At 36.3% G+C, this 124865-nt stretch overlaps 10 protein-coding genes and 1 non-coding gene across 29 annotated transcripts; 5 read left to right on the top strand and 6 right to left on the bottom strand.

Moving 5' to 3' along the window:
• The first annotated feature begins 3885 nt into the window (after positions 1–3885).
• Positions 3886–10606, top strand: LOC113716833 (protein HIGH CHLOROPHYLL FLUORESCENCE PHENOTYPE 173, chloroplastic). Of its 2 annotated transcripts, none has more exons than XM_027241322.2 (14): positions 3886–4025; positions 4756–5431; positions 5667–5879; positions 6139–6343; positions 6641–6716; positions 6851–6986; positions 7103–7207; positions 7428–7508; positions 8076–8165; positions 8246–8311; positions 8820–8876; positions 9816–9893; positions 9980–10027; positions 10153–10606. In XM_027241322.2, the coding sequence occupies exons 2-14, from the start codon at positions 4805–4807 to the stop codon at positions 10222–10224; spliced, it is 1854 nt and encodes a 617-aa protein (XP_027097123.1). In that variant the 5' UTR covers positions 3886–4025; positions 4756–4804; the 3' UTR covers positions 10225–10606. The 2 variants fall into 2 exon arrangements, with proteins under 2 accessions (XP_027097123.1, XP_027097122.1); XM_027241321.2 differs by having other exon boundaries at positions 7425–7508.
• Positions 10607–10845: 239 nt separating this feature from the next.
• Positions 10846–13989, bottom strand: LOC113717041 (gibberellin 2-beta-dioxygenase 8-like). The gene is made up of 3 exons (XM_027241689.2): positions 13496–13989; positions 12196–12517; positions 10846–11142 (listed from the first exon to the last, which is right to left on the bottom strand). Exons 1-3 carry the CDS (start codon positions 13987–13989, stop codon positions 10903–10905), a joined length of 1056 nt encoding a protein of 351 aa, XP_027097490.1. The 3' UTR covers positions 10846–10902.
• Positions 13990–18886: 4897 nt separating this feature from the next.
• Positions 18887–28317, bottom strand: LOC113716746 (uncharacterized). Of its 4 annotated transcripts, none has more exons than XM_027241165.2 (8): positions 27468–28314; positions 23852–23951; positions 23616–23672; positions 22928–23036; positions 21938–22026; positions 20615–20676; positions 20402–20498; positions 18887–19396 (listed from the first exon to the last, which is right to left on the bottom strand). In XM_027241165.2, the coding sequence occupies exons 1-8, from the start codon at positions 27962–27964 to the stop codon at positions 19337–19339; spliced, it is 1071 nt and encodes a 356-aa protein (XP_027096966.1). In that variant the 5' UTR covers positions 27965–28314; the 3' UTR covers positions 18887–19336. The 4 variants fall into 4 exon arrangements, 3 of the variants coding, with proteins under 3 accessions (XP_027096966.1, XP_071926391.1, XP_027096968.1); XR_011822899.1 differs by lacking the exon at positions 18887–19396 and adding an exon at positions 21416–21461 and having other exon boundaries at positions 20444–20498; positions 27468–28317; XM_072070290.1 differs by lacking the exon at positions 20615–20676 and having other exon boundaries at positions 27468–28317.
• Positions 28318–28485: 168 nt separating this feature from the next.
• LOC140016703 (uncharacterized) lies at positions 28486–41151 on the top strand. 8 transcript variants are annotated; one of them, XM_072070291.1, is made up of 5 exons: positions 28491–28622; positions 29718–29821; positions 39115–39227; positions 39997–40043; positions 40719–41151. In XM_072070291.1, exons 1-5 carry the CDS (start codon positions 28528–28530, stop codon positions 40720–40722), a joined length of 363 nt encoding a protein of 120 aa, XP_071926392.1. In that variant the 5' UTR covers positions 28491–28527; the 3' UTR covers positions 40723–41151. The 8 variants fall into 8 exon arrangements, 1 of the variants encoding a protein (XP_071926392.1); XR_011822904.1 differs by lacking the exon at positions 29718–29821 and having other exon boundaries at positions 28486–28622; positions 39115–40043; XR_011822900.1 differs by lacking the exon at positions 29718–29821 and having other exon boundaries at positions 28486–28622; positions 39115–40573.
• A 379-nt stretch (positions 41152–41530) lies between these two features.
• Positions 41531–48440, top strand: LOC113715328 (uncharacterized). The gene is made up of 15 exons (XR_011823077.1): positions 41531–42049; positions 42147–42231; positions 42376–42478; positions 42617–42701; positions 43172–43258; positions 43436–43510; positions 43694–44154; positions 44516–44597; positions 44697–44873; positions 44941–44994; positions 45180–45272; positions 45352–45417; positions 46144–46190; positions 46424–47124; positions 47662–48440. It is a non-coding gene; the product is annotated as an uncharacterized protein (transcript).
• Positions 48441–51232: 2792 nt separating this feature from the next.
• Positions 51233–60394, bottom strand: LOC113716755 (uncharacterized). Of its 6 annotated transcripts, none has more exons than XM_027241178.2 (11): positions 60248–60394; positions 60071–60110; positions 59579–59628; positions 53624–53768; positions 53252–53522; positions 53072–53168; positions 52845–52969; positions 52359–52488; positions 51894–52014; positions 51617–51809; positions 51233–51507 (listed from the first exon to the last, which is right to left on the bottom strand). In XM_027241178.2, exons 1-11 carry the CDS (start codon positions 60283–60285, stop codon positions 51380–51382), a joined length of 1338 nt encoding a protein of 445 aa, XP_027096979.1. In that variant the 5' UTR covers positions 60286–60394; the 3' UTR covers positions 51233–51379. The 6 variants fall into 6 exon arrangements, 5 of the variants coding, with proteins under 5 accessions (XP_027096979.1, XP_027096980.1, XP_071926500.1 ...); XM_027241179.2 differs by having other exon boundaries at positions 51233–51504; XM_072070399.1 differs by having other exon boundaries at positions 53252–53426.
• A 277-nt stretch (positions 60395–60671) lies between these two features.
• Positions 60672–68353, bottom strand: LOC113716754 (probable galactinol--sucrose galactosyltransferase 2). Its single transcript, XM_027241175.2, has 14 exons — positions 67631–68353; positions 66978–67219; positions 66683–66773; positions 66369–66417; positions 66184–66275; positions 65668–65775; positions 65462–65587; positions 64830–65240; positions 64442–64583; positions 64284–64351; positions 63109–63243; positions 62812–63023; positions 62544–62632; positions 60672–62454 (listed from the first exon to the last, which is right to left on the bottom strand). The coding sequence occupies exons 1-14, from the start codon at positions 68101–68103 to the stop codon at positions 62173–62175; spliced, it is 2520 nt and encodes an 839-aa protein (XP_027096976.1). The 5' UTR covers positions 68104–68353; the 3' UTR covers positions 60672–62172.
• A 4045-nt stretch (positions 68354–72398) lies between these two features.
• On the top strand, positions 72399–75871 carry LOC113716827 (BTB/POZ domain-containing protein At1g50280-like). The gene is made up of 3 exons (XM_027241312.2): positions 72399–72692; positions 72795–73910; positions 75193–75871. The coding sequence occupies exons 1-3, from the start codon at positions 72630–72632 to the stop codon at positions 75646–75648; spliced, it is 1635 nt and encodes a 544-aa protein (XP_027097113.1). The 5' UTR covers positions 72399–72629; the 3' UTR covers positions 75649–75871.
• A 164-nt stretch (positions 75872–76035) lies between these two features.
• LOC113716828 (uncharacterized mitochondrial protein AtMg00810-like) lies at positions 76036–87867 on the bottom strand. 2 transcript variants are annotated; one of them, XM_027241313.2, is made up of 6 exons: positions 87644–87867; positions 85830–86127; positions 84658–84792; positions 78203–78259; positions 77608–77748; positions 76036–76447 (listed from the first exon to the last, which is right to left on the bottom strand). In XM_027241313.2, the coding sequence occupies exons 2-6, from the start codon at positions 86109–86111 to the stop codon at positions 76382–76384; spliced, it is 681 nt and encodes a 226-aa protein (XP_027097114.1). In that variant the 5' UTR covers positions 86112–86127; positions 87644–87867; the 3' UTR covers positions 76036–76381. The 2 variants fall into 2 exon arrangements, with proteins under 2 accessions (XP_027097114.1, XP_071927547.1); XM_072071446.1 differs by lacking the exons at positions 76036–76447; positions 77608–77748; positions 78203–78259; positions 85830–86127; positions 87644–87867 and adding an exon at positions 79575–80958 and having other exon boundaries at positions 84658–84793.
• Positions 87868–102037: 14170 nt separating this feature from the next.
• LOC113716850 (protein S-acyltransferase 11-like) lies at positions 102038–115322 on the top strand. 2 transcript variants are annotated; one of them, XR_003454235.2, is made up of 5 exons: positions 102038–102469; positions 106137–106359; positions 108534–108832; positions 110220–115023; positions 115118–115322. XR_003454235.2 is itself a non-coding variant. In XM_027241357.2 (5 exons), the coding sequence occupies exons 1-4, from the start codon at positions 102401–102403 to the stop codon at positions 110700–110702; spliced, it is 1074 nt and encodes a 357-aa protein (XP_027097158.1). In that variant the 5' UTR covers positions 102038–102400; the 3' UTR covers positions 110703–110712; positions 115118–115322. The 2 variants fall into 2 exon arrangements, 1 of the variants encoding a protein (XP_027097158.1); XM_027241357.2 differs by having other exon boundaries at positions 110220–110712.
• A 503-nt stretch (positions 115323–115825) lies between these two features.
• LOC113716851 (small GTPase LIP1-like) lies at positions 115826–123955 on the bottom strand. Its single transcript, XM_027241358.2, has 7 exons — positions 123172–123955; positions 121595–121686; positions 121367–121508; positions 119754–120058; positions 118313–118366; positions 118103–118230; positions 115826–116391 (listed from the first exon to the last, which is right to left on the bottom strand). The coding sequence occupies exons 1-7, from the start codon at positions 123311–123313 to the stop codon at positions 116199–116201; spliced, it is 1056 nt and encodes a 351-aa protein (XP_027097159.1). The 5' UTR covers positions 123314–123955; the 3' UTR covers positions 115826–116198.
• Between the last annotated feature and the right edge of the window lie 910 nt (positions 123956–124865).

Raw genomic sequence — 124865 nt, 5'->3', positions numbered from 1 at the left:
ACCATTCCAAAACCTTGATATGAGACATCTTGGGCGAATTTCTAAGAATATTGTCAAAATTGAAAAATTTTAGAAAATTGGGGATATTCGGGAGGGGGTTCTGATTTAAGGGTCACCGCATTTTAGGTAAGCGGCTATCAATAAAATTAGAATTAATTTGTATTTAATTTTGGTTGCTATAGTTTTGTATAATTTCTCTGAATTTTTTTTCCCCCAAGCTTTCGCCCTCATCAGATGAGCGGCGAAAGGCTTGCCCACACTTAAGGCTGCAAACGAATCGAGCCGCTCGAGTCGAGCTCGATCAATATCGAGCTCAAGCTGGCTCGAGTTGAAATCGAGCTCGAACTCGAGTTCAAAATATTAAACTCGTTAGCTCGCGAGCCGAGTGTATATATATATATATATATATATAATATATTTTTATTTTTTTTATTTTAAGTATATATATTTATTTTCTTATTTTAATAGTAAAATTACATATATATCCTTAATATTTTATTATTTATTAAGAAAAAAATAGTATTTTATTTATTTTTTAAAAAATAAAATAATTATTTTTTATTTTTTTCGAGCTCGAGCTCGAGCTTTAAATTTGCTGGCTCGTCGAGTTCGAACTCGAGTTCGAGTTTGGTAAAATTTAGTCAAGATTCGGCTCGATTAGCCCAAAACTCGACTCGACTCGGCTCGTTTGCAGCCTTATCCACACCAACAAGGCTGACAACGATTTGACAGGATGGCAGGATTACAGCTAATACAATTCAATTTTTTTTTTTAATAGTTTAAAAAGCTGAGGCAAATGGCTACTATGGACAAATTAGGACAGGAGGCATTCATTTTTTTTATAGTTTAAAAAGCTGACGGCATAGCGTCAGTTTTTTGACTTTTCCTACTTGAGGCCGCAAATTATTTGCCTCATACGGACAAATTAGGATAGGAGGCATTCATTTTTTTATATAGTTTAAAAAGCTGACGCTATGCCGTTAGCTTTTTGACTTTTCCTATTTGCGGCGTCAAAAATTTTTTTTTTAAATTGACGCTGCAATCAAAATTTTTTATTTTTTTTCACAATGTGATCAACGGACGCAGATTGTCGGCCAAAATATTTTCTTTTAAAGTGAGAAGGCAATTATTGATTGATTTGTGCAAAAATTAAATTTTTTAAACTGCAAAAGAATATTTTTAAAATAAAACTGCAAATCTCGATTGCGGCAATAGTTTTCCCACCGTCAATACCGCCTACCCAACATATTCAATGGTTGTCATTGACGCTCTTATTATTTCTTTATAAAAAATGCTAACGGCCATGCACTAATTTTTTTTAAAAAACTAAATTAATCAAAGTTCAGTATTTAGTCAAAAAAACAATTTGTAATCAAAGCAGTACTACAATTATTTGTTTGCCGACAATAACTATTCTGCCTCATCTTCACGGACAAGCTCAACTTTTCTCTCTTCTTTGTATATTCACTTGAGAAAACTCAATTCCTTCACGAGCTTTCTCTTTCTTTCTCTTTCTGGTGTGGTTCTCATCTTCTTCTTCATCGTTTTCACAAATTTTTCTTAGATTTTTCTCTTTCTGGTGGACCTCATCTTCTTCTTTCATCTTATATTTCTCCTAAATTTTTGAGGATAGCTGATTGATTAAGACGACGATTCAGGAAAGCAATATTACAATTTGAGGGATGGATTGGAAAGAAATTTATTTGGATAGGGTATTATTTGAAATATTATTTGGAATAATTACTGTAGCACTTTTTGTGATGTAATGTATGTGAGATAAAAAGGCGGTTGGGAATATAAAAAGGTAGATTGAGAAATGTGTTTATGATGCAAGCGAAATATTATTGGAGATAATAGTAGTGCTATCCAAACACTTTGTAAAGAAACGATATATCATTGATAAGGTTAGTTTATTTAATAATTTTGTTAGAAGAAAAAGAAAAGCATTTAATATTATCTTTGGAAACAAAAAAGAAAAAGAAATGTCTCTCCTTATTCACCACCATAACTATCAAGTTGTTAAATCTTATCAAGAAAAATTCCTTTTTATACAGTTGGACAAACCTATTCCCCTTTTACGTGTATTTGCATGTCACAGCATGCATGGCTTCAGCACTCGTGCACAATTAATGCCCTATAGTTCTAGTACATGACAACGTACCAATAATGGACATGGGCAAATATGGTCGCGCTGCCTTTTAGTACATGTATTAGGAAGAGTGCTTCGGAAAAAGGACCAAAAAAAAAAAAAACAAGATGAGCGGCGGCAAATAAAGACAAAACCTTTGATTGAAAATTCATTGGCGATGAGCGGTGAAGCGTTTTTTTTTTTTTTTAAATAAATGAAACTAAAATAAATAAAAATTAAAAATCTTTTTATTAATAGCCTCACATCTCAATTGCGACGACCCCTTATCCAGCAACACTCCCCACACAATACCAATTTTCTGAATATTTTTAATTTTGACAATATTCCTAGAAATTCACCGACATCATGGGATTAAGTAAATTATTTCATAAAAAAAAGGGTTATTATCACTTTATCCCCTTAAATTATATCACTACTATCAGTTTACCCCTTAACGTATCTTTTAGTCACTTCACCCTTATAAGTAACTCAACTCAACATGTTAAGAAATTTTGGACAAAAATACCCCTTTATTCTATAGCATTATCATATTATTATTATCACTTTATCCCTTGAAATTATAGTGATACAATCGCTTTAATTTTTAACATTATTTTTAAGCATTTTATCTCATCTTTAATCTAACTAGTATGGTCAAAATTTTTTAAATTTTTTACCCTTTTTATATATAATTTAAAATAAAAAGTTGGGACGGTTATTTTTCTTTTTTTTCACTTTAAGGGATCCAAAAACATAAAAATAAAAGGATTTTTTCAAATTTCTTTTTTTACACTTATTAATACTAGAAAAAAAGGAGATAGGAAAGAAGAAGACAGAAAATTAGATTTTGCAAAGAAAGAAAATAAAGAAAAATGTAACATTATTATATTACTTTAAAATTGTCGAGATTAAGATTGAAATTTAATGGTAAACAAAAAAGTGAAATAATTTTAAAATAATAAAAGTATTTAATTCTTTCTTATTTGTATTTAAAAAAAAAAAAAGAATTGAGCTCTTTCTCTCTCCCTCTCCCCCCTCCCCCTCTCCATGTTTCTATTTTTTTTTCAATGCTAATAAGATTACCAAGAAAAAAAGATTAACACTTTGACTTTTTTCTTGACAGGAGTGCTAAAATGGAGAAGAGTCACTCTAAATTTTTTATTATTTTTATTATATAAAAATGAGGGTACTTTTTTTTCAAAATTCTTTAAGTTGCTTCTTTGGTTTAATGGTAGGATAAATTGTCTAAAAAATAACTATAAGTGGTAAATTGATAATGATGTTATAGTTTATGGGGGTAAATTAATAATAATTTTAAGGGCTAAACATGTCTTTTCATTTTAATTAAAAAATTTCGTTAAGTTTGACCTTTAGTTTTGAAGATAAAGTGACTAAAAAGTAACATTAAGATGATAAAGTGATAATAACCCAAAATAAAAATACCAAGAAAGTATATGTGTACTAGCCATGATCCCTACAAAAGAACTCCAGAATAAAAATTGTCACAAAGTAATTGAAAAACTCTCAATATTCACAAATGTTGGTGGCCATTAATTTCAATTATCCAACCCAATTTGTCAAAAAAAAAAAAAAATACAAATACTACCACAATATGGCCCCCACCCCTCACCCTCCCTCGCTTAAAAAAAAAAAAAAAAACCGCTGCCCACTTGAACAAAAGAGTCTGGGCCCCAACTTTTTTTTTATTTTTATTTTTTTTTATCGTCATCCTGTGCTGAGTGACCGTCTTTCGTTCTCCTCCACCGTCATTCACTTCACTCACCAGACAGACCTCCCAGCTCCTCCGTCCTGGCTGAGCAGCTGCCACGTCATCCCCCTCCCACCGCCGGAGATACCAACGCAACGCTGATACACTCTGTTGGAGAAGCTGAATCAGGTAGGTTGGTTCGCCGGAATAGTAGTAGTAGAGCATTTGCTGCTTGCAAAGTTATATGATGATCATGGCTGTCGAAGGCCTCACCAATTCATCCTATCCTTAGTTCTTTAAGTATAGAGAGTTACTAGAATACTTCTTGTTCTTTAAGGAGTATAATTGTTGTGAAAATTCTTATGCTGATTCATTCTGTGTGCATGAATTTGCAATTGTCCCTTAAGTTGCTGCTGCCGGTTGCTTGCTCCTCCAATTTTGATCCAATCAATGTGCAATTTTCGCCTTGAATCAGATACTCTTCTGCTGACTCAGTTCTTGTAGTTTCTTGCCAATTTGTGCACTCAATTACATTTGCATTTGATCATGAGAAAAGACACTAGTGTAAAGAAAGCATGTCTAGTGTCCATAGATATGATCACCCATCCAACAATATGCAAATGCTTGTTCTTCACCTAGTTACAAGCATTTTATTCATTTCCCTCGTCTGCAAAACAGGCAATCTATCTTTACGTTATTCTTTCCATGCTGGCATTAGTATTCTAGCTGCTTTTCGTGTATTGAATGATATGTAACCATTGAGGCATCTTCGGACGTATATTATATGCAGAGAGATTACATCCTATTCCTAACAAAGATGACTGGATCCTGTCCTAGGGATGCAGTTTTTCTTGAATTAAGTTTCTTTTACTCTGTAGTTATTACTGTCCGATTGAGTTCTTCGTGTTAAATTGATTAGGCTCTTTTGCTGGTGCCACAAAGTTAGAAGTTTTACGTGTTATGACAAAATGTGTGCTGCTGCTGTTGCTACTTCCTCATTCGCACCTGCTCGCACTCTTTGGTTTGGCATCGACGTCGGTGCAAGACAGGAAATCAGAACTTCATCTCAATTCAAACTAGGCCTCCTTTCTCTTTACTACTCAACTGCAACAACGTGTGGTAGTTGGAATGTTGCAGCTCACAGACGCTCTGGCCTGTTGGTTATTTGTGGGGATGGATCTAACAGTGGAAAGATAACGAATGAGAGGAAGAAGAAGAAGAAGAGAAAGAAGTTGATTAATACAGATACGAAGGAAGTTGATAAAGTGGATGTCCCTGAGTTACAAGTATCCCAGCAAGAGCCATCTTCCTCAGTGTCAGTAATGAAGACGCTGGATGATGTTAACCCAATTGGGTTGGGCAGGCGTTCACGGCAGATCTTTGATGAGGTGTGGCGTAAATTCTCTGGATTGGGACAGATCTCTAGGACCACCCGCACCAATGATGAGATGAGTCTTCTTATTGGCGAGAGTGGTCCAATGTGTGAGTTTGCCATTCCTGGTGCTCAGAATACCACTGTCCTTGTCGTTGGTGCCACCAGTCGAGTTGGTCGCATAGTTGTCCGCAAGCTCATGTTGAGGGGATACACTGTCAAGGTCTCATTGCTATTTTGTATTTAAACCTTCTGCTGATAAGTAGTAGTAGAATGTTAAGGTGGTATTCTTTTCAATTAGTTCATGTAATGCATAGAGGAAAATGGACGGGCATCTTGCTGGGTGGTTTCAAGCATTAATCTTATTAATCTGTTTGTTTGCATTTTTTATCATTTAAGTTCTCAATTTTAGATATGCTCTTTATCTCATTCACGAACTTTCCAATCTTCTTCACCAGGCTCTAGTCCGGAAAGCTGATAAGGATGTGCTGAATATGCTGCCAACTTCTGTTGAAATAGTCACAGGGGATGTTGGTGATCCTTCTAGCCTCAAGACTGCTGTAGAAGGTTGTAACAAAATTATCTTTTGCGCTACAGCTCGTTCCTCAATCACTGGGGATCTGAACAGGGTCGATAATGAAGGAGTTTACAATATTGCCAAGGCATTTCAGGTATCCTCCCCCTCAACAGACTCTTTATCAAACATGAAAAATTTCTCAGAATTTCCATGCATGTGTGCTTGCTTTAATAAAATGCTCATGTAAAAAGTTGGAGCATGATCAAGCAGTTGCTTAAATACTTGTAAGGTTATGCTTGTAAGCATTACAGTAAGCGGCTGGTACTTCAAGTCATCATGTTCATATTCTGTGATTGTTTTATTCTACTAAAAACTAAAATTAATATATTTCGTTGTTGTGTGGCACAAAACAGGACTACAATAATGAACTAGCTCAACTACGAGCAGGAAAAAGCAGCAAAAGCAAGCTTCTAATTGCAAAGTTCAAGTCTGCTGATTCACTGGAAGGGTGGGAAGTTCGTCAAGGGACATACTTCCAAGATGTTATTGCTTCTAAATATGATGGAGGGATGGATGCAAAATTTGAGTACACAGAGAATGGAGCTGCAATTTTTTCAGGTACTCTTGGTGGCGATCAGGTTAAATTAACAGATTTTGACCTGAAAGGGTATTTGAATGCTGCTATTAGGACAGCCTATTTTTACTTTTCCTACTTATTGAACTTCTTTGGTAAAAGAAAATTGGAAATGAGAACTACGTATTGATGGAGACTCACTTAAGGATCAAGGTGACACATTTGAATTAACCTGACAATGTGCTCAACAATATGAACAACAAAAGTCTTTCTTCCAAGTGAATGAAATATTTGATGTTGTCTCATCTTATTCTGGTTCTGTTTGTTTGTTTCCAAAAAAGGGTATGTCTTCACCCGAGGTGGCTATGTGGAGTTGGTAAAGAAGCTTTCACTTCCTCTGGGTTCCACACTTGACAGGTAACCAGAGGTTGTATAATCCTTTCATACGTAATAACCTCAAGTACTTCATGCTAATAATTTATTCCTTGTACATTTGATATACTGTAGAGATTCAGTGATCGTTCTATCTTATGTATGTATATTGTGTTCAGGTATGAGGGTCTAGTACTATCTGTCGGTGGAAATGGGCGGTCTTATGTATTGATCCTTGAAGCTGGTCCATCTGCAGACACAACTCAAAGCAAAATATATTTTGCAAGAATCAGCACAAAAGCTGGATTTTGCAGGGTGAGATGAATCTCCATTTTCCCATCAAGGGAAATGTGAAATTTGATTGATAATCATGTATTCAATTGACTCTCACTCGTGGTCACATCATAATAGTATTTTTTTCATACTAACAGGTGAGAGTGCCATTTTCATCCTTTCGACCAGCAAAACCAGATGATCCACCATTGGATCCATTTCTTGTACATACTTTAATCATACGTTTTGAACCAAGAAGACAGGTTCGTGTGGAAAGCAAATTAGTTCCAATCTTCTCTTTGTCAATAAACAGATTTGTACGTCACCAAAAAGAGGGAAAAAATATAAAGGAGAAAGTCAAGACTAGATGAAAATAAACGAGATTTTCATGAAGAAGAAGAAAAGAACACTAAACAAGTATTGAGTTTGATCCAAGTAAGCCTTGTGTGCCTTTTGATGTTTTCATTTGAACTGTCGCAGCAGAAACCTGTTGAGAGCCCTAATGGAGTGAAGCAAGACTTAAGAAGTTTTGAACTAATTTTGGAGTACATCAAAGCTTTGCCTGTAAGTGATACAATATGTTTTCTTTTCAGTTTGTAACTGTACAAAATCGTTACTCTTTATTTGGATACTGGCTTGTTATGTTACTATTCCAACAATTTCGCCATTCTGTTCATTTTTTTTATTAATTAGAGGGCACAAACTACTAAAACGGTGAAAGCTGGAGTTAAAAATGGTTTGGTTTCTCAAACTGCAAAGGCTCCTATTTATACCGAACATGGAGACATATAAATTTGCTTGCCTGACAGATTATGTTTATAATTTGCTTTTAGTACAAATACAAGAAGATAATAACTTCTAAGTGTTCATGCTCTGTAGGATGTTTGAAATGATTGGTTTCACCGGTTTTTGCAATTGAATAGCTTGGCTTTTCGGTTTTTCATGCAGAAAGAAATTTTTGGTTGAGTTACATCTTTGCTGAGTTTTATTTATCTAAAGCTTTATCATGTCATTAAATTGTCTGCATGGTTCTGCAATTCACCAATGAGTACTTTGGCAACAGTGAAACATCTTCAATGAAATTGAACTTCAATAACTCATTTCTAAGTAGAAGAATATCCATACTTGCAGACCGGACAAGAGACGGATTTTGTCTTGGTTTCATGTACTGGATCAGGAATAGAACCCAACAGAAGGGAGCAGGTCTTGAGAGCTAAGAAGGTTTGTTCTATCTTATAAAAGCTTTTGGAACTTGTTATGCTTTTAGAAGAGCTGACTGTCTGCTTTTCATATTCCCAAAGGCAGGAGAAGATTCACTGAGAAGATCAGGCCTTGGGTACACTATTATTCGTCCGGGTCCTCTGATGGTAAGCTTTCGAAAAATTATTTTTACTTGTGGATCTCCTCAGAATTAAGATGATTCGACCATTTAGTCATACTAGTATCAAGCAGCCTAAGTTAAGAATGTTCAAAGGCAACCATTCGTCAAAATCATCTACTGCCAGTTCAGACGACATACCTAATCAGTTTGTACCATGTACAACTGGTGGAGTTGAAGTTAATTTTCATTCAATTAAAAAAATAGAGAAAGGGGAGGAATATGTTGGTTGTGCTAAGTTTTCATTGATAAGATTATTTTAGAAATTGCTTTGCTTAGCACTAAAAAGTATTTATGCCTGAAAGCATTTATATACAAGCTTGGGAAGGCAACAAAATTTCAGACTGTCAAGACTTTGAATCTGATCCTTTATCATGATAGTTCATTTTTTCCTCTTTTTGATTTCTTGATAGTTTATTAAATTCATTTGACTCTGAAAAGTTCAAGAATGTTTTGTTCTATCAGTCAAGTCATATGTGCAGATTGATTCTTTGTAGGAAGAACCAGGTGGGCAGCGGGCTCTCATTTTTGACCAGGGAAACAGGATATCTCAGGTAAGATAAACCAATTTCTCACACTAGCGTATTGCTATTGGTTCTACAAATGAATCACGCCTCTCATGAGTAGTTTCGGCTTTCATTCTCTTAGAAACTTGCTGAGCTTGCAGATGAATTGTAATAGAATCTCGGTGATTCAATTTAGTTGTGTGCTTATTTTGAATCAAATGAATATTTCAGCCCAAAACTTGTGAGCTAGCACCAATAGAGTATGTTTATTCTTTTTAATTTTATAAATGCATGATCTTTAAACTTATACTATATATCTATATATGTGCTTGTGCATAAGATGTACACTTGTGATAGTCATTGCTATTGGTAAATTGTGGTTTTATATATTGAAGCATAGGGATTTGGATAGAGTTCAATGAAGAATATATTGTAACATATATCTGGCAGAGGGATATTGACTTAAGGTTGCTAATCAAGGCGTATCAAGCCAAAGCTAATTGAGCTTGAATATATGCCCAATCAACCATTATATGAGTTTGATTTTCACCATACTTTGGGTCTGATTTGGCTTTACTGGTATAAACTTGACAAATCGAACATTATATGAATTTGAGTTTCACAATACTTTGGGTGTACTGTGTCTTTGCTGGTATAAACTTGCCTGAAAGAGCCAAACATTTGAAGCTTTGATTTGCGTTCTTTAAGACATTGAATATTGAGACTCAACTGAAGCTTAGCTGAGCTCAAGTAGCTTGACACTTCTACGTATCAATTTAAAGTTGTATATTAGCTGAACTGAGGTTGAATAGCAATCAAAGTATCTAGTTTTGTGTTTGACACTAACCAATCTTAAATGGCTCTTGTCGATCAGAGCTCGACTCAAGTATTTATGACCAGAGCTGTGTTTGTGTCTTGGCCTTGCTTTGCTAAAGCTGTATTGCAGCAGCCGTTTTTGTGAGCTTAACATGCATGATAATCATGTAGGGAATAAGCTGTGCTGATGTGGCTGATATTTGTGTCAAGGCATTGCATGATTCAACTGCAAGGAACAAGAGCTTTGATGTGAGTAGACAGTATTAATTTATTTTGTTTGCCTTGATTCTATTAATCATCATATTATCTAACTAAATTCTCTGGTGGAATCCAAGGTCTGTTATGAGTATGTGGCTGAGCCTGGGAAACAACTATACGAATTGGTAAGGGTGAATAGAAGCCAGCCACTGTTTAGCTGTTGTTTGATCTTGTATCCAATTTTCAGAAACTATCTCGGCTTGTGCCTTGCTAAATGTTGTGTCTCAGATTTTATTTTTTCTCCTGGCAGGTTGCACATTTACCTGACAAAGCAAATAACTATTTGACACCAGCACTTTCGGTTCTAGAGAAGAACACATAAAAAGCTCGATTCATTAAAGAAGAACACATAACACCTTGATTTCAGTATACAAACCACACACTCTTTAGGCAAAGAACTGCAGTTTGTTTGTAAAGAGAAATTGTACGTCTCTTATGTTGGGAAATTTTTGTGTACATGTAGTCCGTTCCTTTTTTCTTTTTGGGTTGACAAAGGAACTCGCAGCTGCTATTCGAGAGTGCGCACTCGGTAAATCCCGCCCAATGCAATGGACCGCCAACACATGCATTTCGTTCCTGTTGGCAACTTCTACATGTGATTGAAGAGAGCATCAAGGTATTTATTTGAACTGCAAAATCATTCGCCTCCTTAACATTTAACATTCAATCCAATTGACTGTGTATAGAAAATTTGGTTGGAGCCAGCCACGCGAAGCAGTTTTCGATGGTTTAGCCCTCTTAACCAAAACAGTTGTTTAGATTTTGTGGACCGGCATCAGATAATAGACGGCTTAATTGAAAACGATTTCCTTTGTTAGACTTTGAGGGGGAAAATCAAAATGATATGCAAACACATGTAATATAGATCAGTAAACTATATGTAATTGCATCTTCATTCTTTGACATGGATCTCGTAATAAGAACAAATGACAAGTAAAGAAAGAATAAATCAATACAAATACGAAAGAAATTAAGCACATAAAATACCAAAGTTAAATTATTATACTCGAAATCTGGAAAGGCCTACTTTGTGGCCGATGAATTTGACATCTTCTCGGACTTGGTGTCTGTATTGGCCGAACGTGAAGGCCTTGTAGACAGAGGCAGAAGGCTCCCGTTTGCAGCTGCCGATCTCAGATTCGTAGGAAGGGCACAGAAAATACGCAATTGAGAATCTCTCCACCTTCCGCTTCACCATCACTTTGTGCTCTACACTCTTGTACGCATCATTGCTCCAAGCCTGCACCATGCGCCCCCATGCATGCATTCCTAGAAATTAGTACTGGCTACCCCACAAAACAATAAAGTATAGGTAATATGTGTGTCACTCAGAATCTGCAGCTTAGGCCAAATTAAGGACACAATAATTTTCAAAAAGGGCATTATCAATGATCCTTTCCACCTTAACATTCAACGCAACTCTCCCCACTGATCATATTAGTCATTTGCTTGGGAAAGTGACCGTTCTTGCCCGCTCGCTTGCCGTGCATGTCTGCGTGCTTTCGTTATCTTGTTAATTTTTATGCGTAACTATTTACTTATGATCCTTTCCACCTTAACATCCAACGCAACCCTCTCCATTGATCATATTAGTCATTTGCTTGGGAAAGTGACTGTTCCCGCCTGCTCGCTTGCCATGCATGCATGCCTGCATGCTTTCGTTATCTTGTTAATTTTCATGCAATTTTTTTTTTTGGAAAAACCCAGAAAGAGAACAAAAAACAAAGGCAAAAGGTAGTTATAGGATGACTCGGACAGAGCAATAATTATTAAAAAAAAAAAAAAACATTGGACCTCTGCAGCTTGCAGACCAAAAGTAGGGTTTTGGCAGCGCTTGAAGAAAAAATCGAAAAATGGCCAGACACAAGATTCCAAAAATAAATGTTTTTTTTTATTGATGACTCCAAGATGAACTAGCACTCACTATGAAAAAGCCCATCAAATCAATCATCTCTCGTGTGCTTGTTTTTCATGGAAATATTATTATAAGTACGTACTAATCTCGAAAGTGACTGACTGACCGCATCTCTGAGTTGTGACCATGATCGAGGCAGGGGAAAGCAGCCCTTTGTTAATTAACAGCTATAATTTTGTTTTAGGCATCCCTTGCTAGCTATTTCATTCAACCTTGAAAATGACAAAGTTCTTTAGTCTACAGAAAAAGATTTGGCTGAACTAACAAATTCAGGTGACTTGTACACGACCACAGGCTTGTGATAGCTATGTAAACACTTTTTTTTTTTTTTTTTTTTTTATGGTTTTCAAAGTTTCTAGAAATTAACCTAAATGGTACCTGGAAGAGATCTCCAATGTTGACAATGAGTGCGTCTGCGTTGGGTTTGACAGCAACCCACTTGGAATCCTTCATGAGTTGAAGTCCGCCAACTTCATCCTGATGAAGGATGGTAAGAAAATCACTATCCGTGTGGGGTACTAAGCCAAAAATCTCCGGTGAAATTGGACAGGCAGGATATCGATTCAAGCGAAGGAAGCATGTGTTTTCGTCGCATATTTCTTCCAGAACTTGCTTTGGACTGCCCATCTTCATTGCCAGCACTCCAGCCAATAGCTTGGCTACTCCTTGCATTGCTTCTGCATATTCCACCATCACTTCCCTACGGTGCACCCAAGTAGACTCAATTACTGCCTAATATATATCCATCACCAACGATACACGACGATTTTTTTTCATTTTCCAATATGCCATTATGTTTAGCAATCAATCATGGACAAAGCAGATATTAATTAGATTGAATATAAGAGCTAGCTAGTGAAGAAATATGTAATGTAAAAATTTATGCACGTGTAAGTGTACCCTTTTTATACTTAGCTTTATGTAGTGATATGTATATAATTTTACATAGGAAATTAATGGGGTTTAGTTAGCAGGATCTTTGATGGGCCACCTGGCTTGGCATGCTACTATTGACATTATTACAAGAGTCCGCAGTGTAGGTATATAGTAGATGAAAAACTATTTTGTTATTATACTAGAATCATAATCATATGTGCTCCATTATGTTTTATGATTAATTTTCCAGCCTAAATAAGGTCAACTACTGTTTATATATATATATATATATATTTTCCAGATACGATAACTGTTGTATAATCTAATTTATCCTACACTAAAGGGAGGAGACGGACATAAGGAGGCTCAAGAGTAACTCGAAAGGGACTGAACCGCCACCGGACCAAAGGAATACTCAACGCACTCGCTTGAATTTTTTTTAAGCAAAGCCACTTTTAATGTATGACAATTGGTGAGAGGCAAGGGTTCACCACCACCACCAAACTTTAATGCTTTGGTAGTGGTCAGCAGTCCAAAGGCTGGTGGTTAACTACTGTTTATATATACTGCATTGCAGAATTCTCTCTCTCTCTCTATCTCTATATATATATATATATATATATATATATATATATGTACCAAGAGCAAGAATTGATGCCAGTGGAATAAAGAATTTGTGTTTTGAGGTACGGATGCATGCACGCCTAGAATATTAATCATACTAGCTAGCAGTTAGTACCTACTATATATATATATATGTATGTATGTATGTATGTATTAATGACTAATTATTAAGTAGTACCTTAAAGAGGTGAAGTCTCCATAAGAGGCTTGGTCTGAAATCTTGGCGAGGGGAATATGGAAGGCCTCAGACCAGGAGAACTGCTTGGGACAAGTAGCTGTCGGAGTTCCCCACCTGTATGAACTGTTAAGCAGCGCATACGAGGCTTTCTTCTCGAAGGGCGCCCGAAACAGCTTAATCTGTTCTTCCCTCATCTTTCGCAGCAGCTCAGAGCTCACTCCGTGGTTGACAACTTGGAAAAACCCCCATTCTGACGATGCCATGGCGATTTTCGCCATGCACTCACGCTTGCTTGCTTCATCTGATGATGATTCACTAGTGATGAGCACGCCGAGGTCTATCAGGGGTAGTTCACATTCCTCCTGCACCATCATCATCATCTTATTCCCTTCTTCTTCACATTGATCAACTGCTACATGGCTTTGCAGTTTATGAACGAGTTGTGCATAGTCCTGAAGAAGAGGGGGGTTGCAGTTGGAGTTGGAGTCGATCATTTTTTTTTTTCGAGTATTTATTTGGACAAACTTCAACTTATGCAGTATATTTGTGTAAAAATATAGTAGCTAATTAATGTTAGGAGTTGGCTATATATATTACTCATGAACTACAAAGTTGGCTAAAACAAATCTAAGGCATGCTGGAAATGAAGATAGAAGAGGTGGTATTTATATATATCATATATGGCAATGGCATGGGAGCACAAGGGGAACAAAACAAAGGAGGAAACTCCAAATTGTGACAATTGTCGATCAAGGAAGGCTGATGTCTTTCTGTTATTATCTATATATATATATGCTAATCATCCAATTATTAGACCAAGTCTGTTTTTTTTTTTTTTTTTTTAATATCATCATAAAACCAAATCCCAGAAGAAAAAAAAAAAAAAACTGTGTCAATTATTCAGGCCTGATTAATTAATGAGGTCCATCTTTGACTTTGATTATTATCAGAAGAAGCTCCAAATATTTATGAAATGGTCGAATCGAATATACTTGTACAGGAACCGCGTTTTCTTATGATTCCATTGGTATATATCAAGAAGAAGTCGGTCGGTGTTAATTTATGAGATTTCACGTTGTTTAAGCTTTGAAGTTTCTTCTGTCAAACTAATTACAATACTGTCACTCTCACTCAAAGTCTTATAGTGATTGAAGGGCGGAAGGGAACCGTTTATATATATATATATATATACTAGTTTTGGGGTGCCACGCATTGGCGTGGCACTGCCCAGGTTTGTGTTTAACATGTATATATAATTTTGGTGTTATTTATGAGAAGAGTGTTGTATGGTAATACTGATGCAATGGCGTGACAGGGTTTAGTTATTATGGGGCAACACATACAAAAGAAAAAATAAAAAACTAATAAATAGAAGAGAACCAGAAAGAAAGAAGAGAAGAAAGCTCCCTATAGCCTAACCGAACGCGAAAAACAACAGAGTTAAAACTGACATCACAGTCACCCAGCGACCTCGGATCAATCCAGCATTTGCTCAACAATGACCAAACGTACCATGCAGCAGCCAGCTGGACAATGACTCAACGCACCATATACACAATATAGCGCCATGCAATCACCGACAACAGCACCCACTCACATGCACCCGATTCAATAAGCCCCACTAAAAGGCAATGGCTAGGTTTAAGCTTAGCATGTATAATTTTAGGGTTCTGTTTATAATGCAATGCATGTAATGGTATCCAAATGGAAATTCATGTGCATGTGGTGCGAATATTTGTCTATAATAATGATATACGTGTTATTGAATCTGGAGTAAATATACTTATAGGGGAGATAATTAATTGTATTAGGTTTGTCATGCCTAAATGGTTTTTGTTGATAATTTGGAAAGGATTATTTTGTTTTATTTTTTATTGTTCCGTTGATATGTTATAATTTTTTTTATGAGTTATCCTAATTTTTAGGCTCATATAATAACTTAGGTAGTAACTAAGTTAGTATAGTTAAATTCTGATTTTTTTTAACAATCAATTGAATTCTAATTATCATCTACTATTAGCTAGTCAATAGTTTTAGTATAGTTAAATTAGTTAAATTTTTCATTTTGAATTCAAAATTTGATTTTATTATAGTTAAATTAGTTAGCTAGTCATCAGTTTTAGTATAGTTAAATTAGTTAAATTCTAATTAAATTCTAATTAGCTAGTCAACACTCAATTAAATTCTAATTATCATCTACTATTAGCTAGTCAATAGTTTTAGTTTAGCATAGTTAATTTAGTTAAAATTTTCATTTTGAATTCAAATTTTGATTTTATTATAGTTAAATTAGTTAGCTAGTCAATAGTTTAAGTATAGTTAAATTAGTTAAATTTTTCATTTTGAATTGAAATTTTGATTTTTTTAACACTATAATTGTAATTAGGAACGATTAGTTCCTTGAATTGGCCAATATTACACCAATAACCGGTCTAGTGTGGCTAATATTACACCTATTTGATTTTATACCATATATTTCTAATTGTAATTAGGAACGATTAGTTCCTTGAAATGGTCAATATTACACCAATAACCGGTCTAATGTGGCTCCATGCAATCAGCCAATCACCAACAAATGAAGAATAGTTATTGGCTCCGTTCAATTACCAACAAATGAACAATAGTTATTGGCACCACCGTAACCAAAGGGCCCTCAAATTGGTGTAAATTACTGCAATAACCCACTAAGACACCCTAACCAAAGGCCCCTCAAATTGATGAAAATTACCGCAATAACCGGACCACAAATTGCTACAGTACTTGAGCTTGGTACTTTTATATCTTGTAAGATATATATAGAAGTATGCAATTCTTCTTAGAAGAGTGTCCAACAACTCAACCGTCCTTCTTCTAAGCTCTAACCATTAATTGTTTATTGAGTGGATTAATAACCTCTATAATAAGTCATAGTTTGATAGCACGTACGAGATTATTAGAACAATTCAATTAAAGGAGGAAGCCTCAAACCTTTTGGTATCTAAGTGATCTACAATCAATAGAATCAATCTTGTGAAAGTGCATCCACTTAATTCGTGGAGATATACACACACATATATATATATATACAATGATATAGCATTATGTACGTGATTACATATATGGCTGCCAAGATGAACTATATATATATCGAGTCTGTCTTCACAATAAAATGATAGATAAGTCACATGCTTTGCATATGATTATAATATCATAAAGTATAACATTTCTTATACATTAAAATTTATTTGTGAAAATTTTTAACAAATTTAGTATTTGCATATTTTCTATTTTCTATTTTATTTAATTTTTCATCTTCTTTAATTAATTATCCTTAAAACCATTATTTTAAAAGCAAAAAAAAAAAAAAAAGGATTCGTAAAATGTTATTATCTATAGATTCATAGAAAATCTCAATAGAATTTTTAACAAATAAGGATACATTTTGTCTCTTTCAATTTAAAATTAACAGTTTTGACCAAATGTGAAATGATTTGACATAAGCATCAATATTTTGAATTGTATATACAATAACGATACCTCTAGTTACTTCTTTCATTTTTTTTCTTTTTTCCACAACAAACAAATTATGATAATACCACCTAAATTGTTTGATTTTTAATAAGATGAATGAACACTAAATTTGCACACTAAGTAAAAATTAATTATTTGCTAACCACTAGAATTGACCTACTAGTCAGGGGAGGGCTCTTAGACTTCTTTGTGATATTAGATTTAGGGTTCAAATTCTGTAATTAAGGATGAAAAGGGTGTGAGGAGGGGTGGGAGGGTAAAAAATAAAATAAAATAGAAAACACTCATTTGCATAAATATCAGTTGCATGCTCTACAATTATTATTTTTCATAATACATAAGCTGAATTTGTCAGCATCTTGATGAAATTCCCCAACATGAAGTTATATGCACCATTTTAAAAAAAAATGAAGAGATGGGTATTCTTTGAAGTTGTAGTACTCTTTCTATTGTTTTGTGTGTTATTTCTGTTAATAATGGAGTGTAAATGATCCAACATATATAATTTTTTTCAATCTAACTATTCAATTTTTTAAGAAGTGAAATTTCATCGGTAGAGATAATTGAGTTTTTTTTTTTTTTTTTTTGGCAAAATCTGACATAAAGCACAAACGACAAAGATTCTATTGTCCTAAGAGCACCTTGTTTTGGTATGAATAGTAATATTTTTGACGATTTGAAAATTCAATTAGGTTGTAACTAATCAAGAATTTTTAATGGAAATAAAAAAACTGAAAATGGAATGCAAAGAGACATATTGGCAAATTTCATTAAAGTTACAATTTTTTCCCTAACAGCTACAATCATTGCTATTATTAGAATGTAATAAATCTAATTTTTGGGTAGAAGGGGATTATTAATCTAACGTTTAATATTTTGTCTTGTCATCAACCATTATTTTCTTCTAAATCAATATATGTATATGATATAATGAATTTTGGTCATCATAACAAATTAAAAAAAGCATAATATGAAACTTCAATAATTAATGAATAAGGGCATAATTGAAATAATAAAACTAAGATCAGAATAATGCTTACACAACAATGCTTAATTGTTTGAATAAATATCAGTTGCATGCTCTACCATTATTACTTTTCATGTTACACAAGTTGAATTTCTCAGCATCTTGACGAAATTCCTCAATATGAAGTTATATGTATCGTTTTTTGAAAAATGAAGAAATTGTATTTTTTGAATTCGAACCCTTTGTATTATTTTGAGGGTTATTTCTGTTAATAATGGAGTATAAATGATTCACCGTAAAAAATTTTTCCCGTCTAACTCTTCACCTTTTTGAGAATTGAATTTTCATTGGTAGAGATAATTAATCATTTTAAATTTAACTAATCCTAACCCTTGTTAATAAATGTAATGCTTTCTGCAACCTTATCTTTGCCAAATCAAAGAATAAACTGCAAAGGAAAAAAAAATTAAAAATGGACGGAAATTAGTTGGGTTTTGCCTGGACAGTCTGATGCACCAAAGAAATGATTAGATATATAATTTGACCAAGCATCCAGTTAAGAAAAATTCTCTTCTGAATTCCATTAATAATCGATAAGAAGACTCAGCCTCAGCCTCAGGCAGCCAAATATCTATGCAACAAAGATCCAATCTCTCACATGCAAAGGAAAAATATATAAACTTCACCAGATACGTTTTTGGAAGAATCTTACCCAACTTCATGGCCGCCAAACCAAATGAGTGCGTACGTTCATGGCACCTACAGTTGCAATTTTATCCGATGTTCCTGAAGGGACAATCCCACCTATTGTTGTTTCAAACATTTCTGATTAGCATTTGCACTAAATTTTTATTGTTCATGAAGTTCAAGGCACTCACTTGACCAAGAAAGCGCAAATAACACGACGAGGGAGCTGCATGTAATAACGATGCACCTATCTATAAATCATGAAATCAGCACCAGGGATCCAAATTGTCGCTGTTAGCTCAGATAATTTATACAGACAAGTTAGACAAATTGACATGTATCGTATCTTCCACGTTATCTTCTGAACAGGCTCCTGCTCCCTAATGCCTCTCGCAACCCCAATGCCCCATACCTCAAAAAAAAAGAAAAAAAAAAAGAAAAGGCACCTATAAGCTTGCGTCTTATTTTTCTCTTGTGCCGGTCTGAATATCGAGTACGGGAAGCATTTAGCTTCGAAATTGATCGCTAGAAATAAGCTTATTGGGGAACCCAAAAGGGGCGATAAATATGTATAAAGAAAGCCAGACAGACCCACTAGCTGCTTCAGAATTTACAGCACAACAATATCTGCACTTGCACAGATCAGCTATATCTGAGCTCAATTCCCGAGTTCTTGATCAGCATCCCGGCTCCTGCTTCAGATGGATCCCGCTTGATGAGCCAATCATCATCATGCACTAGAGGGCAGCAAACAGATACATCACCACATTCAGCATCAAGAACAACTAAAAGATCTCCAATGAATAAGGTTGTGAACTAGCAGAATTCACATCAATGATTTACTGCTTTCAGATAGTTCATATAGCCAAGACATTGACACAAGTTTTCATCACACATTTTCTCATTCCAAAGCTACACAACCCATGAGATAGCAGCAATATGCTTTGCAGAGAGATAATGTCAACAAATAAAGTATTCAAAGAGAAGTCCACACACCAGTTTGCCCACCAAAAAAATGCCACTGACTTCAAAGTATAAATCATCAAAAACAAATTCAAATGAATATTCAACCACCTTAATCTAGAAAGGTGTAGAACACAACATGTTAACCAAAAGAACAGAAATCGTATTACGATTTCAAAAAATTTCCACGGGAAAAGTACTGAAAACCATTCCGAAATTTTCCAGTCCAACCACCTCTACAAAACAAATGCAAGGAAAGGAGAATGACAAGAACAAGACAAAAATGTAACTTCCTTCTGAAAAAGTGAATGCCCCTTTACCCCTTCAACAGGCACAATAAGCAAACAACATAGCATTCAAAAAGGCTTCAGCATGATCAATGTGACCCAATCACAGTACACTTAGCAGCAACACCACAAATTACTAGACGACAATCACAGGTGTATTCTGAAATAGTAATAAGATTTAACAAGATATTCCAATGAGCACTTGAAACTTCAATTAGAACCAACAAGCTGACAGGTCAGGCAAATAATGATTCATTCGAGAATGCATTAAACTGAAGGGTAGTAATGAATCACAAGGTTTGTCTATAATATGAATGAACTAAGTAGAAAAAATGAAGAACAAAAATGCCTGCATGGATTGCACAACAATCTGGCCTATCAAAGTAAACAACATACATCATCGAAAGAAGCACATCACACAGCCTAAGAGCAAGGTTAAGATGCTTAGCAATTACATACAGAAAACAAACTAGTGAAACATGCTGACTGTACCTGAGTTGAACTTGAGAAAGTAGAACCTGCAAGTTCCTCGTTAATAAATACAGGTAGTGGTGGCATTTGGCTCATTATTCCTGGCATATTCCTCATGCTGCAAAACAAGCCAAATTGAAACACAAAAACATCATGTTACCAAAGAAAATGCAAGGGACACAGTTTTTGCGATCAATTTAAATAGGATTCGAATCTAAAAGAGGTTAGACATACTCATTCAAAATTGAAGTTAAATTACTCCTTATCCGAAGAAAGAGATCAATGTTATCCTGCAACTGTAGATATATGCTACAATCAGATGTCAGCTAACAAAGGCAAGGCCAGCTCTTTCGGTGTGCCAAGAGAAAGAAAAAATACAAAAGTGCAAACTTTTTACAAACTCAGAAAATTCCACTGAACATACTCCTCATGGTACACGTATTCATCATTTATCCATTTATACTGTTTACTGGAAACCTGTTCCAGCTTGATGCCACTAGATGCAGACCTACCTCCATCTGACCATTCACATCAAGAAAGCTCATCTCCAGATACTAGAGAGTCCAAGTAACTTAAGCTGAATTTGCGTTTTTTAGTTTTGTTACAGTTGTTCTTCATTTATTTTACCACAAATTCGAAATGTTTAGCTGCTCCTACATTTGGTTATTAAGTCTTTTGTTTATCATTTGAGTTCCAATTTCTGCAATCTTAACCAACCACAACCCACAATTAAATATTATTAAGGCTAAAAAATGGGTCACCTTGTCTAAGCTGTTGTTTTCATTATCCAGGTTTTGCCATCATTGACCAGGTCGCCCAAAATTTTTCAGGAGAAACATCAGAAAGATTTTGTCACATTACTTAAAAACCAACAAAAAATCTTGGAGGAACAACCAACAGAATTATATTACTTAAGTAACTTGAAGTTTCCAAAACCAAATTAGACAGAAATATAGAAATGCTGTTAATAGCTCAGTGAAGAGGAAAGACAAAAATGAACCCCCAAAAACATGCATTTATCCAATCATTTCAAACCTTGTGAACACGAGAAGTTGCTCATGAATCAGCCACATTAAGTTCCCTGAGCAATTTTCATAACAACAAAGTTTCACGTATAGGCTAGTAGAATCAGGCCAAGTGGCAGCAGTGATTATAGCGCGTGGAAGGTGTGGAAAGGGCTTTCCCCTTTTCTTGTGGTCAATTATACGGGCGGAGTGGAAGAGACAGAATGCTAGGATAAAAATACAGTAAACTACAACTGTTATATGTGCATAGATTTTTTAAAGGAACAAAGGAAAGAATTTGTAAATGGAACTGTTGCGTCACAATGCAGTTTTATACTAATTTGTGCCAACTTCAAATCTCTATGAGGCAGTCATTTAAAACTTTATTCGCACATCCTACCTGTCATTTCTATATACTTTACGTGGATCTTGGGGCTTATATTATTTTAGGCTTGTTTTTGTGTAGGAGATATAAATTCTCTCTTTTTATCACTGTAGTTAGAAAGTTCATTAGTTATCAAAAAGAAAAGAGACAAGGCTTAGGAGACATCACCTCAAGTGAGGCAAGATTAGTTGAAACCCGACCAAGAGCCTGATTGTTTTCTTCTAAGAGATGTCTGGTTGTGCCAATTAAAGCTGAAACTGAGATCAAATGAATAGATCAATAAAACCGTATCATCTGAAAATTTGTAAGGAACTAAATCAGAATCTCAGGTGGAGGGAAAGATGGTTCCCGCATGGATGAAAATTACAGATTTACCACTATTTTGTTTGCACAAAAAAACGAAGGGAGACGGGCAAAAACTACCACCATGTAAATAATGTCATTCTTTGCCAGTTTGAATTGCAATACTGTCAATCTGTTATTCAAGGGAACATTTGATAGTGCTGCTACTTTCTCTTTTCCCTTAGTTTTCCCCTCTAAATATGTAGATGTGAAAGTAAAAGTAGGAGAAAAATGTTTGCCATCCTTTATGATTTATTTATAACACAATGCTCTGACAAGAAGCACTGTCGCATTAACACAATAAATAGATGTTATGTTTCACTCACAGAAAATGACTGAACAGGTTCCATAGTATTTGTCAATGCTGACAAAGCATCAAAAGCCTATCACTATCAAAATTAATCCAACAGTCCCAGATTTTTTAAGGAAAAAATATACAAGAATTTAGAGTTGGTTTAGGTGATAAACCAAAAAGGGAAAAAAAAAAAAGTTTTGAAAACAAAAGTGTCAAAACTGGAGGCTTATATAATCCCTCCTCTTTTGCTGGACTTCCTCCTTCCCTTCCTTACTAAACAAGGGAAACTGAGGCCAGTTACACACTGTTTTCTTCCAGTTTGAGTATTATTAGTCTTCTTTAGAGCTCAAGGAGTCAAGTTATTCCCAAATAATATTCTAACTTCAAATGGATTAGTAATATGTATGAATCTTGCATCTTTGTCCAGATTGCATAAATAGTCTAAACTCCCCTACATTCTCTTTGAATTACGGGAGTTGAATTACAAGAAACAAAAACATGCATTATGCTATATTGCTTACTAGGAGATGTAGAATCACTCTGATCACGAGGCTGTAGTGGAACCACATATGCAGCCAAGTTCATTGGTGAAGCAGAAGTAGTAGATTTTAAGCATGATTCCATCCTATCCTGAAGAACCATCAGAAGGAAACATCAGTGAGAAAAGATTTCTATTAAAGAATTATTAGGACCTGATAGTGTTTAAAAAATTTAACCTACCTGCGAAAGAGGCATGTAAAGTATAAGAAGAATTCAAGTCTCGTGGCAATACAGCACGGTAAATGGGAAGACCACTTTGATTCATATAAAGAAAAGTTGAGTCAAGGAATGAAGTTAATTGTCTAGTGCTTTTATTTATCACACATGTTTAAGTTGTCTGGAAGATGATCTAGGAAATTTAGAAAAACCCATTGCCATGACTCCATCCGCAAAATTAACTTTATTTTAGAAGCCTCCTAAAGTTGCAGGGTTCAAAATTGACACAAGATTTGCTATACTAAGAAAAAATTAGAAATCCCTAAGATCTCAATGCAGGAGCACTTCATAATTTTCACTGCCGTAATGCATTCCAGGAATCTAAATTGTTCTTTGGTAACTTAATGCTAGGTCTTAGTATAGGAAATAGGTCACCCTGGCTCAACATCAAAGTGTTTCACTGCATTACACAATTCAACATTTAGATAATAGATAAGGTGCAGACAAGCATACCCTCCTATCTTTGACTTTCTTCCCAAGATTATGGTCTTCCTGTTTTCTTCGTTTTCTCTGCCAAATAATATTAATATAAGCATTTCCTTTTAAATATGTAGACTTGTCATTTTATCATGCTGGGTATAACTAAGAAAAGTACAAATAATAATCGGCCAATCAATTCCACTAAATTTCACGTGTTTGCCCTTTGATTGTTAATTGCCAGAAGTAACTGCAAGAACTGAGTAGCTCACCATCATCCACCTACATCTCAAAGCAACATCCCGTACGGTTTTGTCTCCAAGCACAGCTGCAATCTTAATATACTTCATTATACTAGGCTCATCAGCAAATCTGCATATTTCCCAAGAAAATGGTTATCATATCTAAAGTTGCTAATCTTAAAAAAAAAATTGTAACAGCATAGAACAGGAGAAAAAAATTGGGGGGGGGATGCAATTATTTGATGAAAATCACAATATTCAAAAAACAAATAATCAACACATTTTTTCAAAAATGAAAATAAAATTGTTTGGATTGAACAAAACTTCAAGCTCATATTTTATTTTAACACCTCCAAAACATCATTTCTATTTTTCAAATTACATGGCCACTTTTGAACAAACATCACCACTAATTTTCTTAACTTACAGGTTTTAGAGTAGACATTTTATTTACCCACATAAAGTCCCAGAAAGGTCAAGCTCAGCACCTCATAAATGCTTTGCCAACAGCCTATTAAAGGTACTAAACGGGCAAGAATGTGTAATCAATCCAAGTAGAACCTGGTTCCCTATAAATTGCCAACCCTAATCAATAGTTTCATACTTTGCAGCAGATGACTAACTTTTGAAAGTAGCTAGTAATATATCTTTCATACACTCTCCACACCACCTTACCACCTAAGCTCTAATTTCTTTTTCTTTAGTAATATCTGAAAATTTTCAAATATTAATTATTTTATGAATATTTTCTATCATTTATAAAATTTCTTTTTATATTTTTAACTTTTTATAATTTCTTCTCCCGAAAAAAGCAAATTAAAACATGTCAATCATTTTTAATTAGATTTTCATGAGAGTGTCCTAAAATAGGTTTACATATTGGACTTTGTTAAATTATGGGCAAAATCGTAAATAGTACGTGATATTTTTCCTTTCTTTTCCTTTCCTAATTCAAACAATATCTTTAGTGTTTCCTTTCATTTCCTTCCATATTTAATCCAAACAAGATAGATGGACTCCACTTTCATCTACTTTCCTTTCTTTTCTTCACTAGAGTCCTCTCCATTCCTTTCCTTCAATCCAAATGGTGCCCAAGTCAAAATACCCTGAAAACAACTAGGCACTTCATTTACTGCATATCTGAGCACATTGTGTAAGATACTTATGCAGTTTGCATTGCAGGATGAATTTTCTAAAATTAGTACAATAAGGTTGACTTCCATTGTCTTAGCAAGAAAAAGGAAACCATTAGATTAGGATGCTTAGGATTAGTTAGAGATTTGAATTACATTAGATCCTATGTCATATATTCATATCTATAAGTGTTCAGGTTTAGAATGTGTAATGGAGTTTTTGACATCTAATAAAACAATTGTTTCTTATTATTTTTTCTACTAGAACTACCAAGGGTGTGCACTGTTACTGCCCCTTTATCAAGCTTTTCTATTGGTTTAGCCTAAAAGCCAAACTTTGATCATGGATCAAAGTGATTTTCGTTTTCTTGCCACTTCCCTAGTGTTAGTTTATTCATAGATAAATATGGGCCTAACTTAGATGACCACTAAAATGCGTCTTTATCAAGAACGTTTCAGGATTTGAGTTCAAAGGGCATTATAGGAAGCTCAAACTCAATATGGGACAAGTTCCAGCTAGGTGAGAAGGATAAAAAGGATAAGAAACTCAGACTATGTATTCTCAAGATTAATGATAAAATGGACATGAAACTCAATAAGATGAGGACTTTTAATTGACACTTTGAGAACATGAAAGCTCTCAAAAACAGCCACTCAAGATTGTTTCTATATTTTGCCTAAGATCAAAGTTTCATCTATAAATCAAAGTTTAATTCTTTCTCCAAAGATTCTGCTAACCATCAGATGGCATAAGTACTTGAAGTGAACTGTGACAAGAAGGTAGTATAGGCAGTCACTATTTAAAAAAAAAATAAATAAAAAGATTAGCTTCAGTGGTTGACCCATGGCTTGATCAACAAATGAACCACCAAAAATTGGAATTTCAAGTAGAGATGCAAGAAAGTAGCCATAAGATTCCAGAAAGACCAGAAGCTAGTCATACAAGAAAGGTATTTTCAGAAAAATCTAATTTTGGCAGATTGAGTTACATGCCAATCTATACTCAGCCAAAGGTGATAGTCTTGATTTAAGTTAAAATTCTTTCTCTCAGTCTTTTTTTTAATATGAGATCTAAGTCCATTTCTGTTATCTCTAGAACTAAGTGCAAAAAGATTCAGAAACAAAATAGTTACTAAGAGTTCAAGTGCTGACAAAATTCATATAAAGGTTTCTAGTGGCAATAAGTTGTCTTACAAAAAAAATTAAAAGATACTCTTGTACATTGGTCTTGACAACTTCAGAGATTTCCAGAGTATGAGAGCAACTTTAAACACAAACTATATATCCATGCTCCTTGAAAAGGCAAAGCAAGGAACCATAGGAAGGGGCAAAAGGTTTGTTAAGGCTCCTTGTGGTCATGGGAAACAAAGTAAAGCAAAATAAGGAGCTCTCTTCATTCCAAGGGGAATTGATGCATGAGATATTCAACACTGTATGAAGGATTAAAAAAAAAATCAATGAGATTAGCATCTTAAAAATAACAATGAGAAAGGCCAGAAGTCAGTTAGGTAAGGACTTTGGTGATAAGAACTGTACATGTTTGGGTTACTAGAAATTTCACAGCACTCATACCTTGTATTAATGAGAATGACTCCATCACTAAGTTCATTCTAGCAAGCATGAGGATTTGTAAAAATGGCCCCTATTCCAAATCTTTTCTTGATTTTTAATGAAAAGTGAAGGTTTTGTAATGAATCAAATTTGATTCTCGCTCTTCCATCTGTTGTTTAAAAAACTATAAAAAACCAAAGCAGAATGCAAAATGCCTATTTGAAAGGTTCATTGATTGGGTTTAATCTCTATAATTTTAGTTCTGCCAGCTATGGCCCAGTCCAAGAGTACTTGCTTGATGAAATTTGCTACTAAAAGGTAATAGCCTCAAGCAAGAACTGTTAACATGATTTTGCTACTAGTTTCCCAAGTTGAGCAGGGCAATAAACTTTAGTAGTCAAGTTAGTAGCTGGCAAGAAATGTAAATCTTTTTAATTACAACTAAAAACAAAGGTTATGACAAAGAAAGGACAAATTTTTCCAACATTTAGGCAGGTTAGAGGTACATGGAACAGAAGTGGCTTTGGAAGCCAAATTTCCAGAATAGGTTCCTCAACTTTACCAGGCGCCTAGATGTCAATCCTAGATTTGTGGTGATCTCATTCATCTTGTTCTAGAGGGTCGTCCTGTCTTATTCACAGCCTTGATTTCTCCATTAATGTATACATCTACGCATAGAAGTTGAGAACTATAACGCCTACCCGCGCTGCATCAGCTTATTGGTTTGTCATCTGTGCTGAAAATCCTCATTCTAGAACATCCCAGGGGACTATATAGCTACAGGCTAGCTTTAAAAAAAAAAAATGCTGGACGAAATACTTAACTACCAAAACAATTGCAAAATGCTACCTCCAAGGCAATCAAACCTAAGAGTGACAAGGAAAAGCCCAAGAAAACAAACTGCATCTATAGTTGGGTGCTTGTGTAAGAATGTGGCATCAAGACTGGAACTGACTACCTACTTGACAAGTCCTTCCTCGAGCTTGTACTGCTCCTCCACAGACCACTCAACAGCCAAGCCTGCTTCATGCTTGAGGCCAGGCACGGTATCCAGGAGAAGCGACCCCAACGAATTTCCGGGACTATTATCATTGCTGCCGCTGCTGCAGGAGGTAATAACGGCTCCGCCTCCTCCTCCTCCTCCTGCCCCACCCGGAGGAGGAGGAGCCCCCGAATACACCATACTCCCAGCTGCTGTCGGCGAAGCTGCCGTCGTCATGAGGCTGTTGTTACTCACATTTACAATATTCGGATTTATGAGCATCCCATGGCGGCTGCAGGCGTTGCTGGTGCTGGCACGGTGGTGGTGATTATAGTAGTTCCCGGGGACAGGGGGAGTAATAATCTCCGATAATCCAGTGCCCGATTCAAAGGATATCGCTTGTGCATGGTGGTGGTGGTGGTGGTGGTGGGGGTGGTAGTAGTGGTTGTGAAACCCCGTGTTAGACTGAGTCGCCATTATTGCCCAAAATTCAATTGTTGAAACAAAACGAAATCTACAGAAAAAGAAATTCTCACATTACATTGGGGAATTCCCGAGGAGGAATCGGCAAATCAAATCAAATCTGTCCAATCCAATGGTAGTATCATCCAGACCGTCTGGGACAGGAATTCATTACAGGAAAGGCGCGAGATTTATTAGTGAAAACATAACCCTAGAAACGGAGCTAGAAGAAGAAGAAGAAAAAGAAGAAGAAGAAGAAGAAGAAGTGGTGCCTGGAGACTGGGGACAAATTTAGTAGAAATAGGATCAGGATAAAAATGGGTGTCTAGTCTGAACACAACAACGAGAAAGGGAAAGTGGGAGGATAGATAATTTAAACAGTCGAAATCCGCATATTTATATATCTTATTCGGGGACAGTTTTGGAATTTCGCCTAAAATATTTGGGGCACAATCGTAATTATGCTGAGGCTCGGCTAACGAATTTTTTAATTTCTCCGTGAACAGTCCCAGTCCCAGTCCCAGGCTCTGCTCTTTCTCCGCCGCCTCCTTCCTCTGTCACAATTTTGGAGTCCAGCCATGGCTAGAAAGTTCCGGTCTCCACCTCTGTGTGTTTTTCTTCTTTCCCCAATTCTTAAACTCGCCGGAGTTCCTGCAAAACACCGGAACTTCAGGTAAATTCTGGATATTGATTAAATTCGAGAGCTTTTTAAAGAAGGAAATTGGTTTCTTTCACAAGCATCTTTTTGGGTTGAATTATTCCCTTTTTTCTTTTCCTTTTTGATAGCGAGGTTCGCTCATGGAATATTGGCTATGTAGACGGAATTTCTTGTTCTGCCTCAAATCGAATGAGCGTAATTTGTTGAGTCTTTAATTCTTAGAGCTAGAGCTGATTTAACATTTAGCTTCCGGATTAAAGGTTTAGAATTGAATGCCTAAGGTTCAGATTGAAAAAAAAAACAAGTACATTTGCATTTTGGGAAGTGGTTTTTACGGGAGGACTCGAAATTTTTATTATTTTAAAATTTCTAATTTTGACTCAATTAATTATTTATTTGAATTTTTGTCACGAATAATATTTTCTAGCCTATTAGATCTAAGTTCATGATTTTATAGTTCATTATATTTCTAAAGTGTCTCATTTTAAAAAATAAAATAAAATAAAAATATAGATGAATAAACAAATATTTTCATAAAAACTTAATTAGTGAAAAAGTGAAAACGTATTTCAACTTTAGTCAATTGGGAGTGCAATAAGCTAAAAATTTAAGACATATACAATGATTCTAAAATAGACAATTTTAGGTTTAAACACACAAGTAATAACTAGTGGTACAATCGTTATAAGAATTTTTCAAAAGTTTCAATTTTATTGCGCCTAAATTAGAAATACGTGTTTTCACGTGCGCGCTTAATTGGGAGACTTTGGACCATTATTTTGAGACAACTAGGAATGAATAATATTTATACAAATGTAAGTGCCTTAGAGGTTTAGTGCACTAGTGCAACAAACGTAAGAGAAATCAAACACAAAACGCGAGTGTAGGGTACTAGTTATAATTGATTTGACGTATTAAAAGATTTGACGTCAAGCGTCTCTTATACGCAAAGGCTTCGGAACCGCAATTCATTTCCTTTCCTCTGCTGCAATGGACGGCTAGACTGCAGCAAAGGAACAACCGAAGCTTCACCATTTCTTCTCTTCCAAAACTCAACCAAATTCCTACCAAAACTTCCATAGATTCTCACCAAACTTCACATTCATTTAGTTTTTCACTTGGACAACAACATAGGCTGAAAAAGGGAGGAGCTTTCACGGTTTCTTCAAGCTTCAAAGGACCGAAAAATCTGTCCAAACCAGCCATCAAAGTAGGTAGTAATCTAACACCTTCAACTTGTCTTATGGAAGTTGATTTACGCATTTGAGTTGGAATCTTTACTTTAATAGCTTGTATTGTTGAAAATGTGGGCTCTATGAACTCCCACTTTGGGTTGATGGCTGTGATGATGTTTGATGATGGTTTATTTGCTGAATTAGAGCTTAAGGAAGTAGATTAAAGGTGCTTTGTTACCAGAAACGTTATTGAACTCTTGAAACAAAAAATTCCTATTTTACCCCTGCTCTGTTCGGTCACTTAAATGCAGAATTTTGAGGATTTAATGGCTTGATTATGTTGTATATATGTTGTAGTAGTTGTGTACAAAATTTCATTGAAAAATATTGAGTTTTGATGGGTCAAACGAATTTATTTCCAAAGCTAGTAATCTGGGAAAACGGTTGCCGTCGTAACCAGACCAGTGTTCGTGTTTCGTCCATAACTCTGTACTCCGACGTCGAAATCAAGTGCCGTTAGCGGCATTTGAAACTAGACGTTCCCATGTTTCCAACGGTGTATAGTGCACATTCTGGTTTCATGTGTGTGAGCCACACCATTCATCTGAAGTCGGCTGTCCTGTTTCTCCGTTCTGCCAAAATGATTTGATGATGCTGCAACTTGAGGCTTGATTTTGAACCAGTTGCATGCTGAAACTTGAAACGATTTCTTCTGTAAAGTTGTAGCTTTGTGAATGTATTGTCTAACACTATCAACCATTTCCAATTCCAAGTTAAATTGAGAGAGTTATGATCAAAATACGGCGACTGCCTTATTTTTGAAAACCTTAGCTTTGGACAGATTGCCTTAAGGATTTTTCCAAACTTTGGTTGATTGAATGACCACCCTTCCGAGGGTATTTTTCCATGAAATTTGATAGAGAAATAACTTTCATATGGAAGTAGTATACTGCAAAATTTGGTGTCAATCCAAGTCCGTTTCGACACTTAACAAAAGGTCCAAAGTCGGAACCAAATCTGGAAATTTTGTAACAGTCTTCAATTTTTTCCCAACTTTGAGCTACCATATCTTGGTGCTCGAAACTCCGATTCTCGATCCGTTTGTTCTGCCCTAAACCTTACTTACACCTCTAATTGATCTATAAATTTCAAGGGCTGGTTTGCAACGAGTGAATTCTGCCGAATTTTCAAAGTTAGCGAAAAACCAACCCCGGCTCAATCCTGGGTGATTTGGAACAGCAACTTTATGCTCATTTTTGAGCACTTTCCACTTCGATTCATGAATCAGTGTCTTCTAGGAACTTGCAGTACTTTCTAAGAGGTTTTCAACGGTATAAAGTTTTCCAATTCTCGACTTATGCCGAGTGAGTTACGATTTTTCAAAGATTCATAACAAAACTGAAAATTTTCCAACTTTCAAGGAAATAGAGTTTTTCAAGAACTCTTTATTCTTTTGATATTATCTAAACGTTTTATCACCGATTTTCTAGATAAAGACTTAAATATTGTTGAATGTTATCAAACCTCTCTCGAACCTCGATTTACGAGTAATTGAGGTTCATTTTCACCGAATTTCCTAGAGTAATACTAGTGAACGAATTATTCCTCGATATTTGGGATATGGGTGATAATTCACTATTATTTGCTCAAGCACGCACGAGGACCTCCAAGAGGACCCTACTGTGGAAGTTTGAACTCTTCCTCCAATTTACTTGCTTGCATAACTTGGTGAGTGTCAAGTGTATGCCTACTTGAACTCTAAAGTCTTGATTCATGCTTGATTCACCTGATTTCATGCTTAGCTTAACTGATTTTGACAAAATGGAGTCGAGTGTGTACTTGATCGCACTCGTTCTCATTTGAAACGAATGACTCATGCTTAACATGATTTGCTTGGTTTACATGACTTGAAATGCCTGCTTAAACCTATCAAATGCTTGAATACATGAAATGGTATGCTATGATTGCATACGTCGATGGAGTGAATCTCCTCGACATTTACATGACACATGGGGGACGCCCAAACTCATAGGCCGACCTTGGAACTCGAGCCGGCATGGGTTTGGTCGGGAACCTCGGTGAACCATGAGATTCAAATGATAAACTTGATCTATTGAGAGATCTCGCTTGGTATACTCGTAAAGTATCGCCTTATAAATGTCGTGCGGGCCCGAAGTGGTGTATGGTGGACGAATGGGAAGTAAGTGGTGAACTACGGATATGAAAATATCAATCCGATTGACGGAGAGTCATCACGGAAAGATATATAAATGGTATCGGCAAATGTGGAACTTAGCTCCTGAGAGCTTCTATATCTTTGAATTGTTTCTGGTTACAGTTTATTGGTGTTATTAATTACTTGCAAGCTAATACCTGAATTGTTATTTAGGATTGTTATCTGAACTATGTGTTTGCATGTGTGTTCTTGGCCTCACGAGCGTTTTGCTCATCCTGTAGATTTGTTTTCCTTAACAGGTTGAGTTCAGAGGTAAAATGGAGCGGCCCTCTTGATGTGCTTTTGTTTTAGGGTTGCTATTACTTTTGTTTATGCCTTTGGCTTTGGACGAAATGTATTATGTATGCTGACGGGTGGTTTGAAGAATGGATAACTGTTATTAAGTTTGAACACTTCCGCAATTATTGTATCTAAGTTATCGATTTGTATTGTGTGGTCCGGATATAAGTTGAATGGAATTGCTTGAATTCTGGCGAGAGCTAGGCAGGCGTCCTGCGGATACCCTTTGGTTCGCCTTAGGGAAAAGTGGGGGCGTCACATTTTATTTTTCTGTTCCCCATTTTTGGAGTGGTGAATTTTCCTTCAGTTTCCAGCGTTCATATAAGCTGATTGGGAGATGGAAATGTGTTTGCGCTAAGAGACTTTTATTTCATGCAATAAAAAAAAAAAATCACTTTAGGCTTGTGAAGAAATCAGAGAGCTTTTGTGTCTCCAACATTTTTTGCTGTCGTGTTGGCTTTTTCCCATGTGCAATGAATATATGGCTACCCTGATCGATTCTCAACTTCGTTAGTGTAAAATTCACTGGGCGAGTTTTGGGATCATCCTTTTTCCAATCAGAGTGGATATGTTTTATTAGAAATAAGGAAAAACATCCTAATAGACTCTCAACTTCATTAGTGTAAAATTCACTTGGTGAGTTTTGGGATCATCTTTTTTTCCATCAGAGTGGATATGTTTCATTTGGAATGAGGAAAAATATCAGTAGGCATGGCGCCCATTGATGGACATATAGAATCTGAGGAACAGTAGCTAGATGATTGCATTAGGCGGAGGCAGCAGAATAGTTAAAGCCTAATGAACAAGTATCACCAGAAAAGTATCACTTTTTTTCTTTCACATGGTTATAACTTATGTAAGGAGTATTTCCAAAGGGAAAGTTCATTTTTTGGGGATTTTACGGTGAACTCTCCTTGATCTTTAATGGAGCCTGTAAGATTAGCATAATCATGTGGACTACAAGTGTGTCTTTACATTACAGAAATTGATATATGTACCCTCCCTCTGGTCACCCAAGTAACTCTTAACTAAACGGCCTCTAAATTGAGAATAATATCTAATGATGTGTAACCATAGCTGATTGGACATTTGTTGGCAACATATAAGAAATGCTTAAAGCATACCATGCCTAAAGATGTGCATTCCTTCTTCCCCATCAGTTTTTTCTTGCTGTCATGGAAGTGATATCACCTTCACTAAACTTTTCTAATTTCCTACTCTTTTTTTTCCACCAGCAGATAAACGTCAACCACGTGATTGGATATATGAATTTCTCGAGGGTAGGACTCCTTTGGTGGTTTAGATGAAACTTGTCTTCCGCAGTTGTATGTATAGGAGTACTGATTTCTGAACAAAAAGAAAAACTGAATTGTTCTGTCATATCTTTTGTCCTAGACTTTGTACAACATTTATACAAATGGAATTTGACTTTTGTCAATTCCATGAAATCTGTAATTTTCTAAAAATTAGGAACTAATTTATTCTATCCTAAAATACATTAGGAGTAAATTATTCTATCCTAAAATAGAGCAGAAATCATGGAATATAGCAGAAATCATGGGATATACATAGAAAAAGATATTCTAGATTTTCAACACTCCCCCTCAAGATGGTGAATAGATATTTTCCATTCCCATCTTGCATGTAATGTCTTCAAAGTTGGAAGTTGGCATTCCCTTAGTTAAGACATCTGCCAATTGATTATTTGATGCTACATATGGAGTGCAAATCATACCACTGTCCAGCTCTTCTTTAATAAAATGTCTATCAACTTCGATGTGCTTTGTGCGATCATGTTGCACTGGATTGTGTGCAATGTTGATGGCAAACTTGTTGTCGCAATAGAGTTTCATAGGTCCTTTGCTCTTGATTTTAAGATCATCAAGTATTATTTTGAGCCATAGCAATTCACAAACTCCATGAGCCATAGCTCTAAACTCTGCTTCAGCACTTGATCTTGCAACAACCGATTGCTTCTTACTCTTCCATGTCACTAGGTTCCCACCAAGAAATGTACAATATCCTGAAGTTGATCTACGATCTACAACAGAACCTGCATAATCAGCATCAGTATATGCCTCTATGAGCAATCCTTCATTTTTCTTGAACAAAATTCCTCTACCCGGTGTCCCTTTGAGGTAGGATAGAATTCTATTGACAGCCTGCAAGTGTTTCTCTCTTGGATCATGCATAAATTGGCTTACTACACTTACAGCAAATGCTATGTCCGGCCTTGTATGGGACAAGTATATCAATTTCCCAACCAACCGCTAATATCTTCCCTTATCTATTGTGCTATCATCCTTCTCTTCATTCATTCTCAGGTTAGGCTCAATGGGTGTGCTTGCTGCCTTGCATCCAAGATTGCCTGTTTCTTTAAGCAAGTCTAAGACATACTTTTGTTGGGAAACAAAGATGCCTTTACTTGAGTATGCCACCTCAATGCCTAAAAAATACTTCAGCCTCCCTAGTTCTTTAATTTCAAACTCCTTTGCTAAGCACTTTTTGAGTGTTTCTCTTTCAATTGGATCATTCCCGGTGATGATGATGTCATCTACATATACAAGTAGAGCTGTAACACCTCCTTTTGAATGTTTTATGAACAAAGTATGATCTCCTTGACTTTGTTTGTATTGCATTGCTAACATCACTTTAGTAAATCTTCCGAACCAAGCCCTTGGCGATTGTTTTAATCCATATAAAGCTTTCTTTAACCTGCACACTTTCTTTTCAAAAAACATTACATTGAAACCCGGTGGAGGTTCCATGTACACCTCTTCTTCTAAATTCCCATGTAAGAATGCATTCTTCACATCAAATTGCTGTAAACACCAACCAAAGTTAGCGGCTAAAGACAAAAGAACACGCACAGTATTCATTTTTGCAACGGGTGAAAAGGTCTCTTGGTAATCTATCCCATATATCTGTGTATATCCTTTTGCGACCAATCGTGCTTTATGCCTTTCTAATGAACCTTCAGCTCTATATTTCAAACTAAACACCCATTTACACCCCACTGTTTTCTTTCCTTTGGGCAGATTTACAATTTCCCAAGTCTTATTTCTCTCTAGGGCATTCATCTCCTCTTTCATAGCATGTAACCAGTTCTTATTTTTAAGTGCCTCTTGTAGTGTTTGTGGGATTGAAATGGAGTTGATGGTGGTAAGGAAAGTTTTATGTTGTGGAGAGAGTCTATGGAAAGACACGAAATTTGAGATTGGATGCTTAGTGCATTCTCGTGTTCCTTTTCGAACAGCAATAGGCAGGTCTAAATCGTTAAATTCACAAGGAGTAGAGTCAGATTGAACACACAAAGGAACAGAATTTTCAGTACCTAATTGTGGTTCAGACTCTTGGATTCGCACAGGTTCAGAAATATGAACTTTCTTCCTTGAGTAGACCTTGAGTGGTGTAGTTGAATTTAAACCAGATTTTCCCTCAGCTCCAAGATCAGGTTCAATTTCTTTACTGGCATGTTCAACTTCAAATTCAGGTTCAGGTTCACTGCTAGTATGTTCTCCTTTAGAATTTGGTGGATGGTCAAGCTTGAAAGACTTTAAGTTTAGTGTATGACTTTGAAGATCAAGGAGAAATTCCTTATCTTCCCAAGAACTCTCCCCCTGGGGATGAGGATTGTTACTTTGAGAGTAAGGTTCATTTTCAACAAATGTGACATCCATGGAGATAAAAAAAAATTTTGAAGGAGGATGATAACACTTGTATCCTTTCTTTGTGTTTGAGTATCCCACAAAAATACATTTTAAAACTCTTGGATCAAGTTTCCCTCTTTGTTGTGCATGAACATGTACAAAAGCAACACAACCAAACACTTTTGGTGACAATGTGCAAGAGACATTAAAATCAGGGTAAAAAACAGAAAGAGCAGCAATGGGACTTTGATTATTTTGTACTTTTGAAGGTACTCTATTTATCAAATGTGCAGCAGTTAAAACAGCCTCCCCCCAAAAAGTTTTTGGAATTTTATGTTGAAACAAAATTGCTCGAGTCACATTGAGTAAATTTCTATTTTTTCGTTCAGCAATCCCATTTTGTTGGGGTGTATCTACACAAGATGACTCATGTATTATACCCTCTTTTTGGAAAAAAGATGAGAGAATTTGATTAAAATAGTCTCTTGCATTATCAGATCTTACTCTTTTAATCAAACTTCCAAATTGTGTACAAATCATTTTATGAAACATTGGAAAAATACTGCTTACTTCTGATTTTTCTTTCATAAGAAATAACCAAGTAGTTCTAGTACAATCATCAATGAATGTGACAAACCATTTTGCTCCAGAAATACTAGAAATTCTATAAGGCCCCCAAATATCGGTATGTATCAAAGAGAAAGGTCTAGTAGATCTTGTATTACTCAATGGAAATGATAGTCTATGATGTTTAGCAATTTCACATGTATCACAATGAAAACTACTAACATCTTCATTCTTGGAAAGTGAAGGAAACATGCTTTTAAGTAGAATAAAAGATGGATGACCAAGACGGAAATGATGAAGCCAGATTTCAGATTTATTATTTGAGGAGCAGGTGAGGGATAACTGATTTTTGTTCTTCTCGTTGCCACTCATCTCCTCAAGGTAATAAAGCCCGTCATTCACCTTAGCAAGTCCAATCGTCCTCCCCGTAACCAAATCCTGAAAAACACAGTGAGGAGAATAGAAAATTACTCTACAGTTCAGATCTTTGGTAATTTGATGGATGGATATGAGATTGGAGGACAGTTTTGGGACATGCAACACATTATTTAGGGATAAAGAATTTGATAGATTTACTGTCCCTTGGCCTGCAACAGTTATAGGAGATCCATCTGCAACAGTAATTTTTCTATTTCCAGGACATAAGTTGTATGTTCTAAATCTGATTGGGCTGTGAGTCACATGGTCAGTAGCTCCTGAGTCGATGACCCAAGAGCATAGAGAAGACATGCTTGAGGCTCTTAAAGCATAAGAGTTAAGGTACTTACCTGATTGAGCCAATGAACACGTACTAGAGGACTTTTCAAGGGAATTTAGGAGGTTTCTTAGCTTTTCGATTTCTTCTTTCTTGAATTCTCCCATACCAGTCTGGTTGGATTTTTCTTGTGTTTGGTCTTCTCCAGCAGTTAAGTGGGCTTTTCCCCCTTTGAATCCTCCTTTACGACTAAGGACTTGTTCCTTCCCATGGAGTTTGAAGCAATCATCTCGCGTATGGCGTGATTTTTTGCAGTACGTGCACCAAATTGTGTCTTTATTTGACTTTGTAGAAATCATTGCCGAGCCTTCTAATGTTTTAGGCTCTAACATGACTTCTCGCCTATTCTCTTCAGCTCGAATCAATGATATTGTCTCATTCAGAGATGATAATCTTTCCTTCCCCAATATCTGGACTCTGACCTGATCAAATTCCACATTCAGACCTGCAAGGAAGTCATAAACTCGATCCTTTTCGATAAAGTTTTTCAAGGTGGCTGCATTTTCACTACACAACATCTGAACACACCGATATTGGTCCAGTTCCTGCCATAGATTTTGCAGAAGGTTGGCATATTGAGTAACAGAAAGGTTGCCTTGTTTAGTGGCTGAGATCTTTGTTTTGATCTCATAGATTAGGGCAGCATCTCTTGCCTTTGAATAGGTCTGTCGAATTGTAGTCCATATATCTTGAGCTGTTGGTAGGAACATGCAAGTATCGCTTATTTCAGGTAACATGGAGTTTCATAGCCATGACATGACCATAGAATCCTCTTCATCCCAAGCAGCGAATTTAGGATCTCCCTTTTTCGATCCAAATCCAAGCAAGTGGCTGATTTTGCCCTTTCCTTTGAGAAATGTTTGAACAAATTGTGACCACTTCAAATAGTTTTTCCCGTTGAGCCTATAGGCTGCCTGGATACTCTGCAAATCCCCTGTTTGTGGAATATTTGAGGTCTCTTCTGATTTGGTATTGGAGTGGATTTCTAATGTTTCAGTTTCAGACATGTTGGAGGTTTCAAAGAAAAATTGGCAATGAAGGCCTAATGAAAAAATCAGCAATGAAGGCTGGAAATTGCACTTGGCAATAAAGACTTGAAGAGAGGAAAGCACTCAGCAATGAAGGCTGACAAGAAGAGGTCCCAAGAGCAAAAGCTCTGATACCATGAACAAAAAGAAAAACTGAATTGTTCTGTCATATCTTTTGTTCTAGACTCTGTACAATATTTATACAAATGGAATTTGACTTTTGTCAATTCCATGAAATCTGTAATTTCCTAAAAATTAGGAGCTAATTTATTCTATCCTAAAATACATTAGGAGTAAATTATTCTATCCTGAAATAGAGCAGAAATCATGGGATATACATAGAAAAAGATATTCTAGATTTTCAACAATTTCTTCAGTTAAATGTTCTGTTTGGATAGCAAATTTTGCCAAAAAAAATTTTCGTTTGCATCATAAACACATTTTCCAATCCACCTTTTTATCTCACGTACATCACATTACAAAAAGTGCTACAGTAATTATTCGAAACAAAGAAATTTTTTGGAATAATACTCTATCCAAACAAAGAAAATTTTCTTAAATAATTGCAAAAGAAAAGAGACCCCCACCCCCCCCCCCACCCCTGGGCCGGAAAAAAATGGTGGAAAAGATTGGCCCTGACCTTTTTTGAGAAGCTCTGTAAACCAAATTTTGGTATTTATAGCTATAATTAACCACATTGTTCCACCTGTTGCCTTTTAGAAAAGTTAGAACGACATATATCAGTACCTTGTATATGCCCCTATTTTTGCTCCAGTTTACGGGATAATGATGCACCTTTCTGGCCTATTTTTTGTTAGGAGGCAAGCAAAGAAGAACATTTTGTTACATGGCATTTGGAGGGCGAGGACGTAATGGCTTTGGTGGTGGTGGCTTTCATGCTGCCAAGCAAGTGAAATTTGAACTATTTCCAGTAACTAAAACTGAATTTGTTGCCTTTTATCATATGTCTTGTCTACCTAACTTTTCCTTTCTTTTAAGCTGCTTGATCACTTTCTTGGTTGTGAAAAATTTCTTTTCAATTGAATGAATCTGAGCTGATTGAAAATAGATTGAGTCTGTTAAGTCTTGTGGTGGGGCAGTGAATTGTAAGTATTTGAAAGGTACAAAGAAAGCGTATCTGAATCAGTGATCAATCAATCTCTACGTTTACTTGCCTTTCATCTTGTAAAGTAATTGAATTGAAATCTAAACTTATCTGAAGATTTTTTATAATTGGTTGTCTTGAGAAAAACCAGAATTGAGAATTAAATCTCTTCAACTACTGTGGGCTTAGGGGTCCCATGTCACTTTTTTCTCTGAATAAAAGTTTTGAGTTAAACTCTGTAAGATCAAATAATTAATATTTCATCAATATCTGTAATATTAATTATTTACGCACCAAAAAGAAGCTTAATTATACTTGTTTACTTTTCACTGGTTGGTTCTGGGAACCAGTAATTGACTAATTGGTACCTAGGATAGTTTTTTCTGTTTAAAATGTTGTTTTTTTGGTTTGGGGGGGTGGGGGGCGCCAAAACCAGGACTTGAGAAATATTGAAACTTGTTTCCCACGAAGCAGACTGTGCTAGATTGTTAACACCGGAGTGATGCTTCAAGGGCTTTAACTGGCTGTAAAGCCTCTCTTTTGCTTGCCTTTTGTAGAGTCTAAAGTTTCATACTGAGTAATTTTCATGTGGCAGACATGCAGAAGTTGGATGTCTTTGAAAAGCTTGAGCAGAAGTGTCAGGTAAGAGTGCCACTGCTTGTTTTAAGCACTGCTTTCTCTCTTTCAGTAGAGAAGATTGAAACACCAATAACAGCAGAAGTAAAAGACAGTGATTTCTTTATTCAGTAGCACAATAGAAGTAAGGATTCTTGAGAAGATGAATGTATCTTTCTACTCGCTTTCTTCGCTTGTCGTAGTCGGTTGTCTTGATAATTCTGTTTCTATTCACCTCAAATGCAATGGGGTCAAGAAATAAATGAGGAGGAGGGGGATGAAGAGGAGGAAGAAGATGAAAACGTTGAAGAGGAAGAAGAGGAGTATAGCGATGATGGTGATTATAATCTGGTAGCACTCACCCCCCCCCCCCCCAGTTCCCTGCCTGGGTGGAGGGGGGCGGTGTGGGATTAACTGTTAGCACGGCAAATATTTGTCATAGCAAATATCATAGATGCATGCATCTGGAATAGATGCACCAAAACTCTGAAAATTATTGCAGAACATTGATTTTGATGATGACGAAGATGACTTTAACATAAGCGATGATGATGATGGTATAGACCTCATCTTTGGCATTAGCTTGCTTTTTCACTTCCACTCTTGTACATAAATAGAGGATTCCCTTGGCTCAATGGACCGTATGATGATGGTCGTGGTTTAATTATGAAAGCTTATGCTAATGAATCTGTTGCATTGCAGGTGAACCAGAACTTTAGACAATTGTATTGTATTTGTAAATGTCCTTATCCAGCATCCTTCTAGTTGGGACCAAATTTTGCAGAGAAAGAAACATCCCTGTCCCCTTGCATAAAGCTGGATTCAGGCGCTTGGAGATTCACCAAAGTTTACTCCGTCAAATCTTGATGGTCCAGTTTTTCCAGTGTATAGAGGCATGCATAGTTTTGTCTCGGTTGTAAGTTGTTGGAGTTGGGAGTGAGGGCTGGAGCTTTGCTTCATTTTGATAGCATGAAATGAAATTGCACCTTGAAGTCAAAAATTGCAGCGTGATGCCGGAGGGCTTGAGATACTCGTTGTATTTTTGTACTCTTTAATCCTGATCTTGGGCGTTGTCATGTGATGTGAAGCCCCTATATTGAGTTATGGTATTTTGTGTTTGGAGACTTACTAGAAAGTTGCTTCCCTCACAAAGATAATGAATAATAAGAAAAAGTCATCTCGTCTCATGTGCATTTTGGACTTGTAAAAGATCAAGGTACACCATTTTAAAAGTATTTAAAAGAAGCTACAACACAACACAAATTTTCTTACATGTGAAGGTTCGAAATGCATGATTTTAAAATTGATGGACTAAAAAAAGGATTAATTTTTTTTACACCGATAGTATATATGTATACACTTTTTATCGTTAGATACATGATGTATAATTTGAGTTTGAAACTCAATTTTTTCATGTGTATCGTGTATCCAACTATGATAGTGTGCGTATGTATATAAGATTTACTCCTGAAAAAAAATAAGGTGCAAAACTCAAATGGTGAGGGACTACTATTTTTTGTGTTTTTCTCATAGACGATGATGATGAGAAAGAGCAAATGGTAGAAATTAAAACAAGAGGAAGACGCTCGAGTCCAAGTTTCGAACTGGGGTTCTTCTGGCTGGTGCCGCTTGACGACTAGAAGTAAAAGAAAGTCCAATGAGCAGAATGGTTGCTAGCTAATCTATGAATTATGATGATTCTATTCTATTTTATTCTCGCAGCTAGGCAGTTTCGATCCCTGGCTGGGTAATCTATCTTTCTTTCTCGCGTCGTCGCCCCCCGCACAAGAAAGATGAAAGGATTTTCCCTCCAACTTTCGCTGTCTTCCTTCCAACGGAAACCATAATCGTCTGATTCTCTAATTCTCCTCCACCTCGTTTATTTTGTCCACTCTGTTTCCTTCCAGAAAACGATGTCGCAGCAGAGGTTCCAGGCGGCTGCGCTGGTGGCGTCGCCGTCTTACCCGAACGCCGTAGCTTGGTCGGAGGAGAACTTAATCGCAGTTGCATCCGGCCACCTTGTTACCATTCTGGTAATCCTAATACCCATTATTATTATTCCATCCACCCTTAACTACTACTGCTACTGCTACTACTACTTTCTTCGATTCGATTCGTTTTTGTTGTCAGAATCCAGCAGCTCCAGTTGGACCACGAGGCCTCATCACATTGCCTGCTTACAAGCCTTTTCCAATTGGAGTGATTCATCCACAAGGTTTACACCATTTTTAGACACCATTTATGTGTTGTAAAAATCTGTAATTTCACCAGTTTACATTTTTTGTTTCGGGAAATGATGATGGATTTTCTGACTATTTTTTCTTGATTTTTTTTGGTTCTCCAATTGCTGTTTTGGCAGATATCCTCGCTCCTTGTATCTTACCTACTAGTTTATCTCGTGATGCTCGTCCTTGTGTCCGGTCAATCTCTTGGTCTCCAATTGGATATGCTCCTAATGCAGGGTACTATTCTTTCTTGCATCCCACATGTGCCTTTTCTCTTCTTCTTCTTCTTAAATTTTATTTTTTCTCCCTTCTAACGGATGATGTGGTTCGTTTTTATTTTTACTAAATGCGTCTTTTTTGCTCTACTCGGTGTAGTTGTTTGCTTGCTGTTTGCAGCACTGATGGACATGTGAAACTTTATCGTATGCCCTACTGCGAGTATTCGGCAAAGTGGATAGAGGTAAAAATGCAGCAACCAAACTTGTAGGTGGCTTTTTACTTAGTATGGGTGCACTTCAGGTCCAAGAACATTCCAGTTTCGAGGACCTAGTTTCTCTCTGGAAATTTAACTTTGACCTATTACCAGCTCTGCTACAAAAGTCTAAGAGATGTTGTTATAAAATGGACTAGTGTGCTTACTGGAATTAAAGATTCATATCTAAAATAGAAGACTATTTCAATTGTCACCCTCTTAGATACATTCATCCATTCGTCATACTCGAAAGGGGATAAACAATTGTTTTGACAGCCTTCCCTGCATATATCTTATTGCCTGCATGAAATTCCGGGATACTCCACATCTGCTTTTAAGTATTGTTTCTGCAAATCTGTATCAATCACTTTTATAGAGAAACTTATTGATGCACTGTTCTCTTCTAATGGTCAACTCGTCAGGATCTTTGAAGTAAATGCTCCTCTGAACTTGTTTAGGTTGCGGATATTTCTGAGATGTTTCACTCTTATCTTGCGAGTGTCAATTTTAAGGAATCAGACGCTTTATCATCAGGAATTGTAGAGGTTTGGTTTTCTAGATTCCCTATCCATCCTGCAGTTTCAATTAAACTCTGCTATTCGCTGCTATTTGGACATCTTCTCCCAACTAAATGTCACTCTTACTGACTCCACAATTTGGTTGTCTTTGTTGTTTAGTTGGATCTAAGGATCATGATCTCCTTTTCTTGGCTTTGTTTTTAGGAGCAAATTAATGACACTCAGATGGACCAAAGTTGCGGAGATACCCAGCAAGTATCCATCTTAAAGGCATTGACAGTAATGTACACTTGTCATTGCCTTCTACGCTTCTCTTTGTCCATATATTTTCTGATAATTCACATTTCACGGAAGAGATGATCATTAACTATATTTGATTTAATTGCTTAATCTCATACTTCCGATCTGTATGTACAGGAAACTGGTTTTTTCTGCTTTGCTGATTTTTATTTCTGTAATTAGGTAGTTGAGAATGCACATGGCAACCTGAAAAATAATAATGTGCGTGACATTGTTGCTGTGCCTGATTCTAGACGGAAGCGTGCAAAAAAAGGCCCAGAAGATTGTAATTTGTCACTAATAACTGCAGAGCAATTTGCATCTCGCAATTCGATGCTGGCGTCACTTGTTGTGGCTTGGTCCCCTGATATGATCTTGACTGCAGGGGTTGAAGAAGCTTCTGCTGATTATGTCCTAAGCAACTGCTCTGTGCTTGCAGTTGGAGCAAAATCTGGTAGAATATCACTCTGGAGGATATGTCAACCACAGTGCTACTCTAGCACAAATTCTAGGGAATTGACAACTGCTTCACTCGTTGGACTTTTCCACGCACACGATTCTTGGATAACAGCACTTAGTTGGCTGCATATTTCAGATGCTTCAAACCCTCAGCTTCTACTGGCTACTGGTAGTTCTAATGGGTGGTAAGTAGGTACATCAATGAACTGGTCATGCCACTAAATTGCACTTATAGTAAGCTTATGAGAAGTTCTATAAAGGGGCTGCATCAGTACAGATTTTGTACATCTATTAGGTGAATTATTTAGTTTTTTTTCTTTTCTAGGAAACTTATAAGGTATATAATTGTCTGCTGACATACCTTGTCTGCAAACACGTAACTAGTCACCTCTTTAAGTAAAAGTAGAGAGCTCTAAGGGTAGTGTGCAAACATTTTCTATTGGGTAACATCTATTGGTGTCTGAATATCATTTCTTGAATGTTTCATCGAGTTCTTTAGTTTTCTGAGTTCCTCAAATTATCTTTTCGCAATCTGTTCTTTTGTAGTGTGAAAGTATGGCAGGCATATGTCAATCAACTGCTGAAGTCGTCAGAAGTTAGTGATGTACCAGTTTCTCTGCTGAAGGAGGTTATTTTTCTTAAATTTTGTTACACTTATTTGTTTGACTGCTTTCAAAAGGACTTGACTGCGTACTCTTTGCTCTTCTCCATTTTGTCATGTGACCAGATGTCAACCATTGACTCTTCCCCAGCCTCTGTGATTTCATTTACTGTGCCCATAGAATCAACAGGCAAACTATTCTTAGCTATTGGCCGAGGATCTGGATCATTAGAAGTTTGGATTGGTGAATTAAAATCTAGCAACTTTGACAAAGCGTGCTGTCCTGATGCTCATGAGCATATAGTAAGTTTGTGCGAATTTTTTAACACTTCCACCAATTATGGTACCTAACTGTTGTGGCATATTTCAGGTTACCGGTTTAGCTTGGGCCTTTGGCACCAATTGTTTGTATAGCTGCAGCCAGGTGTGTAAAATGGATAGGACTTGGTTGCAATAGGTCCTTATCTGAGTCACCTTTTCCAAATTTAACAATATGTTGTCTCATGAGTTTACCATTTTAGAACTCATCAAAGATTATTAGTCAAAGTTTTTGCCTAAAATAGAAAGGCAATAGTTTTATTTACTGTTCTTTGTTGTTCATAATGTTAGGATGACACTGTCCGCTGCTGGATTTTGCATGACAATGTCCTGAGTGGAGTACCACTTCCTTCAAATACCACTGGCGTGAAGAGCCAATTTGATGTATGATGAAGCTATTTACATATTGTTTCGCTTACACACAAATTTACTGGTAAACTTAAAGCTGATCACTTCCCTGTAGGTTCCAAATGTATATGATTCATGCTTTGGTTTGGCATTATCCCCTGGAAACTTAGCAATGGCCGCGGTATGACATTTTTTCCTTTCTAAAGTTCTTATTAGGCTCTATTTTGTTATTTTATTTTTTTGGGTATGTAGGTCTGTATGCGCTCTTAGCACTTTGTATTTACATTATACATCAGATGACTAGAATCTAGCTTCACTCGCATGTGTTTTCTTGAGGCAAAACAAATGCATGCAATCAGCTGAACCTCAGGAGAATTAACAGTATAAATTTGTAAAATATTGAAAGATGTACATTTTGCTTGATGTTGGTTTCGGGGTTTCTATTTGGGTCATTTCTTGAGCATTAGAACCACCATGTCCTTCATGCATGTTAGGCTTAATTTTTTTAATTTAGAGCCCGCCATGTTCTTCCTGGCCTACTTCAAGCATAATTGCTTTAGATCCTCAAGTCTTGCTTAATGTGCTGTTCACAGAAAAAAGCATGAGAATAAGCGATTCCAGGTGTGTACTCCTTGAATCTCTTTCATAGTTGAAATAGCTATGCTCTTTAGCTCTCTCTTTAATAGTTATTACTGTTATTTATCAAGTATGGCCCAAGGTAATTGATCTTATCACCTTTGGCTGTTTTATTCTTTGGACCTGTACTTCTGCAGTGGCTTCTGATTTCTTATTATTTTTCCCTATTCATTTGGATTTAAATCAAATTGGCTTCCATGAAATGATTTGTTACAAATATGTTCATAGTTATCCTTTAATCAACTTGATGAGGCATTACCTGGTTTTGCAGGTTCACAGTTTTGACACTGATCTGTTAGATCCGATGTATGAGGCAAGGTTGGTTTTTAATAATATTCCGAAGCTGTGTACAAGTTTCTACTACCTTAGTGTGCATGGTAAAAGCAAAATTTTCAAGTGAGAGACCCATTCCCTCTTGCATGTTTACCCAGATTTTGCTTTGAAATAATAAAATCTAACTGCTACAAGTTTCAGTCAAGGGTCCCATCTAGCATTACATGTTTGCAAGTATTTTGCTTTAGAGATGCTTATAGTTTGGCAAAATCACCCAGGACTTTAAAAGGTGCCATTGAGTTCCTTTGGATTGGAGGGCAGCAGCTGGACCTTACATTGAACACACATCCAGATCCTGAACTTGAAGCTTTTCCTGGTTTACCTGAGAGAGAACTAATGAGCTGGAAGAATAATGCATTTTGGTCATTCGATCAATTTGAGCATATGAATAAGCCACTGGTTATCTGGGACGTTGTAGCTGCATTTTTGGCCTTCAGGCAGTCTATACCCCCTTATGTGGAGCATATATTTATTAGATGGATGAGAACCTTTTTGGATCAGAATTTGAGGTTTCACCTTCAATCTCATCTAAAATATGTAAACTACTATCAAACACCACATCCCGTCAGTTGCACATGCTCAATGTCATTAGCAGATGTGTATTTCTTAAAGAACTCAAGGCAGAGCAGATAAATTGTAAACTGCAGGACTTCAAGGGATTTGATGGTGCAGAACCGCAGCAAAGTTTTTGGTTAAATCTGGTGTGCAACATTGAAAAGGAACTACGAGAAAGGCTTGTGTGTTTTAACTTCTTGGCCATTTTGAGAATTGTTACGAATTCCACCGCCGAGTTTTCAAAATCTAGATGCTGGACTGCTGTTGGACTAGGCCAGATGGTGCAATGGGTTGCATCTAATCCTGATAAATTAAGCTATCATGTTAAAGTTCTCACAGAAAAAATTGGAAAGATTGAGAAGAGGTACTCTACTTATTGCTTTCACCATCTTGGCATGCTTAAATTTCAGTTGCATGCTAAATCCTCTATGTCATTTCTTTTTAAGTGCTGGATCTTTCGTCTTGGGCCATTCAATACGCTTTCTTTGTGATAGAGATCAAGAAGGAAAGATTCTATTCCTTTGTTTTAATTCTCAGGTTGCACCTTAAATTTTATTCTAGACGGTTTATTGCCTAGTTTTGTTGCCATGGTGTCAATTGAACCCCTTTTGCTAGTAAGCAACAGGTGTTGCCTAAGACATGTTGAAGGTTATAAACCATATGTATATGATTCCCTATCCTTATAACAAACTACAGATTTCCCATCAGTATTTGTGTATAAACAAGAATGACATATATATATATATATATGTATATATATATGCCTGTAGTAGTATTTGTTATTCATGAAGCTCGGTGATGGGCTTCTTGTACTACTTAAAGAGTACATTTCCTGTCTTTGCTTCATTTGGATAGCCTCCTGCTGATTTGATTAACTGCTTATATTTTTTCTCTGTGGCAGACTTCGCTCCTTGTGCGATTATGTAGCGGAAGAGAGATGTAGTTTCTGTTCAGCACCTGTTCCATTTGAATCAACAGAAGTTGCATTTTGTGAGGGAGAGAGAATTGATGATGGAGTTGGGCAGAGCCACAAACTACGACGGTGCGCCATTTCCATGATGGTCTGCCCTAACACTCCTACCTGGTTTTGCATATGTTGTCATAGATATGCTTCGGCTTTAGCAAATACGGCTCTTTTTACAATGCCGAAATCTCCATTAGACTCCAATCATGTTTCTGAATCTCTCACCCCTGAGGAATCTAGAAAACCTTTGTGTCCGTTTTGTGGGATATTGTTGCAAAGACCACAACCGGATTTTCTTCTCTCCCCTTCTCCTGTATAATTAGTAAATGAATGTTTTTGGTAAGTTTGTGTAACCTCCAAGCACTTGCTCACATTAAAGAGACGAGACGTGTACGGGGAAAGAAGAGGCATGCTGTCAAAGGAAGGAAAGGAAGACTTCTGGCTGGCGTTATGCTTGTTGAGTTGAGTGGGCACATAAAGTTTAGCCAATGAATTGCAGATGGCGTCCACCCACAGGATTGATTATAAGAGCATGAAATGAAATAAGTTGATTATATGTTAGTAGTAATTTTTGAGGAGCTAGCAAGTATGATAATTCTTACTACGTACATGTCCATACTGAAAATTTCCTTTTCTCTTCTCTGAGTTTGATTCATTGATTGTACTCCATTCAATTCATCCATGTTTATACACACTTTCATTTTGTGTTTTTTTCATCCTTCACCAGAATATTGTGAAACTAGCAAGACTCGAACGGAATGATGTTCTGTTCTTTACTCGCTCTAATCTCCAAAGTTCCCCGTTTCCATTTGAGCTGGTGGTGGCAAAAAGTCTCAGCACCCAACGGCAATGGGCTCTCATGCCCAAATTTTTAATTTGGACGGGATGGGTATGTAAAATATAAGACTAGATCTAATTGAAAATAAATCCAATGATATCCATGTAAAATATACGTCTAATTGGGACTTACTCGCGGCTTTTTTGTGGGTCTTTCTTTCTCTCAAAACCTAAAAATATTATTGATTTTTTTAAAAGTCGAAAACTATCCAACAATTTTCAAACGTTTGATTAGCAAGGTTTGCTATGTCCAAATTGAACGTTAGAAAGCAAGTTTACTTTCAAATCTCATGAAATTTAGTCCTCGAAAACTGAATTTAGAGAGAAAATGATCAATTGACATAGGTTTTACCGCACGGTTTTTCCACTGCTCAAAGAATTAGAATTGATCAACTTCATCCTCACATGAATTGTACAAAATATGTATAAGATCGTCTACTAGAGGAAACATGGGCAGCGTTTTAGTCATATCATGCACAATTTTTGTTAAAAAGTGATGCTTTTATCTGTGACTAGCAGAAATATACCATGCTTGCGCACGGTAAAGAATTAATGTAATGCCCAGTAGGAGCATTACAGAGTATGAATTTAATAAAGTACTGTAATTTGTATTTGTAGTATGTTGAGTAAAAATTAGGTGGTGCAGGGGAGATAATTATAAAGATGGAAAAAAGGATACACTAACCATTAATTCAAATGACACAGCCATCTAAATCAAGAATCCAAAGGCTAGCAGAAATTTATTTGTTGCCATCTTACGTGGGATTTGGTGAGCAGCAGAATGCAATTATAAATTAAGGAAATGGAGAACCTGGCATTAGTTAAAAAGGGGATAATTAAAGTAGAATATAATAAACTTAAATATTTGTCCCACTGTCAGTGCAACGAGTTTTTAAAAAATTGTAGCCATTTAAAGTGAAGAGATAACTCCATGCAGGCAAAATAATTTCCTGTATTTGATAGAATTAAAGAACATTAATTTGGCTGCAATTCCCTGAATGGTTGGAATAAATCTGCGTACTGCAAAGGTAAATTCCGTTTGGAAAAAATAAAGGACAATAGAAGCTGGCATTCATATGCTTAGTGAACATATAAGAAGGACAAGGTTTCTCCTGGAATAAACGTAAAAGAAGTTGGCTAAGTTTTACTGGTTGGTGCATCAGAGAAGATGCAGAACTTATTGTACAAGGGGAACAACTTTTCGACTCCACGCTTGTCGAAGATGAGGACAGTATAGCAAGACTTTGTTTCAGGGATAAATACTAAAGCGTCGCCAAATTGTAGCTGATGCTCAAAAGTAAATGTGTTCCAAATTGTTGCAAACCGTCTCCGATGCATTCCAACAGTGATTGTCTTGTTTCCAGTTCGTAGGATGACCAGAGGAGTTCTGTCACCGTGTATGAAGAAGGATACAAATTTGGGCACTTTCTGTTGTTCACCAAAAGGAAAGCAGCGAATGAAAAAATAAAACAAGAGATAACTGAAGCTTACAAAATTATGTTGGTTTTCCTGAGTGAAGATCTCATAGAATGATAGACCATCAGCGATGTCTTGAACGAAATCTGGTTTCATTGCTGATGCTACTCTCTGACACTGCATTCTTTGTTATGTGTTTCATAAAAAAGGTAAGCGTACAAAGTTGGCAAATTAAACAAGGACAATGCTAAAAATTTGGAAGTGTTTAAGCATGAGAAAACTAACTTTTTGCGATAACATGTTCTGGAGCGTCCAACAAACTGGGTAGTGGATGACTCCAAGGTAAGTACCCATGCATTTTTGTTGCTGAGTAATGGAGGACGTCGAACACCAAGTTTCCGGAATGTCGAAGGAACATTGTGTCGTCTTCATGGATGATATTATTCTCGCAGAAGTCTTGCCAACCTTCTCCAAACCAAGTTTCTAAAATGCTGATAGTCCATGTTCTATAGCCTTCTCGAATAGTTATTGTACGCTGTTGATGGTTTCTTAGAAGCAGCAGAAATTGAGCAGGGAATATCTAATTATTTTGAAAAACTTTGGTTATCGTTAAAGAAGGCACATGTCATGAGGAAAAAAACTATACAGAATCAAAAGTACCTGCTTAGAACCTCTACTCCTAAAGAAGAAGCAGCATTCCATGCTGCCGGTAATATTTGGCAGAAGACTGGAGGATCCAACGCTTTCAGAGAACTCCATACTTGGTTGTTATAAGTGTAATTAGCTTCTGAGGCTGAATATTTTAGAAGGTTGTTCTTGGCAAATATATATATAGGGCCTTCATAACATGAACAGATAGCATTAATTGGCCTGTAAGAGTATCTGGTAACCAGTGAATTTATTTAAAGTGGTTGAACTAATAGTTGTAGGATCAGTAATGGATGCAGAAAAGGCAGTCTTGGAAAGATGCAGCGTGGTTTGATGTTTGAAGCCAACAGTTAAGTCATCGCACATTGTTCCAGAAGGAATGAATTGGAAAGGTAAAAGCTTTGATAAATGCACTGGAGAGTGGAACGTTCTTTGCTGCTGGCAGTCAATGCTAATTCCAAACAAAATGAATGGTACAGGATGATTATAGCGATTATTGTACTTGATGTGGTAACATTATAGATTATGGCGTTTTCAAATTAAGTTGCAAAAGGCATGCAAATTAACAGGCAAAACGTAAGAGTGTGTAGAAATACAAAGTTCAGAATCATGAAAATTCCTTAGCATTTGCTAGGCATATCAGTAGCATGATAGTGGTCTAAAAAGTGTTGAGACTTGGTGTCCTTCACCACACAAAAAGGCACCTAGGAGCCAACGCAGGAAAAGAGATAGTTTGCTTGGAAAGGAAACAATTCTAAGCTTGTCTAGCTTTTTTCTTGGGGCTGGTCTGAAGAGCTTCAGAGCTTAATTGCCTCTGCTCATCTGACTCGTCAAATTTTTGAAGAAGACAAACTTTAGCTTTTGAAGAAGACGTTCCGCCTGCTGAAAAGTAGTAACCATACCTGATTCAGTAAGATGCCTCTTCTATAGAAAAACAAATATGTCTATTCATGCACATGTGAAACAAAGATGATTAAGTAAAGGCTATAACCTGATGAAGGACAAGTAAAGGCCTGTTCACTGGAGCTTGCAACAGAAACTTGTTCATCAGAAGCTTCCTTGTAGTATACCATTGTGAAACGTTGTTTTGCATTAGCCAAGGGAACCTGTACAGGTCTAATGTACGCAAGGAATTTCTTGGATTTTAGGTCTTCATGCAGAACCTCAAGTGGTAACACCATATTCTGCAATGGACAAAACAAAAGAATTTATATACATATACATAAATACACATGCATATGTGCTGACGCGGCATGGTAAGAGCAAACCTGAAAATAATGCTCCATTGCTTCTTTTGTTGTGAACGTTAGCAGTTTCTCAGCTAAATCGCCAAACATTGTGGCTGTGACTGTTCCGGTGTCATCAGAGAGGTCAACATCAAATTTACACCTATTAAATATGCAAGTTTTATATAAGGCACAACAGAGGAAAAGAAATGATAATGTAATGAGCAGTAGCAGAAGAAATGATAAGAAACAAATAAAGTAATGATGGTCAGACCTTGGTTCAGCCTTGTGCTTTTGTTTACAAGTATTACACATGAACAAGACACCATAATCGGCAGACGTGGAGTGGAAGCATTTTTCACACCCCATGTACCAAAATTTTTGGAAAATGTGATCAAATGAGAATAATGCTTTCACCCACACATTCTGAGAATAAAGCCAGTATATGAATTAGTCAAACTATTTGAAGGCTGAAATCCACTGATAATGCTGCAATCAAGACAGTACCTTGTGTTTTGAGCTGATATTTGATATATCAGTAATTTTTTGATCTGCTTGGAAAGAGAGATCAGGATTGTATCGAGTGTATGTTCTCTTTGCAACAATGTCTGCAAGGCATTTGGCATTTCTACTTGCCCTGTGTATAGGATATTAAAATGGTAAGCCAAGCAGGGAAAAGAGCATTTTTTTATTGCGTACTCGAGGTTGAAAAATAAAAGAGTGGCACCAGCTCGTAAGTATCTCTGATTGTCAAGAAACAGAAAATGTATATAAAGTCCATAAGCAACAAATACTGAAAACTATAAGAGCAGAACCAGTTCTTGAGTTCCCTTGCTTCTTGGACAGGTGGATTCACAAGAATTGCTGAATCAAATCAAGTAGAAAGAGCCACTCCTTAAAAAAAGAAAAGGGGAAGCAACATGTGATTTGAAAAAATGAACAGATAGAAAAGGTTAGATGGCAAAACATGTAACCGGCAACTGTTATACTCACCATTATAATTTTGAACCTTTAGCCTTCTTCCAATAAGAACAGGATAGTTCTGAATTTCCGAAATAATCTTGGAGCCTTCATTGTCAATAAAAGCATTCCACATAGACAGCATAAGTGTCTGCAATCTGACATATTTGAAACAGAGGAACTATTATTTTTTTTGTTTGGAAAAGGCTGCAATCTGCAACACCAGATAGTCATTGTATACAAAAGCAAAGATTCCTTACTCTTCATTAACAAGAACCAGTTTTTGGACTCGTGCTTCCTTTGAATTAACGATGACAGTTTTTTCATCCAAAGTAGCAATAACAATTCCCATAATATCTAGTGAGAGGAACTCAAAAAATAAGACTTAAAGCATATAATAACCAAGGTACATCAGTATGGTTAAAAAGAAAGCTACTGACCAACAGAAATGTCCTTGCGGTCCATGTACTGTGCCAAGTCTGTAAAGTTGGTATACGTAAACTTTGCAGCTATAACATCCTCATCGTCTACAATCTCTTCAATAATTGTTCGACTGGTGATTATCCATTGGATTGCTAGCTCAGTGGTTCTAAAGTTTTCAGGGATTTTTTTGACCTGAACATTGGAGATGAGGTACTTTTTGTAAACCTCTATTCTAGGGCTCATTATAGCAATATCAGCATTAAATATGATGCCTTCAACCTTTGATCCCTGGAAAAGAAATATTATGATGGTCGACAAATGAGCAGCGTTTAAAGTCCTAAGTTTATCACATAAGATTTTGAGAATAGAAGGTCAAGTGCACTGAATACCTCAGAATCAATGAAGATAAACTTCTGTTTTCTAGTTGGTGTGCTAATTGATGAGGTAACTTGCTGTTTCTCCTGGACAGTGACCTTTGCTGTCCATTTCTCCATACCGACCTCAACATCATTGATAGATAATATAGTGCACATCCTGCACTCGTTAGCAATAATAAGAGTAAATAAGCAAGGGATTTCAGTTTGGAAGGTAAAATCAAAGTATAAGTTCTGAAAACAATAGCTAAAAACATTTAAATGTGCAAGCTACCTACGAACAGTGCAAGTGATCAATTAGACAACTGCAATATTTCATCAAACACAATATTTCTTATTTTGCAGTCAGTTTTGATTTCAGCAAAAGTTCCTGGAAGTATGAGGACTTTAACTGCATCAGCAGTCTTTGCTCTGGACAAGGCAACGTATAGTTGGCCATGAGAAAATACGGGCTCCTTTAGATATACACCAACATAGTCAAGAGTTTGGCCTTGAGCCTTGTTAATTGTCATTGCAAAACAAAGGCGAACTGGAAATTGTCTTCTGATGAATGGAATCCCATTTTTTTCATTATCAGGTGTCTGCAATGGGATTCTGGGAATGAAAATATTTTTCCCTTTATACTGACCAAAAGCTATCTCAGCACAGATAGTGTGCCGTCTTAGCTGCCGACAAATAAGTCTTGTGCCATTGCACAATCCTTCAGCTGGATTTAGATTTCTGAGCAAGATTAAGGGACAGCTTTCTTTTAGCATGAGCTTGTGTGGAGGAAGACCCTTTGGATTTTGAGAATTCAAAAAGTCCTCATAATCTGCCTGGAATCTCTGATCAACAGTTTGGTCAGAGCTTGTATAAGTAAAAAGCTGTCCAGGAAACCTCTGAATCGTCATTTCATTGATGTCTTCAACAGAGGTGTTTTTTTGGGTTAAAATACATCTACTGATTATCTCATACGGATTAGATGAGTAGAGATTCAAATCTGGAAACTTGTAAGCTATCAGCCTGGTCGAAAAATTTTTTTGTTAGAAATCTGTGAAAGATAAACGAAGTAATACTGATGAAAAAGGATAGGAATGTGCGATGAAGCACAGGAAATGGAGAGGACCTGTCTAAAGAATCTTTTATATTGTGGAATGGTATAACCATATGACCTGGTAAACAAATCTGGTTATCTGCATCAACAGGTTCTGCACCTTCCCCAACAGCGAGCAAGAATCGCGAAAAGGCAGGATCTAAGACAGCCCTCATGTTGTGTTTTAGCTTTATTTTGTGCATACTAGACCATAATGAAGAATGCAAGAGGCTAGCCTGAATTAGCTGGTCCTTGGTAGCTCCTTGAATAACGGGGAGAGTTTGGCGAAAATCGCCCCCAAAAACTACAACTTTACCTCCAAAAGGATCGCTAGTCTCCATTAGATCTTTCAACAATTCGTCAAATGCTTGAATAGTGTCTCTTTTTGCCATTGATGCTTCATCCCACAAGAATAACTTACATTCAATGATTAACTGTGCCATGCTGCTCTGCTTGCTCAACTGACACGTTTTATTTCTGGAAAAGTTCAACGGAATTTTAAATCTGGAGTGAGCAGTCCTTCCTCCAGGAAGAAGTGATGCTGCAACCCCTGAAGTTGCTACAGCTATCGCAATATATCCCTGCGATCTAAGTGTCGCAAGAAGAGAGCGATACAAAAACGTTTTTTCGGTCCCCCCTGGACCATCAATGAAAAAACTCTGGCCTTTGGACGAAAAAACAGACTGCAATATCAAATCATAAGCATGTTTTTGCTCTGCATTTAACTTAGAAGCTATCAAGAGATCTTCCGACGACACCACAATATTCATTTCACTGTCTACTTCCTTGGTCATGCTTTCATGACAGCCGAGAGTAATAGAATCTGTAACCAACTTATACTCACTGATATGCCTTCCCATATGCTGGAGCGATTTGTTAATATCAAATAGAACTTTCCACCTTACTTCAGCAGCTGAACAATGAGTCTGTACCTGCGCTCGTGCGAAGTCTCTAGAAAGCTCCATTTCAAATTTTTCCCACAAAAGACTTGGATTTGTTGGAGCACAATGCAAAAGCAAAGTAGCAAATAAAAATCTAAGCGAAGAAGGCATCTGAAAACCAGCAGCTTCTTCAAGTGTTGCCTCAATATAGGAATTAGATTCTAAGAGGCCAAGCTCTAAAGCAGCCTCTCTAAACGAATTCATTTTACATCCATTAACTGTCAACAAGTCATCAAAGGATGTAGGAGCGCGAACATGTGAGAGAAGAAGTCTTAAATAATACCTATCCCCTTCGCTTGGTTTGACAGTGACTAACCTGCCAATAACCTTATGCTTACTTCTTTCTGTCCACTTTCTCTTAGCAGGTGTCCACACAAAGTGCTGAGCAAAATCTCTATACAAACATCTGAGGCTCTGAGCTTTTTTGTTTACACGGTTCATTCTAAAGAACTCAGTTAACATAGTTCTGGAGAAGTCAATTTTCTCTAAGAGTTGTGAAAGATCAGAATCCTGATTGAAGGAAACATATTGGTGACCAGGAAGATGAACCTGAAGACTGTAAACAGCAGGGGTCATTTCATTCAAGCGAAATGCATAAATCCGCCACAAAGCTTCTGGAGGAGAAACCCAACGACCTCGCTGAAATTCCTTGATCTCATCGATATCCTGAGGTGTTTCATCAGCTATGATGTGGAAGTTGACAAGGTCATGCCCTTTAAATATGTATTTGTATAAATACTTGACTAATTTGATGGTCGAACAGATTTCGACATTGATGTGACAATCAATCAGAGCTAGCAAGTACGGAGTATACGGGATGACCCAGCTATTATCCAAATCATAGCCTTTGACTCGGATTTTCTTGCCATCGTCTCGCCTACGATAATTCGGATAGCTATCCTCGCCGTGAGTCGTATGTTTAGAATACCCTTTTGGATAGTGACTTTTGCAAACACCGTTTTTCATACAAGGGCTGTTTTTGTTCATTTTTCCACAAGGGCCATGAATCATGTGCCTTACAACTAGAGAATAAAGATGAGGATGTTCTTGACGATCAGGCAGTTCAGCAGAAACAATTTTATCATAGGCCTCTGGATTAAGAGGTTTAAACTGCGGTTTCAATGTAAGCAGTAGGTGAGCATGAGGGAAGCCTCTTTTTTGGAATTCAATAACATAAACATATGCTGCAACGTCTCTAAATAATTTCTTTGTAACCAACTCTGTTTTCAGGATTTCAAACTTTGCCCTGAACACTCTAGCTAAAAGATCAGGCCTGTCCTGAGGTTTCTCTTTGTACTTTAAATGTGCCTTAATTTCTGGCCACAGGGGATTGCATGTCATGGTCAAGAAAATGTCAGGTTTTCCATATTTCTGGACCAGAGCCATTGCATCAAGATATCTACGCCTCATATCCCGCGGGCCTCCAAGAAACGAAGCTGGTAAATATATTCGCCGGCCAACTTTAGAACCTAACGTTTGGCCTAAAGAGACACTATCCATTATTCCTTGAAGAGCTTCAGTCCGTATGGTATTCTGTTTTTTCCGGTGGAATTCAAGCCTAGATGTCTCTATCTTAACGTAGATATCAACAACATACTGCTGCAACAATCTTAGCGCATGTAACAACATGGACTCATCATCATGTCTCATCTGAAACCTATAACAGTAGTATTCCCTAGCAGTGACGTTAGTTTTCTGTTTCTTGCCACGATCAGCGGCTGAAACAAAATGGAACTACGTATTAACAACATGGAGAAATAGACAATATGTTTGAAAAATATGACCATGCCTCTAAGAAACTAAGTTTATACTTGCCTCTTTGTTCCAGATTAATCAAATCAGATGGACTACCGATAGATGCTGGATCAATAGCAATATCAGCTTCACAAACAGGACGCGATCTTTTCCTATTTTCGCACGTAATCCTTTGGATTCCATGGTGCCATCCAGATTCACCACGAGGAAATAATAAAGGACATTGTAAAGAGTCATAGCAAGCATAGTAATGCTTAATCATATGACTCTGATCGGAGTGACTATAAACCTGAATATGAACTGACTTATCAACTGATTCATCATCAGTCTCGGTCCATATAGCGGCTACTTGAGAAGCCGATGGAAGATTATACAAACGCTGATCAAGAGCAGGATTGCAATTAAGAACAATTCTATGGCGCTCGAGATCAGGAACATGACGCAAATCTTTAAAAAATTTGGCATAGGGATTGCCAGCTAAAATGCGCATAAGCAATTTAAGAGTGCCTGCGCGGAGCCGAGAGGAAGCATCAAGTCTCCTTGCAAGCTCCTCATCGGTATCAAAAAAGTATAACTGAATACCCGATGGTTTATGACGATGTGATACCAAACCATCGAGGAAGTGATAAACCTGGCCTTGTACACGAAACGTATAAACACCATGCTTATTTTTCGTCAATTCTGGATCATACTTTGCAGCAAAAGTAGTGAAAGAAACATTGTTGTTGTAAGTACGAGCATTTTTCCTGAAATGGTCACATTCTTCATCGTCGCCAATAAAGAGACAACGAAGATCATAAGGCATTGCTGCAGTGACCAGTGAAACTTCCCCCCTTGAACAGCAGAAATTAGGAGGTTCTAAATGGAACCGTATAGCTCCACAATACTGGCAATTTGGAGAATCAGGGAGAATCAAAGAATGATCTGGAATCCTGGCTAAGCGAGGGAGAATAGGTTTCCTAGATATTCGCTGCTGACCTGGAACAAAGGGCAGAGTTTTGATGTCTCTGTTTTATGGATACGCTGGACAAGAACTAAAGGTGAAAAGGCAATAATAAGAGATTTAAATGGACACAATTAGACTGCAAACTGAGCTGCATGTTTTTTGTAGACACAGGAGCATACCGTGACAATGTCACAGCAAGATGCATTCCCTATGAGTGAAAACAAGGTAAGATTTTTTTTAAAAAGTAAGAAGATGGGGACAGCTTGTAGCTAAGGGAGAAAGCAAGACAATTAGGATGGCGAAGGGAGTAATGCGAATCTAGCAAGACAATTACAATTATAAGGGATGAGCAAAACGAATGCAGATGACGAAGGGAAAACAGGCAGATAGACAATCAGGAGGCATTTTTAAAAACAAAGCAGGAGGGAAAAAGAAGAAGCTTAACGGTTCAATCTGAAATAACAAATGGCAGAGAGAAATAGGAATAAACAATGAGAAAAGGGCACTAAGGCCGCAAAGCTGAAAACTAAAGTAAAGCGCTACCTTGTCGAAAACCAGACGGAATGGAACTTGCGGCAACAGAAGAGGAAGCATGCTGGTCACTTTCCAACGGAGCAACTGTAGAGCTGAGAAGGTGCATTAGTTCAACACCCGCTAACACATTTTCTGACTGAACTCCTAAAGAATATGGAGTTCTACCTGCTAACGCATCACTACTCAGAAGATCAGTACTCTGATTAGAAGCGGAGTGCACAGAAGTAACAGGAATGCTAAGGACTGTTCCTGCAGGAGGTAATGGAGTTTGAGGAGTGGAAGCTAGACGTTTTCTGTTAGTAATGCCGGAGTTTGGCGCAGAATCAGAGGCAGAAGGGGGAATGTTTTTCTTCTTTGAAGCATTTGCCTCCCTGCGACGGCGTAAAAGATCATCTTTTTTTTCTTGCGGCATTTGTGTGTAACGACGCGCGCTAGCTGCCCTTTCTTTCTGGGGGCATTTCTGTATAACGTTTTCGGCGTTTTGCATTTCTATCCATGATGCAATATGATACGAGACGGCCGAGAGAACTACATAAATGGTTTACAGGCATTTCCAACCGCAGAGCAGGTACATTAGACAGGAAGTAAAAGGAAAAGAAGATAACGGGGCATATAAAAAAATGGAGGGAAAAGTAGCAAATCATTGGTCGATAAAAGGAGAAGCACAAAGATGAATGGATTAGCAAGGATAATGACTGGACTACAGGAAGAATGGTAAGTACCTTATCCGCTGAAACAAGGGAAAGCAGTAGCAGGTTGCAGCTGGCAAAATCTGGAAGGTTTAAGAGTGGACAGGGGAAAAAGCAATAAGCATCACAACAGTGCAAAGTGTAGAAGCAATAACCAAAAAAAGGAAAAACGAACATGACCAAGAAAGCAAACGATGCATAGAGTGCAGACACAATGTACGAGCACGAAGCCGACACCAAAAAAAGGAACAGAGGGCAAAAAATGGTGGGTAGCAGCTAAAGTTAAGCCGTGAGCTAAAAAATAAGAGGGAAAAATGCAATGAAAGTGAAAACGGTAGAACAAACAGAAGTGTACAGCAGTTAAAAAAATGCAAGGCGAATAATAATAGCATGGACAGGCAGAATAAAGCTGTAAGCAGGATTAGCAGGATAAGTAGAAGGAATTGGGGGGAAAAAGTAAAACAAAAGGAAAAAACATAAAGATTAGTACAGGATTAGGGACAGTGAAACTGGAGCAGCACTTACAGCAGATGTAACAGCGAGCAGCAGAAAAATAGCAGGAACACTGATTGAAGAAAGGCGTAGGAGGAAACAGAGGAGAAGAAAAGCGCGAGTAAGAAGAAGTGGAAGCAAGGTACAAAACGAAGTAAAGGGAGAAGAAAAGGAAGTTGAAATGCAAGGGAAAGAAACTGGAATGATTACCTGGCTTCTCTTGCATGCACCAGAACCCAGGAAAGCATGGCCGAAGACGTGCATTTTTTTGCATGGAGACCATAAAAATTAATGGATTGTTGGCTGCGTATGCAGAGAGGGGAATTCGCCGACCAATGGTAGAGAACAGGAAGGCGTCTGCTTTTAATGGCGCGATTATTAATGGTCTGTTTAGTTGGTATACTAATCCAGCATTTGTATTAGCAGTATAATAAGAAAAAAAAACTGTACTAAATATTGATTTCAAAGGAGGAGAGAAAAAGGGAAATAAAAAGAAGCAGGGGTAATAAAAAGAAGCAAATAATGGTTAGTAACCAATCTGAATTGAGGGGGAAAAAATAGAAGATAGATACTGCATGATGACGCATGACTAATAGTGCATGATGGGATGCAGGCCACGTGATTTGCACAGGAGTTGGAGGACGAAAGACCAGGAAGAACCCAAGCTCCATTCCCACTTTATATAAAGCTCTTTATATACAAATACTTCCAAAGTTAACAACCATAGTTTGACAATCTGTCTCCACCAATGCAGATGTCAAAACTTAAAACAGAGATGCTACGCCCAAGCGAAAGCATTCAAACGAGCCAATGCCTCCAAATTGCAAGGCTGATTGGTCACGGACTTTCTCCAATTTCTGCTGAATGAATTTTCTTCCTGGATCCATTACTATTACCTCTTTATTACTCCTGCTACACCATTAGCTGGATCATATGATCCATAAAAGATGACAACGACAAAGAAATTTCTCATTCTCAGTTGGAGTGTGCTGATGATGATCCATAAAAGATGACAACGACAAGAAGTTTGTTTGGATTGTGCATTATTTATCCAGTTTATTTACTTACATCATCATTACAATTTCCAATACACCTTTTTATCTTTCCAATTACCTTTTTATCTCACATACATCACATCACAAAAAGTGCTACAGTAAAAATATTTCAAATAATCCCAAATAACTTACAATCCAAACAAGATGTGTAAGTCATTCCAATGTACTAAAAAGCTGTTGGATTCTTGGCTCTACAGAGCTGTCGCCGCATACAGCGAACAAATTCTTCAGGTTTTTACTTTGTATTGGAGCGTACCAACATGGAATTCTATACTTGATGAACATTCCAATGGTACACTTTAAAGAATTTGATCAGCACTCGCAACTGCTTTCCTCTGCTGCTGTGCTTAAGGATGGCAACGGGGCGCGGTTGAGGCGAGGGACCCCGCCCCCGCCCCAGTTTCGTGCCCCGCCCTGCTTCCGCAGAATTAATAAAAATTTGTTATATAATTTTATTATAGTTAAATTTTAACAAATAATCAAGTACTAAAATATCAACATATCACCAAATTATTATTTATTGTAATTTTATAATTGAAACTCATAAAAACAATCAAACAAAATTTATTTGAATACAATCCAATATGATGAAATAAATACAACTAAAGTAGTCAAATTTTCACTTTTGGCACCAATATAATCACTAATTCATTATTGTGCTTGTGCTTTTTTTTTAAGAAAAAAGTGTTATTGTATTAAGTGTAATTAGAAATTTAGTATAAATGTATTAGTAAATTTAGTATAACTAATTAATAATTTCTATTAGTAGACATATATAATTATTAGTATAATTGATAATATCAATTATATTACACATATTAATAGACATTATATAATACATATAACTAATAATATCATTATTATAAGTTTATAACTAATTAAATTAAATATTATATATATTTTTTAGTGGATGGCGGGGTGGGGGAGTATATCCTGCCTCCACCCCGTTTCTAAACTGGCGGAGGGGGGGGGGGAATCCCCCACCCCATTTAGCCCTAAATGAATTGTAATTTACCACTAGTGGTTACTGTTTCCTATAATTTCTGTAACTGGGATGGTATTCTGGTGGACTCTGAGGCCTTAATAGTAAACTGCAACTTCCCACATATCTGTGCCGCTGGGAATGGGAATGGTCAAAAGGCAATCTTCAGTTCTAAATTCAAATCCCTCATCCATCAAATTCAGGGAGCAAGACTTCGGTTTCAGATTGGAATATGCTCCAAAAATACCTGGACCTCTTCCTTTGATTCTTATGCCAAAATCAGAAAACTCGGTAATGACTTCAATTGCATCAGTAGCCCCTCCAGAATTGTACATGTTGATCAGACCGATCGGTGCAAACTCAACCTTCTTACCATAAACCTGAACAAAAAAGAAAAAATCATGGTCATGATGATACATTCATCCACAGGAAGAAGAGAGAAACTGAAGCAGGGATAAGATGGCAGAACCTTGATAGGTGAAACAGTAAAGATGTCACACTGCAACGTCCCTAAGGTGATGTCGAGCTTTCCATGCTTTGCAAGTCGAAAGAGTGATGCTGAAGCAGCACTAAATATGTCACTAGACTGTATAGATGTTTCATTTTTATCACCAGATTATATGTAACAAGTCAAGAAAGGTTTCTGTAATTCGTGTTTTCCTTTTTATCTATAGTGATTTGAGAAAATTGAACATCCAAGAACTTCCACAGTTGTTAACTCAATAGATTTGTATTACCTGATTTGAAGGAGAAGACTGCACAATCTCCCTTCCATGACTTTCCTGAAACCTCCTCAAAATAGTCAATGTCAGATGGAGAGATTTTTCCTGATATCTCAGGACTGTTCATCTTAGGACTGTCTTCCAAACCAGGCCAGCTACCAGCTCCTTGGCAGTTAAATATGCCAATCACTCCAGTACACTTGTTAAGGTTCCATATCTTCAGAAGGCTTGAATTTAAATGGTATGCAGGCAAGTCAGAATTTGAAATACCTCCAGATTAAAAAATCCGAATAAACTGATGGAAACTTTTACCTTTTCCCATCCATAACTGGATCACAAAATAGGCAATCCCTTGAAGGCCTCCCAGGGTACTTAGCTCTCAACACTGATCCATCAGGAAGCACGAGTCTTCGTAGTATGTTGAAGTCATGCTGACCAGGTTGATCACTGTCAAGAACAAAGATAAAGAAAGGATTATGCTCAAAACGAGACAATTCAAAGATATAAATGAATTAGGAAACTAAAGAACGATAAGGTACTAGCTTCTGTGCGAAAATGAACTTTGTAATTTTATATTTCTTGTCAGCATAGGCAGATAATTTAGCAGGAAAATCTAGATATCTAATGCATGAATCAAACTCCAGACCAGGGTACTATGCTGGTTTTTAGAAGTCATTGCAGCAAATTAGTCATAAGTTTCGAAAGATAGAAATCAGCACTCAGCGTGTATGGATGAGGCTGCTATAAACTACATGACACTGTTTAAGAGGTGAAGTTGAAGAAATAGCTATTGCAATCTCAGAATGTCATTCTTGTCCATCATCTCAGTTGAAGACAATGCAATACCAGGCAATTTGCAAAGCACAAATTGAAGATTTTAAACAACTGCACTACAAACCTTCCTTTAAAGGAAGTCAGATAAACTAGATAACTTGTAGTAAATGTCAAAAGTTCTAAACTGTGGAAATGAGTTTTTTCCTTTGGTTCAAAACAGCAGAAGCTGTATAAGCCAGATGACAAAAATTGGTTGCACATACCCAATGATTTTTATTACTTGCTGTCATCCTCTTAAACTGAATTTAAAGCTCAAAAAATACATGGACTTCGATCCAGGGGAAGTATACTTTTCTGTGTTCCTATTGTAGTATATGATCCTTGACGAGTGAAGATGTATATGCATAATGCTAGTATAAGTTTCTGCCTGACTCTGCACCATGCCAATTTAGTCATCCGAGAAAACAAATTTAAGGATTCGAATTTCATGGTTCCTTTTTTTGCTGCACCGATCCTAGCATTTTAACAGTTTAACCTTATAAATTAAACTCATCATTAGAGATCATCTCAAGGACACATTGCTTTATAGATCACATTTAGATTTCATATTGTACTATTTCAAAAGGCATTCTTCTTGAGATGATATCAGATAGCACATGGATACTTCATCTCTTGGGCTTCAGATTGTGTGTCCCCGAATTAGGAAGTTTTACCTTACATAAACTCCACATCCTCCAACAGCTCGAGCAACCGCGTGATATTCGGCAGCATTATGGCGGCTCTGCAAGCCATTGGTAAGAGAATTAAACTCACAAACCTTAGTTGAGACTTGCAAGAAATTTATTAATGATAATGCGTGACAGCTTCTCACATAGAACATGTCCCAATCTGGCACAACTACTTCACCAAAAAATATACTGTTATAAGCTACAGCAGCTATGTGGAGTGTTTGCGTGTTGGGATTCTTGGGGTAATAATCATCAGATGCACGCGTGATGGCACTTTTCTTTGAGCTGCAGCGGTTCAAATGCAACAAAAGTGTTAATAACTGTTGGAGAGCTAGAAGAAAATGGACTTTCAAGCATCAGTTTAAAGATTGCAGCCCAAGAAAATAAGCTCTTCATCCTTAGTGATCTCAGAGCAAAAGTTTACAATGTACCTGTAATTACTCATTAGTGTAGGAAAGATTTACCATATTCTTAAGCCTAAGTCATAAAAAGTATTGTCCAAAGAATGTCATCAGGTAATGAGTTTATTACTTGTAAATAGAATCTGTACTCTGACCCATGCAGCAGATTATGCCATTATCTTGGAAGTTCCTGGCAATGGACTCCTCCAAGGCTTGTTGGAAATGTTTAGTAAGCGAAACCCGGCCTCCTGAACCAGTGGCTACTGTTTCGAGGATATTCTGCACATCAACCTTAACTCCATCTACTCCTTGTGATGCAAGATATCTATGTAGATCATCATAAAATTCAAAAATTCTGGCAGGATCAATGGTGCCAACGCCGTACTTTTCCATGGAGTCCATAGCGATGTCCCTTTTATGTGCAAGATTTCCAGGTGATTGTACTGGGTACTTCAGCGTTGGATTATACTTCTGTGTCCCTGGAGCATCTAAATGGAGCCCGCCCCAGTATCCCATCAGTGCATGCCATACGTAGACATACCTGGGCGAGAAGATACGATCATAAGAAATCTAAACTCATCCTACACTCAAATAAGCAATAGACTCAGAGATCCATTACTTAGATACATGTAGATGGCGGAGTTTATGATGAAAGAAGTGAATCAGTCTTTCCTTTTTTGCTTGTTTCAACCTCTATTGTGCTAATTTAGATCAAGAAAGAGAGGAAAAAAACAGAAAGCAAGGGAAAGGGAGGCTAGTTACTTGAGGCCAAAAGTACTCTTTATATCTGAAATGAATTCCTTGAGACTATTCGGGACGCTGGAAGCCTCACTTGATGCCTTCCGGAACTTCATGTTCTCTCTTATGCTCATTAACCTGGCACCGAACCTGCATTGACGATATACAGAATTTCATAAAACTATATATTATGAACCCCGAACTGCAAGGAATAGAATGAGGAGACTTACTGTGACCCTTCAACAAAAGGCTCTTCTTCTTTCTGAAATTCATTGGTCGTGTCTTGCCACCCATCATCAATTATAAGAAATCTAGCAGGAGTGCCACCTTTTGACAAGCTGATTTTGTTTGAGAGTATATGAGATGGGAGTATGAAGAATACTGATTTTGAAGAAGGAAGAGGAAGAAGACAAAGACATAGAACAAAAAGAAACTGGAAATGTGAGGCTAATCCTTCAACCTTTTTCCTATTCTTAGATACAATTTTCAACATGGTGACCAAAATAGTAACTCATTTGTGATACTGATGTCTTTATAGCTAGCCCTTGCTAATACATAGAGCTGTTCATCTCACAAATTTTCGAGGGCAGTATTTTTTTGGATACAACAGAAACCTAAATCATTTGCTGTTTAAATAAAATAAACAACAAGCAGCTTATGGTCAGCTTGTCCATAAGTCAAGGTTTTAAGGAAGAATCAATTGAAAAGGAAAGCACTCAGAATATGTAAAACTGGAGGAGATATACCTGCTTAGCCCATCTTTGATTCCCTGAGGATTGACATCATGGTAGAATGCATCCCATGTACACCAACCAAACCAATCTAGCATTCCAGGCATCTGAAGTAAGAGAGAGGAGATTTTTATTTCTTAATAGGCGTTATCTCAACAATATAACTCAAGACTGCTCAGTGTGGCCACAATGCCACTTGCCTGTTTGGTCTCCCGCAGAGCAAATGTTCTGCTGTACTTCTGCAGGATCCTGGGCGTATTTGTAAGTAAAATCAGAATCAAAGTTTGGATACTTTTGTGCACGGTACTAAAGTTGGTAAAATCCAAGTCAAAATGGAAATCAAAGACATTTTGCAAGGCGTTCTTCTTAGAAATCATCATCTTATATTGCATACATGATAGTAGTGTATAGTTTTCTGGCTAATGAGCTACAAAGCGAAGAAAGCTTTGAAGTTTTTTCAGGCAATTCCAGTAATATATATATATATAGATAGAATGCTCAGAGGCCCACCTACTTCATAGATTCTTTCATCAAATCAAAGGGATTGCCTCCGTAGTTAACAAACACGGCTTTAGTAGACTCTGATGCAAGTAAAGCAGGATCACCTGCAAAATTAGGTGGGATTTTGTTTAAGGAGGGAAGGTTATGTAGGAGTATCACTCAGCAGAACATATCAAGTTGATGTCTTGATGATGTCGTAGAACAGATGAATGTCCTGAGCAGGAATGATCTGTTACAAATAATAGGCATTGGCATATAATATTTTTTTTGGGGGGGGGGGGGGGGGGGGGGGGAAGATAAATGTTAACCAGTTTCAACACAAACTTGAAGCTCGTCAGCAGAGTTTCCCTGCAAGCTGCTTCTGGTTTCACCATCTAACAAAGGCAAGAAGAGAATGTAGGCAGTGGTTCCATCAGAAGAAGCTGAGTGGTCATGGGGAGCTTCCAGCAGTAACATTTGAGTTTCAACAGGAATGTCACTTGCTGAATTCCCTACTCGTGGAATGGACCACCAAATCTTGAATCTAAACAAACACAACAATCGGGTTTCCCTGCCAGGAACAAACTAAACATCTGAGACATTATTGCAATCAAATTACAGACGAGAAAACTGCCAGGTACTTGTAATTTTAACTGAAAGGATCAAATCAGAGAGAATTTTGACAACAATGTTCCGGACCAAGATAGATAGGAGTAATAGAAAATGTGGAGATTAAACAGAACATTCTGATTTCTTTTAGTCATTGTTTAATGTGCTTTCCAATTATCCTTTCCTGAACGGTTGTGCTGAAAATCGCTCCTACCCTCTTCCCACAATGCCTAGACTTCATGCATACATGACAGAAAGAAAGCAGAGAGTTCCCACATCTATCTACAAGAAGAATGCTTATACTAGATTTAAAATAAAATAAAAAAAAATGGAAAGGGTGCAAGGAGACGATAGAGGAGGAGGAGGGTAGTACCGTATGACTCCAAGTTTGAAGACAAGTCGAGAAGTGGAGGAGGAGGAGGATTCAGATTCATCAGTGAAAGCAGCACCCAAGAATGCTGCAGATGATGAGTCGTACCAGGGCTTAATGACAATGTTATGGGGCATGTCCTTGAGTGCTTCCGTCCCATCAAAGCTCAGAACTCCATCCTTAACCACCGGTTTTGGTCTGGTGTTGAGGAACATAGAGATTCCCCGCACAGCCCGATTTTTGCTAACATTGTGCCGGCGGGCTGCCGTACCAAGTAGAGACCCGCCTCCTCCTCCTTCTCCTCCAATATATCCATGTCCATATCTGAGACACGTCCACGACCTGGACCTGGACGGAGACCAATGATGACAACCCAATTTGAGTTGCAGCAGCAGACTAGTTCTAGCTCTGCTAGTTGTTGCTGTTAATGTTGTTGAAGATGGACATGTCATTGTCAACATGGAGGAGGAGGTCATAGGTACACCGTACACTGCTATATATGTCTGTACACTGGCAGATTCATACAACAAATCAAACGTAGGATCAGCCTTGCAAGTTTTGACTCCTCCTCATATGATATGTATATATATATCACCATATATATATACAACTGCTTTTGGCTTCTGTAATATACTATAACTGCTTCCCATCTCCCTCCCAGTATCTTGTACTGTGCCAGCCATGTCCTCACACTTTTCTGGGACATTTTTGTCCCTACACCATCACTTTTTCTTTCTCAACCAACCATATATTTGGAATCTAATACTTAGATATTGGAACACTTGGTCCATACATACTTGGATCAGATATTCCTATCTAAATATCAAGCAACTTGGTAATGGAACAGTTGTAAGTACCCTTTTCTCAACATTCAATCACTTTTTTCTCAATTGAGTATTTTGGTGGACTAAAATGCAACACAATAACACCATGACCTTTCCAAGAACATGAACTATATATCTCATAAAGAACACCAAAACCACCATTTCTCAGTACCCCTGCCATCCAGTGTAGTGTTTTAATTTGTTGATTTCATTAGAAAATCCATTATGAATTTTACTTTTGCTTCAAAAAATACATATTTGAACTCTGCCTGGTTAATGATCTTGCCATGGAAAAATGAATTAAATCATATTTGTAGTGTATGGTGGAAGGGATATTGGGAGTAAAAGAATAGCATAACAAGTGTCTTGAATTATAAAAAATAATATAAGCAAATACATTGACCCTAATGCCTCTCTAGATTTTGATATTATATTTTAAACCTTTACTTTATAAGTATTTATAATTGTACTTGTTGCTCCCACGCTTGAGATGTATATTTAATTTTCTCATCTAGGAACATTAATATTGTTTTGTGTATAAAAACTCTAACATTGTGATTTAAGTGAAAGATTACCGGTAAAACATTTTAAAAGCTAAAAAAAAATTCACAAAATTTTAGATCTAAAAATTAAAATGAAATCTCTAAGAAATCTTAACAAATGAGTAAAAAAAAACTTGTCTCTTTCAATTTAAAATAACAATTTTAAGAACAATTGGTTATAGAAGATGAAAAATTAAGGAAAAAAAAAAAGTTAAATTATGATATTAACAACAGAACTTTATTAAAAAAAAACAATTTTAGCATTAAAATATTATATTTTATGATACTATAATCATTTGCAAAACATGTAACCTATTACTAGTTGTTTATATATATATATATATATATATATATATATATATATATATAAGCAAATTTTATTAATAGATTGCTAGAAATTGTCCAACACGATTTGATTTACATCATTACTCTAATTGTAGGTTAAACATGCACTAAATATTACGGATCTGCAAAAATACATTCAAGATCCAAAAAATTTCAAATTTGACAACCATATCTGAAATAAATTTAGATCTAACATAAAATAAGAAAAAAACTCAAAATCTCTAGAAAATTCTCACTAGGAATCCCTAGGAGAAATAGAAACTCTCACTAAAAAAAACTTAGGAGAAATAAAATTCATGGGAGGGAGACCATATGGTGTCTCCCTAACCTATTAGTACTAGCTAGTTGTTAGTAAGTGTAGAAGTTAGAGAGTTGCTTGTGGATTGCCAATCTTAATTGATTAATTGTGTATATCATTTCCTTAGATAGATGATTGTGCTTATATTTTGTTTTAGTATTTTTTTTTCCCTTGTTCCCAATTCATATATAAGTTAGACCTCTTGTACTTACATATTTGAGCACTATTTTCATTAACCATTTCTCTAATGAGGCATCTGTTAAAGCACCTAATTCACACGTAACTAATTTGTCATATGAATGCACATATTCACAATTATTACACATCCAAAGTTATACATAACTAACTTATCGTGTTAATACACATATCCACAATTATTACATTTCTAATATCAGATATTTTTCAAAATTAATTAGACTCTTGCAGGGAAAAAAAAACTCTCTTTAAGGGTACTAGTTACCAAATCCTTTTATCAATATACAAGGCCATTTCCCATTTTAACACTAACAAGTCTCCAATGTACGTCTAAAACGACTCACTTGATCTTTATTATTTTCATTACCCCATGATGCTTGGTTTTGCACCGTTAGCAGCTCACTTTTCTTCATCATTTTGGGATAGAAAGTGGTCAGAGTTTAGGTTTAAACCGAATCGAACCGACGGTTTGTTGAATAGAAATCGGACCGGAACTTTAATCGTGACTAAAGGTTCAAGTTCAAGTTTACCAAAAATTTGAATTGGAACCAAAACCGGCGGTTTAGAACCAGTTCAAACTGTTTTTCCTTCAAAAGAAAATACTTGTTACCTAAATATTTGGCCAGTTTAAAGTTCAATATCAATAGTAAGTACCAAACTCCAATCCTAACCCAACAATCAATTGTGTCATCCCACTAGTAAGCCTAGACCCTATAATATATTAGTCTAAGTTCAAAATCAATCCAATCTAATCAACAATGAGATATTTTTCATAAAATTTGCATCATTTTTTCTTTTTCCTTTTGTCATATTTTCTTAAAATCAATTTTATAATAACAAGAGTTTAAACATAATTAAAAGAACCATAATTGAAGAAATCGCAACCGTAATCAGAATAAAATCCGAATTGAAAATGAATCGGAATCGAAAGTTCAAAAACCGTAATTGTGACCACCCCTGCAACGATAATTAAGCCTGAGCAGCAGAACAAGAAACCAACGGAATGATTGATTGACGAAAACCTTAGTCTCTCGTTCTGCTTTCCTGGGGGCCCCTTTTCTCACATGTTGGATGAACAAGCATGTAATGCCCCATCGACAAGGGAATTCCAACGTACTGAAAGCTACATGGTTCCTTGGCTCTATTGGTGTCACATTCTGCAGAAGACAAAACTCCTGGGTTTTCTCTTTTGTACCCAGTGTTCCAACGTGGGATTTATACTTAATCAACGTTCAGATGGTACATATGAAAAAATTGTGCTGTTCTGTCTTGTACTTTCATGAGAAGCAAACGTGTACAACAACTATATAAAAATTTACCACTGATTGTTACAACTTTCCTTTAACATGAAAAAAAAAAAATATATATATATATATATATATATATATAAAGGGTGTTAGAAATGAACCCAAAAAAAAAAAAAGGAAAAATGAATAACGAGTTGGTGCCCAGTTAAAAAATGGGAGCAATGATGACTAATTGATAAATAAGATGTAATTTTGGATTATTATTATTATTATCATCTTGAAGGGGATGTGTTTTGGATTTTATACAAATTAAATGTGCTTTTGATGTAGACAAAAGCGTAGATTTCATACCAAAAAAAAAAAAAAAGAGAAAAAACACCCTCTTTGTATTATGAAAATCACATTTCATCATCCTAACTAGCGTCTACAAATTTTATTCTCGTCTTTTAGTTAAATGAGATTTGATGTTTCACAAATTTTGCAGGTTCAAAAAACTCATCTGCCTGCTGCAGGCTAGAAAGCACTAACAAAAGTGATTAGCGTGTAATGAAATGAAAGGCAGCAGCAGCACACTTTGAAGGTCACTGCAATCTGCCTCCATGATGCTCCACTGCATGCCATGCTCTCCACTGCTATGAAAATTGCCACAGTGATGGATCAAAATATTGCACAAGTTTCAATTGAGGCGTCACCATTGACTGTTCTTATTTTCTGTGCTTCTCTTGAACTGCTCCTTCTAGTCGACTTTGTGCAAGGAAGAATAGGTCCCGTCTCTTTTTGAACTCAAATTCTTTGCTTAACTGAGTTGTGTAGTGTCCACAGTAGTACGTAGCTGGTTCAAAATGATAGTGCAAGGCCGTCCAAATTGGTAGCTCACAGCAATAAGTGTTCGTTCCCTCAGTTTCCAATTGTTCGACCCACCTTTCATGCAACAACTTTTGCTGTCCTTGTCAATCTCAAGAAATAATTGTTGTTGTTAGAGCATTCAAGCTCAATCTTAATAACTATTACTACATGTATGTAAGTTATATGTCTCTGCAATATTTTCTGCATCTATGTATCAAACGGGAAACCATGATTATCGTATTTGGGGGATGGAGCCTCTCCTCCTGAGGTGGAGTGAAATTAATCGGGTCTTGTAAGGATTGACCCGAACACCCACTCCGTCAGAAAAAAAAAAAAATCAAACGAGAAAAGAATATATATATATATATATATATATATATATAGAGGAAACCAAAAAACAAGAAAGTTCAAGTCCTTTTGCTCTATTATTATGAGGAAAAAAAAATGGTGGCTGCAATAAAACAAAAACAGCTTAACCCGTGATGCCCCCTTCAAAAATTATTACTGAAGTTGGTCCAAAACTGCACCTAGTACTGCTCTACACACCTAATATTATAAATATTAGTTTTGTATGGTTTCACATGGACATCCTCAGCCAGCGCATCCTGATTCTTGACCATTTTTTTCATTCATCTTGAAGCCAGACTAGCACTGATAAAACTTCTTCATTCATTCTTGGTTGATGTAATCCAATGCAAATCAGCCATGGCAGACCTCTGCGACCTGCAAATCCTTGTCAATCGGCAGCAAACATTTTTCCTTAACCAGGTAACTAACTAACTAAGCAGCAGCTAGCTGTTATTGGTTCTGTGCACATTTTTCCTTGACCGATATTCTTTCATTTACTGATAAATGCCTATAAACTTGCAGAAAATCCTTACAAAATACTCGGAGAAGTTGAAAAGGACGATCAGACAAGCAAAGAAGAGGACTCAAATCAGAAGCTCAGGGATAGAGATTGATGATTTTCCAGGAGGCCCTGATGGATTCGAACTGGTTTCCAGATTCTGTTACAACAGCGGGGCGACCACGATCACAGTCTCAAATGTGTCTCTCCTCCATTGCTGTGCAGTCTTTCTTGGAATGACCGAAAAGATGTTCTCTTCCAATCTCTTGCACCAGACCGAAGTCTTCCTTCAACAAATGTTCTATTGGTCGTGGAATGATGTCCTGGCTTGTCTCAAAAGTCTGGAACCATTCTTTTCGTTTGCGGATTCATGCGGTCTCGTTAAAAAGCTCATGTGTTTGCTTCTTGCAAAGATTGCTCAGAATTCAGACATAAACCAGCTCATCGCTTCATCCTCCTCGGCATCCTCCTCCCCGGAAACTTCATCCAGGTTCAGATGTTCCCCCGCGGCCACTAAATTTTGGTGGTTCGAGGACTTGACCCTTCTATCTCCAAAGACGATAGAGTATTTCGCGAAGAGCTTAGGTTCATTTGCTGGCGAAAACAACAGTACAGTCCTCACGAGGTTTCTTCTCCACTACCTTCAAAAATCCGCCGGTCGGCACAACAATAACAGTAAGTCAAGGGCTCCCGAGTACAATGGCCTGGCAGAGACAGCGGTTTCCGGGGTGGTTCTGACGGCGAGAACTTCATTTTCTTGCAGAAGTTTGTTTTGGGTATTGAGGGTCGTTTCAGGTTTCGGGCTGAGCAGGAACTGCAGGGCCGGATTGGAGAAACTGATTGGCGGAGTGCTCGATCAGGCAACGCTGGATGATCTGCTGGTGTCCGGGCGAGATGGGGCGGGAGTTTATGATGTGAATCTGGTGATGAGGCTGGTGAGGCAGTTTGTTCAGAGTGAAGGAGCTGTCACGGTGGAGAAGATGAAGAGGGTTGGGATGCTAATGGACAAGTACTTGGGAGAGATAGCGCCTGATCAGAACCTCAAGATCTCAAGGTTTCTTGGTGTTGCCGAGAGCTTGCCGGACTGTGCTAGAGACTGCTTTGATGGAGTCTACAGAGCAATTGACATTTATCTTGAGGTAATTTTGTGCTCCTACTACTAGATTATATGAATATTATTGGACTGCTTTCTATTACTTTTGTGATATTCTCGATTGCATTTGTATCATGATTATAAATTTATTAATGAATAAAAAAGCTAAAATCTATAATCATTCAAGTTCTGATTATGCTCTTTAATCAGTTTTTATAATCAGATTTTGTAAAATTTAAACCAACTGAGAACAAGGCCTTAATCCTCACGTAGAATTTTTTTCAAGCTAAGTGGAGCTTTAATTACTTTTCTGGATTTCGATAAGTTGCAGAATTTTTTTTTTTTTTTTTTTTGGTTCAGAAAAGTGATTACAAACTGAATGAAAAGGGTGGTGATTGACCATAAACATATCAGAGAAGAGAGAGAGATAGCACATCATGAATAATAACTAGGAGGTAAAAAGTTTTGAAATTTGGCCCCCTTCGTTTTCTATCTATCCATAACTTCCACAGTAAATAAAATATATACATATACATATATACATATATAATTTGATGGGTAGAATAAAATGGACAAAGACAACAAATAAGAGAAAAGACAATAGTAGAATTTCAAAAGTGTTACTTGGTCTGGTTGAAAATGATGCCTTATCTCTTTGTGCTAACGATTGTGAAAGAAACTTCTGACGCCCAATTGTTTGTAAAATAATAATGGAGCACATAGATAGATTGTACTCCACTGGAAATATTTTAAACCACATTCACAATTATATCCTCGTATCTTTCTACCCAATGGAATCTTTTAAGCATTTTTGTCCCGGAAGATTATTTCTTTGAGTAAAATCTTATAAACACTGCCGGTGTGTAAACTATCATATTTCTTTTCTTTACTGCACATTTAGGTCCTCAAAATTTTGTGTATAGATATGAACTGGGCTTAGTAGTTCCGGTAATAATAATATTCAGGGATGATTTCTTCTTCTTCTTCATCTTGTTCGAGGCAAATATTCATGGAATTAACATTTCATGGCTCACATACAATAATATTTTGTGGTTAATTTAAAGCACTTTCTGCAACTTAGTATATTGAAGGAATTGAATTGGCAAAGGCATCCCTGGAATCAGTTGAAATAGTAGAATAAAAGTTCTGGAATAGGATTTGTCTATGGCCTCCTTTTCAGAATGTTAATCCAGGATGATAATTCCATCCATCAGATGAAGTACCTTCTCTAGCGTAATCAGTGTGCAGTAGGAAGATGTCATAGGAGAGGATTCTCATAAATCTAGCTTGAGGTTTGGTTGAACTAATTATGGCGCTGATCCTCGCAGTCTCATCCTGCACTTTCACTAGAAGAGCGTTCAAGACTCTGCAGATGTCTGAACTACGAGAAGCTGAGCCTGGAATGCTGCAAGGACCTGGCAAAGAATCCCAAAATACCTCCAAGAATCTCTGTTCAAGCACTTGCTTCTCAGCATTCAAGTCATGTGCCATCTTCAGCTGATGTTCTGTTTGTCAATGATCACGGATCGAATTCAACTAGCAAGAGCAGGAGCCCGCCCATTGCCCCGGAGAAGCCTGGCAGCTTTGATCTTGATGGCTATGAGACCTTTGGAGACGAGAGTTTTGACATCAGACAGAACATTCAGAGAATGCAACGGAGAGTGGTGGAATTGGAGAAGGTGTGCAGAGAAATGAAGGGCCAGATGTCCAGAATGAAAAAGGGCAGGCTTATGCTTAATGCAGCTGCAGTTGCTCACGGCGAAGCTTTGCCAAGGATGTGTTGACCCTTACTGCACATGCATCACATCCCATATATTCAAGTTGTACATGACTACATTCATAAAGTTGCATCATCAAGCATTTCCAGACTCATTACCATGATGGGAAGCAATCACATACCTGTAGTTTCCTTCACACCACATTCACTTGTAAAAGAATAAAATTCCAAAATGACTTCAAAGCATGAAGAGAAATAGAGTAGCCCTCCCCTTGTGTCGTTTTCTTTGATTCAAGTTTCCTGAAGTTTCTTGCAGTACTCCATCTCTCTTCGCTCGATCCCTCAAGTCTCCACGGCCAGTCTCTACTTTTTGCTCACTCTCAAATTTTAAGGTAATTCATCAAGTTATTATCCTTTTTTCTTTAAAATTACAAACAATTAATGGTTAGCTGGATAACAGAAGGCTGCCGGATTTACTTTCAACACAGACTACACGTAGGTAGGAGCCGTAGTAACATTGTCACAATCATAAAGGAACTACACAGGGACTCAATACTCTGCTGCAAGGTGAGAACTCTTGTTTTAACGAAAAGGCACCAAGTCTTCTAACCAGTAAACATATCCTAGAGGTAAAAGAAGGAAAAATATACAGCAAAAAACTGTGGCTCGAGCATCTTTGTCATGGCAACGCCAGCACCTCAATAAGCCACTGATGGCTGGAAATATCGTATGCTAAATGTCCAAAAAGAAATGGACCACCATATACCACTGACTAATCAATAAATGTTTTTTCCTACCATCTACTTGTATATCCATTCAGTTGCACGGCCTCCAGACTCATCCATGTCTATAAAAATGCTAACAGCCTGTAACAAGCAGAAAGAAGAGAGATAAAATTCGACATTGTTGTGCCTATATATAGACCAAAAATCAATCAAGCTACCCATAGTGACATAGTTTGACACAACTTGTACCCAATAACCATCACATCAAAACTTGAACCACTTCAAAACAGCCAATATGTACCCAATAACCATCACATCATGGTCACTGTAATATTCATAATAACTGAGCACGACAATAAGTAGACCACAACAATGAATAAGTAGGAAAGGATACAAAAACAAAAGTAGGTATTCAGGCTTCATGTTCCAAAGATTCAAGTTGTTTTTCTCATTATTAACACAAAATGGGATGTAATGTAATGGCCCTAGTTACACATAATATACTCTTTGAGTTCGCTAAAAGATTTTAATCGCTAACTAATTTTTTTTTCCCCTAAATCCCCCACTCAACATTTAGAAGTGTACAAACTTGGTACTTAGTGCAGTTTAGATATTGAATGCCACTGCTACTGTTAAGTTTGGAGCATTTGGGCTTATTCAAGAAAAGGTAGGAAAGACAAGAAGTGCCTGCATTACCTTTTCTGACCCTCCTCCCTCTCTCTTTTTTCACACACTCCTAACCTCTGTGGCTTTAGCTCTCTCAGACCAAGCATTTATTTGTAACGAAGAATCAATATTTAGAACAAGCGTTACAAACCACAAGAACAACTATGTTGGGTACATTCCAAAGCTCAACAACATAAGACAGTGCCACGTACAGATAGGGGAGGTATATCTACTTTCTTGTTTGTCACTTTTTCTGTATATGTACTAAAGTCTCCACTAAATTTGACAAAACAGATTAAAAGTTAACTGCTAAAGAAGATGCCAGGACTAAAAATTTGTAATTTAGAATTGAATAGTAAATTGAACAAAGAATAATTTAATGATAAGAAATATGTTACGTTTAGATTAAAAATAATGACTATCTAGGAATTTTGGAGTTTAATCAAGTGAAGGCATGAAAGGTATGAATCCATATAAAAGGAATCAAGGAAAAGAGTAAAACCAAAGTTTCATCACCATGCTTGCATGTATTTGAGTCTATCCATATGCTTCAGGCTTCACTTTTTCAGATCGACTCATTTTACTTCATGTTTTATTTCAAAGTGGGAAACAATAGCAACAGCCGTAGATTTTACCTTCCCTATCCGAGGCCTCTCTTTCTCTCTCAATTTTTTGAGGCTGTTCCGAACATGTGATACAGCTCCCCAGCATTTTAATGTGTTTGCCACATCATCAAGCCTCAGTAGATACTCTTCTTCGGTTAAAGGGAAAGATCTCTGGGACAAGTTACCAGGCATCAGATGAGGGAATCGGCTTCAAAGTGCATACAGTCAACAAGTGAGAACTGTACAGGCTTGATACTTAGCATTATTTATCAAGCATGACAAGAAACAAAAGTAATTGCCGTGACTGTACTATAACACTCATACGCAGCTCAAACAAGTAGTTTAAAGTAAGTTTTGGGAATCAAAATACAATTTTTCATACAAGTACAATCCATGGGCATCAAAATGTTACCCTCCCTACCTTTTGCAGGAGGCAACTATCTAAATGCTGTTATTAAGAGTCTGTCCAGAAAATCCTCAGCCAGACAGGCTGTAAACCTCTCACGAATCAACCTTGTATTCTTTGCCTTTAGTCGGCAATGAAAACATATTTCTCAAACTTGATTATAACAGCAACATAATCTCAAAATAGAAGTCCCATATATAGTCAGAGAGACGATCTTACCTGTTCCCTGTACTTCCACATAACATTTAGTGCAAGGAGATTCCTTCCCATGAATTCCTGGAGAGCAGATGGAAGGAGTATATTCTTCAAATGCGGCCACAGAAATTGAAACATTTATGAAAATGTTTCATCAACAGAACTTGAGATTTCGCATATTGAAGCATAGAAAATTTTTTAAAAAAAATCATCCTTAAATTGTCACTCCAATCTTGCATGGAAGCTTGCAAAAGGAATGAAGAATATCATTGAGGTTCCTAACTTAATATGCCCTAAGAACTATGGCTATCACAATTACCACTATGCTCAGCCAAACTCTTCTGCCAACCTGTATCATGGGCTTAAGCATTTGACTATTTGGTTCAAGTGTTAGTGAGCTGTTAATTCCATGATGTACACTATACACCACAAAAAAGACAAAAAGAATATTTACCGTTATTTTATACACACAAAGTGGCATGATGTGAACCACTTAGAGAACGGAAGATAAACTTTCTTGATCCATCTATCAAAACTTTTCCAACAACTATTTCTTTGGGTGCTTGAACTCTTTGCACATCCACCATTAGCAGTTATCCACCATCCAATCCAATAGTAACTGGAAGAAGATGGAGGAAGACAAAACAAGCAAGGAGCATTCTTTTTCCTTTTATTTTTAAACTCAAAGTTCTAAGTTGCTTCTTCAAATAAGGAGCTAATTCCTGAAGTTCATCTTTCTTTTGTAATGACATGATCTTATGAAGTTTTAGGAGGTATACTGATAGTCTACCTAAAACACAATGGAGGTGACCGGAATTAATCCAAATCTAAAAATATGGACCACGATCTACTAATAGTTTCTTGTGTTCAAAAAAATAATGATGATGATAAAATAAAAATCACCTAATTGACCTCTCTATACATTATTCTGCATTTTGGAGGACAACTAGACAAGTATGCTCCAATACCCAAACTACACAAACTATCATCTTGACCTGTAAAGCAAACTGTCTTAGCTTGGTTTAGCTCTTATATTCCTTTGTGTATCAAATGCGTCTTCACAACAAAGTCTAAACCTGTTATCCGTACTGGGATTGAGAATAAATGACTCACAGAAAGTGGCGGAGAAAAAGTAAGACTTTTAATAAGAACTTTGGATCCTTGGATACACTCCTGCCCAATGGAATTTTACTGGTGTGCAACAGAGAAGTCACATTATTGAAATTTGTATGGTCACAAGTGTCAGTTAACTGGACATGGCTTCTCTCAATCATATAGGTCGTATTATTTATCCAAACCTTCAAACTTAGTTAAAGAGTTATCCAGAGTTACATAGAGACAGCCTATAACAAAATATTTCAATAAAGAAATTAAAGGGCTATTGTCAACAGATATCTTGGAAGGAAAACATCTAGTCACTGTATTATGAGTGACCAACTAGTATTTATAGGAGTACAAACCTAACAAACTATTTACAAGAATACCCTTACTAATTTATTATTTACAAGGATACTTATATTCTCTTAACACTCCCCCTCAAGTTGGAGCATATATATCATAAGCACCCAACTTGTTACAAATGTATTTCACCCTAGAACCCCCTAAACTCTTGGTAAACACATCAGCCAACTGATCTACAGACGGTACATGAGATGTCTTGATGACCCCGTCAAGCAATTTCTCTCGAATGAAATGACAATCAACTTCAATATGTTTTGTCCTTTCATGAAACACTGGATTAGACGCAATATGAACAGCCGCTTGATTATCACACACTAAATTCATAGGCTGTTTATGCTCAAACCCAAGTTCTAGTAACATGCTCTTCAACCAAACCAACTCACACACAGTGTGAGCCATAGCGCGGTATTCAGATTCTGCACTTGATCTGGATACAACTGTTTGCTTCTTACTCTTCCACGACACTAAATTACCACCAACAAACACACAATATCCTGTAGTCGATCTTCGATCTGAGGCAGAACCAGCCCAATCTGCATCACTATATCCTTCAATATCAGTGTGTCCATGATTTTGATATAGCAACCCTTTTCCAGGAGCACTCTTAAGATACCTGAGAATCCGTATAACAGCATCCCAATGACTAGTACGAGGGGTATCAAGAAATTGACTCACAACACTCACTGCAAACGAAATGTCAGGTCTCGTTACAGTGAGATAATTTAATTTACCCACAAGTCTTCGATATTGCTTAGGATCATCAAGTAATGCACCTTGATCTCCTGCTAATTTCACATTGGGATCCATAGGAGTATCTACAGGTCGGCAACCTAACATCCCAACTTCACTCAACATATCGAGTACATATTTTCTTTGACATAAATAAATCCCATATTTAGACCGAGCTACCTCAATACCCAGAAAATACTGTAGATGACCTAAATCCTTTGTCTGAAAGTTTGCCTGCAGATTGGATTTAAGTTTCTGGATCCCCACAACATCATCACCTGTAATCACAATGTCATCCACATAAACAACTAATAAAATTTTACCAGCATTAGAATGCCGATAAAATACAGAGTGATCTACTCCACATCTTGTCAGACCGAACTCCATGACAACACTACTAAACCGGCCAAACCAAGCCCTCGGAGACTGTTTCAATCCATATAAGGATTTTTTCAATTGACAAACCAACCGCGAATTCTCCCCCTGAACAACAAATCCAGGAGGTTGTTCCATATATACCTCTTCTTCCAAATCGCCATGCAGAAATGCATTTTTCACATCCAATTGATGCAATGGCCAATTATAAGTTGCTGCCAAAGAGATAAGAAGACGAACAGAGGTAATCTTTGCAACAGGAGAAAATGTTTCTAAGTAGTCTACTCCATACACCTGAGTAAATCCTCTAACTACCAGACGAGCCTTCAATCTATCAATAGAACCATTAGGCTGCACTTTTATAGTGTACACCCATTTACAACCAACAACAGGCTTACCTGAAGGACGAGGGACAAGATCCCAAGTACCATTTTGTTCCAAAGCAGACATCTCTTCTTGCATAGCTAATCTCCAACCAGGATGATTAAGAGCATAGGTAATAGACTTAGGAATGGAAATAGAATCAAGGGAAGCAACAAAAGAAGAATATGACATAGAGAGACGAGAATAAGAAACAAAATTAGAAATAGGATGGGAAGTACAATGTCTCTTACCTTTGCGTAAAGCAATAGGAAGATCTAACTCAGAAGAGGGCGTCATACCTGGATTTGAAGATTGAGAGTTAATTGGTGAAATGCGTGGCATATCAGGATCTTTCTCAACCATGGAACGACGAGAGTAAACTTGAAGATGAGGGCGAGATAATCGAGCTATGGAATCTGGGGGACTAGATAACTCAGGTAATAAAGGGGAAGGGACTGGTAAAACAGGAGAGGAAAAAGAGGGACACTGGTCTAACTCACAAGACATACTTTGTTTGATAAAATATGGAGTGGATTCAAAGAAAGTAACATCAGCACAAGTAAAAAATCGATTTAAAACTGGACTGTAACATCTATACCCTTTTTGCGCTCGTGCGTATCCTAAGAAAATACACTTAATAGCACGAGAATCTAATTTATCCACCCCGGGAGCAAGCTGATGAACAAAGCACACACATCCAAAAATACGAGGAGGCAATTTAAACACAGGTTCATGAGGAAAAAGAATGGAGTGAGGTAATTGACCTCCAAGAATATTAGATGGCATGCGATTAATTAAATAACATCCAGTTAGAACTGCATCACTCCAAAATTGTTTAGGCACATTCGTGTGCAACAACAATGTTCGGGCAATTTCGATTAAATGTCCAATTTTTCTTTCAGCAACTCCATTCTGTTGTGGAGTGTGAGGACAAGAGGACTGATGAATAATACCAGACTTAGTCATAAAGGTATTAAAAGGAGTGGAAAAATATTCTTTCGCATTATCACTGCGAAGTATACGTACAGGCACACCAAATTGATTCTTTATTTCTGTAACAAATGCACAAAAAATGGAATATAATTCTGAACGATCTTTCATTAAATAAAGCCATGTAACTCTGGAAAAATCATCAACAAAAACTACAAAATATTTAAAACCTAACTTTGAAGTGACTCGACTAGGACCCCAAACATCATAATGAACTAACAAAAATGGTTCAGAAACCCGTTTATTGACTCTAGGAGCAAAAGAAACACGATGATGCTTTCCTAGCTGACAAGACTCACATTCTAACGAAGATAATTGACTCAAAGTAGGAACCAACTTTTTCAAATTTTGTAAAGACGGATGACCTAAACGACAGTGAATTTCAAGAGGAGAAACAGTAACAGGACATGCTATCGGACCATTGAAGTTGAGAAAGTAAAGACCATTATGCTCATGCCCTCCACCAATCGTCCTCTTTGTCTTCAAATCCTAAATGACAACAGAATCAGGAGAAAAAGTAACTGTGCACTGTAGAAATTTAGTGAGCTTACTAACAGACATTAAATTAAAGGGCAAATTGGGTACGTAAAGAACAGAAGACAGCGGAAGTGATGGATTAATTTCTACAGTGCCTAGTTCTTTAACTTTAGTGGTAGATCCATCAGCTAAAGTAACATGAGGAAAAGAAGTAGACTCTTGAAAATTAGAAAAAATTTTAGAGGTACCTGACATATGATCAGTAGCTCCGGAATCAATAATCCATGAGTCATTATTAGGGCTGCAAACGAGCCGAGTCGAGTCGAGTTTTGAGCTAATCGAGCCCCAGCCTCGATTAAATTTTACCAAGCTCGAGCTCGACGAGCTGGCAATTTTCGAGCTCGAGCTCGACTCGAATCAAGTCGAGCCGAGCTCAAGCTCGAGCTCGAAAAAAAATAAAAAAAAATTATTTTATTTTTAAAAAAATAAAAAAAAATAATATTTTTTTCTGAATAAATAATAAAATATTAAGGATATATACGTAATTTCACTATGAAAATAAAAAATAAAAATATATTTATATATAATATACGTAATTTTATTATTAAATAAAAATAAAAAATATATATAAATATATATACTCAAACTCGCGAGCCGGCTCGCGAGCTAACGAGCTTAATATTCTGAGCTCGACTCGAGCTTGACTCGAGCCGCTCGCGAGCGGCTCGATTCGTTTGCAGCCCTAGTCATTACCTTTTTGTGCTAAAGAAGCAGAGGGAAGAGATGTGTGATTTGTAGCTTGGTACTGTAGGAATTTAACATAATCTTCCTCAGATATAGTAACAGTTTTCTAGGACCCATGTGCTGAAAAACTTGATTCAACTTGGTCAGTGATAACCGTATTAACAAACCTTTCAACCATAGCGAATAGCACGTCAAACAAAAGAACGGGTCAAAACTTGAGCCGTGAACAGTAACGGCATGAACAGTAACTGCGTGAACAGTACAGCGTGAACAGTACCGTGAACAGTACGCGTGTACAGTGCCGCGATGAACAGTGCGGCGTGAACAGTGATTTTGCTAGATGTTTAACCCTAACCCTAGGACTTTTGCTCTGATACCATGTCAACAGATATCTTGGAAGGAAAACATCTAGTCACTGTATTATGAGTGACCAACTAGTATTTATAGGAGTACAAACCTAACAAACTATTTACAAGAATACCCTTACTAATTTATTATCTACAAGGATACTTATATTCTCTTAACAGCTATGATAACAGAAAATACGATTGGTCAACCATAGGTTGGTTTAGTGCCAAGGAAAGTGCACTTTCGAAGACAACACTTCACGTCTCTTTTATGAAACCCGCGGTTGGAGGATAGATTTACATCATCTTGAATGATAGTTCACACTCATGAAGGGATCCAACACTTGGCCCCCAACATAGGGACTGGTATAAGTGGTGTAAAGTGGATAAAGTGTTATGTATTACAGAACTTTATTCCAACATAGAGTATGATTTAAGTGGACTAATGTGAATAAACTTTTCCTGTCCAGAAGTGGTGCCTAAACTCATGTCCACCAGCTATCAATATGCTCTAGAGCCAGTTAATCCAAAGATAAGCTAAATCTTCCACTCTCCATTCTCAAACCTTCACACTTCTCCAAACATCTCAATTTCCTATTTAAATATTCTGAGTGTAAGTTAATGTGAAAACAAAATAGTGACTAGCAATCTCCCATGTAGCATTCTTTTTATCCTTCAGCAGAAAAGCACATTTATTCAGTTTCATCTGTCTTTCTTTGCATAGAACTTATGTGCTATGTTAACTTGTAAATTTCCTTTCTTGGTTTCGCTAAAAACTGAGACTTTGATGATGAAATGAAGTAATGTCCATTTCCCTTCTCTCAATTTCCTCTAAAAACCTGGCCACTGAACATGAACCAAAGTACTTTCCCTTTCCCTAGTGCTATGGCCTGCTTCAAAATCTTTCTGAATTACTATTGTCGTTTCAGTTTAGGTCATCAGAAAACCAAAATAATTATATGTTATATAGAGAAAAATCCAGGTAATAAATACCTTTTTTATCAGTTGAACATCGTAGGACCTCCCAAATTTGTTCCGTATAAGAGTTGCCAAGTCTATCCCACTGAAAGTAGAGTCGTCTGTTCCAACAATTCTTTCAAGCTTTTCCCTTAGAGTCTCACTATTCACCTATTAGAACAAAAAGTTTATTCGACTTGCATAGGTACAAGCAGTATATACACTATTTGACCAGCATGAAAAGATAGATGCAGTTTGTACAATGGTGGCTACTTGAATTACAGTTCTGAATCTAAGGGCAATGAAAAAACTCACTTTACCAGCCAAACTTTATCCATGTTTAATTTACTAGCTAGGTTCATGATGTCCCAAATGGCATCCGAATTATAAAAATCAGATTCTGTTTATCATGTGTGACCAATTCTATGAAATTGAAATGTCCTCACTTAAGCAACAAATTGTCCAAGTGTCTTCCAGAAGATCCAAATCTCATCTAGAAGAAAATTTTGGAAACCCAACAGACAAGAATGATTATCTATTCACATGAGCATACAGTCAGTTACTATGCAAAATCTGTAGGTAATTTGATAGGAAGATAAGTTATTATAGTAAATTAAGCCTTATACTCACGTAGCTCACAACTGAGGAAAAAATAACCGTAGAGGGAAACTGAAATTTTGGAAAAAGGTTTCAAGAATTTAGTGATTTTTGTCTCAAAGGAAATGGCAATGTTGTGTAATACATGCAGAGATAGAGCATATGCATATTCCAATGAGCAATATGTAAGCAATATGCCTAATTAACATAGCAAAGAAGAAAAAAAAAAAACAAAATTTACATGTAATCTTCGGATGGGCAACATATTATACGAATCAACTCCCATAAATCAGTGGAGGAGATAAGTGGCAGAATCTATAACTGGCATATGGCAATTAGACAAGTTCATATAAATTTTGCTCAATCTTCTTAATTTTTCTGGGTATAGTAGAAAATAATGTGATGCAGACCTAGTAGTCAGTCATTCCAGCCAAAATTCCTTTAGAATGTGACTATCACTTACACATATATGTCAAATACTTCAGGGAAACAGCAAGTTGTAAAATCATAGCAGAGAAAGCTACAACACACGCCTTCTCCAGACTTGCATATGATTACTGGGAGAAGGGAGTATGAGAAGAGGAAGAGGGGTGTTTAAAAGTTTAACCTACCCCTCCAGGTTCATCCTTGGGAGAATCCTCATTGTCCTTTTCATCAGTAGGCTCATCTGGATCCATATCACCATCAAGTGCACCAGAAAAAACTGGCCCAAAGTTTCTAGCACTTTGGTGACGTCCACTTACCAGGTGTAAATTAGGAGTAAAGAGTTCTTTGGAAGGAGAATCCAGATTTGAGAATTTAAAAGTGGGATTTCTGCAGCTTCTACCCTTAGACAAATAATCCTGATCTGCCGGAGACCAAATACATGTTTTGCTTGCTAAAATACTTGTCATAGCTGATAGTTCTAGTCTGGAAAAAAGGACCAAAGCAGCAAGTTAAAAGGAGCTAATTGAGACCTTAAAGGACTCAATGCAACCATTTTGAAGGCAAAAAATTTGTAATTGGCTTACTACAGTGCACAATTGGAAAAACAAGTTCAAGTGAATCTGTGATAGCCCAATCCTCACCAGATCTCAATAATATGCATCTCAGCAGTAAAGTTAAATGAAATTGAAACAATATGCCAAAATTTGTCACAATGACTTAATTTTTATGCAAGCTGTTTACTACTCATTTGCAAAAGTAACTCGTACATTCTTTTTGAATGTTCACACTAGTTGTTTTAAAAATCAAATATTATCAATCCCAAAAGTGGCAGACAAGGCATTATGCCAATCCAATTATTTGACCATGCCATTCCATCTTTAATTTGTTTCCATTTCTCAGCCTACAAAAATTATCAGTTACAATCCGATCTGAGATAGATGTATGCTAGTCTGATTTGTACAAAGATGCTGCTATTCCTTAGAGTAAAGCAAGTAGATAACGACTAGATCTATTAAACTCACATAGAGAAAAGACATAAAGCTTAAACTCATTGACTTACTGCACGTGGCTATTTAACCTCCAAGCCCTGTCACGGAACTCAGTCAAGGTGACCCCGATGCATAAGTTTCCCTACTGACCCATAATACAACTATGGCCTCAGGAATGACAAGCATTCTCAAAATTCAAAATGTGCAAGAATGGGTTCTCCTGGTCCCTCTATCTTAACATTTTATTAGCATATAAACATTATTCCTCATGTCCTTCAACAGTTCACCGACAAATTAACCTCTTTGTGCGTTGACAAAAACAAGCTGAGAAAGATGATGCCACGCGTGTATATAGATGCCCAACTTCACTGGAAGACCCAGGGAAGACACTAGCATAGATAATTTTCAGTTTAAGTCTTTAAACGAAATGCAAAACATGACCATCCTAGAGGTATCAAAAGGACTCTATTGTGCAAAACAGTTGGCAAAGAAGTCCAAAAGAAACCATTTTCAAGGAAAAAAAAAAAAAAAGAAGTGTGTTTCCTTCAGCTTCTTTTCTGCTATCTATGTTTGGGTTCACTTTTTCTTTAGGCTTTTGTCTTATTTCAATCAACACGCCTTCAAAATTTCTCCATCTCCACCACCAACTACACGCATCCCACAAAATAGCCAGCAGATACCAGCTCAGATACACAAAAAGAAAACGAAAACAGAAAGGATCCCAGCTGCAGAAACTGAGATTTTATCCCTTTATAGTTTCTTGATATTCTAACTATTCCCCCAATCAATCTTTTTCCATGAATTATATCCCCTCTGGATTCCCATCATATGTAAGTATAAACTCTACCAGACAACTTCTGATTGATGCTAAAAATGAAATGCAACGCATGCCAATTGAGTTCTAAGAACTAAAGCACTACAAACTTGAAAACATTCAGGAAAGCAGCGAGTAAGCAAGACAGACTTCTACAGAAGCAAAGAAAAAGCTAAGAAGAAGGAAGCTCCCGTACCTCACCCTCTTTGTTTTTTCACTTCTTGTTTTTAAGTTTGTAATGGGGGCCGGGCAAAGAAGGAAGACCAGTAGGGGAGGAACTTCTTGTAGTATTCTTTTCCACAAAGTGGAATTTTTGTGTACCGGAATTTTTGTGGCAGTGAATGAATATTGCTTTCAAATTTCCAGTAGCTCTCTTCAATACTTCTCTTACTCAATTTTTTGTTTCTTTTTTCCACCCCGCCCCTCCTCTTCATAACAGATAAATATCTAGTACTATTAACTGTCATCACTTTTGAGTTTTGCCCTCATTTTTAAACTCCAATTCCATGTTTGCCCCATTTGAATATTACAATTATATTGCTACAAAGGTTGAGCAATTTTTGGGCTAGATTGGTAGTATTCTTTTTCTACATATTTTATTTTAACTAATAAATGGCAAAAACTTTAGTTTATGTGCAAAATTTTATTTGAGGTGTTTCTGATGAGGTACCATAAATTATTATGCTTGAATTATTTGCAGAACACTATAGTATAGGTTCGATTTGTAATACCACTCTGAGTCTGTCCGTTTAAAACTATCTTTACATATTCCGAGCAACACACAAAACAAAATTGTGAAACTTGCAAACAAAAAACAGCACTCAGATAATATATTCTAATTTTTGCAAGTAATGAAGATGTTGTTAATCATGGATGTAATGGTGTGCACCAATAAGCATCTTGGATTTGGTATTGAAAATAATCCTAGCAGAAATATATAGAATAAAAAAGGAATCACAATTAGGTTCTTATATTGGCGGTAGTGAACAACTTCATTCTTTCCAACTCAGCTATTGAACCTTAATTAATGTATCAAGAAGAATTGATTTATACTTAAATGAAAATAAAGTGAAAAGAAACATGTACTAGTAAATAGTGCTTGCAAGAATAATGTTTAAGTTCATGTTTACCACAGTATCAAAAATTTTTGCTTTTACATAGCAAAGATTCTAGGGTGAGCTTTAGGATTTATACATTGTTTAAGCTTCTAAATGTTTTTCTTTAACAGCTACGTTTGAATTTCCAATCAAATATTTAGACATAAAAGACAAAATTGGTTCGTCATAAAACTAAGGGACTACATCAAAAAACTTCTCTGCTAGCTTCCTTTAATTTTTTTTTTTTAATAAAAAGTCTTGATTATTCTTCATAAAATTGATACATGATGATTAATGACATAGATTTCTAGTAGATTTCCAAGCATATTTTCTCCATCTCTCGCAGACAAACAAACATTCTTTTTTGCTCTCTCTTTCTTACAAGAAGGCATAAATGTGGTGGAGCTTTTTGCCTGATATCCAATATGGTAAGTTTTAGTTCCACTGCTAAGAACATTTTTTTTTTCTGACGTAGTGGGTATCCGGGATTCAACGGATTATATTTCCGGGCCTGACTATTCCCACTCCACTTATGCCCCCTACCCCCCAGGAGACACAAGATGATAGGAGAGATCGAACCGCGACCACACAGTGCCAGGACCTAAGGAGGCACTCCCAGCACCAGCCGAGCCAACCCCGGGGGTGCTAAGAACAATTGATAGAGTGCGCTTTTCTTCTAATTTGAAAGCAGCAAACTCTAGAATTTCTACAAGTAAACAATGTGTAAGGCTTGATTGTCAAAACAAGAAACTTATAGATGTATATCAAATCAACATAAGGAAGCTCTATACCACCTTGTGCTTTGAAGAAATAATTTGATGGAAAGTGTCACAATCCATCACGTCATGGATCAGAATCTATTTATAGATGAGCTAACTGTCATAGAGATCTCATTTTCAAGAATACCTCTTGGTTGATGAGAAAACATTGGAAGAGGATTCATGCACCTCAAATAGATAAGTTGATGTGAAGTACAAAATCCCATTCCATCATATGTGAAATTTGCTCTATTACAGAGAAATATCGTGTGATCCTTTTTTATTAGAGTGTCTTCAAAGTAGGTGCTCCATCCTTCATCAAAGTTTCCATCCTTTACAGTTAAATTCCGATGAGAAATGCTATGACAAATTGTGATGATTTGATCATCACGAAATCCATTTGAGTCATAGAGCAATATTAGATGTAGATTCAGATAGACAAGAAAGTTAAGGTTAGAATGAGAACCCGTTTGCTTGTGTTTGTACAATATATTTTTTTTGCAGGATACAAAATATTATATAACACAATGGTTGAATCTCAATGCCTTCTTCAGTTTTACTTGTTTCAATGACTGCAACAACATTACAAAAAGAATAGCACTATACTTAAGTGTATATAGAATGTAGTTGGCTGAAAATTTAAGATAATTACAAAGCACCTAGAGCTTTAAACACAGAAGAACTAATATGGAGGATGTTTTGTAACCATTGCAAGACAGATTCAACTGAGTACAAAGATGATTCTCCCATGTAGTCTAATAACATATGATATTTTTCAAAAAACTTTCGCTTAGCATAGCATATTGATTTTGCATTTACAAGGAGCTATAATAATTTATTTGGGAGTTATGGGAATTATAATATTGGGAGTTACAATAAATTTTGAATGGAGTTATTATACAACTATTTGAATAACAGTTACAAATGAATTATTTGGTCAAATGAAGAATTATTGAGTCTTTATAAGCCATTCAAATATGAATAAATTTTTAGGTTACAAAATTCTATAAATTAACCACAATTTAGTATGAAAAAACCATGATACCTGTTTTCTAAAGGTATGTGTAGCCTATAAGTAGTGAAGTTTTTGGAGAATTTTTTATATATACGCTTCTCTCAACAAAAAATTATCTAAATACTATTTTTCCCTACACTCATTTCTTTCTCCCTCATTTTGATTTTCTTTGGGTAAAGTAAGATATTAGGAAGCTTCTATTTCTCTCGGTTGTGCAGATTAAAGAGCAGTAACAATCATAGAGTTGGACTGTTGTATCCTAGAGGCGGTGCACTAAACCTTCTACATCGGTTAAAAAATACTGTAGGGGCGCGTGTCATCTTAAGCATTCTACTTGCCTCAACCCTACTGGACTTCTTAGTTGCTATCAAATTCAAGGTGGTTACCTTTGAAGATCAGAAGTTGTTCGTGTACTCTTTTTCAACAATTTTAAAACTTAGTCTGCACCTCAACCCATGGCAAATTAACTTTTGATGGTACAAATTATTTGCATTTATTAATGCAATATTGAGATCCAACAATTAGCAGCCCCTACATACAAATTGCCTTTGAATTTCAACATCCTATTTTCTAATTGGTAGCCAGGATTGGAGGCTAGATCTAACAGTAGTTGTGAAAATGATGTTTTGAGCCACTGTGTCACCTTCATAACTGCCAAGTAGCTCCTGTACCCATGCATCCTAGTTTGACTGAAGAGATTGCACACAGATTGATCACTTCTATTTTAGGAATCTCATTTGTATCTTCTGTTCTTCTCCTGGATAGTGTATCTGCTACCTCATTATCAGAACCTTTTTTATATTGGATCTCATAATCCAAACCTAACAGTAACTTGGTAAGCCATTTGTGTTGTAATGTATGTGTAAGCCTTTGTTCCAAGAGATATTTGAAAGCCTGATGATTTGTTGTTCTTATAATGAAGTGATGGCCAACCAACTAATGTTTCCATTTGATCACAGCTAGCACTAAAGCAAATAATTCTTTTTCATATACAGACATTGTTAGATTTTGAGGTGCTAAAGCCTTGCCAAGAAATGCTATAGGATGTCAGAATTATCTAAAAATCGTTACAATAGTAAATTTAGAACGATTTTCAATTAGTTTCTAGATATACCATTTGAACAATTAATAGTTTTCATCTCATAACTCACCTAAAAGCTTATTTAACTTGGCTCATAAATTTTTTCAAGTTAAGATAATAAAGATTTCTTACTTTATTTATTTGTATATTGATTAGAAACTCATTTAGAATTACATGATATTCCATCTAGCTTGCAAATGGAATATATCCTTCATGTATATCTTAAAACAAATGAAATTATGTAGAAAACCTCTTGATAATGATGAACTCAAATATGTTATCATTTTACCCCCTTTTGTTTTGTTTTAAACCCCCACATTAATTGCTCTTGGTTTAATTAACAGCTTTGTCATATCTTATTTGGCATATTGCTCTATTTCAATTTGTCGAATCATTTGCTAGTTGTTTTGGTTTTGTCATCTACGTGCATATATTAAATACGACCTATTTTGAATTCAAACAAGGATCATGATTTGAAATTTTTAATCATAGAAAGTAAATAACAACTTAAAGAAAAGGAATAATTTCAGAAACCTCTCCTGGGATTTCTAACAATTTCACTGACCTCCCCTGAGGTTTGAAAAATTACACATACCTCGTTTGATTTTATAGTTTTAGTAACAAAATCTAAAATAATATTGGCTTGGTCAAATTTTTAAATGAATACCCAAAAATGTCCTTGTGTCATGAGTTTTAATTTACTTCCCTATAGAATTATAAGATTATCTAATGTAATTATAAGGAAAAGGTGCCGAATTTTTTATGTTCATACGTACTATTTGATAAACGACTATAATAATCATTGATACGACACTTTTGATAGTATTTTATTACAAATTTAGATTTATAAGATAGAAAATAAAATGTTGAAATAATTGATTCATAGTTTATGAATTTTTTGAGTAGTGGGATTATTATAATTTACTAGTGGTTTTGGGCAATTCTTTTTTGATTTATTGTTAATTTTAATACTAAAAAATAGAAAACAAAGATTAGCAAAAAATATTGGATTACGTATAAAATTAACTCATTAAAAAAATTACTAGTTTGACATTTGATTACAATAGAAATTAGAGATAATAGTGGTAATTTTATAGTTTTATTGAGAAAAAATTAAAATAAAAAGGAATAAGAAGGAATAAGAATGAAAAAATAATTTTAAAAGTCATTCTAAATATAAGTATACCACACAAGGGCAATTCATTAAAATATTTAAGGGTAGTATTACCATTTTAAATGACAAGAAAAGTATGTGTAATTTTTCAAATCTCAGGAGAGCTCAGTGAAATTATCAGAAACCTCAGGGGAGGTTTCTGAAATTATCCCTAAAGAAAATATTCATTTTTCCTTTCTTTCATTTCCAATTAAGAAGAGTTTTTGCATTTATCTATGGTTTCACTAAAGAGAATTTAATAGTTAGTTAATTAAGGAAACACTTTAGTTTATTAAATTGTTTCAAACCAATAGATTTTGATCGATACTTTAAAATCAAATTACTTGAGAAGACCCACATGAAGAAGAAAAATTTTAAAAAAAATTAAGTAAATCTTATATACACTGATAGTGTATAATACACTATTATTATTGGATGAATAACAATTATGTAAAATTTGAAATTTGTTATAAAACTAATAAAATGAAGATACTACAATAGGAATTGAAGAAGTATTAGAGAAAGGGAGAATGATATCCTTATATTTCAACAAGATACAAAAATACACCCAAAGGGTTTCAATGTATCTCTATATATAGGTACTACAAGATTAAAGGTATATAAATTTTATTAAACATCCACTACTATAATAATATGAAGAAACCTATGAAACGGTTTCTCCACTACATGAATGGATTTATGAATTGTAACTTATATACATAAGTAGCCATAAAATCATGAATTAATCCCCTTGAGAATACAAAGGGACATCCACATTTTTGTTATTTCATAACACTCCCCCTTGGATGTCCATTACACAAAGAATATGCCTCGTTAAAACCTTACTAGGGAAAAATCCAGTGGGACCAAAAACCCTAGTGAAGGAAAAAGAGTACACTATTCTTGTGTAATAATTTCTCCCCCTGATGCAAACGTCATTTGAGATCTTTTAATCGTTGCATTCCAATACTCTTCACCAATTTCTCAAATGTCGCAGTTGGTAATGCCTTGGTAAATAAATCGGCCAGATTATTATCTGATCTGATTTGTTGCACATCAATTTCACCATTCTTTTGCAAATCATGAGTAAAAAAGAATTTTGGTGAAATATGTTTCGTCCTATCTCCTTTAATATATCCTCCTTTCAATTGAGCTATACAAGCTGCATTATTTTCATATAATATAGTTGGAGAATTTTCTTTTCCGGAGGATATCTCACAATTCTTCCGGATATAGTGGGTCATTGATCTTAACCAAACACATTCTCGACTGGCTTCATGAATTGCTATTATTTCAGCATGATTCGATGAAGTGGCGGCTAGTGATTGCTTTGTAGATCACCAAGAAATGGCTGTGCCTCCATATGTAAATAAATAAACAATCTGAGACCTTGCTTTATGCGGGTCGGATAAATACCCAGCATCAGCATAACCAACCAATTCTGATTTGAATTTATTTGAATAAAATAAACCAAGATCTATTGTTCCTTGGAGATAGCGAAAAATATGTTTAATACCATTCCAATGTCGTCTTGTGGGCGAGGAACTAAATCTTGCTAATAAATTTACTGCAAATGATATATCAGGTCTTGTACAATTAGCAAGATACACTAGTGCACCAATTGCACTGAGATATGGTACTTCAGGACCAAGTATCTCTTCATTTTCCTTTCGTGGTCTAAAAGGATCCTTATTAGGATCTAATGATCTGACAACCATTGGGGTACTTAATGTATGTGTTTTGTCTATATAAAATCGCTTTAATACCTTCCGGGTATAAGCAGTTTGGTGGACAAAAATTCCACCTTTCAAATGCTCAATTTGTAAACCAAGGCAGAATTTTGTCTTTCCAAAATTTTTGATCTCAAATTCTTTTTTCAAATATTCAACACTCTTTTGAATCTCTTCAGGAGTTCCAATTAAATTTAGATTATCAACATATATCACAATTATCACAAAATTTGATCCATTTTTCTTGATAAAAACACATGGACATATTGGATCATTGGTATAACCTTCTTTTGTCAGACATTCATTGAGACGATTATACCACATACGTCCAGATTGTTTGAACCCATACAGAGACCTTTGTAATTTAATAGAATAAATATTTTTAGAATTTGATTTGCATGCTTCAGGCATGTTGAATCCTTCGGAAATTCTCATATAAATATCATTTTCAAGATTCCCATATAAATATGCAGTAACGACGTCCATTAGACGCATATCTAATTTTTCATGTACTGCAAAACTCACAAGATATCTAAATGTGATAGCATCCACTACAGGTGAATACGTTTCATCATAATCAAATCCAGGCCTTAGTGAAAATCCTTGGGCTACAAGTCTTGTTTTATATCTCACAATTTCATTTTTTTCATTTCTTTTTCTCACAAATACCCATTTATATCCTACTGGCTTTACACATTCAGGTGTTTGGACTACAGGTCCAAAAACTTTTCTTTTAGCTAGTGAGTCCAATTCAGATTGGATCGCATCTTTCCATTTTGGCCAATCATTTCTACCTCGACATTCATCAACCGATCTAAGCTCATGATCCTCGTCCTCTGCCATAATATCAAGTGCTATATTATATGCGAAAATATTATCAATAATTATTTCTTTTCGGTTCCAACTTTTTCTTGAAGTGACAAAATTTATTGAATTTTCTATAATTTCATTCTCTTCAAGAATTAGCTCTTTAGGAGCGACCTCTTCAGGAGGTTGAATTTTGTTACTAATTGTTGATTCATCTACTCCTCTTTTCTTTCGAGGATTTTTATCTTTGGAACCAAGAGGTCTCCCACGCTTCAGGTGTGCTTTACACTCATTAGCACTTGTGATTTATCCTTCAGGGATATCAATTTTAATCGGAGCATTTTCAGCAGGAATATGTGATTTAGTAACTCTTTTGGAGTCATTAAATGCATCCGGTAATTGATTTGTAATTTTTTGCAAATGTATAATCCTTTGAACTTCTAATTCACATTCTTTAGTACGAGAATCAAGGAAATTCAATGATATTTTCCAAGTGATTTCCTTTTTCGCTTGATTTTTATCTCCTCCTAATGTCGGAAAATGTGATTCATCAAAATGACAATCTGTAAATCTCGCAGTAAATAAATCACCTGTTAATGGTTCCATATACTTAATGATTGAAGGTAATTCATATCCGACATATATCCCCAATCTTCTTTGTGGGCCCAATTTACGACGTTGGGACGGTGCAATTGGAACATACACCGCACAACCAAATATTCGTAAATGAGAAATATTTGGCTCATAACCAAAAGTTAATTGTATGGAAGAATAAATGTGATAATTTGTCGGCCTAATTCTCACAAGTGTTGCTGCATGTAAAATAGCATGTCCCCAAGCAGATGAAGGAAGCTTAGACCTCATCAACAATGGTCTAGCAATTAATTGTAGCCGTTTAATAAGTGATTCGGCTAGACCATTTTGTGTGTGAACATAGGCTACAGTATATTCAACAGTTATTTCAATGGACATACAATAATCGTCAAAAGCATGTGACGAATATTCACCAGCATTATCTAGATGAATTTTCTTTATTGAAAAATCTGAAAATTATGCTCGCAATTTAATTATTTGAGCAAGCAATCTCGCAAATGCCAAGTTGCGAGTAGATAATAAACATACATGTGACCATCTAGTTGATGCATCAATTAGCACCATAAAATATTGAAATGGTCCACATGGTGGATCTATAGGGCCACATATATCACCATGAATTCGTTCTAGAAATGCAGGGGATTCAGTCCCAACTTTAACTTGTGATGGTCTAATAATTAATTTCCCTTGAGAACAAGCAGCACAAGAGAATTCATTGGCTTTTAATACTTTTTTACTTTTCAATAAGTGGCTATGTGAATTCTCAATTATTCATCTCATCATTATAGATCCAGGATGTCCGAGACGATCATGCCAAATCATAAAATCATCGTGATGAGTAGACTTCTGGTCTACTAGGTGATGAATTTTAATTGCACTAATTTGTGCATAATATAACCCAGAAGAAAAAGAAGGTAATTTTTCTATTTCGCATTTTTTCCCATAAATGATACTTGTGATTAATAAAAATTCACCATTTGTCTCAGTCATTGTCTCGATATGATATCCATTTTTGCGGATATCTTTAAAACTCATTAAGTTTCTTCGAGACTTGGGAGAGAATAGTGCATTATTTACAATAATTTTAGTCCCTTCAGGGAGAAATATAGTGGCTCTTCCGGAGCCTTCAATCAATTTTGCACTACCACTAATGGTATTAACATTTGTCTCTCCCATTTTCAAACAAGTATTTTTCAATATGGTGTGCGTAGTAGCACTATCAATGAGACAAATATCATCATCACAATTATTTAATCCCAAATATTTAACATCCATTTCTTCTTCAGGAAGAAAATTTCAAACAAAAATAAATATTAATAAAGATGGGAAAATAAATATTCAATGGAAAGGAAATTATATGAAAGATATAAAGCATCATAAAAATATCTAAATAATCATGGGATATTTGTTGATATCTTCAGGATGTTCAAAAAAATCAGCAACATCGAGGTTTGTCATGTCAGCATCATCACCATCATCATAGTCATTCTTTTGATCAATGAAATTTGTCTCAACACCTTTGTCTTTCTTTTTCAATGATGCTTGATAGAGGTCAACAAGATGTTCGGCTGTACGACAGGTACGAAACCAATGACCTTCCATACCACACCGGTAGCATTTTTCTTCATAAACTTTCTTTTCTCCATTTTTCTGATCGTAGTTATTTTCCTTCTTTTGGGAAACATTTTGTTGCTTGTCACGGTTAAAATTTTCACGGGGCACAAATTTACTACGATCACGTCCACGCCCACTGAGACGACCTCACCTCCCCCTAAGGCGTACCAGAGGGTTCGGCGGACCGCCTGCCCAACTCTCGCCAGGACTCACTCACTCGAATCACGTGCACACACCAAGAACCATTAATAATATCCGCAATTCAAGCTTATAATTTACATTGATAGAAATCAAGGTACAAAGTTTCGATATACTTAAACTAGTTCAAAATATATACAATCCAAGTACAAAATGTTCCATTCGAGGAATAGCGCGAGTACAAAACCAAAATTCAAAACAAAGTCTAAAGTAACTAGACTACGCTAGCCTTTACACTTCTCACGCTTCACTCGTACCCCTGTAAGGAAAATAAAACTAAAAGGGTGAGCCGAAATCCAGCGAAATTCCAAATATCAAATTGGCCAACAAGCAAGGAATAACATAGTAATAGTGAAATAGCGAGCAAACAAGTCATAATCAGGGAAATAGTACTTCAACTAATCAAATAATATCAAGTTTGCAATCACAAATAAGGATACGGTAATCATATCTCGGCTCCATTCCAGCTTGATCAATGGGTAGTTGACACTCCGTCAACTTTCAAGTAATAACAAATCCAAAATAAAACTTTACTACACGCCAATCCCCGTCCGCCGATCAACCCCCTTTCTCGGGCCCGCACGCCACACGAAACACGGGTGGTAATACTCGAGTATACCGGATTGCCGAGGAGATAACACTCCACTCGACTTAACTAGTAACCCAGGGTTCGTTATCTAATCGACCAGACCCTTGCCGGCTCGACTCGATTAACTAGCCACAGGGTTTCTGGAATTCCAGGCAAGACATATTTCAAGTACATGTAAAGCAAGTCAAGTATATTCAATAGCAAGAACAAGTCATATTAGAGCAAGTGCGGTAAAGTATACCCTTGCACTATCATTCATTTTCATGTATTCACACAAGTCATGTAAGGAACACAGGCATCAAGTACAATCGGATATTTGAAAGCACTCACCACAATAGTGCTTCTAGTTCTCGCGTCGAGGTGGTACTCCGGGTTTGGAGTCCAAATCTGCGAGAAAATTTCAGTTTGAGAACTTTGAAATACGAGTAGGATTCGAAACTTAAACGTTCCGTTCATTAAGAATTGACCAATTGAAATTCATTTGAAAGACACTCGTGAAAACTTGCTCGCTTTTCAAATCATAAGGTTTTGTAACATAGATGCTTGGAAATAATACTTGAGTTGAAAGTACAAGGAAATTCAAGTTTACATTGGCCATTAGGCTTTTCTTCAAGGGTACAAGTTCGGCCAAGTTCTAACGTATAACACTCGAGAAACATAGTAGCAAAGGTCCTTGCTAGTTCAAGTAATAAGTACTTAACCTTCACTCAAGTCGCTAATATAGTTTTCTAGACCTCGAGTAAAAATTCGGGCAACATACCCTTTGTGTTTACCTAATTTTCCAGCCATTTAGGCTTCATTATTTTTCTCAACCACAACCTAACATCACATATATCAACAATTCATGTCAAGATCCGTTCCATAGGCTCACAATATCATAATAACAAGAATTACAACAATAACAAGTGCAGAAATTCAATTTGGCACAAGACAGATTTGACGTATGAATGCGGAAATAATATATCCGAGGGTACGCTTATCAGATTGAGACGCAACCTATGCCGTTTCGAAGCTAAGACACAGAGCTAAAATGTTCATGAAGGTCACTTAGTCCAGTTTCTAATGTAGCTTGGTCAAAATTTCAAATTACTAAACCAGAAACCAATTCGTCGGCTGTTTAATCGCATTACACTGTAATGGACATAACTCAGTGTACAAAAGTCCAATTCAGATGTTCTTAGAGGCATTTGAAACCTAAGACAAAATCCTACAACTTTCATGTTTCGGCAAAAAGCTAAATCAGTACGGCTCCTAGTCAAAAAATGTGATAAACTGGACTTAACTGATGAAACGGACTGCTGGAGAAATATTTAAAACAGTAAGGGTATTTTGGACTTTTCATGACCTACGTTGCTCCGATTGAGCTGAAATTTTGTAGACACCTATAAAATACCATTATCTACAACTTTCCTTCTTTGACCCAAGGCCAATTCGGCCTCTAACATACAGTTACAAATTCGGACAGAATGTTGGGAAAAAATTTCCAGATTCTGGAATTTCTAGTTTTTAGTGGAACTTTCCTTAATTTCTTGGTCTAATCACTGCCAAAGCCTCTCTTATAACCTTAATTTCAACATATAAGCACCATACAATAAATTGGGCAGAATTTTCCCAAACCCTAGTTCATCAAATAAAAAGGGGAAAACTTCTAAAACATGATAATATCCATGATTCCACTACAAAATCAAGTTGCTAAGCTTAATTTAACAAAATTGAAAGTAAAACTTAGAGAGATAAGCTTTCTTACCTTGACTAGAGTTCACTAAGGATAGCCCAAACTTTCTCCTTCCAAAGTCTCACCACAAATCACTAACTAATCACTCAAGAACAAGTTTAATCGGTTTCTTTTGTTTGATTCCTCACTTAGTTGTTGGATTGAAGAAGAGATGAAGTGTTCTCCCTTGGTGTTTTCTTCCCTCTTTCTCTCGGCCAAGGATGCAGAAATGAAGAGTAAAGTTGCTGAATTTTGGTGTTAAATAGATGGTCTTTGTCTTGGTCAAGAAACCTTGAGGACTTGTCGCCACCACCACCTTTCTTTTTTTCTCTTTCTTTCTTGTTATTTTCTAGCCTCAAATTCGGTCAAGCTTGCTGCCAAGAGAGAAGATATTTTGCTCAAGTTCAATAATTTTGTTTGGTAAGGAAAAAATGGTGGTCAAACGGCGCGTTCAATCGGTAGTGCGCGGGACCCGCCGGTTCGCGCCTTTTTTCTTAAAAACTCACGTACTAGGGTTTTTACTTCCCATTCACTAACCTTATATCATTGCTACTACTCACATATTATTTCTCACTTAAAAGTCACTTTTAATCATCAAATTGATCCTTGGCCAGTACCGAAAATTCCTCCGGCGGAAAATCGCAAAAGCCCTAATTTTGCTCAAACTTGAAACCGAAACGTAAAACCCTATTTTCTAGGTTTATTTACACTTAGTGTGAAATATTTGGGTAGTGGCCTTTGATAAATAATAATTTTCAAATAAAATGGTATTTTTGAGAAAAATACAAGAAATTTGCGAGTCCTCACAGCCACGACCTCGACCAGAATTTTGAAATTGGGTCGCATTCGCTTCAGGGAATGGACTTGCACCAGTTGGTCGGGACTCATGATTTTTCAGCAACAATTCATTGTTTTGTTCAGCCAAGAGAAGACATGCAATAAGTTCAGAATATTTTGTAAACTCCTTCTCTCGATATTGCTGCTGCAGGAGCATGTTAGAGACATGAAAAGTAGAAAATGTTTTCTCTAACATATCTTCATCAGTGACTTTTTCATCACATAATGATAATTGAGAAGTGATTCTGAACATAGCTGAATTATATTCTTTGACAGATTTAAAATCTTGCAGCCGTAAGTGAAACCAATCATATCGGGCTTTTGGAAGAACGACCAACTTCAGGTGGTCGAATCTTTCTTTCAAATCTCGCCAAAGAACAAGAGGATCTTTAACAGTAAGATATTCTGATTTTAATCCTTCATCTAAATGATGACGAAGAAAAATCATAGCTTTGGCACGGTCTTGATTTGAGGATTCATTTTTTTCCACTATAGTATTACCAAGACCCATTGCCTCAAGATGGATTTCAACATCCAATACCCATGATAAATAATTTTTTCCAGAAATATCAAGAGGTACAAACTCTTGTTTTATAAGATTAGCCATAAGAAATTGAAATAAGATTTTGACTTAGAAATTTACCTCAAAAGTCACTTGAAGAAATACAGACAGAATTTCGGAAAAATCTTGTGCTTCACTTTTGTTCAAAGTAGCGGCTCTGTTTTCACTTTTTTGCTCAAAAGTAGAGCTTTCGTGCTGATAACGTGTTATAAAACTAATAAAATGAAGATACTACAATAGGAATTGAAGAAGTATTAGAGAAAGGAGTAGAGAAATGGAGAATGATATCCTTATATTTCAACAAGATACAAAAGTACAACCAAAGGGTCTCAATGTACCTCTATATATAGGCACTACAAGATTAAAGGTACATAAATCTTATTAAACATCCACTACTACAATAATATGAAGAAACTTATGAAACGGTTTCTCCATTACATGAATGGATTTATGAATTGTAACTTATATACATAAGTAACCATAAAATCATGAATTAATCCCCTTGAGAATACGAAGGGACATCCACATTTTTGTCATTTCATAACAAAATTCAACTTTTACATGTATGTATGTCATGGATCCAATAATAATTATAGTATATACATTATCAATGTAGGAAAGATTAATCCAAAAAAATTATCTTTCTATTTTTCGATTGAAGCTCTGAACATGAAAGCGTATGGTATTAAAACGCTAAAATTGATAGTTTTAGGCACAAAGTGAAATCAGTGATAGGTGAGGGACGTGCACGACTGCATGTTGCAATTAGCCGTAAAACAAAATACTTAATATAAATTCTGTAAGTGCAGGGGACCGCTTTTCCAATTTCAACTAGTAATAGAAAACCTTTTCCCGCAGAAGAAATCAAAGAAGCGAGAAGTTTCCCAAGTATATTTCCCTTCTCCAGCCTCGTTCCAAACGCCATCTTCGTCATCCCCGCAAAGGCAAAACCACCTTGGCTGGCTGGTCGCCCTCCTCTCTTCTCCACCATCCTCCTCATCCTGCTTCTTTTCTTTTTAATTTCTGGGCTCATCTTCTTATGCCTAATACTGCTAATCAATTGCAGAGGCTGGCCATATGATTGATGCCCGCCATTGAATGGTTTTGTTTTGTTCCACCGCTGCTATATCAAATCAATATGTATTTAGATAAATGTACGTAGGAATCAGATAAGAGCTGGGTGTTAACGAAAACAAAAAAAAGAATGGATTTTGTGGGCTCCCCCTCTCCCTCTTCCGCCTCAACTTCTGCACCAAACGATGTCACTTCTCAGGTTTGCCATTTCTTACTTTCTGACCTTTGACAATACAAAAATGTGAGCTTTGTTCCGTTTGTTCAATCATGTTCTTTATTATTTTGAGGATTGTTTCAAATGTGATGTAATGGGTCCTCGGTTGATTGGATTGATATTACACCATATTATTGTTTTTACTCAACAAATACCATAAACAAGCTCTTCTTTTATTAGTTGCCCTGTTTGCTTTCGGATATATTACTATTAAGTTTTAAGGTTATGATGCATCTTCGGAAAAATTCACATGTGAAACACGCGACAACCCTCCCTTTCCCCGCCAAAAAAATTTTTTTTTTTTTGGGTAGAGATTGTGAGTTTCTCTCAAGTTTATGCCTTTACTAGTCTTGCCTTCCAAGCCTCATCTCTTGCATTTGCCTCTGTCCTTCGTTACAGAGCTCGTTTGTTTGCTTGAAAAGGTGGTATTGATTTTTACTTATATTTTCTTATGTACTGCTCTGTGCTTTTTTTGATGGAACTGAAACTCTTAGCATAACAAAAAAAGAAAAGGAAAGCCTGTTTTTAGTTTTGCATGAGTTAGTATACCACGCTACTTTCTAGAGCGCAATGCAAAATGCAGGCTTTGTTCAAGTGAACTGCAATCTTATTTCACTGTAGCTTACATCTATGTTAAGTTGACTTGTGTAAACATTTAAAATACCATCAGATACATTATCAATAACAGATTCTAACATAGAAAAGTTCGAAAGAAAAAAAAAGGTGCAAACTAAAATTCCAGTGCAAATAGCATATGCAAGTTAAAAGAAAAGACCGCATTCAGTTACAGTGAACAAATAGTTTGTATATCATTCTTCTAGCATTTAAAGCATTTTAGGATGCATAGACTGTTAAGCTACTAGTCATCTTCATCAATCAAGTCAGGAAACCTTTGAGGTTCTACCCTAGTAGTAATTGGTTATCCTATGGTTGTCAGGCCACAAACTAATCAAGCTACTTGCTTACTCAATGGTCTAGACAAGACAAAGAAATCCAATGGTTTCAAGAAAAGCATACCCCATGAAGAGGATAAAGTCCGTCCAAGAGACCCTTTTTTTTGGACACTTCTATACTTTTCTGTGCATTATCATTGGTTGGTTGCTTGAGAGAATACAAAGTGCTATGTTTTTTTGGCACTCACTCATGCACATTTAACTACTATGTTCTTGGTTGACACTTAAAAACACTGTATTGATCATTAATGTTGTTTTGAGATATTTATGTTTTTTCCTTGTTATGGAGAAAAAATGTTCTTGACTTTTTATATTGTCATTGTGGTGACTGATCCAGAGCTATGTAGTTACCTGTAACCAAAGGGATTCAAAAATTGCAAATTAATTTAGAGTTATTAGGAGATTAATTAATGAATGTGAGCCCCGTTTTAGAAAATTTGATTTAACACTCGTAACAGTTTATGCAAGTTGATAGTGACCTTAATGGTATAGGGTTTTGCTTATGGTTTTTCAAACATATCTGTACAAATTACAAATCTAATTTTGAAAACTTGTTACTCTGTAAACCACTCGTGGAGTGTTTTGGCACTAAGAGAACCTTTGGATGAAAGTTTCTTATTCTCCTCACTTACCATTTAAATCCTCTCATGAAAGAATTCACTTTGACCATTTTAACTTGGAATATCATCTTTTCAGGAAAAATATGATTTGTAGCTTCTTTTGGATGGGATTGAGTTTCAAGAACTTGGGCTTTAGACCATTTCACTTGTTCTTGAGTTCCTCTTATATCTCTCCTTTTTATTTTCTTTTGTACTGAATCCGAGGCAGTACAATCCTTCATTAATGTAACTCATTCCTCTCCTTTTGAAGTTGACGACTTCAGTCGGACAGCCCTAGGCTTCAAGGATTTTATCCTCTTGGTTTCAAGGGCATATACATATATGCATTACATATGTATGCTGACGCAGCACGAAAACTTGGTAGGCACAACAGCTTTGTAGAAAAGCTTAGGCCTTGTTTGGATTGCATTTTTCTGATTTTTTTGTAGAAAAATTAGTGTAGCAATTTGATATATGTGAGGTAAAAAGGTGATTGGGAAATGTGTTCACGAAAAACGTAGCAATTTTTCTTTGGAAAATTGCTGTCCAAACAAGGCCTTAGAGATTGAATGTCACCCAAACTTATAATAGGATGGGAGAATATGCTTAAGAAGGTGAAAACTGATTGGTAATTCTAAGAATCACTCCTAGGAATCTTTAGGCATCACGCCTAAAGTTGGGATGTATCACACAACCCTAAGAAAGACGTTAAGTCTGCAGGAAAATTTTATTAATGATCAAAAACTGCATTCTCTTTGTGGAGAAGTGGTTATTTATAGACTTTAGAAGAAAGCCAATTCCAATCCTAATTAGGACTCCTAACTAGAGTAGACTTCTAGTAGAAAGTTAGAAAGTTAAGTTTTTTTTTATTCTCCATAACAACTAAAATACTAATTACCAAAAATAATTACTAGACAGAAAATTACCATAAACCTAAAATTCCTGCAACTAATCCAAATTACTAAAATACCCTTGCTGATGAAAATCAGAAAACAAACTCCATAGAATTCAAACCAACTCCCAAGTTGGTTCCTTGTCATCAAAAGCATGCCAAATCAATGCTTGTGCATTCGACACATCCTTCCCACATCTCCTTTTTGCGACTTATCTCTATCATATGCATGTATGTATGTGTGTATTACATACATAATTGTGTGTATACATATATATGTGTGTGTGTAAATATATATATGTATGCATATATGTGTGTGTGTGTGCATACATACATACATACATAGATACATACTCACACACACACACAGAGATATACATATATATATGTATATATAGATATATGTGTATGTGTGTGTGTGTGTGTTCCATATTCTATTTTTAAGGACATAGTAAGATACACTAAATTTAGCAGAACCATATCGCCTGAAAGTGGAGGTGAAGGCTGAGGGTTCAAATGACAAAAGGCGTATGGTGGATACCTAGGTACGCTTAGATGAGGAAGGTTGTAGTAACGAACGAACTACTGCAGGAAGTGGAGAATAATAACATGTTTGTCTTTGAGTCTTGTGCTGTCTTCTTATGGTTGTCTTTTCTTATCCATGTTGTATTTGTAATATCAAAGTTGAATGTAATTTATATTTATTGTGCATCTACAGCTGGGAATATATAATTTTAGTCAAGCTGCTGTCTTTAGCTGTCTTTCTTTTAGTTGGAAGTTTGGGTATATGATATACTAATATTTCAGTCAGTAGAATGTAATAACAACTCAATTTTTTGATATTTAGCATATCTATCTGTCATTCTTGTTTACATTATAACAATAGGAGGGAGGGAGCAAAGGAGGGGGCAAGGGATAATTGTTTGAATCAAGAAGCTACTTTCGTACTTATGATTGAAAAATAGAAAGATATTTGGACCTTCATAATGAAGTCGAGAAAGAATTCTGTTCTAATTATTTTTATCCTGCTTAGATGGTGCTAATATGAGGTCTGCTTGTGTATCAAAAAGTAGTGAAGTTTTAGTGGGGTTTTTAAGTTTCTTTCACTCTTGTGCTTCCTCCCCCCTCCCTAATGTCCAATCTAAAAGAAGAGGAAAAAGGTAATCTCTATGTTTTGATTTGTGGCCAACTTGTTCCTTCTTTTGTAGGAGCATTATGTAACATCAATTGAGGCAGATCACGAGACAACGTGTTGGGGCTGTGGAGTCCGTCTTCTTGTTTCACCTCATGCACCTGTTTTCAAATGTGGCTGGTGTGGAGCAATAACTAACAGAAATGCATTGAAAAATAATAAGCAGTACTATAAGTGGAGACGTTTGCGAGATCGTTGCTTTGTTGTTTTCGTCCTTTTGTTCATGCTTTTTATAATATGTAAGAAGCTATAATTATGCCATGCGCTTTATGCATTTCCCTAGCCTAGCTGCTGCATTGCATGTGCTTTCCTTCTGCCATTGGGCATCAGTGGGTGGTAATATTTTAAACATGATTTCTTCATTGACATTGCTGAAAGTGGTTGTGTGTTCTCTAATCTACGTACAGAGGTCAAATAAAAAGAATATGCTTCAAAGTTTTTCCAACAGAATATTGAAATAGGGCTCGCCTTTACCCTCTTGATTGCCAGGAGATTTACATTTTTTTGGGTTCATCATTCTTGCCATTATGATCAGAGGAATATATTAAATGTCTTTTATGTTTCTCCTTTTAAATATAACACTATTCAGTTTTCTTGGTGAAAGTTTTTCTGTTTATCTTTGTGCTTATTTAAACTTCGTGCTTTCTTCCTAAAATAGGGGTTAGAGTTTCTTAATCTGAGAAGAGTGGTTATGGTGTATGAGAGATGATGTGAGTTGGTGTGAATCAGAAAAAGTGTAAACAGGTCAAGATCCTTGTCAACTTGTTCTTGGGTCATGTTGAATGGAATTGACGTCAAAGTTAGTGGTTTATGCTTATTATTATTCATCTGTGTATATTTGTTTTATATCATGGTGTTGGACAATTTGATTGAGAAGATTTTAAATGGACATGATACAAGTCACAGCGTCCAACATGATTTTGGATACATTAGACAGGAGAACATTTTATGTGATGTCCTCATGGAAAAACGTATAAGAAATATCTTGATATAAAATGTGTTGGCATTATTTCTATGTTTTGCACAATTGGAATTGCTAGATCCTGGAAAGTTAATAGGAGAGGAGGTAGGAAAGAATTCAAGTGTTAAATGGTGCTGCACACATTGCTTCTTCCGTTGACTAGGCTTTGGAAATGTTACAAATACTTCTGTAGTAATATTTCTCTGTGAAGTGGTGTTGGATCAGAAAACTACGTTGAGTTTTAATCTTCTTGTGACTTTTTGTCTAACGTAACAATTAAGCTCATTGTTGAAGAAGGGTCGAAATTCACTTGGACCTTGCTTTGGTATGATTAGTCTTGTACTTGGGACATGTTCCTGGTGGCTTTTGATTTTGTAAAATCTCAAATCAGAATCCAGAAAGAAGGTCTCTTGTAACTTCCGATTTTGACCCTTTTCAGCATTAAAAAAGCCAAAAGCTGAAATAAAAAGCACTTGAAAACATTACATAACAAATTTCATTTAAAACCAGAAGCTAAAAACAGGTGTGAAAAAGTAGTTGAGAACAGGCCCATACTTTGCATCTGCAAAGATGTGAATTATTACATGTTTCCTGATGACAATGCTCACACCTACTATCAAGGCTGAGAAGATCAGGAAGATGAAAATTCCTGTCACTGTTTTCTTAAGATATACTGGTTTATTGTTTCCTATTGCCTTTCCCTCAAACCGCCTGCAGAAAAGATTCCTGGTGCTAAACAACCTGCTGTTTCGGTGACTTTCCTTTCTATTTTTTTCCTCTTTTAGTGTTGATCATTATGTTTATCAGAAACTTGTTTGTCATCTAATTGTTTCTCTCTGTGTTACTATGCAAGTTGAGAGTCTCATCTAATTGTTTCTGCCTGTGTAACCATGCAAGTTGAGAGTTGTTTTGGACTTAAGCCAGTAGGTAGTAAAGGAGTCTAAAGTCAGTGTGGAGTGTATTCACCTTTTGGGAATTAGTAGTTGCACAGCAGATTATGGCTTGTCCAGCCACAGACAGTAATTAGATAAAATTCCAGGCTATTTTTTTGGATCCATGTTTAATTTATTTAAGGAATGAATTCTCTTTAATGCTGTTGTCACACTTGTCTCTTATTGTTGCACTTACTTTCAGCTGATGGATGTTTTTGCACACAAGTTAATTTGGATGAATAACCTAGACTTTTATTTTCATTGCATGAAATGCAACCATTTTGTCCATTCAAAGCTGATCAAATGAAAGGTTGCATTAGTATTTCGAATAATGATGTGTTTTCTCTTTATAATCTTGTGCAATGTCTGGTTGTTGTGGAAGAAAAAGTGCCAAAGTTCTCTTTTTTTATGCAGTAAAAAACTCAACGAAAACCGGTTAGGGGCATAGTTGTTGCTTTCCTGGTTTTTTCGTTATAAAGTAATTGATCTTGTTCTTAAAACTGTTTCCATCTTAGTGCAGGTGGTGGCATCTGGGCAGTCTATCCTGTTGTTTTCTCAATCAGTTTTTTCTGGGGAATTTTCCACTCCACGATAACTCTAATACTATCTGTATCTACATTATCTTCGTTTGGCCTAGCATCATTTCTGTCTCCTGGTGTTCCACCAAGGATATTGTGGGGTAGCTACCCGGCAGTAGGAAAAGGTGGACTTGAGAACTATACCTTTTGTCACCACTGTTCAAAGCCTAAGTCATCAAGGACGCACCATTGCAGTTCGTGCGGAATGTGTGTATTAGACATGGATCATCACTGCCCATTTGTGAGTATTGACCAGCATTTTTCTGTTTTAGCATAAGAGAAAGATATATGATTTAAAACCAAAGGGCGTTGTAATTGTAAGATTTCAGTTCAGGACTTTTTGACTTAAATTAGGATAAAAGTAGATGCACTTGGTTTGAAATTTTAAGGGAACTCCATAAATCAATTAGAGTTGATAGTTATCCTGTACAAGTAGAACTTCACAAATCAATTGAAATTGATAGTTATCCTGTATGAGTAATTTGTCACGGACAATTTATATTTGTTTGGGAAAAGAAAGAGCAATATTTGATTTGGAAATAGGACAAAGAATTGAACTACAATATCAACCAGTTCCAGTTCTTTGAAACTTTCAGTCTTGTTCATAATACTAATTTATTTATTTTTGGTTTGTGGCGAAATTTTGTCAATATTTTCGTCAAAGCTTCCTTTTTTGTTTTCATAGCTTTATGGCTATTCAATTGTATTTGCCCAAGCTTCCTATTCTTTTGTTATTGTAACCTTATGCTGAGAAATGTTGTTCATTTTGTTATATCATTATGATTCTTTTTGCTTCCCTCTAAATAATGGGCAAATGGTTTTTTTTTTTCCTTTTTTCTTTTTCCCTCGAGTACACGTGGTACACTGTATAAACATGCTCTTCATCCTTAAGATTTTCAGATTTTCTTTTGAAAATTCACAATTTTTTTCCTTGATTCTAATAATTTCCATTTTGCTATTGAACTTTCACTATGTATGAGTATTCGATTGAATATCCAGTTTGCCTATGACATTGTTGATGGCACGGCAGATGTCTCCTGCGACCCTCAAATATAAGGAAAAAGATGTAAAGGATCTGTCCTTCAATATATAGGGGTCACATCAATTGTATGATTTGAGTATGCATTTGACGATAGGATTGAATGATCCAACACAACAATTTACTAAGAGTTGATACTGTATGGGACTCAAGCACTTGCAATAGTAGTAGCTGCTGTAAGTGCAGTGCAAGTTCTTGAGCGCTGCTTGGCAGTTGGGACAGTTTATTTGGTGGTTGCTTTGAAGTTGGAGTGAATGCTTTGCTCATAAAATGCATTTTTTGAAAAAATTCTATTTTCTACTTGAAGTCTTTCAATGACAATTCAAATGCAATTGGAAGACAAGGATAGAGAAAGCACAAAATGATGTTGTGCTAATGTACATGTTAGGATAAACAATTTGCCAAAGCAAAGTCCTTTTTGTGTCATTTTATACTCATATGCGGAACAAAACATCTGGTCTATTTTTCCTGATTAATTGATTAATTTTCGATAGTCTGTTGAGTCTATATTTCCTGATTAATTGATTACTTTTCAATAGTCTGTTGATAGGCAAGATCTATTTTTCAGTTATTTACCCTCTGTCTGCAGATTGGAAACTGTGTTGGTGCAGCTAATCACCGGTGCTTCATCATCTTCCTCATTTCAGCTGTAATGAGTACAATCTATGTCTCAACTATATCTTTTTATGCAGCACTTCATGTCTGGCCACCAGTAAATTATGTGGCCAATCAACCTCTAAACAGGCTTCTTTCTTATGAGTTCACCTTGAACTTCTTGAAAGAATCTGCTTTTGCATTGCTGAGATCTGCTGTCTTTCTTACACCAAGAGGGCTTGTTCTGGTTTACCTTTTCATCGCTAGTGTCTCAGTGGGGATTGGTTTAAGCGTACTTTTGTGGCAACAGCTCTCCTACGTATATAGAGGGAAGACTTACTTAAGTCAATTAAATGCTTCAGAGGGTGACGGTGGGGAAAGGGATTGTAAAAATTTAATCAACTTTTTTGGTTGTCAGTATATTGCAGCAGGATATTTCCCTAGTTTTTGGAACTCAAGGAAGACTCACGAGAAGTAAGCACGAAGAGGTTTGTTAACTTCTTTTCTGTTTTACATTGACCAGTTTCTTTAAATTTGGTTATTATCATTGCTATTAAGTGGCAAAGCATAAGCTGGAATAAGAGTTGCAAGAGATATTGATTTCTTTTTATGCGTTTCACAAGATGGTTGAGGACGAAAGTGTGAGTCTGGATTTATCGGTCAATGATTTAGGTGTCCTAGTGAACTTGAAGCTTGCTTTTACTGGTGGATGCAAACTTCAGTACAGTAGCTTGTGATTTGTAGAGTTGCATAAGAGTTTATCAGGATTAGAAATAGCCAAGCGTTTTGGTCATGTGTGTAAACCGGTGAGGTGTGACATCCAAACCCAAAATTTTTTGTGGTATTTTGGCAGAGGGGTTTGGTTCCTATTTTCACAAATTTGAAATTATGGATAAACCAGGAAGATTTATTTTGCACATAATCTAGTTTTGAAAGTTTTGCTGTTAATTTTAAACTATTTACTTTAGCAATGTTTTCAATTTCTGATGGTATGGGTAATGTCACTTAATTGTATGGAAAAAATTCTTATATTTGATGCTTCTTTTATTATGTAGGTAGCTATGAGTAATTTTGTGGGTTGTTTTCCTTTTATAGAGTTAAAACTTAGAGACCCAATTATGAGCGTTATCCCCTTTTCTTTATGTTCATAACAATTCTGGCTCACTCAATGTGCATGCGATCCAAAATATCTTTTGTATCAATTTTGTTAATTGTCCTATCATTAAAAGTGAAAAATTGACAAGATTTTAGTAAAGATAAACTTAATTTGTCTTGGTTGCTTGTTAAATGGTTTTTACACTAAAAAATGAAAACAAATTCTGGAATAGGTAATTGGCTACAATTTCTAGCTTAGTGGTTGTAGATTTATTGACTTTAACAATGGAGGAAAGATGTTAACTTCTGCCCTGATTAATGTGGAGTTGGTAAATAGGGGATCATGATTTGATTGAAAATTTGTAACTGGAGAAGCAAACTGCGAGGATTCATTAGCTGTAGGGCAAATGTGCATTAGCATGTAGCAATGGTTGATTTACTGGGGTACAATTAGGCTTTTGATCATGGCAGTGGTTTTGTTTTTTTTAACCTTCTTTTGGTGAAAGAGGATACAACCAGACAACGGGAGACACTGCCTGATTACAAGCAGTACTATCCTTTTATGTAGTAAAATTAAGATGTACACAAAGGAGCTAAATAAACAAATAAAATGTTTATTGCAGATTAACTTTTGATGGACACAAGCATTGACGGAAGTTAAAAAAAAAAAAAGTACAGCGTTGGTGACAGATTTTAAATAATCATATCACATGTCAATGTGGTCAAATTCTATGTTTGTATTTGCACCATGTACTTTAGATTGATGCATGATGTGGATTTAGTCTACCAACTTTTTGCTTAAACCAACAGAGACTTGCATATGCTGATTCTGTAGTTTTGCAACACCTATTGGTATAATTTTGTATGCCAAGCATTTTATCATTATAAAAAATTGCTAGAGCAAATTACAAGCTGTAGATTGCAGGATAAAGTTGAGATTCTAGCCTCTAAGAGGATAAAGTTGGATATTACTGTCCTTGACATGGTTTATCCTGCCTTATCATAATGTTTAGTCTCAACTCCCTCCCTTCCTCCCTCCCTCTATCTCAATAGATTTGTCTTTTTTTGAAAAAGATAAACACAGTGCACTAATTAAAAATTTTTTTGTCTGTACATGCTGGTTTTTTTGTATGATTGCCTGAGAATATGGTTGTATGTTACAAAAGATGGTTGTTTAGTTGTATTTGGACACACTTTTGTGACTTTGACATATTATAGAAATGAAGACAATTTTTTTTAGTTTTGATTACAATTTCCACACGCTTACAAACTGTTTGATTCTGAATGCTTATGCTGTTTTGGGTCTTTGCTTCCTTCTTGTGGGAGGGGCCTTGCTTTTTGATAAAGCGTTCCTTTTATAGCTTAGGTGTACATTGATGAAATTAGAATTTTTTGCATTGCATAAAGGTCAACTTGGAATAAGTCTTCCACATTGGCAGTTAGAATGGACATGTATTAATGCTAGCAGGCCAGTTGTTTGTCTGTCAGTTGTTGCTAAAAGTAGTTCATAAGCTTGTCCTCCAGCATACAGATTCTTCTATCCCGTAGGTTTTGCAAATTTGTGATGATATTATAGTTTGTCCAACTTTCTGTTATTTGGTAATCTAATTAACCTATCTAGAATGGACATGAAGAAGCTTCTGAGGATCACAATAAGGGGCTGCAAGAGTCTTTTCTAATCTTCTTTTACCTTGTGCCTCTGGTTTTAGACCCTACAAGTTAAAAGAGTGTTAGAGCCTGGGCGAACAGAAGAATGAATTAATGGAAACTGGAGATCAATTAAAATGATGCATGGCGTTTCAGTAGGATATTCAATGACAAATTTGATAGCTTTTAGGATTATATAATCTTTTAAGCTCTGTCTCTCTCGCGTTGTTGTTGATAGCACCATGCCTTCGGTTGTCATCATTACACCTCCAGGGTACTGAGACAGAATTACTGGCTGCCTTCCTGGCCTTAATTCAAAATTTTTACATTGAGCCTGGAGGACATTATGCTTATTTATTCATTTTTGACTGGTAAGAGGTCATTAGTTTTGGACACTGAATGCCAAAAAAAATAAAATAAAATAATAAATTATGAGAGAAGTGTTTTGTGTGCATATCAGGTGTTTGGTTTAACTTACTGATTTGCCTTCTGTGTTAAATTTCATTCTTAGTTATTGTCAAGAACCTGTAAAATTTTATGATTCTATTATTTAAAATGTCTTTCATTGTTTTAGCCAATTATATATAACTATTCATAGATAACTTCCTTTCTTCAGCATGCTAATTATTAGTTTATCCTGTTTCAGTGATCATGTATGCTGTTTAAGAAATGTGATTCAGTTTATTCTTTTTTTGGGTTGGTTGTAAGCAATGTGCTTTAGTTGAATATCTGAAATTTCAGGTTGATCGGAAATGGACTTGAATGGAAAAAATGGGGACAGAGAGAATACATAAATGGCTTTAAAGATTTAAGTGTCACTCTTTTGGTAACATTGACAAGATGATTGACAAATCTTGACTTTATTACATAAGACTGTGTTCTGTGAAACTAAAATTGGAGTCTCTACGTAAATCATAGTCAAACATGAGGTTGAGCACTCTTAGGAGTTGGACTTTCACAGTGGTGGGCAAAATTTACAGTGATAAAGTAACGAGGTAGAAGACATTAATTAAGCACATATTTGGAGAATAACAAATAGCGAAAGGCAGAAAAAACCAGTCTTAGTTAAACACAAAAAATCGTGCGGTAGTTGTGCAATTTATTGGATCATCCCATTGGGTTGTTAACTTTGGCCACTAATATTAGTTTATCAAGATGTGGTAATTTGTATTGGCATACCCATGTTGTTGTTGACCAGTTTTACTACAATTAATCCAATTTTTTTTCCCATTGAGAAGAAACTTTCAGAATTGTCTGCCCCTCCTTACAGAAATTTCTTCTCTGGGGCACCTTTGAACTTGCCATTTGGCAGCTTGGTTGCTCTTTAATAGGAGCATGAAGCATTTATTGAAGGGTGGGGGTACTTAATTGTAAGAAGGAAATGCTAAACGTCTTGGTTTAATTAAATATTTTAGGCGCGTACCTTTCTTTTATATAGCTTAAGGATGGTAATGATCTTGTCGAACTTTGGTTTTCTACTTTTCTGGATTACATAACTTGTGTTATCGCATTGACAAATACCTGCTAAAAGTGTTTGAAGGTTCCTAAAGAATTCAGAAAGAAATCATACCTTTGAATTGATGCTAGTGAAAAGGTGTTGCATTTCTTTATTTCGAATCATTAATATAGAGATGGATGGAGTGCTTTCATTTGATTAACGTCTAATCTGTTTAATGCCGTCAAGGCAAAATGGAGGTTAACTTAGTTTTCCAAGTCTCAGGTTTGTACTTTTAATTTTCTTGAATCTCAAGTTTCGGGTCATTACTGACAAGCAACTGGTAATTAATTACCGTACGAGTCCTGACTTGTTAAAAAATCATGTGTCCTGTATCATCAGTACATGATATACCCTGATAGGTGGAAACTAAGTGATGAAGATTCCGGGTGCTTTGTAGATTCTTATTTTGTATTCATTTGGAGAATGAATAATTCCTGTATTGTGCAATGAATGTGTGAAGCTGATGAATGAGGATTTTGTCATGGTGACTGGCTAGTGGATTTCTGTGTAGCATCCGATCGTGCATGGTTTGCTAAAAACACCAAACAGTGCCATAGAAGTAACTGGTCTACTCTATTATAGTCTTTTGATACTCATTATGCGTTTTTGGAGAGGACTATGTGAATGTTTGTTTCCTTTTTGTTTTCTGGCAGGGGGCCAAAATCAAGATTCCGACATGCAAGATATGTAGCTGCTCTTCTATAGCGGGGGCCAAAATCAGGGATTTATGTAGCTGCTCTTCTACTTTTGATAGGAAAATTTTGGAAGCTTCTACTCATTATAGTTATTACTGTAGTTTGTTGTTCACCGTCTTCTAGATGCGAGCTGGTAATGAATTTTTGCATCAAGTCTGCCACATTTTTCCTTGTACTATTTTGTTTGGAACAAACTTGTGTCTGCGAGGTTAAATTGAAGTTGGATCTCGGTGATTAACGAGTAGTATTTTTTGGAAAACAATAAACTTAAACGGAAAAGGGGAAAGAATAAAAAACAAAATAGAAAACTTCCAATATTTTGTCGGAATTGTAAACTTCCAATGTCTTTCTAGTAGTCCAGTAACCAAAGCAAACAGGTTAATAAAGCGTAAGTTTAAATGCAATTTACAGTCACAGAGGAACAAAAGAAGTTGGATTAACTTGGATGGATGAATGACAGTTGCAAGGTCATATTATAGAGTCATGTCCATGACAATTCAACAATCCATTTCTGTCAAATCATCCTGCTGCGGCATATGTCGACAGGTAAGAGATCCTGGACTGGAGTAGCGTGGAGCGTTTGACGGCAGCTGTTACAGGCTCGGATATCCCAACACAAAGTTCATCAAAACATAGATGGGCAATCCAGGACCGGAGCAACAGAGATCAAGAAAAAGTAATCGCTTTGAATTTTCAGTATTTCTTGCAAAGAAAAGAGCTCCAAAAACACGCTTGTTTCTACACTTCCCTCGGAAGGTTTTTTTTTTTTTTTTTTTGGCATAGATTTACATCACTGAACTAGAGGTGTAGAAAATGGACGAATGAGAACGCAACAATGGAATTGAGCAAGATAACAAAATTGCCTAGGTATTCAAGTGACTCATCATCACTCACTACACAGGTCTGCATACTGCAATATACAGTGAACACCTTAACCCCGGCGAAAGAATGAATGCACCAATAATTGGCAAGTGAAAGCAAAAATATTTCAGCAGGCCAAATGCTATTGAAGAAGGAGATGAATCAATGACCAAGATAATCAAACATTAATATCTTTGCGCTTTGATCTGGCACTACTCATCTCCTGCGAACCCATTAAGGCAAATCTAGGGATGTTATAATTGTCGGGTGTGGTCATGGGCTGCTGTGGGTAGAGCGTGGGAGGTGGGGTGAGATTGCGTTGAGCAGGTAGTGGAGGAAGCGCATTATATTTGTAAGGGTCAGCAGCCAAACTGCAAAAGGCAGACATTGAAATCAAACCGAGTGCCAAGATTGAAATGATACTAAGGCTGCTTGTAAGGAATCTCATATTTTGTACAAAAGAAAGTAGAACAAATCTACGCGAGATACACTGATTATACTGTAGCACAGTGGAATCTGTGCCTAAGCAATTGCGGAAAAAGACATCTCATGTACTTAAAAACTTCTGTAGATAGCATTCACTAGACAAGCAATAACGACATAAATCCTCCCTCCCCCCAACACACACAGACGCGCACGCACAAAAGAATTCTGGAAGCACCACAGAATCGACCTAGAGAATTAGCAACAAAACTGATCCTATTACCAACTTGGCTTCTCAGAAAGTTATCGTTACAATTTGTTACTTTGACAACAATAGCCAAGTTATTGAATTGCCTAAGGTAGTTGATGCTGGCCTACATTCCTCAGTAGTAATAACTTGCAAGGTTTTCAATAATATAATAACTGGTTGTACGCTAAAACTTGACAGGACTAATAATTTAACATCTAAAAGTTGAGGCACATAAATCACGATTGTATACAAATTTTCAAATTAATTTTCACATAAAAACTTAAACACTAAGCATTGAATTATCACCCCATCTCGCATCCTAAATTTGGAGCAAGAATAACTTATCTGTTCATGTATTATGATATTTCCCTGCCAACTTATAACAAAAAATTTCAGATGTACTTATCCATATCTATACTCCTTGTACTAATCCTGGCTAAGAGGTGTAGACAGAGGAATTTTTCCTAGAATTAGTACTGATTCATCTGTTGAAGCACAAGCAGGACTAATTCCCCCCCCCCCCCCCCACAAAAAACCCAAAAAAAAAAAAGGGAAAACCGCAAGCAGAAGTTCAAAGAATTTGGTGACAGTCAATGATGCAGAAACTTAAAGTTGCACTTCCACCACAAACGGCTCAATCAATAGGTTTAGAATTGTTGCAAGCTTTGTAATATCTCCGGCAAGAGAATTGGTGTATTACCTTCTCAAATATTATTTCCTAGCACCTCCCTGTTTCTTATCAACTTTAGATGGTGAAGATGTTAATGACAAATTAATCCAAAAGCAAAATCCCAAAGACAAATAGTCATCCAGAACAAAAAGCAAGACTAGTAACTCTCCTCCAGATATACAGGTTTATTGACTTGCATTCTTTTTTTACAACTTCCCCAAAAAAGAGACCATCTCCCTCCTGATACCCAGCCACAGTACATAACACACAAGTCAACCATATGATACCAGATAGAATGATGTAAGTATAGCTCAAGAAAGTAGAGGTACATTGGGCAGTTAAGATAAGAAAGTTTTCACAGTACAACCTAGTGAAAAGCATTATCAACCACTAATTTCTGTGGCACAGCAAAACAATGTACACATAAATCCTCAACCTGTGTGGTCACACGAATGTGTGCATGCGTGTATGGGTGTAAAAGAACGAATGTTGTTTTACTGAAATTCAAAGGTTAAGGAATGACAGAAAGAAGTAGGATAAGGTTAAGTGAGGAAGAAGGAAGTTAACATAGTAAAGGGCATTTAGGACATATGTGCAAAGTGGCATTTCACCAAAACCGTCATCATGCATCATATATAATTAGACTAGAGAGCTCAAATATATCATACTCTGTAGTATGATTGGTAAAAGTTAATGCAATACCCTCTATATCAAGATAAGAAACCTAGGCCTCTCATACCTTGAAGTTTTGTACGAATGATCCTCATCACTTGAAATTTCATCCGATCTATGGGATACTCCATGAAGTGGGCTAGACCATGAACTTGTAACAGGTAAACTGTCTGAGAAGTATCTCCTCCTGATCAACTGTTAAAAAGTCCGTAACCTTTAGACGATTGAATAGAATATAAACTTTAGTCACAAAAGATCTAACAGGGAAAGTACAGACCATACGAAAGAACTTCATCACAGCTTCTTTGTCATATCTGGATTCTTTTGCAGCCTGTTTGTTAACAAAAGAAAAAGCTAAGTTATATATCCAAATGGATAAAATTTCTAGACGCTATAAATGTTCTCAAATTAAAACATTGGGAAAGGCATCTAATAAAGAGATTCCCTGCATAAAAGATTTATAATCTAGGGTATATACATGTAGCTCATTTGATGTCCAAAATGAAGTGCAAATAAATCCTATATTCAGTATATTACCATCAACTTCTGCAAAAAGTCGCCACCAATAGCAACGGACTCACAAGAAATACAAGAACACCCACAAGTGAAGACAAGACACGTTTCTTATCAAACCAGACACTTCTAATTTACCAGGAAATTTGATATAAGAAAGCTATCTTGCTTGCTTAAAAAGCTTCACACACTAACAGGCAGACAAGTGGTTTTGCTCACATCCACTAAACAGAACCACCAAGATGCAGTATAACTACCGAGGTAATCGAGAGCATCCAGCATAGATGCTCATTCATCTTAAGACGTACCCACCACCTCTTTATGGAAGCAACACGACTTGAACTGTTGAATTATGGCTGCTTAGTTCAACAGTTGCTAATTGTTCTGCGTTCTAGCAAATCAATAGATCATGAAATGTGGACAAGAATGTTGCACCTAGATTGCCACGACAATTGAAACTTTCTTCACAACTAATGTCCAATCTTCGACTCTTTAAATAAGCTAATTCATAATGTTTACAAATTACTTTTACATGATGTTAATCTCAAAAAAAAAAAAAAAAGAAGGAAAAATATGATTAAAGGTTATGGAAGAGTAGAAGAACATGACATGCCCCCGTTATGCTCATTATACAAGAAGCCACAATGAAATTATTTTAAAAGTTGAGACTCTTCCTACTCAATATGGTATCACTTTCCATACCATGGTAATACCAACAATAATATGTCTCTCCATGGTCTTAGTTTCCTATAAACCTTAGATCTTAATAGATCATGTGCAATTCAATAATGTCAATCACAAGGACAAGAATCCCAATCGTACATAGGCTAATAAATAAAAAGTTGATTCCTAGAGAAAACCACTTATTAAAAACTGACAAAATTCATAAATTAATGTGGCACAGGTGTCTTTCTTCCCTCATATCTTATTAATCCCCTTTCAACAGCACATGGTAACCTTTATTTGCTTTACTGAATCATGAGGTAATTTACTAAGCTCTAGCACTATCAAATTTCCGTCACAGGATAAAGCCAACACTCCTAATAAAATCAACCCTAAAGGCTATGCTAGGTTACCATCAAAGTAGGTGTTGGCAACTGATTTTCATACCTACTGAGATCCAACTATTCTGCCAATTGACAAAAATGACCACCACCACCCAAAAAAAAAGGTGCAGGAAAGCAGTTTCAGTTTCTGCCACTTACTGCTACAAGGCCACCAGATCCTGGGAAACTCTCGGTCAGTGGGAGTTCCTCACTTGAAGGAAGCAAACCCTGCTTCTCAACCCATTGACGTGCTGCATCTACAAGATTGCCACTGCTACCTCTTATTCCTTCTTTTGCAGCAATATCTGCTTTGTTTCCAATAACAATGTAAGGAACTGGGAGGCCTCCAGGCCCTCCCGATGCAAGAGGGGCCGAAAATGTCCCAGTTGCTGCAATCTCTGCAGCCCACTTCTGTAAGCTTGACTTTGTTCTTCTCTGTGAGAGATCATGAACAAAAATAACGCCTAAAAAGAAATTTTAGGCAAGAAGGAGAAGAAGAATTACAATCATAAATACACAAGCAAATAATTAAACAACACAATGAAACATTCAGTTGCTGGTTTTCACCAGAAGCTCGAATATCTCGACCAGATCTCATTTGAACCATCATCCTTTAATTATTTTCCTTTAAGTCCTCTAGTTTCTGATATCATTCCCCATTAGATTTTAAAGGGATATATGATACGAGTTCAAAATACAAAGTGATTACACAAGGTTGATAAAGAGAATTGGATGGCCAAAGTATAACTTATTCAAAAAGTTAGCAAGAGAATAACTACTTTTTTGCAGATCAATTGGACTAGGCTAATAGTCCAAATTGAGCACATGCTTGGCAAAATTTGCTGATCAATTTGTTAACTAGTAGCTGCAAATTCTGATCACTCAAAATTGGGTCATGATAGAAATATAAGCAAATTCTGAGAGACCATAATCATGATTTGCTGATTTGATCAGCAAAATCAGCAAATTGATCAGCCACTGTTTGGACTAGGCTAATAGTTAACAAATGGAGAGTGGCTGAGAGACCAGAAATCAACCCTCCAGAGTTAAGTGAAAATATAGAGGAATCAGTAATCATGTGGTAGTACAAAAATTAAACATCAGAAAATGACGCCTTCTCTTGGGTAACACTATTCTAACACTATTCAGAAAAATGAAGTGTGAGTAATGGACAGGGTCTCTCTCTTGAGCAGTTTTGCAACATCTTTTAGCATAGCATATGCAGAGATTAGTGTTTGTTTTTCACATAGGTGGGATAATCCCTTGTTATCATCAATAAAAAAATGATCTACATTTGCTTTAAAAAAAAAATGGACAGGGTCAGGAAGCTAGGTGATCCATTACCTCGGATGGTAATATCAATAGGGAAGGCCAGGACGACTTATGTTTATGGACATCCAAAAAAGATTATGGCCTAGTAAACCTTTATTCTTAAAGATATGTGCCATGCTTGCAGTCAGATTTTGAATATTTTCTAAAACAGTTCTGTAACATGTTATTAGAGGGATTGGAAAGCAGCTTTATAACTTTTAGTACTTCTCATAAACATTCTCATAATTTTAAGTCTCAAGCGTATCTCTTCTCCCGATTATCTTACTCATTGTTCCAACCACAAGAGCACAACATATTCAAGAGTAACAGAACTCATGAAAATTCCAGGTATTGGCAATATTAAACTTTTCTAAAACCATCCTCTATATATATTTTACATCCATTCATGCCAATCATTTCCAAGCACATGGTAAGGATTGAGCTAGAAACCCATTGCTTACCATTGATTTGTGAATAGAATAGAGAACGACAGTCTCTGTATCTTTCATGTCCTGATATATCCCAAAGCTCAACAAAAAAACCCCTCTCCTTGTCACCTTCAATGTTATTTGATGAGCTGCCAGATGATCCGTAAGTTATATGCTGCAACAATGAAATCACAACATCAAAAAACAAAATCAAACTGCAGGCGGAGGATAGCATTTCAGTAATGGAGTATAGAGTCTGACCGTGACTTCAACAGAACAGCCAATTGTTTGGGAAGGGCGAGTTATGGAAGAACCTTTGACAATCAGATGAGCAAGAGAACTTTTCCCCACACCTAAACAGTAGATTTAAATTAGGATATAGTATTTGGGGGGAAAAAAAAAAGAACCAAAGATTAAGGCTCTGTTTCAGCAGCACACAAAACTTATGAAATTGGCTTGCTAAATTATAATACATTAGAACTGAAACAGTACTTCAACTTCAACACATACTAATGCCATTCCCCACATTTTTTTATTCCCATAAGTTTATAACCATAATGTTGAACAAAGGTTACCAGCATAAAGTGGAATCACATGAACCACATCAACATGTTCCAAATCACAAGATTGCATGGAGCATCACATTCTGGAGTAAGAAAAGCTACAAATGTCTACAACAGTATACAAGCTTCTCCAAAATCTCTATAACTGCTAAGCTCTCTACTAGTAGCTCTTGAAATACATGTGATCTTTATGTTGTCCTCTCACTGTAACCTAAGAGTATTGATCGTGTAAATTAGAAAGTTAAGCCTGGGATGCCAACCAGGAGAAATCATGAAATGAATAAAACATGCTAAAAGGGGCAGCTTCTTTTGAGACCCTTAAGGATGATAGGTGCTCTGGAAAGAGAAGTATCCAGACGGACAAATTTTCTCCAAGCACCATTTAGGGCATGATCCATGCAATGGAATTTCAGCATTCTGGGATTGAGCGCACAGTATAGTAAGGATCTGCTAAACCACCTTCAGTCTTTCAAATGAAAAATGTAGGAGCTTCAAAATCTTGCAGGTGCAGCTGCTCCAATCAGCAGTCCTTTTTATTTTTAAATTTCATTTGGCTAAAGTCATCTTCAGACCCCAAAGTTAAATACTGAACATTCAAGGTGTATGAAGAAGATGTCACAGTCCTAAATCTATACTGTGGCGTAAAGGAAGAATGGGTGGCTTTTAAATATAAACCCCAACCAGAAAGGTTAAAAGTGGTAAAGCTAGGTAGGAGGCAAATTCTTCCTTTAGCTTTGGAAGTGTTTACAGTTCTACATAATTCATTTCAGATACTGGCTGGTAAAAGATACAGCCACCTCCTACTAGCATAAAAGGTCTTCAAAGTTAGAAAGAATGGCAGGGAAAGGGGTTCCTTTAAAAGGTAAATGTCAGCCCAAGTCTATAGCTAGTAATGGCATGCTCATTTTTTCTCTCTTGCTAGCTGTTGATGGTTATAATCGAGACAGTTAGAGACACGTGGCCTTCCTAATTTTCTAGCCGTCGTATAGACATTTGCATAGAAAATACGCTGAAGGCTTATAGCAGCATACCCCAATAGCTCCTAGACCAGAAAATACGCTGAAAAGCTCTCAAACCCAATTCCATGAACATTTTTAGCAGCATTACGTGATTGAATTAGCAAATTTAATGTACTAAGAAGACCTACGTCGCATCGAAGCTGAAAACTCATAGCAATTGATTAATCACCCATCAAAATCAAAGGGAGCAGACGAAGCAGTAGGCACAATTAAATTAATAATAAAGAGGAAAGAGCGAGGAGGAGTAGTTAGTAACCAGAATCTCCAATGATAAGAACTCGAACTTGGCCATAAGGCGGCCCGCCATTGTGCTCTCTGCTGCTGTTGTCTCTGCTACTACTAAAACTACTGGTGCTGCTTCTTGATGTTGCCGTGGTTCCTCTATCCCTCCAAAACATAATTGCTCTTAGTATCGACCTCTTCCTCCTCCTGATCCCCCCCTCCCTCCGGAACCCGACCACTACTACTGGTTAGCTGTAAATATTCACATTCCAAATTCTTGAAAACTAGCTCAAGAATCCCAAATCAGCGAACAAACTACCCTGCTGCTCCCGCCCACCCGGGTCCGGGGTTTGAATAATAAGAACAGGACGATGCAGAGAGCCCTAAATCCCTTGTCTAGTCGCAAAAACTGATGATGGATATCGCAAGCAACAAAATTGGTAATGAGTATAATAATAATAATGCTAAGTGAGATGTGATATCCCCGCTACCGCTACCGCTACCGCTTAGGATTTTAGATCTGATCTTTGAACTCAAAACACAAATGCGCATCCGACATCACAAACCATCCTCAAATCCCCAGGTTATGACTGCTGCTCTCGTCTCTGCCACAAAACAAAAGCACGGGAAATGGAAATGGCGCACGGGAACTGGACAAGATCTATCGGGTTGTTATTCTTTTCCTTCGAGCAGTACTAATAATTACCTGTTGAAGTTTATTTAGACATACTCCACTTGATCTCCTAAATTAATACAAGAGCTGCTGTTTGGCTTTTATGAAATTTTCCTATAAGTTTGCTTGATTTAGAAGGATTGGTTGCACTTTTTGCCCTGAACTTTTAATTTATGAAATTTATTACCTTCAACTTTTTATTTTTATTTCTATTTTACCGCAATTATTAAACTAACATTTAGCCAATTAGAGTGGATTTCATCCAGTTGACTCTTTTAGCATTTGCTCCCCCTTTGTCCTCGGAATGTCATTTTCTTTTTCCCCCTAAATAAAGAATGGCACCAAATTAAATTGCACATTTTGTCCCCTGTACAAATATAGCAAGGGAAAATGGCCAATTTAGTCCTTCAACTTTTTAACTTAAGGTGGTTTCATCCTTCATCTTTTATTTAGGTAATTTTAGTCTTTTAACTTAAAATTAGTAGCCAATTTCAGCCTTTTGCAACAGCACCGCGAGTAAAACTCTTTTGACATAAAAATCACCATCAAGTCAAGGGCAATATAGGAATTATGAAATAGGGATCATTTTTAAAACAATGAATGCAAAATATTTTTTGATTACATTGGAGAGAAAACCAATTTTCCATTGTTTTGGGGAGTAAAACAAAAGATGCAATAAACCAAATTGTTCTTCTTCTCCACCTTTGGTTGATGCTGAAACCCTACAAAATTGCAAAAGCCAACACAAGTCCCCAAAACCAGACTCAAAGTTGCTAATTTTTTTTTTTTTTTTTTGCAACCCCAATACAAGTCCACTCGTCAAGTCTCATTTCCCTAACAAAATCCACTATTGGCATCGAAGTTCAATTGTCGACGGGGGCTATGCAGCAGGACGGGATGGATAAGGATGTAAAGAGGTCGAAGAAAAAGTTTGAATTGTAAATTGTAAATTGAAAGTTCAAAGTGAAAATGTAATTTAACATGATGATTTAAGGAAGCGATTTTTCAAACTCTGATACAACGACGATAAGGTAGCTATCGACAAGGGAATGCTT

This window comes from Coffea arabica, chromosome 11c, assembly GCF_036785885.1.
Source record: "Coffea arabica cultivar ET-39 chromosome 11c, Coffea Arabica ET-39 HiFi, whole genome shotgun sequence".
NCBI classification, from domain to species: domain Eukaryota; kingdom Viridiplantae; phylum Streptophyta; class Magnoliopsida; order Gentianales; family Rubiaceae; genus Coffea; species Coffea arabica.
Note: the sequence above shows the minus strand (reverse complement) of the source record. Positions and strands in the feature narration are given on the sequence as shown.

Excerpts from the sequence above, each read along its gene's own strand:
- LOC113716833 (XM_027241321.2), top strand. The coding sequence starts at position 4,805 with ATGTGTGCTGCTGCTGTTGCTACTTCCTCATTCGCACCTGCTCGCACT. Across the intron at positions 8,166-8,245 it reads AGGTCTTGAGAGCTAAGAAG|GCAGGAGAAGATTCACTGAG; the intron begins GTTTGTTCTATC and ends ATATTCCCAAAG. Across the intron at positions 10,028-10,152 it reads GGAAACAACTATACGAATTG|GTTGCACATTTACCTGACAA; the intron begins GTAAGGGTGAAT and ends TTCTCCTGGCAG.
- LOC113717041 (XM_027241689.2), bottom strand. The coding sequence starts at position 13,989 with ATGATCGACTCCAACTCCAACTGCAACCCCCCTCTTCTTCAGGACTAT. Across the intron at positions 12,518-13,495 it reads GGAGACTTCACCTCTTTAAG|GGAAGTGATGGTGGAATATG; the intron begins GTACTACTTAAT and ends GGTGCACCGTAG. Across the intron at positions 11,143-12,195 it reads ACATTGGAGATCTCTTCCAG|GCTTGGAGCAATGATGCGTA; the intron begins GTACCATTTAGG and ends CGCATGGTGCAG.
- LOC113716746 (XM_027241165.2), bottom strand. The coding sequence starts at position 27,964 with ATGGCGACTCAGTCTAACACGGGGTTTCACAACCACTACTACCACCCC. Across the intron at positions 22,027-22,927 it reads GAGTGATTCTACATCTCCTA|TTTCAGCTTTAATTGGCACA; the intron begins GTAAGCAATATA and ends ATTTGATCTCAG. Across the intron at positions 20,677-21,937 it reads CTAATCTTGCCTCACTTGAG|TTGCAGGATAACATTGATCT; the intron begins GTGATGTCTCCT and ends ATATATCTACAG.
- LOC140016703 (XM_072070291.1), top strand. The coding sequence starts at position 28,528 with ATGGCTAGAAAGTTCCGGTCTCCACCTCTGTGTGTTTTTCTTCTTTCC. Across the intron at positions 28,623-29,717 it reads GCAAAACACCGGAACTTCAG|TTTTTCACTTGGACAACAAC; the intron begins GTAAATTCTGGA and ends ACATTCATTTAG. Across the intron at positions 39,228-39,996 it reads TGAAATTTGAACTATTTCCA|ACATGCAGAAGTTGGATGTC; the intron begins GTAACTAAAACT and ends TTCATGTGGCAG.
- LOC113716755 (XM_027241178.2), bottom strand. The coding sequence starts at position 60,285 with ATGCTTTCCTGGGTTCTGGTGCATGCAAGAGAAGCCAG. Across the intron at positions 53,523-53,623 it reads TTATCTTCATTGATTCTGAG|GGATCAAAGGTTGAAGGCAT; the intron begins GTATTCAGTGCA and ends TTTCTTTTCCAG. Across the intron at positions 52,489-52,844 it reads AAAGGTTCAAAATTATAATG|GGCAAGTAGAAATGCCAAAT; the intron begins GTGAGTATAACA and ends TCCTATACACAG.
- LOC113716754 (XM_027241175.2), bottom strand. The coding sequence starts at position 68,103 with ATGACCTCCTCCTCCATGTTGACAATGACATGTCCATCTTCAACAACA. Across the intron at positions 65,241-65,461 it reads AAGAGTACTTTTGGCCTCAA|GTATGTCTACGTATGGCATG; the intron begins GTAACTAGCCTC and ends CTTCTCGCCCAG. Across the intron at positions 63,244-64,283 it reads GGATGTGGAGTTTATGTAAG|TGATCAACCTGGTCAGCATG; the intron begins GTAAAACTTCCT and ends TGTTCTTGACAG.
- LOC113716827 (XM_027241312.2), top strand. The coding sequence starts at position 72,630 with ATGGCAGACCTCTGCGACCTGCAAATCCTTGTCAATCGGCAGCAAACA. Across the intron at positions 72,693-72,794 it reads AAACATTTTTCCTTAACCAG|AAAATCCTTACAAAATACTC; the intron begins GTAACTAACTAA and ends ATAAACTTGCAG. Across the intron at positions 73,911-75,192 it reads CAATTGACATTTATCTTGAG|TCTCATCCTGCACTTTCACT; the intron begins GTAATTTTGTGC and ends TGATCCTCGCAG.
- LOC113716828 (XM_072071446.1), bottom strand. The coding sequence starts at position 80,881 with ATGGAACAACCTCCTGGATTTGTTGTTCAGGGGGAGAATTCGCGGTTG.
- LOC113716850 (XM_027241357.2), top strand. The coding sequence starts at position 102,401 with ATGGATTTTGTGGGCTCCCCCTCTCCCTCTTCCGCCTCAACTTCTGCA. Across the intron at positions 102,470-106,136 it reads CAAACGATGTCACTTCTCAG|GAGCATTATGTAACATCAAT; the intron begins GTTTGCCATTTC and ends CTTCTTTTGTAG. Across the intron at positions 106,360-108,533 it reads GTTCATGCTTTTTATAATAT|GTGGTGGCATCTGGGCAGTC; the intron begins GTAAGAAGCTAT and ends ATCTTAGTGCAG.
- LOC113716851 (XM_027241358.2), bottom strand. The coding sequence starts at position 123,313 with ATGTTTTGGAGGGATAGAGGAACCACGGCAACATCAAGAAGCAGCACC. Across the intron at positions 121,687-123,171 it reads TCTTATCATTGGAGATTCTG|GTGTGGGGAAAAGTTCTCTT; the intron begins GTTACTAACTAC and ends TCTACTGTTTAG. Across the intron at positions 120,059-121,366 it reads ATTCTATTCACAAATCAATG|GCGTTATTTTTGTTCATGAT; the intron begins GTAAGCAATGGG and ends ATTTCTTTTTAG.